Source organism: Cetorhinus maximus, chromosome 17, assembly GCF_964194155.1.
Source record: "Cetorhinus maximus chromosome 17, sCetMax3.hap1.1, whole genome shotgun sequence".
Lineage (NCBI taxonomy): Eukaryota > Metazoa > Chordata > Chondrichthyes > Lamniformes > Cetorhinidae > Cetorhinus > Cetorhinus maximus.
In genome coordinates, this window is record NC_135895.1 from 91,491,927 (window position 1) to 91,636,105 (window position 144,179).

At 44.9% G+C, this 144,179-nt stretch overlaps 1 pseudogene across 1 annotated transcript; it reads right to left on the reverse strand.

Moving 5' to 3' along the window:
- Positions 1-112,253: 112,253 nt before the first annotated feature.
- LOC144692776 (large ribosomal subunit protein eL33 pseudogene) lies at positions 112,254-112,691 on the reverse strand (annotated as a pseudogene). The gene has a single exon (XR_013579391.1). The product of XR_013579391.1 is annotated as a large ribosomal subunit protein eL33 pseudogene (transcript).
- Between the last annotated feature and the right edge of the window lie 31,488 nt (positions 112,692-144,179).

Genomic DNA, 144,179 nt, shown 5'->3' on the forward strand with positions numbered 1-144,179 from the left:
AGTACATATTATGCTTATACTTTGCATTTAATATGCTGAAAATGTAAATGTTACTAGAAATATAAAGGTTAATTGTACGTTTCAAATGAACAGCATATCAACACTGTAATGCTGGAACATATTTAGGATACAAAATGGCCTCCTTAATATTTTCAATCCAAAATGAAAATAAAAATTTTGAGAATGTTTGCACTGCGAAACTTCAACTTCCCAATAAATAAAGGCAGACAGGAGTGTCAAAATCCTCATAGCTGATTAGTGTTAACAGAGAAATAAATTATAGAATCGTGGAAATCCTATAAAGGTTTACAACAAGAAAGGAGGCCATTCAGCCCACTATTGGCTCACAAGAAGTCATCCAACCTCACACCACTTTTCAGCTCTTGGTCCATAGCTTTGTAGGTTACAGCACTTCAAGTGCAAATCCAAGTGCTTTTTCAACTTTATGAGGGTTTCTGCCTCTTTCAGATAATGAGTTCCAAATGGTGAAAAAATTTCCCCTCTAATCTGCTCCAAACCTCCTACCTCTTATCCTAAATCTATGCCCCTGGTTATGGACCCCTCAACCAAGGAGAATAGGCCCTTCCTCTTCACTCTACCTAGGCTCCTCATCATTTTATACACTTCAGTTAGGTCTCCCTTCAGCTTCCTCGATTCCAGAGAAAACAACCCAGTCCATCCAATCTTTCCTTATAACTAAAATTCTCCATTTCAGGCAACATCATCATAAACTTCCTCTGGACCCTCTCTAGTGCAATCACATATTTCCTATCGTGCGGTGACCTGAACTACACACAATGCTCCAGGCTGTGGCCTAAATGACCCTACAGTGCCAGCATAACCTCCATGCTCTTATATCCTATGCCTCAGCTAATAAAGACAAGTAATCCGTATGCCTCCTTGACCACCATATCTACCTTCAGGGATCTGTGGGCATGCACTCCAAGGTCCCTTCTGTTCCTCTGCGCTGCTCATTTATCCTACCATTTATTGTTTATTCCCTTGCCTTGTAAGACTTCCCTAAATGCATCACTTCACACTTCTCCAGATTGAACTCCATTTGTCACTGGTTCACTCGCCTGACTAGCCCATTGATATATTCCTGCAGTCTACAATTTTCTTTTTTATTATCAACCACACGGCCAGTTTTTGTATTGTCTGTAAACTTTTCAATCATTACCATACATTCAAGTCCAAATTATTGATGAATAACACAAAAAGCAAGGCACCTCGCATTGATCCTTGCAGGGATCCACTGGAAACAGCCTGCCAGCCATAACAATACCCAGCGACCATTGCCCCTTGCTTCCTGCCTCTGAACCAATTTTGTATCCAATTTACCACTTTGTCTTGGATCCCATGGGCTTTTATTTTACTAACCAATCTGCCATGTGGGACTTCAGCAAAACCTTACAAAAATCCACATACACTGCTACCAATGCACACATTCATTGACCTTCCTTGCTATCTCCTCAAAAAATCCAATGTTAATCAGACGCAATCTTTCCTTAAGAAATCCGTGCTGACCATCTTTGATTAATCCATGTCTTTCTAAATGAAGATTTATCCTGTGCCTCAATTTTTCCAATAATTCTTCCACGACCAAGGTTAGGCTGACTGCCCTGTGATTGCTCAGTGTATCTCCTTCTAAACAATGGTACATTAGCTGACCTCCAGGCCTCTGGCACAACATCTGTAGCCAGAGAGGATCGGAAAATGATGGTCAGAGTCCCTGTTATTTCTTCTTTTGCTTTCATGAACAGGTTATGATACACTTCATCTGCGCTAGGGATTTATCTACCTTCAAAGATGTTATCCTCTCTCACTACGTTACTTCCACACTCCCCTCCCTGATTGCAATGTCTGTATTGTCGTTCTCTTTTGTGAAAACAGATGAAAAGTATTCATTAAAATCCATACCAAAGTCTTCCATTTCCACACACAGGCTACCTTTGTGGTCCCTAATAGGCCCTACTATGTCTTTCGTTATTCTATTGCTCTTTCTCTATTTATAAAAATCCTTGGCTTTCCTTGATTTTACTTGCCAATATTTTTTCATACCCTCTCTTTGCTTTCCTAATTTTTTTTCTTAATTTCACTGCTACACTTTTTATACTCTTCTAGGTTTTCTGCAGCATTGACCCCTCAGTATCCATCATAAGCTTCCTTTACTTCTTTATCTTTGGTATTATGAGAGAAGATTTGAACAAAAAATTTAACGTGTTGTTGATGGTCATCTCCCTGAGCTTGCACAGAAGTTTAGAATGGAAATGGAGGGCAACTGAGGATGGGGGTGGCAAGGATTTAGCATTTAAATATTTGCCGAATTACAACATATTGTAGAAAGTGAAAGCACAAAGGGCATGTGGGATGTAAGCAAGTTGTCAATGGACAATGCAAGAATATGAAAGAAGAGAAGTTGATGCTGACTAGCATGCCTGCATGTACACAAAGCCAAAATTCCCTGTGTTTTGGTTTCTAGTGCATGTGTGATTTATTTACGTGCATGGCTCCCTAAATTCTTTTGAAGGCCACGCATACATGGTAACTTATAAAGGTCAAACTAAACGGGGCCTGTGTGATGACTTTCAGGTGATTGTACAACTTATGGTGGACGCTGCATGTTGCTGGAGCTGTGATAAGCAATGAGATATAAAAGCTATCACAGATTATTATGGTGTCGCTTTGAACTACTGATGACTCTGACTGGTAAATATGCCTTCTTTATGTACTTAATGGCAGAAACATAATGTCTAAAATCCTTCATCATGTCATCAACACCCAGTTCTAGTCCACTCTCTCATCCAATCCTTTAACTCTGGTTTCGCCCTGCCCAAAGCACTGGGGTCACCCTGGTCATAGTCACCAATATTAACCTCTATGATTGTAGCTATAGCATTTGTTCAGGTCAACCATTCCATCCTCTTCCATTGTCTTGTCTCTGTAGTCTACCACTGTAGCACTGCCATAGGTTCCATTTCTACCCTATCCCAATTGAGTTAGCTTTTCTTCTGTGATGGCCTCGTCTTCTGTCCCTATATATTTATCCTCAGCCTCCATATTCAACCCTTTCCTCGGGTACATGCTGGTTCTTGGTTACATCATTCATAGGCTTAGTGCCAACTTACATGTGACTGCTGATGTCACCCAATTCTACCCCTCTGTCATCACCTTTGACCATCACTAGAGGATTGGGCTATCATCAAGCCCTGAATTAACAACAACTGCTTTAAACTCAACATTGGCAAGATTGTTCTTGCCTCACCAAAAACATTCCGCACCTTAACCTGAAGCCACCCCACTATCGGTTTATGCTTAGACTGACCCCATAACTTTGCATAGCTATGGTATCCTGTTTAACCCTGAGTTGAGCTGCAAGTTCCACATCCCAGCCAAGAGCAATACAACTTGTCTTCTCTACTGTTGTTGAATTGGTTATCTAAACTTCTGTCAAGATTCGCATACATGTGCCTACATACATGTACACAGAAATATTTACATACATTTACATATGCAGATACATCTACATACATACAGATACACAGGCAATTTTACAAATATAACATAATAATATCAGCCAGTTGTATATAAAAAGTTCCTCATTAAGATCATTCTTTTGTGAAAGGTGCTCCACAATGCTTTCAAAGCAATGATACGTGTGACATTGATATTCTAATGCAGTAAATATGACACAATCTTTACATGCAAATATTTCAAATTAAACCCTGCATGCTGCTCTGAACTGCTGGCCTGTGGTAGAAGGATGATTCAGATTATGACGCCATAAAGTGAAAACATGTTGGCGAACTTGCTCTAAGCTCAAATGCCATTCCTGAAATGTATTTATAGCATGCTGCATCTAAGGGCAGAGCACAGTCATTTAAATATTCCTGTGGCTCAACAGTACTTTTAAAATTACTTGGCATCAAAGATCATCTTTACCCGTTAATAAGGGCCAGTGTTGTTAGACTGATCAAAATGATGAATATTTATTTAACAAACTTTAAAAACTTTTAATATAATTAAAAACTGCAGCCTGTTGATCATGATAATAAACCCCTTCTACAGGCTTGCAAAACAGACAGTGACAGAACTGGATTCCTCTGCTAAATACAAAAGATTTCCTTTACCTGGCAGTGAGCAACAGAAGTATCCAATACATGGTGCATATGTTCAATATAAACAGACGACCTCACTGGTATTCCAGTTCACATTTTTCAACAACAGGAGGAAGAAAAGAAAGGAGCGTTTTACCAAACGGGAAGCAGCAAAGTGACCTGATAACAGAACCGAGAGATGCAAAAAACAGGCAGGATGTAATTGTTAGAAGGAAATCATGGTTTAAGTGGTCAGACTTAAAATAAAAAACATGTAAATAATTTCACATCACACCTTCCAACACATGCCCGGGCTCATTTTACAGCACAGCGTGTTTTTGCCTGTTTTAATACTTCCCATTAGAAAATGGAATTCAAAAGTTAGCAGAACAGTATATCATCATCCTAGCAGGCACAGAATTTTATTTGTGATTATCCCAATTAATGAGCAACAGAAATGACAGATCTTTCATCTAAATTGATAACTCAAATATTAAATTCTTTATATCAACATACTTGCACCTTTCTGTGAAAAATTAAAATCGGTACATTCTCAATTTTATTAACTAGAATTGCAGGATCAAGTGTGATACATGCAAAGATGTATGATATATATTACATTAGGCTACGAGTTTCTTTTTATTAAATAAATCATACTTCTCACCGTTCTAATAATAGTTTTCCTTACAAAGGTCATTGACCCTTAATAGTTTCAGCTTTAGATCTGTTTAATTGATTTTGCTAATGTTCCAATTATAAAGGGTTATGGGAGCAGGATGGAAGAGCTTTGTGAAGAGCATAAATTCCAGCATAGGCCAGATGGACTGAATGGCCTGTTTCGGTTGACTGTAAAAAGGTGGAGTTACATTGTTGCTTCCACATCACTGTGGAGAATGCCTGTGGATCAGCAAAAAAGTGGCGGCAGAACTCTAGTGTTTGGCCCTGATAACTGTGGACACACTGAAACGGAACACAGTATATGCACTAGCATGTAGGAACAGAGCTTTCTCCTGGAAAATAGAGAGTGTAAGTTGTGGTGCACTATGTCATCCAGGTGTTGCTGCTTGCAGTTCGTGGTGCATGGCTCCTGGTGTCAAACCTTAACCTGATGCTTTGAAGCATCAGCAAGTGATTGCTTGATTTAACAGGGATGTACGAGTGTGGAATCCGATCTAGGTCAGATATTAAATCGCCTCTGAGGCTTTGAAGAATCGTCAAATGGCACAGCATGCGTATTAGTTCTATTGTTTAGATGACACAGATATTGGCTTTTCCTGTCTGTCTAAACACCCACCTTGCGTATGGACAGATCAAAGAGATAAGGACAGCAGCATTATTGTAGAACGTCATGTGATTTACAGAAATGTTTAGTGTCAGGCTGACGTGGCCGCTGTTCTTTATTTAAAACAAAACAGCAGTTGAATCCTATCGGTTTTGCATTAAAAAGCTGTTACAGGAAGTTAGAGGCTGTTTTTTTCACACCAGACTCTGACCACTGTTGAATGTGTCATGGTTTTCTCAATGATGCTATTATTTGTGGACAACAATTATTAATATGATGTAGAGGATAAGATACAAAAATAGTCTTTCCACTTCTGCCTGTAATGGAGGGAATCTGTTGGAGGTTATTTAAAGATTAGTAAGGGTTTGACTAATCTCTTTTCCAACATATTGGAGATAGGCGTTCAATACCCCCAACTTGTGGTGAAAGTTAAGCTTAGCAAAATAAGGGCTATCAATTCATAGAATCATGGAACACCGAAGGCCCATCTCCCCTGCACTGGATATTCTGGACATTGGAAACTTTATTCACTTTTCACAGGAGAAACCACTTCCAGGTTAGATACAGCACAGGGTGAAGTTCTTGCCTCTCACTTCTGTGTGTCAACAATATACCTCAGCTATTTTCTCAGAGGAATCTCAACAATGCATCACATCTACAATTTCTAAACTACCATAGGAGTGCGATAGAATACACTCCACTTGATTGGATGACTGCAGCTCTGACAGGACACTCAAGAAGCTCAAATAAACACGAAAAATGCTGGAAAAACCCGGCAGGTCTGACAGCATCCATGGAGAGAGAAACAGAGTTAATGCCTCGAGTCTATATAACCCTTCTTCAGAGCTAAAAAGCTCGGAAGTTCTTTTTAGCTCCAAAGAAGAGTCATATGCGCTCAAAATATTAACTCTGTTTCTCTCCATGGATGCTGTCAGACCTGCTGGGTTTTTCTAGCATTTTCTGTTTTTATTTCAGATTTCCAGCGTCTACGGTATTTTGCATGTATCCCAAGAAGCTCAACACCATCTAGGACAAAGCAGCTGCTTGATTAGCACTTAATCCATCACCATAAACATTCACTCCCTCCATTGCCGTCGCACAGTGGCAGCAGTGTGTACCATCTACAAGCTGCACCACAGCAACTCGCCAAAACTCCTCCACCCGCCCGACCTCGCCGCAATTTTACGCTTGGATGGTTGAGGCCTATGCTGGCCCGCCCACCCCTGCCCCAATTGAGACCCTACGTGCCCAGCCTTGATTTTCAGTCCGCAGGGAGGAGTTCAGAGGCAGGGAAGAAGCCCGAAAATTAACTGTGTTCAGACCTTCCCCCATCCCCCTTAAGGTCTGGCACCTGCAGGGTCCTCCCCCCAGGCCTCACCTCCCCTCCCTACCCTGAGAGCTCCAAAACTTACCTGGTCCTGGAATCCCGGGACGTAGGCCGTCCCGTTGTGGTGGCACCCACCGCGGGAGATCCGGTGGCCCAGCCAAAAGTCCATTGACTTTCGGCAGGAGCGGGACAATCCCGGCTGGAAAATCCCACCCTTATATTCTGGAGACTGCATGCAGTCCCAGTCCTGTCCACTGCAGCTTGCGGCGCTGCAAGGACTTGAGAGCGATCGGCAGCTCCCTGAGGCAGGACTTCTTCCTGAGTGAGCGACGGAATTCCCCCCTCCAGCCCATTAAAGTTCGTCGTAGCGTTAAATGGCTGCGGGGCAGACAGCATCGGCGGGGATGTGTTTTCCGCCAACTCTTTGCATGGCAGGAAGGGAAACCCTGCCATCTTAAAAATCTTGGCCATGGAAATAAAAAAGCTGACAACTGTCAAATTGCCACCATAACCTAACTGGTTCACTCATAGCCTTTAGGGAAAGAAACCTGCCATCCTTACCCAGTCTGGTGTACACATTACTCCAGCCCCACACCAATGTGGGTGCCTCTTAACTGTTTAGTGTTGTAGCAAACTGCTTCAGTTCAAGAAGAAAGACCACCACCTTCTTAAGGCAACTAAGGATGAGCAAAAAACTCTGGCCTTGCCAGTGAAGCTCACATCCCAGGAATGAATTTTAAGAAAGTTTAATAATAGCCTTTAATCAATCACCTGAGACAGCCTTATTAGATAGTGCAGAAACTTGAGCAACATCAGGAAGACAGGAGCAACAACTGGATACTAATGAGCTGCAGATGCTAAGTTGGATGCGTGGAATGACGAGAAGGACAATGTCAAGAACCAGCGCATCAGGGGGTCTGTGAAGATCGTGGGGGCATCGAAGAAAGCAGCCGAGAACGGATTGAAATGCTGTGGTCATCTGTTGCGGTGAGAGAGAGAGGAAATGAGGTAGAGGCAAGTGATAGAGACAGCACTGCCGGGAAGAAGGAGAAGAGAAAGGCCTATGACTAAATGGAATGATGTGGTGGTGAGAGGCTTAAATGCAATGGGGCTTGAAGAGGAATGGGTGACTAACAGGAGGAGATGGAAAAGGATGATCAACGAGTATTGTGACAAGTAAAATGAGAGAAGCCAAAAGAAGAAGGTTGCTGCAACCTTTAGTGCATTAGCCAAGTTTTCATTAGAAAAAAGTTTGGGAGGAAGAATGAGATTAGTTAATAACTAGTTGCCCTTATTGTCATGTGACTGGAAAAAGCCTCACTATAATTGGGGAAATAATTCCAAAGCAGAGGTGTTGAGCTATAGTTTCATCTATTTGAAAATTTCAAGACTGAGATGGATAGATTTTATCGCACAAAGATGGCAACTGGAGTTGAGGTACAGGTCACCCATGATCCAACTGAATGGTGCAACATGCTTCAGGGGCTGAATGGCCTTTCTTGTTACTATAGTCCTGTAATATTCTGAGCTGTTTCAGTACAGCTACAACACTGGCATCTACCTGACAATGTGAAAAGTTGTCCAGGTATGTCCTGTTCACAAAAGCAGGACAAATCCAATTAACCTGGCCAATCAATGCCCCGCCAGCCTCCTCTTGATCATCAGCAAAGTGATGGAAGGTGTCATTGACAGTAAGTACTATCCATCTGCAGAATTCCCAACCTCTGACCGGCTCTTGTAGCCACAGCAACACTTGACATAAACTGCTCATTGATGCTCAATTTAGGTACTGGAAGGTGAGGTAAGAGTGACTGCCTTTGACATCAAAGCAACATTTGACCAAGTTTTTTTTTATTCATTTACGAGATTTGGGTGTTGCTGGCTAGGCCAGCATTTATTGCCCATCCCTAATTGCCTTTGAGAAGGTTGCGGTGAGCTGCATACTTAAACTGCTGTAGATCCTGTGGTGTAGGTACACCTACAGTGATGTTAGAGAGATATTTCCAGGATTTTGACCCAGCGACAGCGAAGGAAAAGCGATATAGTTCCAAGCCAGGATGGTGAGTGGCTTGGAGGGGAACTTCCATGGTGTTGTTACCATGTATTGCTTCCCTTATCCTTCTAGATGGTAGTGGTCGTGGGTTTGGAAGGTGCTGCCTAAGGAGCCTTGGTGAGTTTCTGCAGTGCCAATTGTAGATGGTACACACTGCTGCCACGCTTCGTCAGTGGTGGTGGGAGTAAACATGTGTGGAAGGGGTGCCAATCAAGTGGGTTGCTTTGTCCTGAATGGGATCAAGCTTACTGAGTGTTGTTGGAACTGCACTCATCCAGGCAAATGAAGAGTATTCCATCACACTCCTCACCTGTGACTTGTAGATGGTGGACAGGTTTGGGGAGTTAGGATGTGAATTACTTTCCGCAGGATTCTCAGCCTCTGACCTACTGTTGTAGCCACAGTATTTATATAGCTGTTCCAGTTCAGTTTCTGGTCAATGGTAAAACCCAGGATGTTGATAGTGGGGGGATTCAGCAATGGTAATGCCAATGAATGACACAGGGTGATGGTTAGATTCTCTCTTGTTAGAGATGGTCATTGCCTGGCACTTGTGTGGCGCAAATGTTACTTGCCATTTGTCAGCCCAAGCATGCACATTGTGCAATTATCAGTGAACCTGCCCATTTCTGACCTTATGATGGAAGGAAGGTCATTGATGAAGCAGCTGAAGATGGTTGGGCCGAGGACACAACCCTGAGGAACTCCTGCAGTGATGTCCAGCAACTGAGATGATTGACCTCCAACAACCACAACCATCTTCCTTTGTGTTGGTATGACCCTAACCAGTGGATAGTTTCCCCCCTGATTCCCATTGACTCCAGTTTTGCTCAGGGTCCTTGATGCCACACTCGGTCAAATACTGCCTTGATGTCAAGGGCAGTCACTATCACCTCACCTCTGGAGTTCAGCTCTTTTGTCCATGTTTGAACCAAGGCTGTAATGAGGTCAGAAGCTGAGTGACCCTAGTGGAACCCAAACTGAGCGTCAGTGAGCAGGTTATTGCTAAATAAGTGCTGCTTGGTAGCACTGTTGATGACCCCTTCCATAACTTTACTGATGATGGAGAGCAGGCTGTTGGGTAGTAATTGGTCGGGTTGGATTTGTCCTGCTTTTTGTGTACAGGACATATTGCATTTTCTGCATTGCCGGGTAGATGCCTTCGCTGGAACAGCTTGGCTAGGTGTGTGGTATGTTCTGGAGCAGTAGTGTTCAGTACTATTGCTGGAATATTGTCAGGGCCAGCAGCCTTTGCAGTATCCAGCGCCTTCAGTCATTTCTTGATATCACGTGGAGTGAATCGAGTTGGCTGAAGATTAGCATCTGTGATGCTGGGGACCTCTGGAGGAGGCCGAGCTGGATCATCCACTCGGCACTTCTGGCTGAAGATTGTTAAGAGCATAAGAAATAGGAACAGGAGTAGACCATTCAGCCCCTCGAGCCTGCTCTGCCATTCAATAAGCTCATGGCTGATCCTCTTGTGTTTCGATTTCCACATTGCCATCTACCCCCGATAACCTTTGGTTCCTTTGTCTAACAAGAATCTATCTACCTCTGCCTTAAAAATATTCAATGACCCCGCCTCCACCTTCTGAAGGAGAGAGTTCCAAAGTCACACAACCCTCTGAGAGAAAAAATTTCTCCTCATCTCTGTCCTAAAAGGGCGACCCCTAATTTTAAAACACATGCTTCAGCCTTATCTTTTGCACTGATGTGCTGGGCTCCTCCATCACTGAGGAAGGGGATATTTGTGGAGCCTCCTCCTACAGTGAGTTGTTTAATTGTCCACCACCATTCATGACTGGTTGTGGCAGGACCGCAGAGCTTAGATCTGTACTGTTGGTTGTGGAATCATTTAGCTCTGTAAACCACACATTGCTTATGCTATCTGGCATGCAATTAGTCTGTGTTGTAGTTTCACCTCATTTTTAGGTACGCCTGGTGCTGTTCCTGGCATGCCCTCCTGCACTCTTCATTGAACCAGGGTTGATCCCTGTTTGATGGCAATGGTAGACTGGGAGATATGCCAGACCTTGTGTTTACAGATTATTGCTGAATACAATTCTGCTGCTGCTGATGGCCCACAGTGCCTCATGGTGCTCAGTTTTGAGTTGCTAGATCTGTTCGAAATCTATCCCATTTAGTATAGTGGTAGTGCCACACAACACGATGGAGGGTATCCTCAATGTGAAGGCGGGACTTCGTCTCCACAAGGACTGTATGGTGGTCACTCCTACTGATATTGTCATGGTCAGATGCATCTGCAGCATGCAGATCGGTGAGGATAAGGTCAAATATGTTTTTCCTTCTTGTTGGTTCTCTCACCACCTGCCGCAGACCCAGTCTTGCAGTTATGTCCTTTAGGACTCGACCAGCTCAGTCAGTAGTGGTGCTACCAGTCACTCTTGGTGATGGACATTGAAGTCCCCCACCCAGAGTACATTCTGCATCCTCGCCACCCTCAGTGCTTCCTCCAAGTGGTGTTCAACATGGAGGAGCACTGATTCATCAGCTGAGGGGGTGGGGGCAGTGGGCCCGTGGTATGTGGTAATTAGCAGGAGGTTTCCTTACCCATGTTTGACTTGATGTCATTAGACTTCTTGTGGGCTGGAGTTGATGTTGAGGACTCCCAGGGCAACTCCCTTCCTCCTGACTATGCCGCCACCTCTGCTGGGTCTGTCCTGCTGGTGGGACAGGACATACCCAGGGGTGGTGACGGTGATGTCTTGGACATGATCTGTAAGGTATGATTTCATGAGTATGCCTATGTCAGGCTGTTGCTTGACTAGCCTATGAGACAGCTCTCCCAATTTTGGCACAAGCCCCCATATGTTAGTAAGGAGGGCTTTGCAGGGTTGACAGGGCTGAGTTTGCCTAAGTCGATGCCGGGTGATCCGTCTGGTTTCATTCCTTTTTATTGACCTTTTAGTGGGTTGATTCATCTGAGTGGCTTGCTAGCCCTTTCAAAGAACAGTTAAGAGTCAACCACATTGCTGTGTGTCTGGAGTCACATTTAGGCCAGACCAGGTAAAGACGACAGATTCCCTTCACTAAAGGGCATTAGTGAACCAGATGGGTTTTTACGACAATCAACAATGGTTTCATGGTCATCATTAGACTTTTAATTCCAGATTTTTATTGACTTCAAATTCCACCATCTGCCATGGTGGGATTTGAACCTGGGTCCCCAGAGAATCACCCTGGGCCTCTGGGTTACCAGTCCAGTGACAATACCGCAACGCCACTGCTTCCCCCCAAGTGTGTATGTGGCATCAAGAAGCCCCAGCAAAACTGAAGTCATTGGGAATTATGGAGAAAACGTTTCATTGGTTGGAGTCACACCTTTGACAAATGAAGATGGTTGTGGTTGTTGAACATCCCTGCAGGAGTTCCTCAGGATAGGTCCTAAGCTCAAACATCTTCAGCTGCTTCATCAATGACATCATTAGGTCTGAAATGGGGATGTTCGCTGATGATTGCACAATGTTCAGCACCATTCGTGACTCCTCAGATACTGAAACAGTCCATGTCCAAATGCAGCAAGACCTGGACAATATCCAGGCTTGGGCTGACAAGTGGCAAGTAACATTCGCACCAAAACAAGTGCCAGGCAATGACCAACTCCAATAAGGGAGAATCTAACCATCTCCCTTTGACATTCAATGGCATTACCATCACTGAATCCCCCACTGTCAACATCCTGGGGGTAACCATTGACCAGAAACTGAACTGGACCAATCATATAGATACCGTGGCCACAACAGACGGTCAGAGACTAGGAATCCTGTGGAAAGTAACTCATCTCCTGACTCCCCAAAGCCTGTCCACCGCCTACAAGGCACAAGTCAGGAGTGTGATGGAATACTCTCGCTTGCCTGGATGAGTGCAGCCCCAACAGCACTCAAGAAGCCTGACACCATCCAGGATAAAGCAGCCTGCTAGATTGGTACCCCATCCACCATCTTAAACATTCACTTCCGGTACCACCAATGCACAGTGGCAGCAGTGTGTACCATCTACAAGAAGCACTGCAGCAACTCACCAAGGCTCCATAGACAGCACCTTCTAAACCTGTGACCTCTACCGCCTAGAAGGACAGCAAGGACAGCAGACACATGGGAACACCAACACCTACAAGTTCCCCTCCAAGCCACACACCATCCAGACTTGGAACTATATCCCATTCCTTCACCATCACAGGGTCAAAATCGTGGAAATCCCTCCCTAACAGCACTGTGCCTACACCACATGGGCTGCAGCGGTTCAAGAAAGCGGCTCATCACCACCTTCTCCAAGGGATGGGCAATAAATGGTGGACTTGGCAGCAATGCCCACATCCTGTGGAAAAATGAAAAAATATAGAATGTGTATATTTTGTGTAGAGAAGAAAACCAGAATATATTTACCTGTACCATGAATTGTGTGGAGCCTCTTTCTCATCACTTATATCTGATTCTTTTCTTTTTCCTCTTCCATCCTATTCCTTCATTCTGGTTAAATCAATTCAGCATGATCCCAGCAACATACCAATAGGGAAGTGCCTACCTTCAGTAGAAAGAGAAAATGCCTGCTGCAGGTCACAGAGGTGAGTTGTACCATACCATGTCTGGTGAGCACTTAGACAACTGAAATGGGTTGGGGGGGGCGAAGGGTACATTCGGACACTTAAAAATTTTATAGGGTGAGTGTTGATTCATTGCCTACAACCAATAAAACTCCTGTTAAGGATATATAATTTTAATCACCCTCCTCTTGTCTGTCATGAAAAATGGTGAACACAAGGCGAGTATTGGTAAAGGACAAATGACATAAAATGTGCCATAATAAAAACAGAAAATGCTGGAATAACTCAGCAGGCCTGTTAGCATCTGAGGAGAGAGAAACAGAGTTAACGTTTCGAGTCCGTATGACTCTTCTTCAGAGCTAAAGGGAAGTAGAAATATGATGGATTTTATACTGTTTAAGAGGGGGTAGAACAGGTTGAACGAGATAGAAGATCAGGGATAGGTGATAGCTAAGGAAAGATTGACAAAGATGTCATGGACACAAAACAAAGGAGGTGTTAATGGTAGTAGTGAAGACTAAAGAAGGTGCTGAGAGTGGCATAAAGGTCAGATAGCAGGAGGTGTTAATAGCAGAACAAGGGCCAGCACTCATAAAACAAAACATAAAAACAAGTGACAGATTACCCTGTGGGGGGAGGGAGGGGGTTTTGGGAAAAGGATAAAAAAATGAACAATCACTAAATAAATAAATGTAAAAAGACAAATAAATAAATTAAAATTGGATTGAAAAAGGAGTCAAGAAGGAGGAGGGAGTTCATTGGCTTAAGTTGTTGAACTCCATGTTAAGTCTGGAAGGCTGTAAAGTACCCAATCGGAAGATGAGGTGCTGTTCCTCCAGTTTGCATTGGGCTTCACTGGAACATTGCAGCAGGCCAAGGACGGATATGTGGGCATGAGAGCAGGGTGGTGTATTAAAATGGCAAGCGACAGGAAGGTCAGGGTCATGCTTGTGGACAGACCAAAGGTATTCTGCAAAGCGTTTACCCAGTCTGCATTTCGTCTCTCCAGTGTAGAGGAGATCGCATTGGCAGCAGTGAATGCAGTAGGCCAAACTGAAGGAGGTGCAAGTGAAGTGCTGCTTACCTGAAAGGAGCGCTTGGGGCCTTGGATGGTGAGGAGGGAGGAGGTAAAGGGACAGGTCTTGCACCTTCTGCGATTGCATGGGAAGGTGCCGTCAGAAGGGGATGAGGGCTTGGGGGGTGGCAGAGGACTGGACCAACACATAAAATGTGCTGTTTGACCTTCACCCTGTCACTAATAGCGTCAGCCATCAGTTGTCAGCCATCCCAGAAGATCCAGCTGGCCAGCCGGAGTGAGCAGAATACATCCCTGGTCAGAGGTCAAACGTTAAAATGGTGGGAAATCTACCTCATGCTGGCTAAGCAAGGAATGACCAGCTAAGTGATGTTACAGGGGGTGTCCATGGAACCCGACCTCAGGCAGGGATCAACAGATTTAGGATAAGAGGGAAAGGAAGAGAAGTCATCAAGGAAGTAAGTGTTAAAAATGCAGAATTGTTGACAGAAAAGTATTTCAGAAATGGACTCCTTGAAAGCTGAATGATTAGTTACACTACACAATGTATTAGTGCACCATCCAGTCATGGAAGATCCCTGACATATGCTGAGAAAGCTGACTTCAACTATGTTAGGAGTACAATTGTCATTAGTATCCCTGGGCTACAGAAAGTGGGAGCTTCTGATTACTGTCCAATGGCTTCAGGTGCAAAGTAGATGGATGCAGATATTAGGTGAGGATAGGGTCTGGTGTGGCTGTGGTCTATCCGTTATTTCAATGTCCTTCATTTAAAATAAAAACCATTTAATTTGGTTCTTTAGGAGAATTAATCATTGCACAACAGAAATTCTCAGTGTTTAAACTCATGGGAGAAAAGACCTAAATGTACAAAATCCAGAGTCTATTGCTCCTGGTGTTATGGTGTTCAAACCGCCTGTTTAAATGTGGTCTGTCACTGGGACTCGAGCATATGCCCTGTGCGTAGCAGTCTGGAGGATGTACCTTAGCCTTACAAAGAGGTCACTTTTTCGAATGCACTTACCTTCCATATAATACAAATTTAATACAAAAGCAGCATCAGCTTCCATTATTCTGCACCAACACCTCTTATTGCAGAATGTAATGTGGCTTTTTGGAAGAGGCGAATTTGTACTTTTATTCATTTGCTGCAACAATTTTTGTGCATGACACAAACCTTGATTGTGTGCTACATCGATGCAGATATAAATAGAACATGCTCATCTGGGCACAGGGCAACTGTTGAGCAGGTAGCTGTGAAGAGCATAAGCAGGAGGCAATACTGTTACTTCAAGGCACTCAGTCCACAAACATGACCCCGACTCTCCTGTCACTTGCCATTTCAACACACCATCTTGCTCTGATGCCCACATTCCTGTCCTCGACCTGCTGCAATGTTCCAGTGAAGCTCAACTCAAGCTGGAGGCACAGTACCTCATCTTCCCATGAGGCACTTTACAGCCTTCTGGACTTAACTTTTGAGTTCAACAACTTCAGACCGTGAACTCTGTCCTCCATTTTGATAATTTTTCCCAACCCCCTCCCCCCACAGGGCAGTCTGTAACTTGTCCTTATATTTTGCTTTCAGAGAATGCTGACCCTATTAACACATTCTGCTATCTGACCTTAATGCCACTATTAGCACTTGCTTCAGTCTTTAACACTACCATTAACATTCCCTATGTCTTGTATCCATATCTCTCCTGAGCCCCCACCTATCCCTGACCTTCTATTTTGCTCCACCTGCTCCATGCCCTCTCTTCAACAGTATAAAATCCATCAGATTTCCACCTCTCTTCAGCTCTGAAGAAGAGTCATATGGGCTCGAAATGTTAACTCTGGGTAGAATCTTTCCTAAGGCGGGTGGGCTGGGTGGGAGTGGGTGGAGGCGATCGGCTGTGCTCCACCATTTTACGGGGGCGGGCCAATTAAAGCCCGCCCAGCGTAATGCGCGGCTGGTAGCGCTCAGTGATACTTGTGCGGGTGGGGGGAGGAGGGAGAGTCGGGGCCTGCACTCTTACGCATGCGCGCTAAAGAACACAGAAATCTCCCTGAGGCACGTAGCTGCCTCCGGGAGATTAAGTTGATAATATAACTTTTCAGTAAATGAACTAAAAAAATTATTTAAACATGTCCCCTCATGTAACAGTGTCTGGGACATGTTTGTGCATTTTGCAAAATTTATTTAATTATTTTATTAAACCTTCAGGAAACCTCATCCCGCCCATGGATAAGGTTTCCTGAAAAACGCAAAGGCCGCTTGGGCTCTTCGCCTGCCGCCAACCTTAAAGTTGGATGGGCAGTGTTGTTAACAACTTCAATTACTTTTTTAATGGCCTGAATAGGCTGTTGACAGTTCGGCGGGTGCGCATTCACCTCCGGCCCATGCCCACCAAACAAAATATCGAAATGACGTTGGGACGCATGCCCAATGTCATCGCGCGTCATTTTATGCATCGGCATGTCAGGCTTGCCCCTGCAGGCCGACGGCAATATTATACCCTCTGTTCTTCTCTCTCCATAGATGCTGCCAGACCTGCAGACTTTTTACAGCATTTTCAGTTTTTATTTCTGTCACTACAAGGAATGGCACAGAATGCTGCCATCATAGAAAAGCAAGCTTCCCTTTGATTGAATGACAGGTGTATTTCTTGGAGAAGGAATATGAAGGGGCAGAATTTCCATATCCTGGTTCATTTTTCCAGGTACAAAGGGCAGTAGGAGGGGCAAAGCATCCTGGGTTTCCGTTCTTCACTGGGATTTTCATTGCTTCCTGGGTGGGTCAACCCGACTTGGGACTGTATCATTGATCTCATGCAAACAAGACAGGAGGGGCATTCCTAACTTTATTTCTGCACATTTGGAGTGCAACTGCTTCCATTTTATTTTCAGTCTGACACGGAAGTATAATATTTCTCATAATGTTATTGAGATTTGTGAGATGGTAGGATGTTACACCTAGCTGGAGAAGCTAGGCCAAGCAGTGTGTTTAGATTTCGCAAAGGTTACTGATAATATTAGCACCATGAAAAGATTTATATTATGAGAAAAGTAAAGTTCCAAAGACACATGGAACAATGTTCCATGTCATTAAAAGGGGGAAACATGTACATAGGAGATTGAGGCTGTGTCAGGGAAGGCATTGTAAGATCCATCAGAGATGTGAAAAGCCTTCACTATTTGTGCATTAAGTTTGCTGTCTACAGAAACCGAAGCTGGGAAAAGCCACTTTGAATTCTACTCTCCCGGGTATTGTGTTAACTTGCTGGCATCTGCTTAATTTTTAAAAATCTTTTTCTTACTGTTGCCTTAATGGGGGTGTAACTGGAAGTCAGGTTAATTAGGGGTTTTATGAGTTATTATAGTAATAATTTGTAGACCTACGTATGTGCTTAAAATGTTTTATTTTGTTAATAAATGTTTAATTTAGTTTTCTAAAAAAATCTCTAAGGTCAAGGTGGACTTATTACAACTGAATTCAGGGCACGCATCCCGAAATAAAATACAAATTGCAAAACCGTTGTGACCGCGTGATCAGGTTTACCTCATGGATTTGATCTGCCTGGCACACATCATCTGCCGTGTTATAGCAAATTGGGGGCTCTTTGCGGGATATTTGAAATTCTTTGATTGGTTTGGAGTTGGTGAATCTTAAGGTTATGCTTCCGAGAAGCGCTTTGAATTCAGGAGTTGGTGTGAGGGATTTTTAAAGCAGTGAGACAGCAAAAATAGCTGTATCCATGGCTAGACAATTTTTGGAATTAGAAGATATAACTCTGATTGGGTTACAAAAACTATGTAAGGATAAGTTAACAAAGTTGGCGGATGAGTTGCAGTTGAGGTTCTTTGCCTGTGGGGGCAAAGAAAGCAGGCATATTTGAAGTGATACTGAAGTTGGAAGTGATACATGACACTGGTGAGTCACAGCTGGAGGTAGTGAAACTTCAATTAGCGATGAAGAAACTTGAATTTGAACAAAGGAACTGAAAAACTTGAATTGGAGGCTAAAGAGAAAGAGAGATTATTTCAAAAAGAAATGGAAATGTGAAAACTTGATCTCCAGAGGGAGAAGTTAGCAATGGAGGCGGGGGAGAAGGAAAGAGACAGAGAGCACCAGCTTAAAAAGCTGGATTTTAAAAAAGAGACATCAGATGCTGAGGAAAGTTCTGATGAGGAAAAAAACTATTAACCTAAAGCTCAGTGGGGAGATGTTTAAATTTGTACAAGCTCTTTCGAAGTTTGAAGAAAACGATGTGGAGGGATTCTTTATTTCATTTGAGAAGATAGCTAAATATCACCCTTTTAAATCAGAGAAGGATAGAATGTGGGAAGGTGAAAGGAAAGTGGGTGGTCAGGGAAGGGAAGGAGTAGGTGCAAATTCCCAGCAAGTTTTTTTCTCAGACTAAAGAGGAAGGTGCTGATGGTAGAAATGACACTCGAAAATTGAGGTGTTTTCATTTTAATAAAGTTGGGCACACGAAGTCAGTGTGTTGGAAATTACAGGAAAATCTGTTGGAATTATTAGGATGCAAAAAAGTTCTGGAAGTGAAAAGCCAGTGATTTGTGTACATGTAAAACAGGAAGAATCAGTGATAAGTAAAGAAGTGGGAATGTGTTTATGATTTACCCAAGGGAGTTCTGAGGAGCAGGTTGCAGAAGTGTTTAAAGATTTTGTATGTGAAGGGGAAGTATTTCCAAGTGTACAGGGTGGAGTAGGTAAAGATGTTAAAATTTTAAGAGACACAGGGGTTAGTCAATCTTTAATGTTATAGGATAGTGATATTTGTTGTTCAGAGGGAGTATTGCAGGAACAGGTGGGGTTCATGGAGATGCTAAACCAATTCCATTGTGGAAGGTAAATTTAAAGAATAAGTGGAGAACAGGTGAGGTGATTGTTGGAGTAGTGGAAAAATTCCCATTGCATTGGTTCAATTTATTTTAGGTAATGATTTAGCTGGGTCACTGATGTGGATGATGTCTATGGTAGTTGAGCAGCCTGGAGAGGTGTTTTCAACAGATGTGTTGCAAAAAGTGTTCCAGGTTGTGTGGTAACAAAATCACAAGCTCACAGGTTGAAACAGGAAGAACAGGAAGTTGGAAGGCAGGAAGAAAGTATGGAAGTTCAATTAGCTGACACTGTCTTTGATAAGATTGTTCAGAAAGAAAGAATGGAAGATAATGCAGCTGAGGTATTTAGTTTAAGGCAGTTGATAATGTTTTAAGGAGAAAGTGGTAGCCCTATCACGTTTCAGCAGATGAAAACTGGAGGGAAGTACATCAGATTGTTCCACCATTTGGATATAGAAATGAGATCCTGAGAATAGCTCATGAAATTCCAATGGGGGAACATTTGGGAATTAGAAAGACACAGGCAAAAATACAAAAACATTTTTGTAGGCCTGGGTTGCATAGAGTTGTAGTCAAATTTTGTAGAATGTGTCACACATGTCAAGTGACAGGGAAATCACAAGCAATGTTAAGGCAGCACCTCTAATTCCAATTCACGCATTTGAAGAACCTTATACCAGGGTCATGATTGATTGTGTAGGCCCCCTCCCTAAGACTAAAAGTGGAAATCAGTATCTACTGACAATAGTGGGTGTGTCTACAAGGTTTCCTGAAATGATAGCTTTGAGAAATATTATAACAAAGAGAATCGTGGAAGAATTAACTAAATTTTTTTACAAGATATGGTTTACCAAAGGAAATACAATCAGATCAGTGTTCAAATCTCATGTTATGGCTGTTTAAGGAAGTAATGAACAGCTTGGGGATAAAACAGTTTAAGTCAACAGTTTACCATCCTGAATCACAAGCAGCTGTGGAAAGATGATATCAAACTTTAAAAACTATGATGAGGGCATATAGTCAGGACTATCCACAGGATTGGGATGGGGAATTCCATTTATGGTATTTGCTATTAGGGATGCTCACAATGCATTGACTGCATTTAGTTCTTTTGAATTAGTCTATGGCCATGAGGTAACAGGACCACTGAAATTGATTCATGAGAAATTAATGGGTCAAAATTCGGAAACTACTCTCCTGGATTATGCATCAAACTAAGATTGGACAGACCATGTGAGTTAGCTAGGGAACATGTAAAGATACTGCAGCACATGATGAAAGTGAAGACAGATAGGAAAGCTCGTAGTTCTGTTGCTGGGGAAAAGGTATTAGTTCTGTTACCAGTACTGGGTGACTCATTAAAGGCAAGGTTTAGTGGGCCTTGCAGGATTGAAAAGAAACTGAGTGAAGTAAGTTTTTTAATAAATACTCCGGATAGAAGAAAGAAGCAGAAGGTGTATCATGTAAATATGTTTAAAAAGCACTTTGACAGGGAAGAGGACCAAAAGGAGGCATTAGTGGTGGTAGATAAGGAAAGAGAGGTAGGATTCTTAAATTGATTTTCCTCTAATCAAATTGGATAATGAGTTACCTTACAGACAAGTGTCAAAGTGATTTTGTCACATAAAGCTTTATGTGGGATTAAGTTTGGGAGGACAAATTTAGCTACACCTGATGTGAGTGTAGAAGGTTCACCTTCAATAAGGAAACATCCTCATAGCTTAAATCCTGCAAAGCTATCACAAGTACAGAAAGAAATTGGATTCATGATTCAAAATGACATCATTGAGTCTAGTTGCATTAACTGGAGCTCGCCTATTGTGATGGTACCGAAACCGGTTGGAACACAAAGACTATGGGCAAAATTTTATGTCCCACAGCCAGGGGCGTGCCCTACCCGATCGAGCGTAAAATAGCACGCGATGATATTGGGTGAGCACCGCAACATCATTGTGCATGTGCACAGTATTTCACTCGGCGGGTGCTGGAGTCGCGCCCGCCATCAATTACCAGGCCACTTAAGGCCGTTAACAATCCAATTGATGGCGATTTTTCATTGGCCGTGCGATTTCGCGCTTGTTGCACGGGCAAAACAGGCAGGCAGCCAGCCGACATTTTCAAAACCCTCATCCAAGGGCAGGAAAAAAGGGTCAGCAGCATTGCCAGTGTGAGTAGTGAGGATTTTGGTAGATAGTTTGCTGCTGGTAATGCATCGGTTCTTGGCAGCTTTATCTCTGTTCGGGGCTTCATTCGTAGCATTTCCAGACTTCATTTCAGGGCTCATTGGTATCTGCAAGGCCCCCAGAGGATTCAGACTGCGTGAACCCTTCCAGGTATCAGACAGCCTTCCCTTACCCTGGTAACGGGGATTGTGGTCTCCGCTGGTGGCACCTCCTCTGAGGAGGAAGAGAGGGGCAGAAGGGAGAGGAGGCCGGGTGTCCCAATGCAGCTTCCAGAGGAGGGACCTGTGGGAGGAGAGGCGCAGGCACAAGGGGAGCCAGCAGGAATTCCAAGGCGGAAGGGGCCGCGGGAGACGCCACTACCCTGCTGCCAAGGTTTATAGGCAGCGATGCAGCTACCTCAATATGTCTGAGGTGCAATGCCGAAGGAGGCTCTGCCTCTTAAGGGAGACAGTGACCCCCATCTGTTAGGTGATTGAGCCTGAGATCAGCTCCAACTGTGTGGGTGGACACCCCATGCCAGTGACTCTGAAGGTCACAGCAGCCCTCAGCCTCTATACCTCTGGCTCTTTTCAGGGGTCAGTGGGGGGTCCTAGTGGAGTCTCCCAATCAGCTGTCCACAGTTACGTCAAGCTGGTGACAGAAGCTCTGTTCAAGCAGGCACTGACCTTTATTCTTTACTGTATGGATGAGGCCAGCCCCGGCATCATCGAAGCTGGCACTCAAACTCTATCACCCCTGAGCTCCACGAGGGGATGGCCACACTTTAACACTTCTGCACACTGACCCATGCCAACATGGTATTCACCCCTCCTGAGCTCAGTAAGTCATTGAAGCACTTCTGGCACTGCACCCATGTGCGTCACACCACGTCATGGCTGCTCACCATTGCTGCCCCCTCCGCCCATGCCCTCTTACTGAGGTGCAGTGTCCTCCTCCTCCCATCTCTGGGGACAAGGGTGTCCCTCCTGGTAGCCACCTCCTCCAGGAGGACGGCAAGGCATTCATCAGAAAACGGGTGCTGAGTGCCTACCCGACCTGCCCTCCTGCCTGCCGTGTCCAGCTGCACTTGACTTCAATGAGAATTCTGAACACATGTCCTTCCATGGCAGCCTCCCAGGGGCTGCCTGGACCATTTTTAAACAGGCCGCCGGGTCACCATTGGACCTGGCTGCCAACAGGCCCCTGCCCCCACCAGCCTTGTCCCGGCTAGTGCAAAGCTGCGTTTTACGCGTTTCCTGGCTGCTCCCGAGCCCATCCACCACGCACGCCCGATTACTTCAAAACCCTGCCCTATGTGTGGACTATTGAAAGGTGAATGCAGTGACAAAAGCGAATTCATGTGCTATACCACGGTTGAAACATTACATTGAGAAAGCGGGACAATCAACTAACAATCAAAGACTTACTTGCTGAGAGGATATTGGGAAGTACCCTTATCAGGGACAGCAAAGAAGATATCGGCTTTTGTGACGCCAGATGGACTATATCAAGTTAAGGTTGTGCCATTTGGTATGAAAAATGCACCAGCAACATTTCAAAGACTGACAAACAAAGTAATTGCAGGGTTGGACAGTGTTGTTTATATTGATGACTTGATAGTTTTCAGTCAAACATGGGAAGAGCATTTACAACATCAGGATCAATTATTTAGTTGACTACAAGGAGCTAATTTGGTGATGAACTTGGCTAAAAGTTAATTTGCAACTTACACATCTAGGCCATATCATTGGACATGGTAAGGTGGCTCCGAGAGATGTGAATGTCAAAGCTATCGAGGATTTTCCTGTGCCCACAACAAAACAAGAAGTTTTGAAATTTCTGGGCATGAGTGGGTTTTACTGGAAATTTGCACCAAATTTTAGCAGTGCAGTTGCTCCATTTTCTGAACCGTTAAAAAAGATCAAGAAGTTTCAATGGACACAGGATTGTCAGAGGCATTTGACAGTTTGAAAACTGTATTGACTACAGCAGCAGTTTTGCCAGTACCCAATTATGCCAAGCAATTTAAGTTGGCCATTGACACAAGCAATATAGGCATTGGTGCTGTACTGTTGCAAGAAGATGAAATTGGAAGTGAGAAACCGATAGGGTATTTTTCACAGAAGTCGAATGTACAACAGAGAAGATATTCAATGATTGAAAAGGAGACTAGGTCTCGTGTTAGCGTTGCAGCATTTCAAGATTTACTCTGCAAACAATTTGTCAGAAATGTGTTTATACAGACCACAATCCTTTGAACTTTCATGACAAATTTCGAGACCAAAGTACAAGGCTATGCAGATGGAGTTTATTCCTGCAACCATTTAATCTACAGATTATACATGTGGCTGGATGAGAAAATCTAATTGCAGATGCATTGTCAAGAGTTTAAAGCTCAAAGGGAAAATTGGACATTTAAAACCTGGACACTGGACTGGAATGATTTCTGTTGAACCAAAGATTTATATATATATATATATATTATAGTTACATTAATGCATGCATCTGGTAATGTAATAGTGTGAGTATACAGGTAAGTAAAGGAGGCAGTCTAAATGGGTTAAGAAAATGAAGCCGTCTTTTTAAATTATGACAGTTCATTTTCCCGTAAGGAGGGATTGCCACAAAAGTATAATAATTCTTATAATATTATTGTGATTTATTGTAAAAGTAGGTTAATAGTAGGTTGGATAGTTTCTGATTGTGTGTGTGTATGTGTGTGTGTGTGATTTAATTGAATTGGAGACAGCTTGTGTGGAGGCTTTGACTCATCAAAAGAAGCTCAGTTTGAAATGCTAAATACGTAAAAATGGCCGAAGTCTTAGAATGTGAGGTGAGGAGAATTTGCATTTTTAGATAAATCAAGGTAGTTTGAATTTCAAAGAGATGGTAGGATGCTAGACTAGCCGGAGAAGCTAGGCCAAGCAATGTTTATCTTTCCCAAAGGTTACTGATAATATTAGCACCATGAAAAGATTTATATTATGAGAAAAGTAAAGTTCCAAAGACATATGGGAACAATGGAATTTGCATTAAAAGAGAGAAGCATATATAAAGGAGAATTAGGCTATGTGTCAAGGAAGGCATTGTAAGATCTATCAGAAGTGTGAAAAACCTCAAGTATTTGTGCATTAAGTCTGCTGTCTACAGAAACCGAAGATTGGAAAAACCACTTTGAATTCTACTGTCCAGGGTATTATGTTAACTTGCTGGCATCTGTTTAAAATTTTAACATTTTTTTTTTACTGTTGCCTTAATGGGGGTGTAACTGGAAGCCAGGTTAATTAGGGGCTTTATATTTGTAATTTGTAGACCTGTGTATGTGCTTGAAATCTTTTCTTTTGTTAATAAATGTTCAATTTAGTTTTCTAAAAAATCTCTAAGGTCTTGGTGGACTTATTATTGCTGAATTCAGGGCACGCATCTCAAAATAAAATACACATTGCAAAACCATTGTGACTGCGTGATCAAGTTTCCCTCATGGATTTGATCTGCCTGGCGCACATCATCAGCCGTGTCATAACAAGTCATAAATTAGGACTTTGAGACTGTTTTAAATTGGAAGATCTTCAACACTTAAAAAATTATAATTATTAAAGCTGTATGGGTTAAAAGATGCATAAATATTAATTATATTAGTGCTTAATATTTATTATAAGGAAATATCGGTATTTCTCATTTTTCATATTACAACAATATTATTCCAGTGAAATCAGGGAAGGAGACAATTAAACCTGACCATGTTCTATAGGCATTGTGATACATAGACAAATTCTGTTGTGGAACAAAAATCAATAGGTTTTGCTAATGTGACAAACAGGGTAAATTTATTGCAAAATGCGAGGTTGAACTTCTTTTAACTTTCAAATTCACATTGTATTATGAAAAAAAAAATGAAACTAGAATAAGGAAGATGTTGTTGCCACTAATGAGAGGAAGCTGGAATCAGCCACATGTTGCTAAAAAGAGTGATACTTTACTGCTGTTGGAGGAAAAGAAATAAAGCATTCACTGAATTAAACATGGATTAAAAATTGAAACAGGGTCCCTCGCTAGTCCGTGTGGCTCAGCTATTGAGTGGAATGCCTCATTGACCCACCAGGGGAGATGAGCAGGAGAGGAGCTGAATGGTCCCATGGCTTTAGGGTTTGAAACTATTTAAGCAATCTCCTCAACCTGATTGTAATTTGCTCCTATACTTCTTTACCTTCACCAGCACTTATAAATTCTTTAAATGATGAGTTTTTATCACCCATTTCCCATTGGAGATCCTCACTGAGTAAATTTGTGTAAAACATAGGACTGCACATTCAGGTGTCCGCCTGCTCCAAATGACCGGGAAACCCGCAAGCCGAATGTTAATACCACTGTTGTGTTAAATAGCCAAAGAAAAACCTGCTCCACAAACATTTGGGCTTCAGAGTCACTGTCAGCCTCCCTTCCCCCTCCTCAGGTAGGTCCAAAAGTTAAAACTCAGCCCCAGGTTCAAATCTTACCATGACAGTTTAAGAATTTTAATTCAGTTTAAACAACAGGGAAGACAAAAGCTGGTATCTGTACATAGAAACATAGAAACTAGGAGCAGGAGTAGCCCATTGGGCCCTTTGAGCCTGCTCCGCCATTCAACATGATTATTACTCATCCTCTATCTCAATGCCATATTCTAGCATTCTCTCCATACCCCTTGATGCCCCTAATATCCAAAAATTTATTTCTTGAATATCCTCAGTGACCTGGCCTCCACAGCCTTCTGCGATAGAGAATTCCATCTTCTGAGTGAAGAAATTTTTCCTTATCTGAATCCTAAAAGGCCTGCCCCATATCCTAAGACGTTGGCCCCTGGTTCTAGGCTCCCCAACCAGGGGAAACATCCTCCCTGCATCCAGCCTGTCTAGCCCTGTTAGAGTTTTTTACGTTTCAATCAGATCCCCTCTCATTCTTCTAAACTCTAGTGAATACAGGCCCAGTCGAACCAATCTCTCCTCATACAACAGTCCTGCCATCCCCGGTATCAGCCTGGTGAACCTTCGCTGCACTCCCTCTATGGCAAGTATCCTTTCTTAGGTAGGGAGACCAAAACTGCACGCAATACTCCAGGTGTGGTCTCACCAAGGCCTTGCATTACTGCAGTAAGACATCCTTACTTCTGACCTCAAATTCTATTGCAATGAAGGCCAGTATATCATTTGCCTTCCTAATTGCTTGCTGCACCTGCCTATTTACTTTCATTGACTGGTGTACAAGGACACCCAGATCCCTTTGTACATCCACGTTTCCCAATATATCACCATTTAAATAATACTCTGCCTTTCTGTTCTTCACACCAAAGCATATAACTTCACATTTATCCACGTTATACTGCATCTGAAATGTGTTTGCCCACACACACAACTTGTCTAAATCACCCTGAAGCCTCCTTGCATCCTCCTCACAACTCACAATGCCGCCCAGTTATGTATTGTCAGCAAACTTGGAAATATTGCATTTGGTTCCTTCATCCGAGTTATTTATATATGTCATGAACAGCTGGGGCCCAAGCACTGATCACTGTGGTACACCACTAGTCACTGTGTGCCACCCAGAAAAAGACCCATTTACACCCACTCTCTGTTTCTGGTGTGTCAACCAATTCTTAATCCATGCCTGCATATTATCCCCAATCCCATGTGCTTTAATTTTGTCCACTAGCCTCTTACGTGGGACTTTATCAAAAGCCTTCTTGAAATCCAAATACACCACATCCACTGATTCTCCCTTATCTATTCCACTAGTTACATCCTCAAAAAACTCCAGTAGATTAGTTAAGTATGATTTCCCGTTCATAAACCCATGCTGACTTTGTTTAATTCCACTAATGCTTTCCAAGTGTCCGGTTACTACGCCTTTTATAATAGATTCTAGCATTTTCCCCACTACTGACGTTAGGCTAACTGGTCTGTAATGCTCTGTTTCTTCCCTCCCTCCTTTTTTAAATAGTGGGGTTACATTTGCCATTCTCCAATCTGTAGAAACTGCTCCATAGTCTATATAATTTTGGAAGATGGCCACCAAAGCATCCAATATTTCCAGGGCCACTTCCTTTAGTACTCTGGGATGTAGATTTTCAGGCCCTGGGGATTTTTCAGCCTTAACCCCATTCATTTCTTTAGCTCTATTTTATTTACTAATACTGATTTTCTTCAATTCCTCCCTCTCACTAGACCCTTGGTTCCCTAACATTTCTGGGAAATTATTTGTGTCCTCTTTTGTGAAGACAAAACCAACATATGTATTCAATTCTTCTGCCATTTCTTTGTTCCTCATTATAATTTCCCCTGTTTCTGACTGTAAAGGACCTATGTTTGTCTTCACTAATCTTTTTCTCTTCACATATTTATAGAAGCTTTTACAGTTAGTTTTAATGTTCCTTGCCAGTTTACTCTCATACTCCATTTTCCCCTTTTTGATCTATCTTTTTGCCCACTTATGCTGAATTCTAAACTGCTCCCAATCTTCAGGCTTACTGCTTTTTCTGGCAATTTTATATGCCTCCTCTTTGGATCTAATATTATCTCTAATTTCTTTTGTAAGCCATGGTTGAGCCACCTTTCCTGTTTTATTTATGCGCCAGACGGGAATGAATAATTGTTGTAATTTATGCGTTCCTTAAATATTAGCCAATGCCAATCCACTGTCAACCCTTTGAGTAAGGTTCCCCAATCCTCTTGCGCATCATACCCTCGTAGTTCCCTTTATTTAGATTCAGGACCCTAGTTTCGGATTCAACTTCTTCACTCTCCATCCTAATGAACAATTCTATCATTTTATGGTCACTCTTCCCCAAGGGGATTGTTAATTAATTCTTTCTTATTGCACAATACCCAGACTAGGATAGCCTGCCCCCTAGTTGGTTCCTCTGTGTATTGATCTAAAAACCATCACATACACAATCCAGGAAATCCTCCTCCACAATATCATTGCTAGTTTGGTTTGTCCAATCTATATGCAGATTAAAGTCACCCATGATTACAGTTGTACCCTTATTTCATGTGTCTCTAATTTCCTGCTTAATGCCATCCTTTACATCTCCATTACTGTTTGAGGACGTATAGACAACCCCCACCAATATTTTCTGCCCCTTGATGTTTCTTATCTCCACCTAAACAGATTCCACATCACAATTTTCTGAGCCAATATCCTTCCTCACTATTGCATTGATTTCTTCCTTTACTAACAGAGCTACCCCACCTCCTTTCCCTATTTGACTGTCTTTCCTAAATATTGAATACCCCTGGATGTTCAGTTCCCATCCTTGGTCACCCTGCAGCCATGTCTTCGTAATTGCAGCTATGTCATAACTGTTTATATCTATTTGCGCAGTTAATTCATGTTAATTCAAGTGAGCATGAAACTGTTGGAATTCTGTAAAAACCTAATGGGTTCACTAATCCCAAAATGTCCTTGAGGGAAGGAAACCTGCCATCCTCACACAATCTGGCCCATATGAGACTTCAGTCCCACATTCTCCTATCTACCTTCAAAGCAGCTTCATGAACCGTTCAGATATTCAATCAAGAAGGTGGCCTACTGTCAATATATGGCAGTAGTGATGGAAAATAAATCCCTGCCTTTTCAATGACGCTGTCATTTAGAATTATTTCAATGCAGAGTTGAAGAAACAGATGTTGCAGCATAAGAGCTACTGTTACATTAGAACAGTAGTGACAGGATTTTTGTTGTACAGACCTGCTGCAATTAAATTATTTTTCTATGCCTGTTCTAGTTCCACAATATAGAGTGACATTACCTCACCCTCTCTTTCAGTGAGTGCGTCATTAACATCTTTCACAATTAAAAACCGTGTATCCTGTAATGAGTAATGTTTATCTCTCATGGGAGTTTTTCATACCAATGTATCAGTTACTGAATATATCCACGAAGATAATAAAATTTTTATTCAAAATCCCAGATCATTAATGTTTGAACAAGTTAGGAATTAGAAATTGTAAATGCATTATTGATTAAGTAGGTTTCTCTCCCACTAGGAGGCCTAGAAATTGGGGTCAAATTGATACTTTATCTGTGTTGTTTCTCTGTCGTAAAAAATTGCCACAAAGCTGCTCATTTTCAACTGTTAATAATTTTATTGCACTGTAAAGGCTGAAACTCTGTTCCCTGTGCACCAACAATCTGTGGGTGCACCAAATAATCGGTGCCGCCAATTTGCATTGGCCTCGGGTTTTTCCGATGGGCCTGTGCTGGGGATGTAGGAGGCACAGGCCTCGACTGTGCATTCATTCAGGCTTGTATTTGCGGTGTGGCTACAGTTTTGTACTCTTAGAAGCAAAACACATTCCCGCAGTCACACAGCTATCAGTAGTAGCTTCAAAACCGCGGGAACATTTTGGTGAGGTAAGTTGGTGATTATTTTTGGGCTTCGTCGGTTTTCTTGGCATGGAACTGTTTTTCATTTTCTTGGACTGGATGTGTCGGTCACCTTTGGCTTGATTTCAAATTTACTGCTGTTCACAGGAAATAAGGCTGCCCTCCTTTCCCCCAGAGTACACTCCTATCTCTCTCCTCAGCACAATCCACATGTCACCAATTCAAAATTAGCCGGCGACAGGAAAGGCACTAATTGTTTTTGGGCTTCGTCGGTTTTCTTGGCATGGAACTGTTTTTCATTTTCTTGGACTGGATGTGTCGGTCACCTTTGGCTTGATTTCAAATTTACTGCTGTTCACAGGAAATAAGGCTGCCCTCCTTTCCCCCAGAGTACACTCCTATCTCTCTCCTCAGCACAATCCACATGTCACCAATTCAAAATTAGCCGGCGACAGGAAAGGCACTAATTGTTTTAAGGAGCTGATTTGCGCTCCTGCCTGAACCTTCCTCTGACCTCTGAACCCCCAGCACAGAATACAGCCTGGGTTGGCAATGCAAGAACATTTTGTTAATGAGGAGGTGGGGGAGGGGGAGGAGGGAGTGCACTAACAATGCAAAATGCTCTGGTGCAAATGCACTACAGTGCCTCCATTGCTGTCACAGTGTAACTTCAGCCCCATAGCACCAAGTGTAAAGGAATCTTGGCAGTAAATTTTATTAAAGCGATTTTAATCCATTGTCACACTTTCCAATAAATTTGATGGCATAAACCTGTATGATGCACTGCCAGTGGTCACAAACCAGCTGCACATTGAGGGAGTGGGCTGCCTTTCAAACAGTGAATATTGCAGGGTTCTCATGGGAAGCATACAAGGCTATGCACATGCAGTCTGCCTTGGATTGTTATGAGATACACAAATCTACCACTTCCTTCCCAGATTCCTTAGAGTATGCCTAAAGATTCCACAGTGAATCTGCACAGTATTCAGCCTGCTCACTGTCTACTGCCAGGAATGTTAAACTAATGTTCGCTGGGGACGGTGTCCCAAAGTGCCAATTTGGGCAAACCTTCATTGAGGTATCTATTTGGCCATCCACCAAACAAGGGTTCGGTCGGGTGCTTTACCACCCCCAGCACAGAAGATCTCCTGTGTCCCCGTCTTGGATTTCCTCCATTTCAGCAATGCCCAACTCTTCACCCTTTCCCTCTCCCCCAGGTCTTGGTCAAGGGTCTATTTGAAATAGAATTTTCAAAGCTTGATAAAAGCTAAAATCGAAATTTATCACAGATGAACGCACTTAGCTTTATGTGGCAATTTGGGCCTGCTGGTCAGGCTTCCAGTCACCCTGTGGAATTTTCCAAGCCCGCTGGCGGTGGGCGTGATGGGTGGTGGGTGCGGAAAATATGGTGGGAACTGTTTCACAACGGAGTGAAGGCAGGTCGTGATCTTCCGCTCAGCCCACCAACAGCGGGCCACATTTCCCGCCATCAGTCGGCGGGGAGCTAATTGTAATACATTAGCGCATAATTAAAAGGCCATCCCGCCAGGCTCTTGGAACCCCGCGTATCGCCCATCCACATCGGCGGGAAAGCAGGTCGACGTGTTTCACAGCAGCACACAGGCGACACGCACTTGGCGGCCTTCACTTTGGGGGAATTGAGATGAGTGATCAGCAGCGTCCTCCACAGCTCACCTGCTGTTTACAGACCTCCGGGGCGCGGGGGAGGGGCGGGGGCTGCAGGGGCAACTGATACCTGGCCTCAGAGGCGACTGCTGAGGCGGTGAGTGGTGGGGGGGGGGGAGGGCGGGGGGTGTCCCAGGGCAAGTGCCGGCCAGCCTCGGAGGCGACAGTTGTCGGTGGGGGTGGTGTTGGTCAAATGCTGCCCTGGCTCTGCATCCTGCACCCAGGCAATCGAGGTGGGGGGCAGATTAAGCGAAGGAAGTGGCCACGCATTAGACACACCTGTATAAACTGACCAGGCCCCTGCAACTGAGACAGATCAGGCACAGCCACAGTGATATGATTGGGGTCAGACTCCTAGCCTGCCCGCCCAGGCAAGCAACATGGAGGCACCAAAGGGCCACCCAAGCGCTCCATACCTTATAGCCCCCACCACCCCACCCCACCTCTCCCCCCCTCACCCCCCCCCCAGCAAAGACTTTGAATCTGCAACCACTTTCTTGGACTGCGGAGCAATTGGACTGCACACGTTGTACAATCTCCTCGCCAATGCTGGCCATGTAGCAGTCACTGCTGGAGGAGCTCACAGCCCATTGCAATCTCAGCATCCTGGTTTGGACCAGTGTCCCCCATGTCGCAGTTTGACAGGGCAGCCATGCAGCGCACTCATCTCTGGCCATCTGAGGGGTGACCAGCACTCTCTGGGAAGCATTAAGAGGCAGTCACACAGGGCCAGGAAAGGTGCTAAGTACAGCCATGATAACCACGTCTCTCTCTCTTTCATGCTGCAGGAGGACCACGTCAGGATCATGGATCCTGGTGACCTAGCTGTTTGCCTGATGGCCTACAGAGACTGTAGAAGACTCAGGAGAGAGCGACTGAGGCTCCTGGCTGCGCAAAGGCAGGAGCAGCAACCTCATGAAGAAGGGGCAGCAGGGGCTCCCGCACACACTACCCAGGAGCGACAGTGAGCCGTGGCTGGTCAGCGCCTAGCGACACCCAGGGTCTATAAACACCACCTGCCATTCCTGCAGATGACTGAGAACCAGTGTCACCGATGACTGCACATGTCTAGGGACCTGGTCGCTCACATCTGCCACTTACTGCAGGACTTCACGCCACGGGGACATGGAGGGCATCCACTGCCAGTGGCTGTGAAAGTGACTGCGGCGCTCAATTTCTATGCCAGTGGCTCCTTTCAGGGCTCCACAGGTGACCTCTGTGGGATTTCACAATCTGCCACACACAAATACATCCATGGGGTCACGGATGCCATCTTCTCCATGGCACACAACTTTGTGCATTTCACTAGGGACCGGGACAGCCAGGATGCAAGGGCCTTTGGATTCACTCTGATCTCAGGATTCCCACAGGTACAGGGTGCGATTGACTGTGCTCATGTGGTACTCAGATCTCCGTCGCTGCACTCAATGGACTTCATCAACCACAAGGTCTTCCACTCACTGAATGTGCATCTGGTGTGTGACCACCAGAAACGCATCCTGCAGCTGTGCACGTGGTTTCCAGGGAGTGTGCATGACGCCTACATCCTGAGTTACTTGCAGATCCCTGCAGTCTTCCAGGATCCTGAGAGGGTGCAGGGTTGGCTCCTTAGGGACAAGAGCCACCCGCAGAGGATGTGGCTGATGACACCCATGTGGCGGCCTCAAACTGCAGCAGAGTGACACTATAATGAGGATCGTGCCGCAGCTCACAACTTATGGAACAGACCATCAGGGTACTGAAGATGTAGTTCCGATGCCTGGACCGATCTGGTGAAGCCCTGCAATACAGTCCACAGAGGGTGTCACACATCGTCGTCTGCTGCGCCCTTTACAACCTGGCACTGCAACAGGGAGAGGAACTGGCTGAGGAGGAGATGGAGGAGCTGCACGTCTCCTCCGATGAGGAGGACGCAGACAGGGATGAGGGTGAGGGGGTCCTCGGTGGTGATGATGATGGGGATGAGTCTCTCGCACTGGCTAGATGAGGCAGGCGCACTCGGGAGGCCCTCATACTTGTCAGATTTGTGGAGGATGATGATAACATGCAGTGAGGTGTCCCCATAGATCCTCACATTGTACTAGTGAACATTTGACTCCAGTCTGGCTTATGGCAGCGCCAGTACCCTCTGTGAGAATGCTCCTGTCATGGAGATGCATTGGAAGCCCTCATAGTCACTCGATCGCAGGAGGATGATGACAACATGCAGTGAGGACACTCCATAGATCCTCACATAGCGTCTGAGAATGTCTGACTCCTGTCTGGCCGAGGGTAGCTTGGTTGCGCTCGATGAGCAGGGCCATCTCAAAGAAGCAGCCATGAAACTTTAGATGCATCTGATGCTGTGTCCACCTTCAGCACCTCAGTCCTTCAGCAGCTGGTGCACAGCATCACTGGTCACAGATGCTGGTGTGATGGGGGCCAGCCCCACCTTAAAGGTGCTGAGAGCTCACAGAGAGAATGATGGAACTCTGTGACACCTGCCCACTACATTCTGGCAGCAATGACCAGCACCGCCGAGGTGCAGGTATCAGTAATGTTTCCAGGGGGTGTGAGGCTGGACCATCACTGTGGTCTGAAGGCTGCACAGAGCACAGGGAAGAGGCCCTGGACTGAGACACCTGCCTTTTATTTTGTGCAGAAAGGTTTCACATCTGAGTGACAGGAACACTGCTCACTAGAACAAGGAGCCACAGTCAGGGAGACATTCTTAAGAGTTCATTGACAATAGTGAACAGTATGTACAAATGATCAACACCCATGGCTAAGCTGTGCAACTATTTTTACCTAATTTTCCTAACCCTGCCACTATGTCTCGCTGCTCCCCAGACATCCACAGCAGAGGTGGAGGCAGCCTGCTGCCTGCGATGCCCTGTCTGTGATGACTTTGGCAGGCGTCCTCTGGAGGCCCGAGACTTGGAGGGCCCCGGCCTGCTTTCGGGGTCCTGCTGTGTGGCAGTGGCACCCTCCTCAGCCTGTGGAGCTGGAGCTGCTGAGGTCACAGGAAGAGGGATTCGGATGGCCTGCTCACTTCCAGAGTCACCTGGGTGGATGGCCCCGGAGTGTGCACCTGCTGATCCTCCTCCTTATGGCTGCCCAAGGGCCCCTGGCTGACTCCAGGAGCGGAAGGGGTAGCTGAAGTGAGATCAAGCTGCTCAGCACCTCTCTCGCGTACACACTGTTGGTGGCCAAGCATGGCATCAGCGATGGAGTTAAGCCCGCACAGCAGTGCAGGAGTTCTGGACCAAGGTCTCTATGGCGGCCGCCATCCAACCTTGACCTCGATGCTTTGCAATGCTGGCGCTATCACATCATCCTGAAAACGGACGGACTCCTCCATCGTGCCTTGCAATCTGAGGAGTGCAGCGGACATCCCTTCCTGTTGTTTCCAAGCTTGCCTTTGCAGCTCCAGCAACTGTAACATGATCAAGTCCAGAGGCTCATCATCTGACTCGGACTCAGCAAATTTCTGGCCCCCAGTAGTCCTCCCAGTGCTGGGGACCTGGGAAGTCCCTGCCTTCGCCTGCTGTCAATCAGAGAGTGCAATGTGCTCACCAGATTGTGATCCCAAGCCTATTCTAAAGCTGGGTCCCACTGAGATGTGTGTCTCTGTGCTGGTGGAGGGTGTGGGTGAACACTATGATGGGACTTCAGGGAGGGTGCCTACAGATTCCTCTTCAGAGGTTTCTTCGGAGCTTGATTGGAGGCCCTGGGTCATGGACTCTGTCGGCTGTTTGGCAGATGTGCCTGCGAAAGCAAGGAGAGATAATGAGTGCATAGAAGTGGCCTGTGAAAGAGGACACATCACTCACAGCATGGTTGTCTGATGGATGTTGCACTGCTGGATCCTCACTTGGTAGACCAGCGCTGATCTCACCATCAGCACAGGACTGGTTCCAGTCATCACCGGCCAGCTGGATGGCTCTGTTTTCGAATTCTGTCAGAGCTTTGATCTGCGGCATCCCTCCACCTGTCTGCGACCTTTCCCTCCTGTTTTGTGCCAGTTTGTCCTGCATGGATAGAGATGGGGAGAGTGTATCAGGACTCCTGCCGGGCCAGATGATAAGTATGCCTGGCCTGTGTGGGTGGTGAGTGGTTCCATGGACAGGATGAGGACAATGATGGTGTGTGTGAGAGAATGAATGATGATGTCCCTTGCACTGGCAGTGAGTGAGGTCCCTGTGGACGTGCGATGAGTTTGTGAGTGTGTGAGTTGGGAGTGATGAAAAGAGCGACTTACCCTGGCGGAATGGAGATCATTCATCCTTTTGCGGCACTGGGTGGCTGTCCCCCTCTGCAGGTCCTTTGCACTGACCACCACTGCCACCGCCCCCCAAGCCAGGTTGGTGACATTGCTGCCCATCCTACAGCCAGGGCGGGGGTAGACGACGTCCTGGTGGGCCTCCATGGCATATAGCAGTTGCTCGAGGGACCTGTCGTTGAAGTGGGGGGCTGCAGTCTTTTTCCCTTTGCTGGCCATGTCTCCTGGGCAGCGGTGGTGAGCTGGTGGTGATGAGCGCTTTGCTGGCGGCTGCCTTTTAAAGATGGCGGCCGGTGTAATGCAACAGCGGGGTGATGGCGAACGGGTGGATGGGAGCCCGCCTGCCATGGAAACGGTGTGTTTCCCGGGAGTGCATATATAATGAGGTGGACTCGGGACGATACGGCGTGAAAACCCGCCATTTTCATTTTACTCCATTTTACTTCTCGCTACCGCACTTAGTGCAATTCTGGGAAAATTCCACCCACCAGGTCGGCACAAGAGCAAAGATGCATTTTCAGCTGTTATTCTTACAACATAGAGGGGAAATGGTGGGGAGGGAGTTCACTACTTCAGTGGTGAATGTTGCTCCAGCAATGAGCTGCCAAAACCTGGCTTGGGCTGGGTAGGCGAATTTCTGGCCCATTGTGCGGACGCATTTAATGCTCTGGGGAAAATTAATTATTTCAGTGAATTAGGATGGTCATGTTCTTTATTTGCGCCAATCTGAGAAACATGACACTTGAGGGATGATTTTTAACCCTGCCTGCATGATGGAATCCAGGTGGGGAGTGCAGTTAAAAAGGCCTCAGTAACAGGCCTTCACTGATTCCGCTGCCTTTTCGAAGAGGCTAGTGGGACACCCATCAGAAGGTAGTAGGGTCCTGAAAAAGAGATGCACAAGGACTTCTAGCAGATAATTGGAGTAGTCACTGAGCTAATACTAGGTCAACCTTGGATTTTTTAAAAACTTTTTTCTCATCTACAGTTCTGTTGACTTAACGCATGAATTACATAAGTACTCCTTCTGGCAATTGCTGACTCATTAGATCAGTACTGTAGGTGGCTTTGCACAGGGGAAATGACCATAAACAAGATCTTCCAGTAATTTGACCAAGAATAAAAATCCCCAGATTGATCAAAAATCAATGTAAACATGGTCTGCAAATGCATGCTCTTACAACTGCAGCGAAGACTCTGGCAGGATCAAACACTTCCTTTGTTGCATACTTGCTGTCTTTTCTGGAATTAATTTCTTGGAAGTCATGATTAATCTTGTCTCAAAGTGCTATGATACCTAAAGTTAGATACCCATGTCGCCATCATGTTCATTGTCTGGCCTACTTAAGCTACAGCAAAACATTTTCCCCATCTTTATCTTTGCTTTCGAAATTTCTCCCTGGATGAAGGAGCAGTATAATAAAGGCAATAGTCTGCCTGATAAATAAGGAGCAGTCTGCAACTGAGGCTATCTCAAGTTCTATACCTCACTTCATGCTTAGCACATTTACTGCATTTGCAGACAGCTTTGTTTCCCCAGCAACTGAGTTAACCATGGAGAAAGCCCATTTCCATTGAGTATGGAGATACAGTCCAGGTTCTTCTTGCTCCATGTACCGCAGTCCAGGTCAAGCTACCAAAGACTCACAGAAGAGCAACTACAACAACTTGCCTTTATTCAGCAACACTGATTTCCAGATCTTAGGGCCAAATCAGCTGAAGGCCTGGCTGCCAATGGTGGGCCAAAGGAAGAGGAGCAGTACTGCAAACTGTAGCAAAGCAGGGAAGCAGTGACAGATCTGTACCATCCACTGAAACACTCCAAAACTTACTTATATAGCTCTACTAGTGGAAGCCAGGCTTTATTCCAAACATGTCCAGCTCAGCAATAACCTGCAACAAAGGCAGGACAGGGGGGACACATTTTTAATTGCACAACTGCCTCCCCCAGCAGCACAATCAATCATTAATTTATCCAGCTTGCCGTTCATGGACCTGTGCCCAACGCCATTGCTATGACCAGGTGAGGAGGAATGTAATGGCTCCCCTCTATTCAGCCTCCTCGGTTGGTCACAACTAAGGTTTTTTCCGAATTTCTTTTCCGCGTGGATGCCCTTTCTGAATCCAAATGTATTTTTTACCATCTAAGCCGTGAACAATAAGCAGCCGACCACAAGGTTTTCTTGAGTCAAAGATAGAGCAAGTTTATTAGCTACTAAACCCAAGGGAAAAAATAATAAAAGATGTGACATCACACACACAAGTATCAGAAGTAAAGAAAGTTAGAGTCCAAATAAAAAGTTAGAAGAATATACAATAAGCCCTTTGCTTGGTCCTTGAGGTGCAGATTGTTGAACGCTGTGGCCATTTTAAGTTAGCTGGTTCCTTTCAAGATCCCAGATTTGAATTGAGGTCAATGTAACTGCATTTGTAGTGACAATTTCCTTTTTTAAAAAATCCATTATCCATCTTCCAGAAATCGATGAGTTTATCCTGAGGCTCTTTCCAATGGACATTCACTGTCTCTTTTGCTAGATTTTTACACTGTAGAGATATGGCTTTACTTAAGAGAGAGGGAGAGAGGTTCCTTACTGCTCCATTAGCAGCTTCTCAGATTCCTCTGCTTCTGCTTGGCAAACCCAGTTCTTAAAGCCCTGCTGTAGATGAATATTCCAAAGGAATTCCATTACCAATCACTGCTGTAGTCATTGTTGTAGAACAAGTAATCACATTTGATGTTTAATCTCAGAAAGTTTTGACACATTTCAAGATAGTAGAAACCAACAGGGGATGAAGTTCTTTCAGCCTCTACAGGGGACCTTGAGTGTCAGATGGTTGTATATCCTGGCTGGCTAGCATTTCCCATTGTCTCAACAGGATCACAGCCGATTAAAATCCAGCACTTTGCATTTTTAATATCTTCCTTAGTGTTGGGTTTCGATGTCTGTAAATTACCAGAAATATCTCTCTCTCTCTCTTCATTCTTCCTGGGCGGGGTGAGGGGTGCGGTCTTGATTGCTTTTCTCACCTTCACCACGGAAGGTGGCCTTGCATTTTGAAGCAGTTTGTGCTGTCTCGTTTCAAATGACCAAATTTCAGCTGAAGGTGTTTTAAAAATAGTTTTACAGAAATAAAGGGCTGTGATTTTATGACACCATGCAGTACACGAGCAGGACAGGAGTTCACTCCCATGGTATCTGGGAGCCTCTAAACCACCAGCCCAGAGCAATGCAAGCCAATGCTACTTTTCCAAGGACATCTGAGTTAATGAAGATGCAAACTCCTGTTGCGTTACACGAATTAGATGTAACTAAATTTCGATTCTAAGCTATAATTGGTTATTTGTCAACGTCACAAGGGTTTTCAATCATTGTTGCCATCTGACATCACTTAAGATGAGAGCAAATCCATTTCATCTGGTTCAAGACAAAATGACTGCTGCATTTGATATCCAGGTTCAATTTTTTTATTTATTAAAGTGATTTCAGATTAACAGTTTATTGGCGAAAGTTGCCAAGACAGTTAATGTTGATTTGGTCTACATATGGGGCCTAATCAGTCGGCAATATTCTTTATATTCCTATGCGCCTTAAGATAAGTTGATCTAGATAAGAATCTTTTAGGTATTGAAAGGTATGACCGGACTGCCAATCCAATACCTGAGGAACAATAAGAATGCAGGTGTATCTGTATACGCTGCCTTGATTATGTTATGGTGACTGAAAATTCAAAGGCCTACACCAATAGCCCAGCGAGTGCGAATTCAGATACCACCAAGGCCACCTAAGAACTTGAATTCAGTTTTAATAAAAAGCTGTCGCATCGCATAACCCAACTAACTTTCGAGAAGGAAACCTGCCATCCTTACCCAGTTTGGCCCAAATGTGACGAAAGTCCCACACCATTGACGTGAAGTGACCCTGTGAAGTGGCCTAGTAAGCCTTTCAGGTTTTTTTCTTTTGGTTATGTCAAACCACCACAACTGCTTAGGAAGAAAGTCTTTCACGGTAAATAGAGATAAGAAATAAATGTTGATCTTGCCAGTGATGGTCACTTGCCGAGATTGAATATATGAAAAATAAGGAAGGTATATGCATTGTATGGAATTTTATTTCAATACATTGTAGTGTCATCATTCCGACAATGGATAAGAACTTGCATTTTTGTTTGTTCGTTCCCATCCTGTCTGCAGAACAGCAAGTGACACAATTGGTGCAAAGCACATGGTGCATGGTTGAGTTGTAGTATGTGGGCAACATTCAAAATGGGCAAGGCCAGAGGCTAATTTAATAACTAAGTCAACGGAAGTGGGTGAGCAGATGGATTATAAATAAAAACATCTCAGACCACAATTTTGAGCTGCACACCCATCCTATAGCACTTCATGAATCAAATGAGTGTGAATCAAGTCATTAGTGTGAAGTCTCTAAATGAGACTTCTAGCCACATTGGTCTCTTTTCTCTGCAGGGACAAACACTTACTTCCCTCTTGTGGTTCAAAGAGGGGAAGGGGGCTGAGCATCAAATCACATGTAAAATGGACCTAATGATGGCTCGTCTCTGGCTGAATGACATCAGTGAGCTTTCCTATTGTTTACCTTTTTGAGTTCCTCATCACAAATGTACAATAGATACCGAAAGGCATTTTTAACGCCTTAACTTAATTTAAAGAGTTGTTGACTTGAATCAGTGACTTGGATTTGAGTCAAATTTTTTCTGACTTGTAAGTTGACTTGGACAAAATTAACTTGGCGGCCCTCCTCATTTTAAAACAAATGGTATTTTTAAAATCTCAGCCCGCTAGAGTCGATCGATGTTTCATCGGGAGCCATGATATATATTCTCTACCTGCCTGCTTTGGTCTCTTCCTGCCTGTTCCCGCCTATTTCCACTGCTAATTGGGGAACTGCTCCACTGCCAGATTTCCACAGCAGCGACTGGCCGAGCAGCTTGTCAATCTGGGACTGGTAAATCACCCGATTCCTCATTCCCTCTTTTCTCCCTCACCTCCACTGAGGAGAGGGCTGTTTGTTGGCATCAGTGGAAACACCCAGAGGGGGAGCACACAATGCTAACTCGTGAGTTAAACAAAAGATTTCACCCTTACTCCCGACGGCATACACTGCCCTCCGTGAAGCCCAAACACAAGAGATTTGCATGACCATTCCCGACCTTACCCTTTCATGGCTGCTCCCTGACTCTCCCATGGCCGCGCCCCGAACCTTCCATGACCCCTTGACCCTCCCATGGCACCGCCCCCCCCCCCCACCCCCCACCCCACCACCCCCGGACCTCCAACAGCGGAATTTTATATTCATTTTGAGTTAGAAACACGTGCGTCCAAGGCTAGTATTTTAAACTAAAATAAGATCAATTGTGAGGGCTTGAGGGCAGAGCGAGCTAAAGTGAACTGGCAAATGAGAGTAAGGGATAGGTCAATAGAAGTTCAGTGGCAGACACTTAAAGGGATATTTCAGAATACACAGAATATTCTAATGAGAAAGGAAAAGTCCAAGGGGAGGGCCCACCGTCCATGGTTAACTATAAAAGCTAAAGACAGTATCAAACTTAAAGAAAAACCATATAATTCCACAAAGACGGGTGGCAGGTCAGAAGATTGGCAAGAATATAAAGAACAGCAAAGAATGACAAAAAGATTAATAAGGAGGAAAAAATTAGAACATGAGAGAAAGCTAGCTAGTAATATAAAAATGGATAGTAAGAGTTTCTATAAACATTTAAATAAGAAGAGTTAACAAAGTGAGTGTTGGCCCTCTAGAGAGAGCGTCTGGGGAATTGATAATGCAAAGTAGGGAGATGGCGGATGAGTAAACAGGCATTTTGCTTCGGTCTTCACCATAGGAGGACACAAGTAACATCCTGGAAATAGCTGTAAATCAGGAAATGGAAGGAGGCAAGGAACTCAGGAAAATTGCAATCACCAGGGAAGTGGTATTGAGCAAATTGTTGGGGCTATGGGCTGACAAATACTCAGGTCCAGATGGACTTCACCCTAAGGCCTTGAAAGAAGTGGCTAGTGAGATCGTTGATGCACTGGTTTTAATTTTCCAAAATTCCTTAGATTCGGGGAAGGTTACAATAGATTGGAAAATAGCAGGGCCCCAGCTATGCCTGTCTCTTTATGGGGTATGTGGAACATTCCTTGTTCCAGTCCTACTCCAGCCCCCTCCCACAACTCTTTCTCCGGTACATCGATGATTACTTCGGTGCTGCTTCATGCTCTTGTCGGGACCTGGACAAATTTATTAATTTTGCTTCCAATCTCCACCCCGCCATCATTTTCACATGGTCCATCTCTGACACATCCCTTCCCTTCCTTGACCTTTCTGTCTCAATTTCTGGTGATAGACTGTCCACCAATATCCATTACAAGCCTACCGACTCCCACAGCTACCTTGACTACAGCTCCTCACACATCGCTTCCTGTAAGGACTCCATCCCATTCTCTCAGTTCCTTCGCCTCCGTCGCATCTGTTCTGATGTTCAAAAATAGTTCCTCTGACATGTCCTCCTTCTTCCTTAACCGAGGTTTTCCACCCACAGTCGTTGACAGGGCCCTCAACCGTGTCCGGCCCATCTCCCGCGCATCCGCCCTCACGTCTTCTCCTCCCTCCCAGAAACATGATAGTGTCCCCCTTGTCCTCACTTATCACCTCACCAGCCTCCGCATTCAAAGAATTATCCTCCGCCATTTCCGCCAACTCCAGCATGATGTCACCACTAAACACATCTTCCCTTCACCCACCCTGGCGGCATTCCGTAGGGATCGTTCCCTCCGGGACACCCTGGTCCACTCCTCCATCACCCCCTACTCCTCAACCCCCCTTATGGCACCTCCCCATGCCCACGCAAAAGATGCAACACCAGCCCCTTCACTTCCTCTCTCCACACCGTCCAAGGGCCCAAACACTCCTTTCAAGTGAAGCTGCATTTCACTTGCATTTCCCCTAACTTAGTCTACTGCATTCGTTGCTCCCAATGCGGTCTCCTCTACATTGGAGAGACCAAACGTAAACTGGGCGACCGCTTTGCAGAACACCTGCGGTCTGTCCGCAAGAAAGACCCAAACCTCCCTGTCGCTTGCCATTTCAACATTCCACCCTGCTCTCATGCCCACATGTCTGTCCTTGGCTTGCTGCATTGTTCCAGTGAAGCCCAACGCAAACTGAAGGAACAGCACCTCATCTTCCGACTAGGCACTTTACAGCCTTCCGGACTGAATATTGAATTCAACAACTTTAGATCTTGAACTCCCTCCTTCATCCCCACCCCCTTTCCGTTTCTTCCCCCTCCCTTTTGTTTTTTCCAATAATTTATATAGATTTTTCTTTTCCCACCTATTTCCATTATTTTTAAATCTATACCTTTAATGCCCTGTTTAGTCTTTCCACCCCACCCCCACTAGAGCTGTACCTTGAGTGTCCTGCCATCCATTCTTAATTAGCACATTCGTTTAGATGATATCGCCACCTTCAACACCTCTTTGTTCCTTTGTCTGTGACATCTTTTGATTATCTGCTCCTATCACTGCTTGCTTGTCCCTACAACCACACCCCCCCCCAACTTCTCTCCCCCCCACCTTAAACCAGCTTATATTTCACCCCTCTCCTAATATTACTCAGTTCTGTTGAAGGGTCATGAGGACTCGAAACGTCAACACTTTTCTTCTCCGCCGATGCTGCCAGACCTGCTGAGCTTTTCCAGGTAATTCTGTTTTTGTTTAGCAAATATAACTCCTTTATTCAAAAAGGGAGGGAGACAGAAGCAGGAAACTATAGGTCAGTTAGCCTAACATCTGTCATAGGGAAAATGTTAGACACTATTATTAAAGATGTTATAGCAGGGCACTTAGAAAAATTCAAGGTAATCAGGCAGAGTCAACATGGTTTTGTAAAAGGGAAATCATGTTTAACCAATTTATTGGAGTTCTTTAAAGGAGTCACCTGTGCTGTGGATAATGGGGAACCAGTGGATGTACAGTACTTAGATTTCCAGAAGGCATTAGATAAAGTGCCGCATCAAAAGTTATCGCAGAAAATAAAAGCTCATGGCATAGGGGGTAACATATTGGCATGGGTAGAAGATTGGCTAGCTAACAATAAGCAGGGAGTTCCCAAAAATAGATCTTTGTCTGGTTGGCAGGATGTGATGAGTGGTGTGCCACAGGGATCAGTGCTGGGCCCTCAACCTTTTACAATTTATATAAATGACCTGGATGAAGGGACCGAAGGAACTGTTGCTAAATTTGCTGACGACACAAAAGTAGGTAGAAAAGTAAATTGTCAAGAGGATGTAAGGAGGTGACAAAGTGACATATATGGACTAAGTGGGTGGGCAAGGAAAAGGAGTATAATGTGGGCAGATGTGAAATCATTCATTTTGGCAGGAAGAGTAAAAAAAGAAGCTTATCATCTAAATGCTGAGAGATTGCAGAGCCCTGAGATTCAGAGGGATCTGGGTGTCCTAGCAGAAGAATCACAAAAGGTTAGTATGCAGGTACAGCAGATAATTAGGGAAGCTAATGGAATGTTATCATTTATTGTGAGGGAAATTGATTACTAAAGTAGGGAGGTTATGCTTCAGTTGTACAGGGCATTGGTGAGGCCATATCTGGAGTATTGTGTACAGTACTGGTTTCCTTATTTAAAGAAAGACGTAAATGCTTTAGAAACAGTTTAGTGAAGGTTTATTAGACTAATACAAGGAATGGGGAGGTTGTCTTATGAGGAAAGGTTAGGCTTGTATCCACTGGAATTTAGAAGAGTGGGAGGCGACTTAATTGAAACCTTTAAGATCCTGAAGGGTCTTGTCAAGGTGGATGTGGAGTTTCCTCTTGTGGGAGAATCTAGAACTAGGGCTCACTGTTTAAAAATAAAGGATTGCTCATTTAAGACAGAGATGAGGACAATTTTTTTCTCTCAGAAGGTAGTGAGTCTTTGGAACTCTCTTCCTCAAAAGGCGGTGGAAGCAGAGTCTTTGAATATTTTTAGGCAGAGCTAGATAGATTCTTGATTAACAAAAGGTTGAAAGGTTATCAGGGGTAGGCAGGAATATGGGTTGAGGTTACAATCAGATCATCCATGATCTTATTGAATGGTAGAGAAGGCTTGAGAGGCCAAGTGGCCTTTTCCTGCTTCCAATTCATATGCTTGTACATTCATATGTTCTTGGCTGCCTCCAACCTGAGCTTTCCATGGACAGGTGTGAGGGATGGGGGAGAGGGCCAGGGACGGGGGAATAGGCAGGGAGAAAGGGACTATTGAGAGAGACAGGGCCAGGGATGGCAGGAGATGAAATGGGGTGGGGGGGTGGGAAGGTGTGGCGTAGGTCATCAGCACACACAAGTGAGACCTCGACAGTGTTACATGCATTACATTTACCAACTGCATTGAATGCTGAAATAGTGAGGTCACTGGTTATTGCTTCATGTTTAATACGCTTATTGCTCTTGCAAGCTATACAACAATCATATCGTGATGAAAAGTTGTATCATTTGGTTATAAACGTTATGAAAGTTTGTTCACAAACTGTTGCCTGTAAAATATTTGGGATGAAGTTGGTCGATGGCCCAGCAGTGACATCAAATTACATTCGCCACTCAAAAATCCATCCTGAAAAGTAAGTTTTAACATTATTTTTTTCAGGAATGAATTGCAGTTTTTATACGTGCTACACTTGAAGAAACACCACCCATTTTCTGGCTTTATAGCTCTGAATGACTTCAGATATTATATAAGTTGTATTATTGTCAATGAAATATTTAATCATGAATGACTGTAAGAAGTTCTTGGAACATTTAGGCTAGTATTAAATTTACAATTGATTATCCTGTACTAACGTCAGAGAATTTGTGTCCAGAAATTAGGCAAAGTTCATCCAAACACAGCAATAGGCCTACAGCCCAGGGTTATTATCAACAGTTGATACAAAAGGCTTCTTCAACTTCCATATTTGCATTTTAATCCCTATCAAATTTGTAGAGTATGATGAAGTAAAGCAAAAAGACTAAGAGGACATGTTGCTGAATTCCACTTAAAAAAAATGACTTGTGTTACGAAAGTATAATCATTTTCATAAATGCTTTCTGGTTTCTTGTAAGGAAGTTTATGGTTGTGAGTGTAGATGGTTCTTTAATGTGTGATTTAATTATACCTGGAGTCAGGTAGACTGTAAGCTTGAAATTATCAAAAGAAGTGAGGTGTAGAAATGTACTTGAAATGCTAACGAGTAAACATGGATGCTGACTTAGCATGTAAGATGTGAAGGGATTGTTTGGCTTTCAAAGGGATATTAGTCAGTTTACAACGATCCAGATAAGCAAAGCTAAGCAGTGTGTTTATTCTTTCTGAAGGCTACTGACAATATTGGCAACATAAAAGTTTTTATGTTATGAGAAAAGTACAGTTCCAAAGACATATGGAACAATGGAAATTACATATTAGAGAGCGAAAAACATATATAAAGGATAATGAAAGGCTATGTTGGATGAGGGCCATGTAAGATCTAACAGAAGTGTGTGAAACAGCATTGAAGAAGACTCCTACCATTTGTGCATCAGTCTGTTGTGTCCAGCAACTAAAGTTGGAGAAAGCCATTTGGAATTCCACTGTCAAGTGGGTACTGTGTTAACTTGCTGTTTTTTTTAAAATCTAAAATCTATTTTAGACTGTTGCCTTGAAGTCAAATCAAGTCAGCCGTTACAAACCTGAAACAGCAGTCACACACCTGAAACAGCAGTCACACACCTGAAACAGCAGTCACACAACTGAAACAGCAGTCACACACCTGAAACAGCAGTCACACAACTGAAACAGCAGTCACACAACTGAAACAGCAGTCACACACCTGAAACAGCAGTCACACAACTGAAACAGCAGTCATACAGCTGAAGCAGCAGCCACACACTTGTAACAGCAGTTACAGACCTAGAACAGCAGTCTCCCGCCTGAAAGATCAGCCACAGGCCTGAAACAACAGTTACGTATCTGAAACACCAGTCACACACCTGAAATAGAAGCCATACACCTGAAACAGCAGTCACACAACTGAAACAGCAGTCACACAACTGAAACAGCAGTCATACAGCTGAAATAGCAGCTACACACTTACAACAGCAGTCACACACCTAGAACAGCAGTCTCCTGCCTGAAAGATCAGCCACAGACCTGAAACACCAGTCACACACCTGAAACAGAAGCCATACACCTGAAACAGCGATTTAGGGGTTGTGTAACCAGGAGTTAGGTTCATTAGGAATTTTAGGAGTTGTTATAGTATTAAGTAATTGTGGTCTCATATATGTGCTTGAAATCTTTTGTTTTGTTCATAAATATTTTTATTTTAATTTTTAAAATCTCTAAAGTTCTTAGTGGAGTCGTTACTTCTGAATTCAGTGCACACATCTCAAAATATATAATAATTGCGAAACCATTGTAATAGCATGACCTTGTGGATTTGGTCTGCCTGGCACACATCATCTGCCACATCATTACAAAATTTAGGGGCTCGTCCAGGATATTTGAAATTCCTTGATTGGTTTGGAGTTGGTGAATCTTACGGTTATGAGCACAAGAAGCACATTGAACTCAGCAGTTGGTGTGAGGGATTTTAAAGTGGTGAGACCACAAAAATGGCTTTATCCATGGCCATAACTTATATGGAAGTAGATGATATAGCTCAGATTGGTTTACAAAAGGTATGTAAGGGTAAGTTAACAGAGTTGGTGGATAAGTTGCAGTTGAGGTTACCTGTAGGGGCAAAGAAAGCAGACATAGTTGAAGTGATAGCACAGCATTTGAAGTTGGAAGGGATACCTGAAAGTAGTGAGTCGCAGCTGGAAGTAGTGAGACTTCAGTTATAAATGGAGAAGCTTGAACTTGAACAAGCAATGGAAACGAAAAACTGGAATTGGAGGCAGAGGAAAAGGAAAGAGAAGGAGCATGTCAAAGGGAACAAGCAGAAAGGCAGGAGAGAGAAAGAAAACAGGAAAGGGAATTGGAACTGGGAAAATTATCAAGACAGGAAAGAGAAAAGGAGAGAGAGAGGGGGAATATTAGCTTAGAAAGCTGGAAGCTAAAAAAGAGATCTCAGGTGCTGAAGAAGGTTCTGATGTGGGAATAACCATTTTGAGCCTAAAGCCCAGTGAGGAGATGTTTAAATTTGTGCAAGTTCTTCCAAAGTCTGAAGAAAGGAATGTAGAGGCATTCTTTATCTCATTCGAGAAGATGGCTAAGTAGAGCTGAAATGACCACCAGAAATCTGGATATTGCTTTTACAGTGTAGGTTAGTGTGTAGAGTTCATGAGGTGTATGCTTCACTGTCAGAAGTAGTATCAGTGGATTATGACACACTTAAAAAAACTATTTTGAGTGCATATGAGTTAGTTCCTGCGGCATACAGGCAGAAATTTAGGAATATAAGGAAACAGCCTGAGCAAACTTATATTGAGTTTGAGAGTAAAACAAAGTAATTTTGACCGGTGGATATGGATATTAAAGATGGAAACAACATATGCAGCTCTTAGTCAAGTAATTCTTTAGGAAGAATTTAAAGATTAAATTCATTTGGTAGTGAGAACTCATGTGGAGGAACAGCGTGTTCAAACAATAAGACAAGCAGCAGAGATAGCTGATGATTATGAGTTAGTTCATAGATCTAAATATTTTCTTCGTCACCCTTTTAAATCAGAGAAGGATAGAAAGTGGGAAGGTGAAAGGAAGGTATGTAGTCAGGGAAGAGAAGGAGTAGTTGGGAATTCTCAGGATGTTTTTTCACAGACTAAAGAGGAAGGTGCTCAGGGTAGAAGTGACACTCAAAAATTGAGGTGTTTTCATTGTAATAAGGTTGGACATACAAAGTCAGTGTGTTGGGGGTTACAGGGAAAGTAATTGGAATGCAGAAAAGTTCTGGAAGTAAGAGTTCTTAGGTCTATGCACAGGAAAAACCAATGGTTTGTGTACAGATAAAGCAGGAAGAATCAGTGATAGATAAAGTAGTGGGGATGTGTTCACAATTTGCCCAAGGGAGTTGCAGAAATGTTTAAAGATTTTGTATGTGAAGGGCAAGTCTTTCCATGTGTACAGGGTGGAGTAGGTAAGGGTATTAAAATTTTAAGAGACACATGGGCTAGTCAATCCTTAATGTTATGGGATAGTGATATTTGTTGTCTAAAGGGAGTATTGCAGGAAAAAGTGATAATAAGTGGGGTTCATGGAGATGCTAAACCTATTCCATTTTGGAAGGTAAATTTAAAGAGTAAGTGGAAAACAATTGAGGTGATTGTTGGAGTAATGGAAAAATTGCACATTGCGGGGGTTCAATTCATTTTAGGTAATGATATAGCTGGGTCACAGATGTGGGTGATGCCTATGGTAGTCGAGCAGCCTGTGGAGGTGCATTCAACAGAGGTGTTGCAGAAAGAGCATCTTAGATTGTTTTCAGGTTGTGTAGTAATGAGATCACAAACTCACAGGTTGAAACAGGGAAAGGAGAAAGTTAAAAGACAGGGGAAAGATATTGAAGTTCAAATAGCTAATATTATCGTTGATAAGCTTGTTCAGGGTAAGAGAATGCAGGAGAATAAAGCTAAAGTGTTTAGCTCAAGAAGTTGGTAGAGTTACAACAAAAGGATCCACAAATAAAGCAGCTATACCAGACAGCTTACTCAGAAACAGAGATAGAATGCATTCCAGAATGTTATTACCTTAAATGTAATGTGTTAATGGGAAGTGGCGGCTGGATCATGTTTCAGCAGATGAAAAATGGATGGAAGTGCATCAGGTAGTTATACCATCTGGATACAGAAATGAGATACTGAGAATAGCTCATGAAATTCCAATAGGGGGACATTTAGGAATTAGGAAGACTCAGGCAAAATACAAAAACCATTTCTATTGGCCTGGATTGCATAAAGATGCAGTCAAATTCTGTAGAACATGTCATACATGCCAGGTGACAGGGAAACCACAAGCAGTGATTAAACCGGCGCCTTTAATTCCAATTCAAGCATTTGAGGAACTTCTTACTAGGGTCTTGAATCATTGTATAGTGCTCCTCCCTAAGATTAAGAGTGGAAATCAAAACTTGCTGACAATAATGGGTGTGTCTACAAGGTTCCCGGAAGGGATACCTTTGCAAAATATTACAACAAAGAGAATTGTTGAAGAGTTGACTAAATTTTGGACAAGATATGGCTTGCCAAAAGAAATACAATCAGATCAAGGTTCAAATTTCATGTTGCAGATGCTTAAGGAAGCAATGAACAGCTTGGGGATAAAACAGTTTAAGTCAACAGCTTATCATCCTGAATCACAAGGTGCTTTGGAAAGATAGCATCAAACTTTAAAAACATGATAAGGGCTTATAGTCAAGACTGATATGATTGGGATAGGGAATTCCATTCCTGTTATTTGCTATTAGTGATGCTCCTAATGTTTTGACAGGATTTAGTCCTTTTGAATAAATCTATGGTCTTGAGGTACGGGGACCACTGAAATTGATTCGGGAGAAATTGGCGGGTCAAAATTTGGAAATGATTCTCCTGGATTATGTGACAAACTTCAGAGTAAGATTGAACAGAGCATGTGAGTTGGCTAGGGAACATTTAAAGATATCACAGCAGGTGATGAAAGCGAAGACAGGTAAGAGATCCAAAGCTCATAGTTTTGTCACGGGGAAGAAGTGGAAGTTTTGTTATCAGTAATGGATGAATCCTTAAAGGCAAGGATTAGTGGGCCTTACAGGATTGAAAAGAAACTGAGTGAAATAAGTTATTTAATAAATATTCTAGACAGAAGAACAAAGCAGAGGGCGTGTCATGTAAATATGCTTAAAAAGTACTTTGATAGAGAAGATGGCCGAAAGGAGGTATTAGTGGTAGTGGATAAGGAGAAAGAGGTAGAAATGAAGGAACCTGAAATTGATTTTCCTCTAATCAAATTGGACAAATTTGAGTGTAATATTGAGTTACCTTCCAGGCAAATGTCCAAGTGATTTGGAGAAGCTATTGCAGTCACACAAAGCTATCTGTGGGAATAAGCTGGGGAGGACAAATTTAGCTGCACATGATGTAAATGTAGAGGATTCAGTTTCAATAAGGCAACATCCTTACGATTAAGTCCAACAAAATTATCACAAGAAAGAAATTGAATTCATGCTTCAAAATGACATAATTAAGTCTAGTTGCAGCACCTGGAGATTGCCTATTGTAATGGTACCAAAACCGGATGGAACACAAAGACTGTATGTAGATTATCGAATGCAGTGACAAAAACAGATTCATGATCCATTCCATGGTTGGAAGATTGCATTGAGAATGTGGGACAATCAAAGTTTATCACAAAAATTGATTTGCTGAGAGGATACTAGCAAGTACCATTCTTGGAGAGAGCAAAGGAGATATCGGCTTTTGTGATGGCAGATGGACTATATCAGTTTAAAGTTATGCCATTTGATATAAAAAATGCACCAGCAACATTTCAAAGATTAACAAACAAAATAATTGCAGGGCTGAGCAATTGTGCTGTTTATATTGACAACATGACAGTTTTCAGTCAAACATGGGAGGAGCATTTACAACATCTGGAAGAACTGTTTAATTGAAGAATGCAAGAATGGTGGTGAACTTGGCTAAGAGTGAGTTTGCAAAAGCACAAGTTACATATCTAGGCCAAACCATTGGACATGGTAAGGTGCATCCAAGAGATGTGAAAGTCAAGCCACCATGAATTTCCCTGTTCCTATAACAAAATGAGAAGTTTTGAGATTTCTGGGCATGAGTGGGTTTTACCGGAAGTTTGTACCAAATTTTAGCAGCGTGGTTGCTCCATTGATTGAACTATTTAAAGAGAACAAGAAGTTTCAATGGACACAGGAGTGTCAGAAGGCATTTAGTAGTTTAAAAACTGTATTGACTATGACACCAGTTTTGGCAGTACCTAATTATGCCAAGCAGTTTAAGTTGGCTGCTGACGCAGGTGATGTAGGCATTGGTGCTGTACTGTTGCAAGAAGATGAAACTGGAATTGAGAAACCGATAGAGCATTTTTCATGAAAGCTGAATGTATAAAAAAGAAGATATTCAACAATCGAAAAGGAAACTCTGGGTCTGGTGTTATCATTTCAGCATTTTGATGTTATGTTGCAAGTAATTCATCAGAAACAATTGTCTATACAGACCACAATCCTTTAAAATTTCTGGACAAATTTCGAGACCGAATTGCAAGACTGTTCAGATGGAGTTTATTAATGAAACCATTTAATTTACAGATTATACATGTGGCTGGACAAGAAAATCTAATTGCAGATGCATTGTTGAGGGTGTAAAGCTCAAAGAAAATTGGAAATTTAAAACTGGAGCACTGGACTGAAATGACCCCTGTTGACACAAAGGATTTGTATATATATTTTTATGTTAATACATGCACCTGGTAATATAATAGTTTGGGTATATAGATAAGTATAGTAATTAGTGTAAGGTGGGTTGGGAAAATGAAGCTTTTAAAATTATGACAGTTCATTTTGCTATAAGGATGGAGGTGTTATGAAAGTGTAATAATTTTCATAATACTTTTCTGGTTTGTTGTAAAGTAGTTTTATGGGTGTGGGCGTAGATGATTCTGTCTGTGTGATTTAATTACATTTGGAGTCCAGTAGACTGCAAACTTGAAATTATCAAAAGAAGCTAGGTGTAGAAATGTACTTGAAATGCTAATGAGTAAACATGGATGCTGTCTTAACATGTAAGGTGTGAAGGGATTGTTTGGATTTCAAAGGGTGTTAGTCTGTTTACAACCAGCCAGATAAGCAAGGCTAAGCAGTGTATTTATTTTCCCAAAAGCTACTGACAATATTGGCAACATGACAGTTTGTATATTATGGAAAAGTTCCAAAGACATGTGGAACAATGGAATTTAAATTTTAAAGAGAGAAAAACACATATAAAGGAGAATGAAAGGCTATGTTGGTTGAGGGCCATGTACGATCTAACAGGAGTGTGTGAAACAGCCTTGAAGAAGCCTCCAGCCATTTGCACATAAGCAAATTGTATCCAGTAACTAAAGTTGGAGAGAGGATTTGAAATTCCACTGTCAAGTGGGCACTGTGTTAACTTGCTGTTTTTTTAAATATAAAAATCTATTTTGAACTGTTGCCTTAAAGGAGTATGTAACTGGTAGTCAGGTTCATTAGGAATTTTAGGAGTTGGTTATAGTGTTAAGTAATTGTAGCCTTATGTATGTGCTGGAAACCTTTTATTTTGTTAATAAATATTTTTATTTTAATTTTTAAAATCTCTAAAAGTCATAGTGGACTCATTCCCTCTGAATTCAGTGCATACAATTTCTTATAATAAATACAAATTGCAAAAACATTTTGACAGCGTGACAAAGTTTCCCTTATGGATTTGGTCTGGCTGGCACATGCCATCTGCCACATCATAACAGTTGTGACTTGAGCTTGACTTGGGGGGAGAAATATGACTTGTGACTTGACTGGACTCAGGAAAAAGTGACTAGGTTACAACTCTATTAATTTAACATCTTGCTATGTTCAGTGTAAAGAGTAACTCTACCACCTTCCAAAGCATACAAACATACAGAATTTGAGAAGTAGGCCATTCAGCACTTCCAGCCTGCTCCGCCATTCAATAATATCATGGCTGATCTATTTGTGTTTTGAATTCCACATTCCGGTCCACCACCAATAATCTTTGATTTCCTTGCCTAACAAGAATCTATCTACCCCCACTTTACAAATATTCAATGGCCCCACCTCCACCGTCTTCTGAGGCAGAGTTCCAAAGTTGCACAGCCCTCTGAGAGAAAAAAATCTTCCTCATCTTTGTCCTAAAAGGGCAATCCCTAATTTTAAAACAGTGCCCCTTAATTATGGACTCACCCACAAGAGGAAACATCTTTTCCATGTCCACCTTGTTGATACCGTTCAGGATATTACATCCTTCAATCACAACATAATCTAAACTCCAGCGGAATCAAGCTCTGTCTGTCTCACCTTTCCTCATAAGACAACCCGCTCATTCCAGGTAGTAAACCTCCTCTGATCTGCCTCCAATGCATTTACATTCTTCCTTAAATAAGGAGACCAAAACTGCACACAGTATTTGTGATGTGGTCTCACCAATGCCCTGTACAAGTGAGGCATAAGTGACAGGTAGTTTCCTAGAAACCTTTTGTTTTCAGAAATGGTCATTAGAAATACAAATGAATGAGAATATACAGTATAACAGGATTGTACAAAATGCATAAAACCCAATTTTATGAGGTCAATTTAATGGACTTCTGTCTACCCCAAAGATGCTGAAGTTAATCCATAGAGATGTACAAAGTGAACACATAAAGCTGACTTTCCCTTTGTACTACCACCCAAAATTGAGTGGGATACTTCTGGAGAATGAAAGAAAATTTTAACGGTGAATCCCATTGCCACTTTATGGCCTCAACCTTAACTGCCTTCACCCTGCTTCTGTGGGACCACCTCTGGCTTCTCCCTCTCTACCTGGTGAATGGAACCAGCAGTGGATGTGTGCCTAGGGGAATGAAGCCTGGGATTTTTCAGGCATTCGTCCCACTTACCAGTGCTTGGGTCACCAATGTGCAAAGCGATAGAGGCCTCTGAGAAGACGCAACACCGGGCCTGTAGTTAGGATATGGAGGAGAGGGCCTGTTAGAAGGCCTGCCTCCTCTCCCTCAGCTGCAGCTCAGCACTTGCCTTGTGAAAGACTGTGGAGGGTTGAGTGTGCTGGTGGAGAGGTGGAGTTGGATGTCGTCAGTGGGCATGTGGAGCCTGATGTCATGCCTGCAGATGGTGTTGCCAAGGAGCAAGGGCAGATGAGGGGGAGAGAGAGGGGTGGGGGGGGCGGGGGGGTGTGTTTCAAAGAACAGATCCTTGTGTGACTCAAGGGACTTAGATGGAAAGAGAAGTCACTGCGGGAGGTGCTTCCATACGATCAGATAGTTACGAGGAGAAATGGAAATGCTATGTTAGAAAGTCTTAGGATTTTGAGAGAACTACCAGGTGTGGATTATAAAATATCTGATACTCCACCATTGCCTATATTTGTCAATATAACCTGGTCAGGCCCCTCTCTGGGCGGATATATGTGGGTGTATTTTCAAATTTTGTGCAAATATATACACGCTGTCATGAATGCTCAACTTTGCAAGACAATTATGTTTTAAAACGTTCCTTTGACGCAAAGTAAAACAGAAATTTCTGGAAATTCTGAAAGGAAAGAATTCCCCACAAAGACCTCAATACCTGGATGACTTCATGTTGTCCTGGGTAGGGAGAGAAGTTCAAAATGAAGCCCATTAAGATGTCGGGGTGACAGGTCTTAGTGCCTTTCCATGGTATCTCACAGAAAGAGGACAGCTGTTGCGGAGAGGTGGGCAGGAGAAGAATTAGAAGGTTCCCAGGAGCAGGTCTTCGCTGAGAATAATACTTGTTAGGCAAAATCACATGATCTGTAGTAACCAGTAGGAAAGTAGCGCAGGCTACCTCAGGAGTCAGTATAGAGATAGAGTTGGAGTTGAAAGCATGCATGTAGTTACTGCTGAGTATATTGTAAATAAACATAATGTTTCCACCCAAGAAGTGTCTGCTTCTATCGTTAATAGTATAATTCGGCCACCCTACCACAAACTGCCAGCAAGGATAAAACAGTGTTGAACAGGAGAAATCAAGTTAAAAGCAAATCAGCACTGTACCTTGCCCAGAGATTGTAAGGAGCAAGCTCACAAAATGACACAATGTGGGAGAATTGATCCTTTTGAACCTGCCACAGGTGATTGGTCTCAATACATAGGACACCTCACATTCTTTTTTCAAGCAAACAAGATTACGGGGGAAGAGAAGAGGTGAGGGATCCTCTTGAGTACTTGTGAGAGCAAAACCTACAGCTTGATTCAAAGTTTGATGGCACCCTGTGCCCCAGATTCAAATAATTTCGATGAATTGGCAGACCTTGTGAAGGGTTATTTTCAACCAAAGCCCTCAGTCACAATGCGGAGACTCAGGTTTAATTCACGAAATAGAGATATAGGTGAGACATTTGTGTGCTACGTGGCAAATTTGAAGCAGCTAACAGAACATTGTGGGTTTGGTACAACTCTGAACGATATGCTCAGAGATCTTTTAGTGTGTGGTGTGAAAGACGACACAATTCAGAAAAGATCATTGTCCGAAGTGAATCTGTGTTTCAAGAAGGCGCTAGAGATAGTGCTGGCCATGGAAAGCACAGTAAGAAATTCAAAAGCAATGCAGGGTGTACAAAATGGCACCGTCCTCCACATTCGGTGGGAAACCTCAGCCGAAAGTGGTGTGAGAACGCGAGACTCTGCTGAGAAGCAGGAAGCAACCCCCGCTAGCCTAAAAATAAAGAAAAATAACTTAGCAGTGAAATCAAAGAACAATTTTGATAGAGGTGGAAACAATCATTCTTTTAGTGATTGGCAGTTTAAAAAGATCGAGGGCTACTATTGTCACAGAAATGGTCATATGATGAGACAGTGCAAGGAAAGATTCAAGCAGACTTGTAAACAAAAGAAGAAGCCCAATGAAATCTACAATGTAGAAGAACCTGAAACAACAAATTCAAACATTTACTCATTGTTTAACCTGAAGGTTGGAAAGGCAGAACCAATATTTGTCACAATGAAAGTAAATGGCAAACCTGTTAGAATGGAAGTGGACACAGGAGCTTCCACTACAGTAATTGGGGAACATACCTTCAGATATTTGAATAATGGTGAATATCAATTAAATTTAGAAGAAACAGATGCCAAGCTAAAAACATATACGGGTGAAGACATTCAAGTAAAAGGCATAAGCAGATAACTGTCCTTTATGGAAACCAATCAACAAAGCTACCAGTGTTGGTATTGAGAGCCTGAGGACCAAACCTTCTAGGGCAAAATTGGCTAAGGGAAATCAACCTCGATTGGCCACTGAGATTCCAAAAGGAAGCTGGAAGTTTTCCAGTTTTGAAAAAGGAGTGTGTAAGGACTCAACAACCTGAAGAAACACAGGCTGTCTTAAGCCAAAACCTGAAAGAACAGCAGAAGGAACTTGAAGAGAACCTGCTAGTTGACAGAGTTTGAGATGAGATGAGCAACCTTCGACAGGAAAAAGAAAACCTGCTGAAAGACCTTCACACACTACAAGATTCCCTCAGGTCCAGGTTTGTACCTCTGGAAAAGTATGAAGAGAAACAGAAAGAATTTAGCACTTCTCTGAACAAACTGAAGAATGAGTTGGCGGGGAAGACACAACAATGTTCAATTTCCCAAGAAGCAGCAAACAAATACAAAAAAGAGATGGAAGAGCTGAAGAACCAGCTAAATGAAACCAAAGGGGCTTTGGAAGCAAAAGTTGCAGAATTTCCCAAGAAACAGACAGATAGTTAAATTTTGAGAGACTCGGCCACTGAGCTCAGACAAGTTCAGCTTGCATCTGAGCAAAGCCTAGCCAACAGTGAAGTCAAAAAGAAGGCCGAGATTAAAGTCTGCGCTGGAAAGAAGGCGGCACGTAGAAAGAAGATACAGAAGTACGATTAGGGCCTTAATTCTGGCAGCATACGAATACACTTTCGTACATAGGCCTGGCAATCAAATTGCAAACGCAGATGCATTGAGTCATTTGCCTTTACAAGAAAATGATGAGCATGTCCCAGTTCCACATGAATTTGTTTTACTTTACTAAATTTCTTAGATTCCTTGCTGGTATGTGCTCGACGAATCAGAGGCTGGACAAGTCGGGAACCAGTCCTATCTCAAGTACGCGAACAAGTGCTACATGGTTGGTCACAGGAGCCCGTATCTGACAAAATGAAACCGTACTTCAACAGAAGACATGAAATGACCAGCCAGGATAGCATCTTATTGTGGGCAGCATGAGTGATAGTTCCTCCAAAGGGAAGGGAGCCACTTTTAATTGAGCTACACAGTGCCCATACAGGAATTTCTCAAATGAAGACCATAGCATGCAGCTATCTATGGTAGCCTGGGTTAGAGAGTTTAGTAAAGCATTGTGTGCAATGTCAGCAACTGTAAAGTTTGCCAGTGACAGCTCCGTTACACCCATGGGTGTGGCCAGGTAGACCCTGGGTGTGGTTACACATTGACTACATTGGACCTTTCCTGGGAATAATGTTTCTGCTCATTGTTGATGTCCATTCAAAATCGTTGGACATGTATGAGGTGAAATCACCAACATCAGCTGCTACAATTGAGAAGCTGCATCAGAGTTTTGCCATTCACGGACTACCAAAAGTAGTAGTTTCCAATAACGACACGGCACTTATGAGTGCTGAGTTTCAACGATTTATCAGCCTCAACTGTATCACTTATGTAAAAACTGCACTGTACCACCCTCCCTCAAACACTGGCCAAAAGGGCGGTTCAAGCATTCAAGGCAGGCAGGACAAAGTTAACTGGCAATTCCTTAACAACCAAACTAGCACACTTTCTTTTTCATTACAGGACTACCCCTCACACAACAACAGGTGTCACACCTGTGGAGTTATTGTTGAAGCGCTGTCTCAGGACGAGACTGAGTTTAATAATGCCGAATTTAGAGGGGAAGGTAGAAGGAGCCACGGAAGCCAGAAAACTAGACACAACTGGCATAGTTGTGAGAGGAAATTTACCGTGGGAGAGCCGGTATAAGTGAAAAACTTTGGGGAAGGTCCAAATAGGTTACCGGGTGGAATAAATGCGGTGACTGGACCTCTATCTTACCACATGGAGATGGAAGGCCGGATCATCCGTAAACATGAGGGTCATTTAAGGAAGAGAGAGACAAATCACCAAGATTTGGTTCCACCTGTGATCATGACCTGGTCTGTGTTTCCTGTTGAGGATACCCAACACAGGACAAACTGTCTAATGTTCCTGTAAGAGTTGAGGATACAGAACTGCAAGTGTCCACCGAAGCACCTGATGTTCAGGCAACTCCGGAAAAGGAGGTTCCTGACAAAGAATCTGAAGTTGTGGAGCTGCAATGTTCCACACGTACCAGGAAACCACCTAAAAGACTGAACTTGTAAATTCCTTACCCAGTGTAAATATTATGTTGTCTTGAAAAATATGTATTTGTAAATATAATATGTATAGCTGAGTTAAACAGGGAGGAAAGTCGTAATTATGGTTTTATTTAGCGTGTAACGTACCTTTAAGAATAATATGTGTTATTAGGAAAGATCACATGATCTTTAGCAACCAATAGGAGAGCAGCGCGGGCTACCTCAGGAGTCGGTGTAGAGATAGAGTTGGAGTTGAAAGCACACGTATAGTTGCTGCTGAGTATATTGAAAATAAACGTAATGTTTCTACCCAAGAAGTGTCTGCAGATCAACTCTAACCTTAATAGCACAACTTGGCCACCCTACAACAATCCTCATGGTCAAGCAGGACCCTTTTTGTCCTGGAGGGATTCACTGGAGATAGTCATGTTGGGACAGAATCAAAACCCTTAAGAGTTAAAATAGGACCCCCGAGTACTGAATGGAAGTACATACTGGTTAAATGGATCCAGAAGGACAAAGAAGGTGGTTTGGAGTTGGTCCACAGAGTAGCCCTAGATATAGCCAATGATTGTTTATGGGGAGGAGTGCTAGGGGACGGTGGAGTGTTGATGATACCGCCCAGGAGCGGGAAGTCTATGGCCATACCTATGAGATCTTGTGACTCTGGAGCCCTACTGAGGGTGGGGGAAGGGGTACCCCTTGGGTACCAGCCCTTGATAGAACAGCATAGGGGGGTGTTTGTGAATCAAGTATAGTTGGATGGGGAACCAATGATAAAACCACAGAAATAGTACACATTCCCTAAGGGAGCCAAAGGGAATTTAGAGAAGGCAATGCAGTCCCTTGTGGACCAGAAAGTCCTGCGGCCTCTCACGTCAATTCCATTTGACCGGTCAGAAAGCCAGATGGGTTGTGGAGAATGACGGTGGACTATCAGGTGTTAAATAAGAATGTCACTGCCAGTGCCTCCAGTGTGGCAGCAGTGGACAATCTAATAGCAGCCATACCTGAAGAAGCACAAGTGTTTGCGGTCCTAAATATTTCCAACGGATTTTAGTCAATACCGTGTGTGTGGAAGACCAATACAAGTTCACATTCGCATTTTAAGGGGCAATGGTACACCTCAGCCCCTCTGTCTTTCACCAGTTTATGGCTAGCTGTTCAAAGGAGTTTAGCCAACTTCGGCAGATGGTGCAGTGTGTGGACAATTTATTGTTGGTATAGAAACAGAGGAGGAGTATCGAGAATTGTTGGGGGGGTTGCTAGAACTCCTGGGGAAGGCAAGGTTAAAGGTGAACCCAAAGGATGCCCAGGTGGGCCACGAGGAAGTCCAGGTTTTGGATCGGACCATTAGGCCAAGTGAAAGGGATATACAGGAGAGCAGGTGGAGGACAGTGCAAGAGCTAAGGCCCCCCCAGATCTGTAACAGCATGCTGGTCCTTCCTAGGACTGACAGGTTATTGTAGGGAATTTATAGAGAACTATGCTGCTACTGCAGCTCCTCTGCTGCTGAGTAAAGAGTTTGTATGGGACAAGGTGTGTGAAGGCACCTTTGTACATTTGAAAAGGGACCTACATTTGGCCCTGGCACTCGGAGCTATAAACCACGAAAAGGAGTTTACTCTGAAGGCGATGGCCATTGAGGCAAGCCTCAGTGCTGTACTGTGCAGGAAGCCAATGTTCAGTAGTCTACGCCTCACGAGTCCTGTCAAATGTAAAGAATGGATATTACCTTTAGGGCAGTGAAACATTTTGCAGTTTTCACGGGCACTCGGCTGATGACCCTGACCACACATCACATCCCTATCCGCCTGATGCTGGAGGGATGGATAAAGGAGGGGACGATGTCTAGTTCCTCGGTGGAAGCTTGGATGCTGCTGTGAGAAGGAGCTGAATTGAAGGTAAAGGCTCTGTCAGAACCTTGACTGGTGGCCAACTTACAGGGGAACCATACACATGTACTGTAGAGAGAGTATGGGAGACAGAGGGGGAGATTTAAAGCAGAATTTCAACCAAAGGGGTGGGCTATATACGTGGATTGGTCTAGTTTTGTGAACAGGAAACTGGATCTATAACCCACAAATGGAGGCCATTAAACTGCCCCATGACATTCAGTTTACAGCAGGCAGAATTGGCAGCAGTAACATATATGGTGACAAGCCCACAGGTTCCCTCACTCCGTGCACCATCTGTTCAGATTCTATGTTTACTTGTAACTACTGTATGGAAATCTTAGCAATATGGGCTCAAAGGAGGTTCACTTCAGCTGATGGGAAACACCTAATTACGGCACCAATATTGAAAGTCACTGTTCTAACTACAGGGGAGAGATCCGGTGACTTTTACATAAGATCAAGGCCCATTCCAAAGTGGAGCCCAGATGGGAGAGAAACAGAAAGGCAGATGAGCTGGCAAGGAAAGGGGGAGAGGAAGGAACCCCTTGAGGCCCCATCCAGTCAGCATTAATATTAGCTATGGCCCCTAAGTAACAGACAGGGGACATACCCCTCCCACCTGATCTATAGGAGGCCCAACAGAAACATGTGAGACTCAAAAGCCATCCTGAAAGCTAAACAGGAAGATAACCCGATTGAGGGTCCCTTTGAGTCTGCAGACATGACCATAAAGGAGGGAATGTTATTCAAAGGAGACGAGTGGATGGTACCAGAAGGGTATAGGGAAGAGGTCATCCAGCTGGTACATGGGAGCCCGAGGGCAGGGCACCATGGGACAGACACCACCTGGGAAAGAATCGCGCACCTGGGATGGTGACCCCACATGAAATGGGGTGTTGAGGGCTACTGTAAAAATTGTCTTGTTTGAGCAGCCAAAAACCCTGACCCCCCCAAAAGGAAGAAAGCATCCATTGGTTACGCTCGACAAGCCAAGGGGATCCAGGTGGATTTTATAGGACCCCTCCTGACCACCAAGAAAGGTGTTGGTGTCTGGTGTTGGTGGATAATAATTTCGTCAAGTGGGTAGAGGCATTCTCCTGTGGGTTTGCCACAGCGCTATGGATGGCAAAGATTCTGGTGAGGGAAGTATTCTCCCAGTGGGGGCTCACAAGGGTGGTAGAGTCATACCACGGTAGCCATTTCACATGTCGCGTGATGCAGGCCGCCCTAAAACTGCTATGGGTAGATGGAAAGTGGAGAATGGCCCACAACCCCCAATCATTGTGGATTGCGAAAAGGACAAACCTGCCAATTAAGATGAACCTCTGAAAGGAATTAGGCCAAAAGAGTGAGTCAAGGTTCTTCCCTTGGTCTAATGCACATTAGAAGTACTAAATCCAAAGGGACAGGCTATTCACCTCAGGAGCTAGTAACAAGACAGCTGACATTCACATCCACTCACCTCCAGGTCCTAACACTCTCCAAGTGTCAGGAGAGGGAGGTGACTAAGGACCAGTTTCCAAAAGAGGTCTGTCAGACATTGAAGGAGCTATATATGTAGGCTGCCACGAATACAGGTAGACAACATCAAAGGAACCGACTCTACTGACTCCTGATAAACCTCAGGAGTGGAACAGGTAATGATCTGAGACTGAGTTTTTGAACCTTTGTATAACAGGCCTTTTGGCAGAGTTGACAAAGCTTGTCCAATCATGTAGGCAGTTCAGCTAGAGCGTGAAGCAGTTTCACATTAATCAGATGAAAACACCACAAGTAAAGGCCCCACGACAGCCTGGGATGAGCTGGGTTGATCGGATGATGCCAATGATATGGAACTGTGAAGAAAACCCACAGCACCCACAACAAGAGGGTGAATAATGCTAATGCTATGGTTCACATTGATCAATGGACCCCTCAGGCATACCAAGAAGAATCATTAGGTGAAAGAAGAGTAATCGTGATCCGGTATCTGAATACTATTAACTGTATCAAAAATAAAAATACCTGGAAAAACTCAGCAGGTCTGGCAGCATCTGCGGAGAGGAGCACAGTTAACGTTTCGAGTCCGAATGACCCTTCAACAGAACTAAATAAAAATAGAATAGAGGTGAAATATAAGCTGGTTTAAGGGGGGGGGACAAGTAGAGCTGGATAGAGGGCCAGTGATAGGTGGAGATAACCAAAAGATGTCACAGACAAAAGAACAAAGAGGTGTTGAAGGTGGTGATTATCTAAGGAATGTGCTAATTAAGGGTAGAAAGCAGGACAAGCAAGGTACAGATAGTCCTAGTAGGGGTGGGGTGAAGGAATCAAAAAAGGCTAAAAGGTAGAGATAAAACAATGGATGGAAATACATTTAAAAATAATGGAAATAGGTGGGAAAAGAAAAATCTATATAAATTATTGGAAAAAAAAGGGGGGGATCGGAAAGGGGGTGGGGATGGAGGAGAGAGTTCATAATCTAAAATTGTTGAACTCAATATTTTCTCTTCTCTTCTCTATTAACTGTATGTTTAACTACTAGCTGCCTGTGGCCACGCCAGCTCACAGAACAATATTTGACTGGACTGAGGAGAGACTTGTGGTCGACTCTGTTGTCATTCCATTACAAAAACAATCTTGTACTTATATTATGCCTTATATTATTATATATCATCACTGTGAAACTTCAAAGCAGTTTACACTATTACATATCATATGTACTATCAAAAACATTCACCAACACTAATATTTGTCAGCTTAATGAGTACAAACATATGGGGTGGAATTTTCTGTGCCTGCTGGCGTTGGGCGTGTTTGGCAGCCTGAGCGGACAATATGGCGAGAAGGCCAAAAATCGGTTTCATGACGTTGTAAAACCAGTTTGGGATCACCGCTCAGCCTGTCCATGATGGGCCGTGTTTCCTGCCATTGGACGTCGGGAACCTCATTGTAATACATCTGCATATCATTATAAAGCCAGCCCGCCAGAATCATCTCCCCCCCACCCCCCCAACGCTGAATCATCGGCCCACGTTGGCGTGATTGCACGCTGAAGTGTTTCACAGGTGCACATAAGCGACATGCACCCAGCAAGCTGCACTTCACTCCGGACTTCGAGGTTTGTTTGTCGACTTTGCTATGGGCAGCACTCGCAGTCATTAGCGCCAGGCTTCACAGACAGCACCACATCACTTTTAGGGGTGCTCACAGGCAGGTCTCTACCTACCAGACCAGCCGTAAGGTGGCGGTGGCTTTGTACGGCTGCAGGGGTAGGGGAAGGAGGAGAGGTGGCCTCAGGCACGGGAAGAGGCTGCTGGGTGAGGGCTGTGCTGGGGAAGGGAGGTATCGCAGGGTGTATGTGGGGGCACATGGTGATCTGTGCAAGTGGCCTCAAGAGGGTGAGGGCTGAGGAGGCAGTCTCCAGTGGAGATGAGGCCAGATGAAGATGTGAGGGTGTGTGTGAGAGTGTGAGTGGTGATGTCCCTTGAGTTGGCAGTGAGTGAGACGCCAGTGAATGTGTGATGGGCTTGAGTGCATGAGTTTAGAGTGATGAGATGGTTGCCTTACCCTGGTGGCATGGATGAGGTCATTCATCCTCTATCTGCACTGGATGGTCAACCTCTTCTGTGCAGCATTGGAACTGACCACCACTATCATCGCCTACCAAGCCAGAGTGGTAATGTTGCTGCCCCTCCTGCGGCCAGAGCAGAGTGTAGAGGACATCATGGCGGGCCTCCATGGTGTCCAAAAGGCACTTGAGGGACACGTCATTAAACCTGGGGGCTTCAGTCTTCTTGCCTTTCTTGGCCATGTCTTCTTTGTAGCAGTTCTGGGCTGGAAGCACTGAGAGCTGTGCGTGCAGCTCTGCTTTAAATGTGGTGCCCGGCGTGATGAAACAACAAGGTGATGGCGTGGTGGGCAATTCAGAGTCCACCCACTATCGAAATGGCACGCTTCCTGGGAATGCGTAATTAATGCGGTGGGATTGGGATAATATGGCTTGAGAAGCCACCATTGCTGCCGGCGGGTAAAACATCGATTTTCCCACCCACTAACACACTTAGTGCAAATCTGGGATGATTCCGTCCAAGGAAAAGTAAAATACCTCCCAAGAATGCGAGCCAAGTGGTTTGTGACTTCAATGTGGAGTATAATTGGACATTTTGTAAAAGCAACATTTCATCCGATCCCATTGGCAATCATTGGATGAGGTTTCACCTCAAGGGCCTAGATTCGGTAAAAGGGCTCTACATCAATTGACTTTGGATTGTCTCAATCCAATTCCTAATCAGTGTTGGCCCAGCTTTAAACAGGTTAGATCACTTCAATGACAAAAAGAAAGGAATTACCGAGAATCAAAATTAATTTAAACGTTTCTCAGACCACAAAGAAATGAATGGATTATAGATTCAATTATAAAAAGCCAGTTTGTAGATAGTGCTGTAGAACTTTACGGTATATCATTCGAGGTCAGTTTGATTGACAGGAGCTCATAGGACTCCCTCCCCCCCATCCCCACCCTGTTTCTTCCCCATCCCTTTTGTTTTTTTCAATAATTTATATAGATTTTTCTTTTCCCACCTATTTCCATTATTTTTAAATCTACAACTAATACCTTGTCAGTCTTTCCACCCCACCCCCACTAGAGCTGTACCTTGAGTATCCTGCCATCCATTCTTAATTAGCACATTTTCTTAGATAATATCACCACCTTCAACACCTCTTTGATCCTTTTGTCTGTGACATCTTTTGATTATCTGCTCCTATCACTGCTTACTTGTCCCTACAACCACCCCACCCTCAACTTCTCTCTACCCACCCCCCCCCCAACACCCCACCTTAAACCAGCTTATATTTTACCCCTCTCCTAACTATACTCAGATCTGTTGAAGGGTCATGAGGACTCGAAACGTCGACTCTTTTCTTCTCCGCCGATGCTGCCAGACCTGCTGAGTTTTTCCAGGTAATTCTGTTTTTGCTCATAGGACTTATTGGTATGGGAAGTGGGAAAATTTTGATGGAGTAAGGGGTGCTCGTGTGTGTTGGGCTGAGGCACCCTTGCTGCAGCTAAGCAGAGGGAGTTCTGCTGTGCAAATGGTTTTTCAACAGACCCTGGCTGTGACAGAAGCATTCCATTCTCCAGCACCTCTTTACCAGGTAAAAAAATAAATTGAAAAATACAAAATTATCTCTGGCACAAAATTTGTGCTACAGTCATTAAATGACATAAAACATTGGGATGATAAGGCCCTAGTGTAGTAATTGTAGCTTTAAGGAATGTAGTGACTGTAACTTTAAGACTTATTATGTTGTATAGTATCATGTGACAGTGTGAACGAATCAGCTCTAAACACAGGAAACCTTAGAGTGGGAGTTATTCTTCTAGATGTGGAGCTTGATGGAAGCATGTAACTGCTGCTGCAGCCTGTAAATAAAGGTTGATGTTTCTAATGAGAAACCTGTCTGGAAAATCAAGTCCATAACAAACTGGCGATGAGGGTGGGATCGGGTTTGGCGTTGTCCCTGACCCAGTGACTGAGAGTATCTTGTTTAAACAGAAGAAAAGGAAAACATATTCATCAGGTACGCTGCAGAGTTCAAATAGAAGAAACAGAAGCGCTGTCATTTTAAGTTAAAAAATTGGGCCTCGATCCAAATGGCTGAGAAATCTACCAGCTACAATTACCGCACCAAGGAAGTGTTTTATGGACTGTTGCAGGTTCGTAATGATGCATTTTATTTACTATGGCTCTTTGATTCCATTCTGCCATCATCGCTGTGGTGGCTGGTTTTCCTCAACTTGTCCTTAATATATTGGGTCAGATACGTGTCCATATCAGAATAGGTTCCCACTAGACTAGGATCCTGGCATCTTCTCTGAGAGGCTGAAAAAAAGAGAGTCATATGCGTTATGCTGTTTTTGGTATTTGGAGTTTCAAGCCATGATCTGGCCTGGACACACCTTAGGCCCCATTTGCACCTCTCCATTGCCCCAGATGCCAAGTTTCCAGCACGCAGATCACTGAGCACTCAAGGGACAGGAGCAGTGGGAATTCAACGGGTCACGCCATCTAACCAATCCGGCTTCTCTTTTAAGTCAGGCCATTTATGGAACCGGGGAGATGGAACTTCTCCGGTGCAAACTTGTGACTAGCCAGAATCTTTCCTTTTGTAGAGTCAGTGGCATGAGGATTGGATCTGGAGGGTTTCTGACTGCAGTGTTTGGATGGTGGCCACAAGCCTTGAAAGCTGGCATCTGTTACCTATGCCTCAGGCCTGTGCACACTGCTGGATTTCCCACACCCCATCTACAGGTGTATGGCCCTGGTAACGGCTGGACATAGGCCTCGAATATAACAATAAATTAAAACAAAACACTGCAGATGCTGGAAATCTGAAATAAAAACAGAAAATGCTAGAAAAGCTCAGTGGGTCTAGCTGCATCTGTGGAGAAAGAAACAGAGTTGACATTTTGAGTTCAATATGACTTCTTCAGAGCTTCAGAACCTCGAGTATGTCTGGCTGATTTAAATTACCTGAAGTCATGAATACAGGCTTCTCCCATGTGTTCAAAATGTCCAACTAATACAGAACTGCAATGCCACTACAGTACAACAGTGAAGTCAAAACAATCGGATGCAAGTTGGGGGAAGTCATGATCTAGTTAGACCACACCGCAAGCACTGTGCCCACTCACCAAAACACAAGATATGAGGCGGTATAACAAAGAGCCATGAGACTTAGGGACTCAGTTATGAGGAAAAATGAGAGAAACCTGGGTCCTTCAGTCTTGAAAGGTGACACCCTAGAGGTGATCCTAAGAAGGGATGGAAGATTATAAACAATACGCAAAAGGTAAAACTAGAAAATTAGCTTAAATGAAGCCATATTGGAATAGAATAAAGGGTCATGGGTTTAAAACAATAAAAACAGTCACAGGATAAAGGGGTGATAATTCAGGGCTGAGATGAGGAGGAATTTCTTCACTCAAAGGGTTGTGAATCTGGAATTCTCTACTCCAGAGGGTTATGGATGCTCCACTGGGGAGTATATTTAAGACCGAGGTAGACCGATTTTAGTCTCTCAGGGCTCAGGGAATCAAGGGATTGGGAGAGCAGGCGGGAAAATGGAATTGAAGCCAAAGACCAGCCATGGTCATATTGAATGAGGGAACAGGTTTGACAGACTGTATGGTCTAGTCTTGCTCCTATTCCCTATGTTTTCATTAGAAGGTTGATATCAGGAAGTTCTTCTTCATACCAAGAGTGACCAGGGGCTGGATTTTCATGGAGTGAGGTTGAGTCCAAAGACCTTTGAAACTGGCAAAGAGTACACAAATCAGGAAGACCTTCCCCCATTTCCGACAGATGACATTTTTGCTGGCAGGAGAAAGAGCAGGGCGTGAATCACACAGGTAGGGAACTCAGCAGGGCCATTTCAAATTAGTGCTAAGCAGTGTGGGTGTCATGAATTTGGGGAGTAGATGTTCATGCTTGTGAACGGTGGATAAGGTCTAAGATTAGTTCATTAAGACTTGCTGTGATGTGCAACACCTTTTTGTTTTGGTTTCTGAAGTTCATTTTGTTATATCATTAAATTTTGATACATAAGCATGGCTCAGGTTGATTCCTTACTTCTGCAGGTGGATGGGAGCCCATGATATTATGAATGAGTTGTGTCACATTGAGCTTTATTGACAAGGGCCTTAGTTAATGTTCCTATCCAGGCAGATTTAGCACCCAGGTATCGAGTATGGAGCCTGCAGCCCTGGCGTGTGTTGGAGGTCCATCTGTGGTGTGCTAGCAGAAGGTTCTTTGGATTAAAGCCTCCCGGGTGCCCCTGCCTCCCTGGAGTATGCCCGGGTCAGTGTCTACCCTCTCAGCATTCTCCTGTGCGTGCTCATCCTCGGACTCACGACTGGACTCATCGTGTGCAGCTGGAGCAACTGCATCTGAATCTTCTTCCTCCACTGTGTCCCCCCTTTCCAGCTCCAGAATGTGGAGAGTGCAGCGTACAACCACTATCAGCGACACACAATCTGGGGTGTACTGGAATGCATCAGAAGTGCATCTTGAGAAGACCGATGGTTCTCTCCACCACAGCCCTTATGGAGGCGTGGCTCCTATTGTACCGCTGCTCAGCCTCTGTTTTTGGATGGTGGAGAGGTGTCATGAGTCACCTTCTGAGGGGATAGCCCTTGTCACCCAGCAGCCATCCATCCAGCCGGGCTGGAGCACTGAAGAGCCCCGGCAGCTGGGAGTGTCTGAGTATATAAGCGTTGTGGAGCTGCCTGGGTACCTTGCACAGACTTGCAGAATCTGCATCTTGTGGTCACACACTATCTGCACGTTCAAGAGTGGAATGTCTTCCTGTTGACGAAGGCACCAGGCTCACCCGCTGGTGCCTTGATGGCCACATGTGTATAGTCTATTGCACCCTGGACGTGGAAAAAGCCAGCAATGGCCGTGAAGCCTCTGGCTCGCTGTGTCTGGCTGGCCTCGTCCGAGCGGTAGTGAATGAAAGTCAATGCACACCTGAACAGAGTGTCTGTCACCTGCTTGACACAAGTGTGGACAGCTGACTAGGAGACTCCGCAAAGATCACCCACCGACCCCTGGAATGAGCCAGAGGCATAGACATTGAGGGCAGCCGTGACCTGCAACGCCACTGGCATGGGGTGTCCAACCATACAGTTGGCGCAGATCTCAGGACCTATCATCTGACAGATGCAGGTGCCTGTCTCCCTTGAGAGACAGACCCTTCTTCAGCACTGCACCTCAGACATATTGAGGTAGCTGCTTCGCCGCCTGAAAACCGTGACAGCAGGATAGTGGCGTCTTCTGCGGCCCCTTCCACCTTGGACTTTCTGTTGGCCCTGCGCCCCTTATGCCTGCGCTTGTCCTCCCAAAGGTGGCTCCCCTGGAGGCTGAATGTGGACTCCTGGCCTCTTCCCCCTTCTAGCCCTCTCTTCCTCCTCAGAGGAGGTGCCTCCAGTGGAGAGCACAACTCCCATTCCCAGGCTAAGGGAAGGCTTCCTGAAAGCTGCAGGCCCCAAAAATGATCTTTACTGTAGAGTCCTGACCTGAAGGCTGTTACTCCTGTCCAAGCAGCTGTGAAGAGTTTCGAAGTGTGAAGAGTTTGCTCACACAGGCAAGTATCAGTAACTTTCACAATGAACTATCTAACAGATCACATTGGTGACCCCACTCACCCCTGTTATCCTGCCCGTGGATGAGGTTTATACAAATGTCTCCTACCCGCCTGCCTGTTGCGCCCGTGCAATGTCCTGAAGATCGCACGGGCCCCGGAAAATTGCAGACATTTGCTGCCTCAAGGGCCTTAACTGGGTGATTAATTAATGGCGGGCACACATCGGAGAACATCACATGCCTGCCCACCTAAATATCACGATGGCACGCGGTGACATTGGGACGCTCGCCCGACGTCACTGCGCGTCATTGGTGTCTTTCTGAATGGACGACTGGAGTTGGGCCGAATGGATTTCTTTATTCAGAATTATCTTGCAACCTTGGAACCAGAAAATGTCCATGTAAACTCGCCTCAGGTTAATTACATTCTCCCACCAGCAGAGGTGCTGTAATGCCTCAGCTTTATGTCTGCCAGTTTCTCAGTCTATAGAGTGGTGAACCGCCAATGCCAAATCCAGCTATAACTTTTTGTTATTTAACTATAAATACGTGTTGTCTATCTTGTACCAATAACCCCTTTCAGCCAACTCCCATATGAGCACGTATACCCAACTAAGACCCACCCACCCGATTACAATTAACACCCAACTAATATACAGCTAACATCCTGTCTGAGAGTCCAACATTAAAACTGTAAACTGTGTGTGTCAAAAAAGGAACCTCTTTGTATTGTTGCTTATGCAGGTAACCTCTGAGTATTACTTTCGTGTTGAAAGAATTTTAACTTGTAGAAATTTGCAGCACATTCAGCCCATGTTGTCTGTGCCAGCTGAAACCGAGCTATCCAGTCTAATCCCACTTTCTAGCACTTGGTCCCTGGCCCTGTAAGGTGACGGCACATCAAGTGTGCATCCGAGCTCTTTTTAAGTTTGAGTGTTTCAGCCTCTACCTACCTTCCAGGCAACCTTCACCCTCTGGGGTGAAGAAATTTCTCCTCGACTCCCCTCTACCAGAATCACAGAAATTTATGGCATAGGAAGGAGGCCAGAGTCAGCTTTGCTGACAACACGGCACTCCTTCAGGATTTCACTGAGAGTCAATCCGGATTCATGCGCTCAAGTCTCTAGAATGGGACTTGAACACCCAACCTTGAACCCATGCCGAGATATAAGGATGCTACCACTTGCCAGGGGTGGCAGTACTGAAGAGATTCAAGCCCATGGCCGGGGATTTTCCAGGCCAGCCGTGGCAGGACCCACCATGGGGGATGCAGCGGGCCAGCCAAAAGTCTATGGACTTTCAGTGGGACCGGAAGATTCCGGCGGCAGGCAGGGCCAGAAAATCCCGGCCACGTTCCTCCAGCGCTTACTACAAGCTGAACATTGCACTTTAGACCTTTCGGCCATCCAGAGCTCCTGGGGCAGAATTTTCAGGGTGACATGCGGGGGGGGGCGAGCCCCTTATGTCAGTGCGCGCCATCGCGATATGTTGCTGGGCGGGCACGTGATGAAGTGCGGCGCGCGCCTGCCATTAATTAACGGGCTAGTTAAAGCCCTTAACTCGGCAATTGATGCTGATTTTCAGGCACCCGTGCGATTTTCAGGTCGGCGCACGGGCTTAACGGGCAGTTGGGTAAGCGACTTTTTAATAAAACTCATCCAGGGGCGGGATAAGAGGGCTCAGTGGGGTTGTCAATCTGGCCTGTGAAAGATTTATTGCAGAAAGTTTTTTAAACTGGCTTATGTGATCTGCAGCAGTTCAGAATGAATTCCAGCTGCTTTCTGTGTACTTTGAACCTTCAGCTCTGCACTCCTCAATCAGGTATCTTTATCGGGCCTGCAGCTTTGCGGAGGCCTCCCTTTAGCCTAAGAATGGGTTCTGACATGTCTACTGGAGGCAGCTCCTCTGAGGAGGAAGGGAGGGCTAGAACGAGGAGGAGGCCAGGAGTGCACAAGCAACCTCCAGGGGAGCCACCTTTGGGAGGCCAGGCGCAGGCACAAGGGGCACAGGGCCAAGAGGTAGTCCAAGGTGGAAGGGGCCGCAGAAGACGCCACTATCCTGCTGCCAGGGTTTACAGGTGGCAAAGCAGCAACCTCAATATGTCTGAGGTGCAGTGCCGAAGGAGGCTCCGTCTCTCAAGGGAGAGAGTGCGCTACCTCGGTCAGATGATTGGCCCTGAGATCTCTCTTAACTGTGTGGGTGGACACCCTATGCCAGCGGCTCTGAAGGTCACAAAACAAAAACAGAATTACCTGGAAAAACTCGGCAGGCCTGGCAGCATCGGCAGAGAAGAAAAGAGTTGACGTTTCGAGTCCTCATGACCCTTCAACACAACTGAGTAAAATTAGGAGAGGGGTGAAATATTGACAGGGCCCTCAACCGTGTCCGGCCCATCTCCCGCGCATCCGCCCTCACGCCTTCTCCTCCCTCCCAGAAACATGATAGGGTCCCCCTTGTCCTCACTTATCACCCCACCAGCCTCCGCATTCAAAGGATCATCTTCCGCCATTTCCGCCAACTCCAGCATGATGCCACCACCAAACACATCTTCCCTTCACCCCCCCTGGTGGCATTCCGTAGGGATCGTTCCCTCCGGGACACCCTGGTCCACTCCTCCATCACCCCCTACTCCTCAACCCCCACTTATGGCACCTCCCCATGCCCACGCAGAAGATGCAACTCCTTCCCCTTCACTTCCTCTCTCCTCACCGTCCAAGGGCCCAAACACTCCTTTCAAGTGAAGCAGCATTTCACTTGCATTTCCCCTAACTTAGTCTACTGCATTCGTTGCTCCCAATGCAGTCTCCTCTACATTGGAGAGACCAAACGTAAACTGGGCAACTGCTTTGCAGAACACCTGCGGTCTGTCCGCAAGAAAGACCCAAACCTCCCTGTCGCTTGCCATTTTAACACTCCACCCTGCTCTCTTGCCCACGTCTGTCCTTGGCTTGCTGCATTGTTCCAGTGAAGCCCACCGCAAACTGGAGGAACAGCACCTCATCTTCCGACTAGGCACTTTACAGCCTTTCGGACTGAATGTTAAATTCAACAACTTTAGATCTTGAACTCCCTCCTCCATCCCCACCCCCTTTCCGTTTCTTCCCCCTCCCTTTTGTTTTTTCCAATAATTTATATAGATTTTTCTTTTCCCACCTATTTCCATTATTTTTAAATCTATACCTGTAATGCCCTGTCAGTCTTTCCACCCCACCCCCACTAGAGCTGTACCTTGAGTGTCCTGCCATCCATTCTTAATTAGCACATTCTCTTAGATAATATCACCACCTTTAACACGTCTTTGTTCCTTTGTCTATGACATCTTTTGATTATCTGCTCCTATCACTGCTTGCTTGTCCCTACAACCACCCCCCCAACTTCTCTCCCCCACCCCCCTACCCCCCCACTCTCCCCCACCCCCCCACCTTAAACCAGCTTATATTTCACCACTCTCCTAATTTTACTCAGTTCTGTTGAAGGGTCATGAGGACTCGAAACGTCAACTCTTTTCTTCTCCGCCAATGCTGCCAGACCTGCTGAGTTTTTCCAGGTAATTCTGTTTTTGTTTTGGATTTCCAGCATCCGCAGTAGTTTTTTGTTTTCAGCTCTGAAGGTCACAGCTGCCCTTAACTTCTATGCCTCTGGCTCCTTCCAGGGCTCGGTGGGTGATGTTTCCGGTGTCTCCCAATCAGCTGTTCACACTTGTGTCAATCAGGTCACAGACGCTCTGTTCAGGCGTGCATTGTCCTTCATCCACTTCCGCTGCAACCAGGCAAGTCAGGCACAGCGAGCCAGAGGCTTCGCGGCCATTGCTGGCTTCCCCCACGTCCAGGGTGCAATAGACTGTACACATGTGGCCATCAAGGTGCCAGCAGGTGAACCCGGTGCCTTCGTCAACAGGAGGGGCTTCCACTCCATGAACGTACAAATAGTGTGTGATCACAGGATGCTGATTCTACAAGTCTGTGTAAGGTACCCAGGCAGCTCCCATGATGCCTACACCCTCAGACACTCCCAGGTGCCGAGGCTCTTCAGTGCTCCAGCCCGGCTGGATGGATGGCTGCTGGGTGACAAGGGCTATCCCCTCAGAAGGTGGCTCATGATGCCTCTCCGCTATCCAAGAACAGAAGCTGAGCAGCGGTACAATAGGAGCCACGCCTCCACAAGGGCTGTGGTGGAGAGAGCCATTGGTCTTCTCAAGATGCGCTTCTGATGCCTGGATCGCTCAGGGGGTGCACTCCAGTACCCCCCCCAGATCGTGTCTCAGTGATAGTTGTAGCACGCTGCGCTCTGCACAATCTTGCGCTGGAAAGGGGAGACGCAGTGGGCGATGAAGACATTGACGCAATGGATGCGGCTGCACACGATGAGTCCAGCACTGATTCGGAGGATGAGGAAGCACAGGGCAGTGATGAGGGGCTGAACGCTGACCCGGCACGACAACAAGGAGGCAGGGACACCCGGGAGACTTTAATCCAATGAACCTTCAGCTAGCTCCACACAAATGGATCAGGAGGACCAGCCTTGCCTGGCAGTTCCATACTCGGCACTGAAGTGCTACATCTGTCACTTCATCAGCTGCAACTAAGGGCTTTGGACATAAGCCTCAATGTCCACTCAAACACTCATGACATGTCTGTAAAACATACAAATGCAGCACAAAGGAGCCACCCTCAGCCATGGTAACACATCTGGATTTAATTTCATCCATGATATGGTGCAACAAAATGAAAGCAAAATGTTTTTACAACAGCAAAAAATAATAATTCCCTAATCCAGGGCCAACACAAAAGCACCAGTGATAAACCCACGGTGTGCCTAACGTGCCTTATGCTTACGTTTACGGGTGCCTCGTCTTGGTGTCACCCCATCGCTCAGAGTGGCATCTGAGACAGCCTGCTGACTCTGCTGTCCTGTTGGCCTCGATGGCCTTGGCGGACCTCTGGCCCGTGGAGCCTATGCTGGCCCCGCCTGGGAGGGAGCTGCCAGTTCCACAGCTGGCATCTACCCAGTCATTGCAGGCTCAACGGATGCAATGGTCACTGGCAGTGGGGCAGAGGAGCTGCTGCCCTCATCTGGAGCGCCCTGAGAGGAGCTCGCAGAGACGACAGGCAGCTGCTGCGCCGATGTGAGGTTGCTTCAGACCTCCCTGCTCACTGTAGATGGATGGCCACCGAGCCGGGAAACTTAGTGCCCAGACCATCTCCCACATTGGCAATGACCAGCTGCGGCCACTGGCATTGTGAGGGCTTGCAGGTCCGAGCGTATCCCCAGGAGAAGCTGCTTGTTCTCCTGGAAGCCCCTCTCCACGAGAGTCACCACTCTCTCCATGGAGGAAGCTTGACGCTTGGACATGAGGCTCACGGCATCACTCATGCTCCACATGGACTCCTCCACCACAGACACCAAGCGAAGCTCACCTGCACACCCGGCTGCATTTCCTGCAGCTGCTGCATCGCAGATGACTGCAGAGACACATCATCACGCCCCGACTCAGCATGTGTCTGGTCCCCTGCAGTCCTCTGGCTGCTGGCGCCATCGGCACTCTCTGTCCCTGCCATATCCTCCAGTGATTGTGAAGTGCCCTCTCTACTGTGCCCCGGGACACTAGCCGATGTTGCAATTCCCCCGATGTGCTAGTATCTGCGTTGGTGCCTGCCTGGCAGAAATGGTGTGACACAGGTGACAGTTCACGGCCCTCGGGTGTGAGAAGGGGTATCTGTAATGGAGCCTGGTCGCCAGCCTCTGATGATGCTGAAAATAACAACAAGGACAGTGGATCAGTTAGCATCCACACAGTGACACACTTCATCCCTTTCCCCCAGGCTTATTATGCACTCAACCTTCCAGAACCGAAGGAGACGAGTATTGGTGGGGTAGCAAATAGTCAGGAGGAGGCCCAAACATTACAGGGGGATACAGACGGGCTTGTCAGATGGCCTAAGGGATGCCAAATGGAATATTATGTGTATAAGTGTGAGGTGATGCACTTAGGCAGGACAAACAAGGTACGGGAATACACGAGGAATGGTAGGACCGTGAAAAGTAAGGACGATCAGAGGAACCTTGCTGGGTATGTCGACAGGCCCATTAAGGTAGCCGGGCAGGTACATAAGGCGTTTAAGAAGGTAAATGCCATACTTGCCTTTATTAGCGGAGGAACTGAATGTAGGAACAGGGAAGTCATGTTGCAAGTGCAGAAAACGCTGCCGAGGCTACAGCTATAGTTCTGCCTGCAGTTGTGATCAGCTCTTCACGGGAGGGATGTGATTGGAGTGGAGAGAGTGCAGAGGTCGCTGACCAGGATGCATGCTGGGCTGGAGAGTTGCAGTTATGAGGATACATAGCATTGACTGGGGATATTTGCCGTGGAGCACAGGAGATTGAGGGGTGACATTATTGAGCTTCATAACATTATGAGGGGCACAGATAGGATGGACAGAAAGGAACTTTTCTCCTTGGCGGAGGGATGAGTAACCTGGTGGCATTTATTTAAGATAAGGGGTATGAGGTTGACAGGTGAGGTGATGAGGAACTTTTGCACACAGTAATGTGAGATGCACTGGCTGAAAGGGTAGTGGATGCAGAAACTCTCCTAACATGTAATAAGTATTTGGATGTGCAGTTGCGATGCCATGGCACACAAGGCCATGGGGATAGTGGACAGAAATGGGATAAGGCAACTTTGAAAGGTGCTGGACACACGTATCTTCAAAGGGCCGAGGGACTTTTGTCTATGACCCACACGTCTGACTCTGTCAGTCTGTGAATGAGCAATGTTGCTACAATAACAATCCCAACAAACATCAGTGCTTTGGATGGTGGGAAGACAGAGCGGATGTCACTGTGGACCTCAAATACCTGGCCGCTCCGCCCCAGCCTCACCAACACCTGTGGACCTGGGCGCATGGCGCCCATCAAGCTCCAGGGCCTCCTGCTCAAAATCACCAACTGGGCCTGGCCGCCTCCAGTGCGCAAACGCTCAGAGCCATTGTGCGCATTTTTCTCCTGGAAAACAGAGAAGACCATTCATTGGGGCTAATTGCACATGTACTCTGCATGCGCACGCCGCACCCCAACCACAGTGGCCCATCTCAGGCCTCCAGTGCCTCCTGTCCACGCTACTGCTGATCAGTCATAAAAATATAGTACGACTACTCCCAACCCCCACCCACCTCCCCCCAGTGGCCACCTTGGACACATTCTGCGTCCTCAAAGGCTAAGGCTACCTGCTGGGTTAAATGCCCAACACCTACATGATACTCACCCTTCCAGAGCGCAACAAATCGTTGAGGCGCTTATGGCACTGGATCCAGGTGCACCGCACCACACCATGGGAGCTCACCACCTCTGCCACCTGCTCCCAGGCTCACTTTGTCATGTGGGGGGGCCTCCTCCTCTCATCCTGGGTAACCAGCACCTCCCTCTGTGCTGCCACCTCCTCGAGAAGGGCAGCAAGGCAATCATCAGGAAAACAAGGGGCACATTGCCCCCCCCTCACCCCCCGCTGGCCTACCCTGCAGCCTGCCCTGCTCCTGGGCCACACCCTGCAACCTGTCCTGCTCCTGGGGCAGACCCTGCAGCCTGCCCTCCGCCTCTGGCCTTCCCTCAGCACTGACCAGCTGAGCAGCCCTCCTGCAGTAGGCCTGCAGCTGGCCATAGTGAGCAGCCTACAAGAGGCTGCCAGGTCTTCTTTTAAACAGACTGCCGGGTCTCCATTGGACCCGGCGGTCTGTACACGCCCGCCGCAACCTCCACACTCCCGCCCTCCGCAGGAGTCAGAAATGTGTTGGGTAGGCTTTAATTGGCCGCCCACGCAAAATGGCAGCAATTGGGACCACGCCCGCCCACGTCAGCACCTGCTCCGCCCAACTGCCTAACAGAAAATTTTGGCCCTGGAAGTACCAAAACCTCTGGATATAATCACTGTCAATACGTTTAAAGGTTTTATCAAATTAGAGATGGCATTAAGATGTTACAACTGTTGAGACAATTATTATTCAAAGTTACAAGTCAACGATCTGGAATGGTGCTGTGCTAAGAATAACTTAAATATCGAGTGGAAGGAAAATTAAAATCTACAGCATTATAGTTAAAAAGAAAAGGTCAAGAGTCTGTATATCGAAATGGAAATGGATGCTGAGTAATATGGTATAGATGTCAGATTTATTTTAGACTAGTCTCCATGTGGTTTGACACATATCTTTTTGTAGGCTGGTCAGAATGAAATGATCCCCTCTTTCATTGAAAAACCCACATTGTTATATTAAGAGCAACCATAACAGTTACTGCTGACCATGTGCCTCTCAAAGGAATCTAGGTTCATTTGCCAAATTCTCTCATTTATATAAAAATAGCTTATAATTGAGAAACTTGTAGATGTACAGGCAGGGTCCATCACGAGAACACAAGCCAATCTGTAACGAGTGGAAGGTTGGAATGGATGAAATGAAGAAGCAGCAGTTAATCAATTGAAAATTTGGGTTTCAAAACATTGCACGTTGCTCAAGGAAGAAACCAATAAGAACTTTCATTTAAAAAGCACCTTTAACATAATAATAAAACATCCCGAGGCGCTTCACAGGAGTGATATCAAACAAAATTTTATACCACACCACCAAGGGAGATAATAGGACAAAAGCTTTGGCAAATAGGGTGGTTTTAGGATGTATCTTAAAAGTGGAAAGTGTTTGGGTTTGAAATGCAGTCAGTTCTACATGTCCCATCTGGTTTTCCGTAGTCAGGTGACCTCTGCCATGAGGCAGTCTCTGTAGGCAGCCATCTTGAGATCAGTTCAATAAAGACTGACAATGAGAAAACATTGAGAAACTTTGCTGCCTTTAAACAAGAAACAGGAATCAAGGTGGAGAGACAGAGAGAGACGCCGGCTGGATGTTCCAGAGCCTAGGGCCTAGGCAGCTGAAGGCACAGCCACCAATAGTAGAGCAATTAGAAGCAGGTATGCTCTGAGGCCAGGATTGGAGTAGCTCAGATATGTCAGAGGGTTATGGGGCTGAAGAAGATTACAAAATCAGGGAGGGGGTGAGGCCATGGAGGGGTTTGAAAATAAGGGTGAGAATTTTAAAATTGAGGCACTGCCCTATCATGATCCAGTGTCAGTCAGTGAGCCAAGGGGTTATTGGTGAACAGAGCTTAAGGGTGAGTGAGGACACGGCCCAGGATAATTTTGGATGAGCTCCAGTTAATGGAGAGCGGAAGATTGGAGGCCAACCAGCAGTGTGTTGTAATAATCAAATCTAGAAGTAATAAAGGCTTGTATGAGATTTTCAGAAACAGATGAGCTGAAGCAGAGAAAGAGCTGAGGCAGAGAAAGAAACAGGCAATGTTACGGAGGTGGAAATAGGCAGCCTTTGTGATGGCTATGTGGTCAGAAGCATATCTGCTCATCTTGGGCTCAAATGTGACATTTGGGTTGAAAGGAGTCTGGTTTTGCCTCAGACAGTTGCCAGGGAAAGGGATGGACACCCTGGCTAGGGAACAGAGTTCGCAGTGGAGACAGAAGACAATGCCTTCAGTCTTTCCAATACCTAAGTAGAGGTAATTTTTTTCTCATCCAGTCCTGGAGGTTGGACAATGATCAGAATTCCGCAGTTTTTGGTTCCAGGGAAAGAATGGGGTGGATGTTAACCCTTACTCACCTGGTTGAAAGCAAGTTGAAGGGCAGTTAAAATCAAAGAGGTGACATTTGTCTCCTTTCATTGTAACTTGCTGTTCCAAGCAGGGGGAAAGCACACCCCCATCCGTAAGCATTTTGTGATTTGAGAGGATATTAGCTGCCAAGTTCCTTTTTTAAGTGTGCAGATTGGATCCAATATGTCATTTGGCCCCCGTCGCCAGTATAACTGCGGCCTCAGTGTAGGAAGCTGCTGCAGATTTTTTTTACCCGGTGAACTCAAGTTACAGGTGAAAACAGTAGAGGCTATTCAAGATGAGTTTTTACTTATTTCAAAGAAGAGCACAGGAGCCGTTATTTATCCCTCAATCAACATCACAAAAACGGATTATCTGGTCTATATCTCATTGCTGTCTGCAAATTGCAACTGTGACTACACTTTAAAGGTCTTGTGTTGGCTGTGGCTGACTTTGAGATGTCAATTGGTCATGAAAAGCGCTATATAAATGCAAGTCTTTCTTTTCTAACTTTATTTCCCTTTGTGGGACTAGAAGGAACAGAAGTAATCCACCAGGTGCTCCCCACAAGTAAAGTTTATCCCCTTTCCTAATGTGAGATCCTCCCTAGAACACTGATCTTCAGAAATGCACAAGTGCCCATGAGAAGCTGAGCACACCCAAATTTCTTCAGACTGGCAGCTTCTTCCTGCTTACTCCCTATTGGGACTCAGGGACATTTTTGAGGGCCTGGAGGTTAAATTTGCCTTGACCTCCTGATTGCATAGCTAGGCAGGCAGGAACCTAACTGAAACCAATGGTCTCTTGTCAGAAAACAACAAGCATTTCAAATTCTCCAATGATTTGATTATAAAATTTCAATAAGCCTCAGACCTGTTGTGTTGCCACAATGATATAAGTGCCATTTGTTCATAAGGGATTGTGTAAACACATTGTGGGTTCATTTATTTACACTAGGCACAAGGGAACATTTATACATAGGTAGAAATGTTGAAAACATCAGCAGCAGAGCTCTGTGTGTGTGTGTGTGCGCACTCCGCAGAAAGGCAAAAGTGAAACTAAGACTGGATCACATGACACACTTCCCTTCTAGTGCTATCATGCTGCGATCGCTTAAAGGCATATTACAACTTCCCACCTTTATTTTCAAAGATAATTTCTCCCCTTCCAAAAAAGAACAACTACTTACAATATGTGTTAAGGTTTAGTTACCATTACATAAGAGTACAAAACTAAGGAATCCACGGGTGTATTTCTTCCATCTTGGACTAAATCCTGTGGCGGGGGGGGTGGGGACAAGGAGTAATTCCCGCAGCAGAGGCTGATGGGAAATTCCACAGTATCTTCCGTCCCCGGGTGTCATTAATTATGCAGCCGAGGGTTTCTTGTCTTCCATGGCAGGACAGGCTCGATAGCGCCGCGCCCCTCCCTGCCACCATTCCCGGGCGCCCTTTTTAAAAGGCGCCTGAGCATCCACAATACACTAACACTGGGATGTCTGGGAGGGAAGCTGAGGGTTCAGCGCCTAAGTTTGGTGACATCTCCCTGTGTGTCCTCCAGGACCATTTGGAGGTCCAGAGGAATATACCTTTCCCGGCTGATGGGAGGACCAATGCTGCAAGGGCGCAGTGCCAGAAGATGATGAATGACGTTATTCGCTCCGCCAGGGTACATCCTCTTAGATGGTTGCATAAACTACAAAAGTGACCAACATGTCATTGTACAAAGTCCTCAGTGGCAAAAGCACAGTTGTGCCTCACAGCCCCACTGCAGTGCATTCTCTCTGTGCTGGAGTGACCACTGTGCCTCTTTCACCCTTCAACAGACATGGAATACTGCTTGGAAGTGGCAGGAGTAGGAGGGAGGGAAAAGGCTTAGGTGGAGAGGGAATCAGTAACCTCCACAAATCAGATGCCTGTCTGAGCCTTCTCCTTGCATGTGGATGGGCTCAGCACTCTGGAGGGAGCTAGCCCACTACCCTTCTGCACAATTCGCACCAGTGATGACCTGCCAAACAAAAGGGCTATCTTACGAGGGGAAGTATGAGAAGTGAACCAAATTGCAATGTTCTAATGCATGCAACATGCAACTCTTCTCAAACACTTGTCCTGTTGGCAGAAGACAGAAGGGGGCCATCCATATCTGAGGTTTCTCACTGAATCCAGGGAGAGGGCATCTGAGCTGTCAGGTGTGGAGTGGGATCACGCCATTGGTGATGGGGACCTCAGACTTGGGCATCCACCTTGTGGTAATTCATCCATTCTATGGAAACCTGAAGGTCAAATGTGCCTCCATGTTAGAAGCAGCTGTCACTTGCATTCTCCTCTCTCACAGGTGCCTCCAGGAAGAGGCAAGAACCGAGCAGGATGACCCCCTCTCAGGCCTCAGCACCGGCCCCAGCCCAGAGAGGAGCCAGGAGAGAGCAGAAGACCAGAGCTGCATACCCATAGAGGTGCACAGCAGACACCTGCACTCTCCACCAGCTCAAGGACACACACCTCAGTGGGTATACTGTTAGATTAGGAAGGGTGCCATAATCTGGAGGTCATCACACGGACACATATCTGCAGCAGGGGGAGGCAGGTTCAGGTGAGCTCCCCACCACTCGGAGGGCTGCTGTGGAGGAGGCACCTGCAAGGTGCAATTCAGATGACGAGCCTCTGGAATCGGCCTTCCAATTCATGGTGGAGAGTCAGCGAGAGGCTGTGACATCAGGCAGAGCTGTTGGAAGCCCTCAAAAGAGTGGCACATGAGTCAGAACAGTCCATCCGTCTGCTGGCTGATGAAGTGCTGCCCACATGTGTGTGCATTGAGATCTCCATGGAGATGCCATGGAGACCAGGTCCAGCAGAACGCCCAGTATCTGCTGTAGATGCGCACAGACCTGCACTCTATCACAGCAGCCATGCGTGAGCTCCTACAGTGACAACACAAAAGGGTGAAGGGGCACCTCGACCTCCTTCCAGGTGCTCCTTCCCCTCAAGGAGTCAGGCATCCACTCAGGAATCTCAGAGATAAAAACAAAAAGCTAAAAGCTACTGCGGATGCTGGAAATCCAAAACAAAAACAGAATTACCTGGAAAAACTCAGCAGGTCTGGCAGCATCGGTGGAGAAGAAATCAGTTAACGTTTCGAGTCTTCACGACCCTTCGGCAGAACTGTCCACACCCTCTGAACCCGCTTTGCCTGTGACCCCTTCAACCTCGTCCTCCGTAACCCCAGAGGGAGCAGCTGGCCCTCAGGAGAACAGCCATAGGAAGCTTGGCCCTCTAGGCCTTGGCTCTCCAGATGACAAAGTCATCAAAGACAACAGGGAAATAGAGTCAGCAGGCTGCCTCCACCCCTGCTGTGGATGTCAAGAGCAGTACCTAAAAGAAGTGGTAGGCCTAGAAAGATCAAGAAATTTCGACTACAACTGCTTGCACAGGCGAACACAATAATTGTCACAAATTAAATGTCTGCAAATATATATTTCACCGCATTATGTCTACTGTTTTCCTTCAGCGTCCTTCTAAACGCTTTGAGGGATATTCCCCACCCCAAGCAGTGCTCCTGTACGCAGCCGACCCCACGAGTGAGCCTGCAGGGAGAAGGGACAATGGCAGTGCCTTTCAGAGCCATGTGCAAGCACTGTCCCGTGCACGCAGTCTTCAGCCATCAAATGCATCTCACTGGTCCCTAGCATATTCAATAGTGCCTGCTGTGGTTCCCTTTCTGCTCTCCAGCTGAGATGACCTGTATCTCCGCCAACCCACTGACCCAACTCCCATGTAGCATCTGTGCCTGTCCAGCACAAGGCTCCGCTCACTTTTGACTTGACCAGCATGGTAATTGTCACTTTCTTCATGCGCTCCCCCACCATTTCCCCTCCCCCAGTCCTTTCCTCCATCACCACTGACCACCCCTGGCATCACCTTCGACATCCCCACTATCACTCTCCAGCCCGAACCCTTTTCCTTCCGGAATGTCCAGGTGAATGTGCATGTTCCCTTCCTTCCAGAGCATCACACCTCCATTCAGATTGGCTTCCCTGACCCCTTCCTGCCCACCCCTCGTATCCGTGTCTATCACCATGTCCTAACTAACTACCTTCATTGCCCCTTCACCCGACACCATCAAACCCTCACCCTCCCACTCTACCGGCTCCCTCTGCCCCTCTAACCTTAACCATATGCTTCTGATCACGCCCGCCCTGTGTTCACTCCCCAGGAGTGAACAATTGACTCCACTGACCCCTCTCTAGACATTCGCACCCCCACCCCCCGCCCAAGACCTGACCATCCCCCCCTCACTCTTCAGACCTAGACATTCCCCCCTCCCCACCCCACCTCTTCGCCCATCAGTACCTCCGGCTGCCTTCCATCCCACAACCCGAGGATCCCACCCCCCATGATGAAGTCCCTGGAATATGATCCAAAGCCTCAGCAATGTCCCTGGAAGTCCAAAGCCTACTGTGAAGTAGAAGCTGCCGTGTGGAGACCTCCTGCCTTCCGAAAGTTGCTTCATGGAGGAGCCATGTGGATAAGGCTCCACCCATCACGTGTTCCTCCAGGGTCCAGTAGCTGTAGGCCTTCATCATCTTCCTCTCATTGGATATCCGCGATCTGAGCAAGGTCCTAAAAGTAATTCCTGACTTTTGCACACCACGCTGGTCCAGATGTGTTGTGAGCCTGTGTTTTCCCACCGGTGTAATGGAGAATCAGGCATGGCGGGAAGATTCCAGGCAGGCCTTCATTTGTATCCATTAACATGATGCAAATTGCTTTCGCACAGGCTTCCAGTGGGATTCCCAATCTGCCGTGGCAGGCAGCATCGGAAGATCCCACTGTCATTTCACGCCAGTGTGAAACCAATTTTTGGACCTCCCGCCAAATTCTCCCTCCCGCCTACCATTGAACCTGCCAGTGGGGGCATGGGAGACTTCCACCCTATGAGCCTCTTAAGCATCGAGGTAATCTGCTGGTATGCCAGATTTTGTATTGGTAACCTTGTCTGGGGGTTTCTTTAACTGTGATCTGTGGGATTGTCATTCTTGGATGCTGTTCCTGGTTTCATTCGGGATCTTGTCCTCAATACAATAGGACTGTATGGTGGTTGAGGAGCTGGAATGGATCTGATTTGTCCTCGGTTACACCTTACTATTGCCTCTTTGTGTGTAATGACTTCATAGGACCTTGGTTCTGAACAAATCCTTGTCATCTCAGCTGTTTACCACATGCCTTCTGTGGGATCTTGGATGTGAGCGTGTTGTCCCAACTGTAAACTTGGCAATTCTGTACCTGCATTTTTATTGCGCACGTTGGTCATCTTCTCTTGCAGTTTTAAAAGTTGCTCTCTAGTTTCTGAGAGAGTAGAATGCATAAGAGTAGGTAAATTGTTATGCACTGGTCTGCTACACATGAGCTCTGCCAGTGATGGAATAGTTGTACTTAAAGGTGTCGCTGTCAGATGTAACATTGCAATCTTGCTTGGTCTGTCTACATTTGAGAATTAGGGATTTCACCATGTGTGTCATTCATTCAGCTAGGCTGTTAGATCTAGGGTAATTAGGAGAAGAGGTGGTGTGATCGATATTCCACTTCTCTCACATATCCTGAAATGGCTTATCAATAAATTGCAGATCTGTAATGATCTTTGTAGGCACGCCAAATAAACTGAAAATAGCACTTAGAGTGTGCGTGACAGTTGTGCTTGATATATTGTGCAATTGTCCAATAGTAGGGTACTTAGTAGCCGACGATGACGGTAAAGTCAGTGCCATAGACATGATAGAGGTCGGATGTGAGTTTGGACCAAGGATGGGTAGGAACTTCATGTGGAATCAGTGGCGTCTGTGCTGATTTGGCATATGCTCTTGACACTCCTCGCGCCTCTTGACGACAACTGCAATGTCAATTTTCATACCCGGTCAATAGACTGTCTCTCTTGTGAATCTGCTTGTCCAATCTATGCCGATGTGTGAGTGATGAAGTTGTTGAAGAACATCAGGTCGCAAAGATTCCGGTATGATGATGTGCCTGCCATTAAATATGACTCCTCGGGAAATGCCTACCCTGTCTTGATAAAGCCAAAATGGTCTCAGGTGTTCGTGGGCATGCTGAATTGAACCAGGCCATCCTTCAATCCTGGAATCTTTCCCCGTTTCTTCTTGCTGCTGGCATTTGCATTGCTCAAGATGTACTAAATCAATTTGAAGAACAGCTTCAAGTTCGATGTTAATGAAGTCAACTAGCAGAACCAAGGATACGCCTTCTGTTTTTGCTGGGTTAAGCAATCTGTTAACTGTATTTGTTGTGACCATCAATTTGCCTGGCTTGTACTTAAGCTCACAGTCATAACCTTGAATCTTTATCAAGAAACGTTGCAATCTTGGTGGTATGCTGGTCAATGGCTTTAACCAAATCATCTCCAGTGGCTAGTCGTTGGTCTCTACCACAAATCTTTTGCCAAATAAATGGGTATGGAAATGCATGATTCCAAACACAAAAGCTAATGTTTCCCGCTCGATGTTGGAGTAGTTAGATTGCGTTACAGATAGATTTTTGTGACTGTTTTGTTTGTTTGTTTTGTTTGGTTAACTCTCCCTCGCTCGCTATCAATCCAGCCCACACCCTGGTCACTCACCTTTCCCAACTGAGCTAACCCAGTGCTGGTCCTCTGGGCATGCTGTCTCACTCACTGAACAGACCGTCTATGCATTGCAAGCTCACCACAGGGGATCCGTCTGCTTACCAGCTCTTTATTTGAGCACTATCCTGGCACTGTGCCTTCAAAGGTTTTCTGCGTAGTCACCACGCTGCGATTTCAACACCCTCAGATGCTGCGACTCCATTGCGGCCTGACCAGAATGTCAAGGGTCGCCTTATGCCATGTAGCACAATCTAAGGCTGTACACCATGTCATACCTGTACTTAATCTTACTGCCACACTGTTTGACCACCACTGAGCACCATGTCATGTTGTTATAATGATATAGGCACCAATCGCTCATAAGAGATTGGGTAAACACAATGTGGGTTCATTAATTTAGACTAGTCACATGGGAACATTCATACAAAGGTAGAAAGCTTGAAGACATAAGCAGCAGAGCTGTGTGTGCTCTGCTGATAGGCAAAAGTGAAACAAAGTCTGGACCACATGACACACTTTCCTTCTCATGCTGTCATGCTGCCATCCCTTAAAGACATATTACAGCACATAAGAGTATTACAGATGAGGGAAATGATATTTGGCTCATCTTAATTCACCATCTAGAAACACCCCAAAGTTTCCCCATTATGTGCAAATGTCACACCTCTTTTCAAGAAAAGAGGGGGAGAGAAATCACTGAACTATAGGCTGGTCAGCCTAATGTCAGTTTTTGGGAAAATGCTGAAATCTACTATTAAGGAAATTAGCAATGCACTTAGAAAAACATAGTATGACTAGAACAAGTCATCATGGTTTTACTAAAAGGAAATCCTGTTTCACAAATTTATTGGAGGTTTTTGAGGATGTAACTAGTTGGACAGATGAAAGGGAACCAGTAGGTATAGTATACCTGGATTTCCAAAAGGCATTCTATAAGGTGCCACAGGTAAGATAAGGGTTCATAGAGTTGGGGGTGACACTTTAGCATGGATAGAGGATGCGTTGACAAATAGAATGCAGAGTGGCCATAAATTTTTCAGGTTGGCAGACTGTGATTAGTGGAGTGCCACAAGGATCAGTGCTGAGGCCTCAGCTATTTGCAATTTATATCAATGGCTTTGATGCAGAGACAGAGAGTAATGTATTAAAGTTTACTGATGATACCGAGCTAGCTGAGAAGGCTGTTTGTGGGGAGGACACAGAGAGGCTGCAAAGACATATAGACAGGTTAAGTGAGTGGGCAACAAGATGACAGATGAAGTATAATGTAGGGAAGAGTGAACTTATTCACTTTGCTCATAAGAATAGAAAAGAAGGATGTTTTTTAAAAGGTCTGAAACTTTTCAGTGCCGATGTTCAAAGAGACTTGGGCGTGCTAGTGCAAGGAATGGGGAAACATACAGATGCAGCAAGCAGTTAGGAAGGCAAATGGCATGTTGGCCTTTATTTGAAAGGGATTGGTTAACAAGAATAAACAAGTCTTGCTGCAATTATACAGGGTTTTGGTGAGACCAAACCTGGAATGCAGTGTGCAGTTTTGGTCTCCACATTTAAGAAAGGATATACTTGTATTGGAGGTGGTACAGTGAAGGTTCAATAGATTAATAGTCGTTTCATAGTACAGAACTTGACTTTGCTGAAAAAAGAGACACGTCTAAGTTTTTTGTCTTGCACTCATCAGGACACTCGCAAGAATACCAATATAAGGGAGAAAAGAACCATTTATTTTGTATGTGAAGAGAGTACTGATTGGTTGGCAAGTTGCGTTGCCATGGAGAATGCACCACTGATGGTGACTGACAGTTAACTGCCAAGTATTGTTTTAAATTTAAACCAGGCAACTTGACCCTGATTGGTCAAGGCATTGCCCTGAGGAATGAGTCAGCGAATGGCTGTGACTTATTTTGTTTAGCTGAAACAGGCTCAATTTATGTGCATGTTCTTTCTGTCTGCAAAGATATATGTAACTTCCAGTACACACACATGCGCCACATTGTGAGACCGATTGACAATCTTAAATTGGTTGTCAGTGTAATTCTTAGCATATTGAGGATTATTTAGCAAATGTTGGCCGATTGCAGAATCACATCTAATGTTGGACACTGCATTTTGAGTTTTGCAAGCATGGGCTGGCTGGATACGGTGCGTACCCTGTCCATTGTGAACAGCAGCCGGGATATGCTGTTTGATACAATCTGATGAGATTGAACAGATTGGTTAAAGGTTACTAATTTATGCCATGCCCTCCACTGCGCTTGGTCTGAGGTGCGCAAATTTCTTTCATTTTTTGATTTGATCCATTTATGCCACCTATTGCTTTTATAGATGATCGCACCATAAACAGTACCCGTTTGAAACATGCCCACACCATAAACTCACTTAAGCGGATGCAGTTTGGCAACACAATTAACGGTGCCACTAAACATGTAACAAATCTCTCTGAGCATGTCCTCTCAGAAAGTGAGGAGTTTGTTCTTGTGCATGGTTTCAGTTTTGGTGTGCCTTCACCCCAAATCAAACAGGAAGAGGTATTAGCTGAGTTTGAACTCCCCTACTCCCAATTATCCCACCACAATCCAGCATCCACTGAAGATACTGAATCCCTGAAAGCACGCCTAGCTGATCTAGCACATGCATATCGTGGGATTCCGAATGACCTGTCCAAATTTTACATGCAATGTGAATGTCTTACAGTGTTGCAAGGCCTTAAGACCAACCTGGACATACACATCAGTAAACCTGACAAAGGGACAGGAATAGTCATCCTTAACAAGTGTGACTTTATCAACAAAATGCACACCATTATTAATGACAGGTCCAAATTCGTATTCATTGGACCTGCCACTCATCATAACCGGACAGCCTTGCTTGAAAATAAGCTAAAAAAAATGCTTGCTGGACTTGTGTAAGAGCGATTAGCTACCATGTGATATATATGACAGGGTTCTTCCTCACAGTTCACTACGTCTGCGTATATGTGGGCTGCCCAATCCACGCAAAAGTGATGTCCCTCTACGCCCCATCTTATCTATGACCAGCCCTGCACAACATGAATTGGCCAAATGGTTGGGTGAATTGTTACAACCAGTTTTGACCAAGTTTTCCACATACACAGTGAAGGATTCCTTCGCATTTGCGAAGGCCATACAGAACTTGCATATCAATAGCAATGCTGTGTCCATGTGCTCATTTGACATTGCCAGCCTTTTCACCAATGTTCCACTTAAGGAAGCCACGGATATTTGCGCTGCAGCGCTATATCATGACAATCTAGACCTGCTACTTTTGAGTGAATCAATATTCATTGAACTTATGAACATCGGCAACTCGCGCAGTTGAGTTCAGTTTTAATGATACCATGCATGCCAAAATAGATGGTGTTGACATGGGATCCTCTCTAGGCCCAGTTCTTGCAAACATCTTTGTTAGGTTCCATGAGAAACATGTCTTTGATGGAATGACACCCAACCTCCTACCCCTTATATATTTCCGATATGTGAATGTTATGTTTGCTATATTTAAATCCGCAGCTGTATGTAACAATTTCCTTACATGCCTTACTGGGCTGCAGCCTGCACTCAAATTCACCTTTGAAATGGAGCAGTCAAATGAACTCCCCTTCCTTGATGTACTAGTTGAGAAATCCGCCAGGCGATTCTCTACCACGGTCTACCGCAAGCCTACCTTCATCGGTCAATGTACGCATTGGGGATTCTTATAGTTCTACACACTATAAGGTTGGTCTTATCGGCAACCTTGTAAATAGGGCCGGAGTCATTTGCTCGCCATGCAAGCTTGATGCTGAAGTAAGACCCATCAATGACATCCTGCACGATAATGGCTACCCTGATCAGGTAATTTCACGCTGTATATCACACAAACTCATGAACAGGTCTAAGGCTGTCACTTTTGGCCCTGAAAAGTGCCCAATCTACCTCAGATTACCCTGGAAGGGTGAGGGTAAGGCATCTGAAAACTTTGAGCAACAGGTGAAGCTAGCTGTTTCACACTGCTACTATGCAGTAGCAACATGAGTGGTATTCGCCACTAACAGGATACTGCCATCAAGCCAAAAAGACGTTCTGCCTATCACACAAATAAAAATGTGGTATATGAATTTCAGTGCCAATGTGATGCTAGGTATGTAGGCCGTACGTCCCAAAGACTAGCGGATTGTATCAAACAGCATGTCCTAGCTACTGTTCACCACGGGCAAGGTACAGACCATACCCAACCAGCCCGTGCTTGCAAAACTCAAAACACAGTGTCCAACATTAGATGTAATTCCACGATTGGCCAGCATTTGCTAAATAATCCTCAATCTATTAACAATCACACTGACAACCAATTTGAGATTGTCAGTCGAGCTCACAGTGTGGCGCATTTGCGTATACTAGAAGCTACATATATTAATACACAGGGCCCTGTTCTTTACAGACTGAAAGAACCTGTACACACATTGCACCTATTTCAGTTAAACAAAATAAGTGATAGCCATTCGCTGACTCATACCTCAGGGTAATGCCTTGACCAATCAGGCTCAAGCTGCCTGGTTTAAATTTCAAACAATGCTTGGCAGTTAACCATCAATACCATCAGTGGTGCATTCTCCATGGCAATGCCCCTTGCCAACCAATCAGTACTCAAATTGTTGTTTACCCCCTTATAGTCGTGTTATTGTGAGTGTCCTGATGAGTGCAAGATGAAAAGCTTAGTCTCCTTTTTCAGCAATGTTCAGTATATTGGTCCCTGGGATTAAGGGGTCGTCCTATGATAAGAGGCTGAGTAAATTGGACTTATATTCTATGGAATTTAGAAGAATGAGAGGCAAACTCATTGAAGCATATAAAATTCTGAAAGGGGTTGATAGGCTGGATGCTGAGAGATTGTTTCTGCTGGTCGGGGAATCTAAAACAGTCTCAGAATAAGGGTCTAATCATTTGGGACTGAGGTGAGAAGAAATTGCTTCACTCAAAGGGTTGTGAATTTTTGGAATTCTCTACCCTAGAATGATGTGGATGCTCCAATGTTGAGTACATTTAAGGCTGGGTTTGACAAATTTTTGGTCTTTCAAGTAATTAAGGGATAAGGCTGGGAAAGTGGATTGAAGCCCAAGATCCGACACGATCGTATTGAATGACAGAGCAGGCTCACCGGGCTGTATGGTATACTCCTGCTCTGATTTCCTGTGTTCCTGTGTGGCATCCAATTGTTTCTAAAATAATTCCAGGCCTTTCAACTTCATTATTCTCCCAGGAAGTCCATTCCAGATGTTGATCACTCTTTTTTTTTGGGAAGAAGAGCTTCCTGATATCTGTCCTACATTTTACAACTTTAAACCTGTGTCCCCGTATCCTAATCTCACAATTGAATGTAAAATGTTTAAATTACTTTTTCCATTCTGTTTACTAAAATACTGCTGTAAGATTACCTCACAAATACCTTGTTGCAGAGGTATCATGCTCAAATTTCTTGATCCTTTCTCACACCTTGGGTCTTCACTACAAAGGATCAGTCTTTCTGCTGACTTGAATGTCTCCTTTTATTCACAGTAAGCATAATGCGCACAATAGTTCAGCTGTGTTCAGACTAAAGAAACGTGTAATTTGATCATGCTCACCTCTGAGTTATGTTCTATTAGTTTGCCTACAAAATTTGAATATTCTATTAGTATCATTGATAGTTGTTTCGCAATGGATAGATATGTCAAGCACTGAGTCTACTCGGTTCCTTTCAAATTCTTCCTTCAGAAAGAAGTACGTGCATTTATATAGCGCTTTTCATAGCCTCAGGATATGCCAAAGCATTTTACACTCAATGATGTACATTTGAAAAGTTGTCACTGTTGTAATGTAGGAAACACATCGGCCAATTTGTGCACAGCAAGCTCCCACAGAAAATGACCTATCTGATCTTTTAGTGATGTGCTTGTCATTCTACAACTCAGTAGCTCACCAATCCAGTATACAACTGCTATTTAGAGAACAATTCCAAAGACAGACCAATAGAGCAGCTGCTTGTGATAACAAACTCAGTGTGCTGAATTTGGTGAAATTTCCTACAGGTGTAAAGTACTGCGCACAAGAAGGAGAAATGGGCATTATATGTACTCCATGAATGGAATTGAAATGTCTTTGGTTTCAGCTGTGGCTCACCGGTAGTACCCGTCTCTCTGAGCCAGAAGATTGTGCGTTCAAGTCCCATTCCAGAGAACTGAGTACAAAATCTAGTCTGGTGCTCCAGTACAGTACTGAGGGAGTGCTGCTCTATTAGAGGTACCATCTTTCCAATGACATAATAGGTCCCGCAGAACTATCTGAAGCCAAACAGGGAGTTCCCCCTGATATCCTGGCTAATATTTATCTTACAACCAACATCAGTTAAATAGTTTATCTGGTCCCTATCACATTGCTGTTCATGGGACCTTGCTGAGTGTAAATTGGGTTTGCATCTCCTACATTACAACTTCAAAAGTACTTCATTGGCTGTGAAGCACTTTGGGAAATCCTGAAATTGTTAAAGGGCACAATATAAATGCTAGGCTCTCTTAATTGAAATGAGTAATGTACACTCATTTTGCATTGATGGTACAATGATTAAAGTCGTAATCTGACTGCATCAATCTGTCAGAAGGCAGGGGAATTAGTCAGTCCTGCTGTTTGCAATCCCCTACATAGGAACAGTGAGAAGGGCCCAATAATACATCCGCACCTATCCAAATCCTGATCTAGTTTCCCAAGCAACATGAGCTGCATAATACTCCAATACTTTGCATTCAGTCCACAATGGTAAAATTCATTGTAGTTCAGACTGGCCCAACAAACTTAGCTTTGCACTTTATATATGATAACACAGGCTACAGTGACCTAAAAGAAATATAACGGCTCACTATCAAGTGATTTATTATCAAGTCAGCCTGAAAGAGAAGTTAGAAAATATGAAATTAGGCAAACTGATTTCTCAATTGGAAATTTAAAAACTATACACTCTTAAAACTTGATTAGATTTACATTTTAAATAACGGCCAATATAAGGGTAATAATTGGAGATAATCCCGTGACAAAATGGGCGAGGACCATGAATCATTAGCAAAAAGGCATCAAGATCCGAAAAACAAAATGAAAATTTAAAGGTGGGAACCTGGAGCTGGAATCTGGCCAGAAATTGGGATACAAATCTGCAACAGTTGCCTTGTACCATAGGAGAATTATCTTCATCTCAAAAAGGCTGCGGCAAACCTTGCTTAATATTTAGGGGGAGAGTCATTTGGCATTTGTTTTATGATGGCGCTGTGCCCTTTAAGTGATTAATCTTCATTCTGTTCAAAACATTCTGGTATTCATCCAGAACTCAAAAAGTGAAATAGTGGACCAATTTGATTTATGAAGACAATGCCACTTTTAAGTGTTGTATCAAGGGCTTATTCTGTATCGATCAAACAATGGTATTTAGTTAGTTTCTGTGGATTGTAACACACAACCTATGTTCATGCGAACATACTACATTTTGCTCAAAGCAAGAACCACAGAAATTACCCCCACCCACAATTGAATTGACCGGTAAATGATAGTGGGCCATATCTGTGGTCTTTGGTGATACTCCTGGGTTACCCACATTGAGAACCAGATAACACATTGCATGAATCAGCAGTCTGTAAATTCACAAATAGAGAAAGTACTTCTGTCACCATGTGAGTCAAATGGCCAGTAATAATAGGGAAATCCCACTGTAACAATACACAACTGCACAGAGATCAGCAACTTATACTTCAAAGTTTGAAGTGGGGTATACAATTCAAAGAAACAAGGATTTACATGCCAATACCAACCATATCATAAATGCAGCAAGGACATGACACAAAATAACATAATGGGGTGCCAAATGCAAAGTGCTGCAGACGCTGAAAATCTGAAATTAAAGCAGAAAATGCTGGAAAACATCTGGCAAAATCTATGGCAAGAAAAACAAGAGTTAATGGGCTGAGTTTTCTCAGCCTCAGCCTCATGATGGCAGGCTTGGAAGTGGGGGAGCCAGGAAAGCTGGAAAAATAGGTGGGAGCAGCATGGGGATGGCTCCTCGATGCACTTCTGCTTCCGGAGAACTTTCCCAGGGGTGGGATGGGAATCGGATCAGCTGCCTACTTCAGGGAGGAGCAGCAGTCAATTTCGCTGGTTAAGGCTCCAACTAGGATGTTTCAGCAGCTCCACTGGCCTTTTGGTACTGACAGAGTAGCCCCATGCCATGGGCAGAGACCATCAGCTGAATGGAGGTGGCCTTCCTGCAGCAGAAGGCCACCAGTGCCGGAGAATCCCTGTCCCACTGACAGGGCTGTGAGCAGGAAAGACTACAATCGTGGTTGATCACAATCCAGAGGAAGGGTTTCCCCAACCATCTTAACAGAATTTCCAGTCCAGATTTTGTTTAAGTCTGCACCGCTGTGCAACCCAGCAAAGAGGCCTCCGTGTTGAAATGCCCTCGCAGTCTCCTACCTGCCTATACAGCGCCCATTTCTCCCAGGATGGTGAACGCAGAGGCACCATTTAGGGAAGCTGCCTCCCAGAAGATTGTTGAAGTGATCCTGCTGCTGCCAAATGCGGGTGCAGGAACCCCATTTGGTCCCCATGATGGGGTCCCATACCCTGTGGCAGAATCCAGCCCAATGGTCCAGGTCAATGTCCTTTCATTAGAACTGGAAGAAGTTACAGATTTAACATTTTACAAACAAGAATGGACCAAGGGAAAAGCAGAGGGAGGAAAGAACAAAGGGGGATATTTGTGATAGGGTGAAAGGTAGAAATGATTACAAGCTAAAACAAGAAACAACCAGAAGATGGATCCAAAGGAAGTGTAAATGTTTACAGCAAAACCATTACCAGCATGTGAAGGAAAAATTAGGAGCGGCAGTTATGATCTGAAGGTGTGGAACTCAATGTTGAGGTTGAGAGGTTGTAAAGTGCCTAATCGAAAGATGAGTTGCTATTCCTGGAACTTTCGCTTTAGATATGCGCTTATTCAATGCCACTTGATAGTGTACAATGCAAATGTAGGGATACCGAGCACACATTAAATCACCATGGAGGCCTTCTTTCCATAATTCATTTACTATTGGCAAAAAAAGGCAAACTAAAATCTGCATTCAAGCTATGTTTGTGAGAACGTGCAGCATTGGTTCAAATACTCTTGATAGACTAAACCTATCTCATGATTCAGATGTCACCAATAAATTCTCTGTGTTGCAGTTTATGACATTATCTACACCCTCCCCAGAGGTTTTCTCGGTTATGCCCTAGCTATATGTCAACTTATCGGTTATACTTTAAATGATGGACTAAAACTGACAGCAAGCTTCCATGCAAAATATTGACGTTTGCACGAATTGAGTTTGACTTTTGCTTGGGCGTAAGATTGCGCGAGTTGACGTCGGGTGAGCATCTGGACATCATTGCGCACTCGTGCGATATTTCGCTTGGCGGGTGCACGCAAAAGTCAGAAGAGTGCCCGCCAACAATTAAGCGGGCAATTAAGCTCATTGACGGCCCAGTTGTAAGCAATTTCTCGTGGCCCATCCAACCTTGCAGTTGGCGGACAGGCCAACCAGCCAGGCAGGCTTTACATTTTTGATGAAACTTCATCCGAGGACGGGGTGAAATCTCCGTTAAGATTTAACATAAAAAGGAATATCTGGGGACAGCATTTTAATGAGGTCTGCTTTCAAGTGCTTGATTGTGCTGCATGGACATCTTTTGCAGAGTTTTTGTGCTTTCTTTTATTATTTGCAGGTCTGCAGCTCCCTGAGGCATCTGTCTGCCTTCAGAGAGCTCAGTGGAAGCGCTCACCAGCACCCACCATCCGCCCTCTCCCCACCCCCACCGCCGGTGCTGAGTCTCTCTCAAATCACAGTGGCGGCCGATCGCAGTTGGGGGAGAGTTTCCCGTCCGCTCCCTGGTCCGCCAATCAGGCGCACCTGACGAGTGCAAAATTCAGGCCTTGGTATCTTAACTGAAAACCAATGACTGGGATCACATTGAAGTAAAATCTTTGTTTGAAAAAAAGAACAGAGGGGCAATGGTAAATATAAATTCTGATTTCAGGGTTATCCTGGGCGTTTCAGGCTTTTTTCACCATGTCCATTCACACCTCGTTTTCAACGATATCCATTTCGTAGATGTTCCTATTGCATAAATAATATCACAGCTAGATTTCCAGTTTTTGTCCTGTTTTATTGCCAAGCAGATGTCTTGTTTGTGTCTGGCATTTACAAAGTGCTGTTCTCTGGCAGCACCTCCCAAACCTAACGGCCTCTATCACCGAGGAGAACAGAGCAGCAGATACCTGGGATCTGATTTGGGCATTTATTCCCATTCCTTCATTGTCACTGATGAAAATCTTGAAGCTCCCTACTTAACGATATTGTGGGAACACTTACGCTTCACGGACGGTAGCAATTCAAAAAAAGAAAGGTCAACCAACAGTTCTAAAGGGCAACTAGAGATGGGCAATAAATTCTGGCCTTGTTACAGCTGCCCATATCCCAAGAATGATTGGAAGTAGGGCCTACTCCTGTTCCTGTGGGTACTAAGGGAATCGAGGGATATGGGGACAATGCAGCTTGAGGTAGAAGATCAACCATGATCTTATTGAACAGTGAACCAGGCTCAAAGATTAAATGGTCAACTCCTGTTCCTATTTCGTATGTGCTTCTGTAAAAAAGGAGCCTCTGTGTAATATTTGCTTTGTTTTGTTGTGACCCAGAGTGCTGCTCCCAGTAAAATGTCCAGCCCACAACTGCTACATGGAAGACATGGCCCTGAAAGGCAAGAAAACTGCAGCCCCCCCAGGTTTAGTGATGCGTCCCTTGAGCACCTTTTGAACGCCTTGGAGGCCCGCCATGGTGTCCTCTACCCCAGCTCTGGCCACAGAAGGGTCAGCAACATCACCAATCCAGCATGGCAAGAAGCAGCAGTGGTAGTCAGCGCCAATGCCCTGCAAAAGAGGACAGCCACCCAGTGATGATCCATGGGAACCTTTAAAGATATATATTATTGCCGTTTACCACCCTCTTCTGGGTCTGTTGTTCCTTTGTGTCCAGTGCTCTTGGCAACGCAGGCTTTCTGTCGTTAAAATACAGTCAGGGTCTGAATGACATCATCAAAGCCCGACTTTTGAATTCAATAAGATCCGCGCCTGTTTGGTGTGAGAGCCTCTCTGGCTGGCCAGAATGTGCCTGTTAAAATGGTACAGGGTGCATGGACAGCAAGGATTAGGTGAGTAGGTCACTGCATGGATTTTAACTCCCCAGCCTGGAATGCCCCATTCTCTTCGGGCACCTAGAGAGAACAGGAGGTGGTGAAGCGATGGTTAAAATTGCAGCTTTTATGTCCAGATACTTATGGAGAACAACTTGCTACCTGTCAATCTGAGAAATATCTACTTACCCACACTTTTTGTTCTTGCCTTTTCAACCATCTTTTATCCAGGCCAACACTCTCCCTTTTATGCCATAGGCCATAATTTTCTTAAAACAATTTCTTAAGTGTTATTTTATCAAATGCTTTTTGGAAGTCAGTATCAATTGTCTTCCCTACATCTCCCATCTATATTTTTGGTTATTCTTTGTCAGATTCATCAAACATGATCAACCCTTGCAAATCTATCTCTGATCAGTCCATGCATGTTTTGTGTTTTTGTTATTTTATCCCTAAGCGCAACCTCTACTCATTATCCTACTACTATTGCAAGGCTAACAAACACAATGCACAAAGCTCAATCAAATGGGTTGACCAGGTGAAAGTACCATACTTTCAGTGCAATTCTCTTGAAGAATTTCAAGTATTGACACTGTACATCCAAAGACAATCGATTGCACCAAAAGCCTCCAAACAATCATAATACGAATCTGATAATCTCATAAAGTGCCTGCTCCCTGGAAAAAATTAAAATCTTTCAATTTACTTAAGTTCTACTGTGTTAATTAGAACATGTTGATGTCTAAATCACATGTCTGACAGGCGATTTTTTTTTTCTCTCAGAGGGTTGTGAGTCTTTGGAACTGTCTTCCTGAAAAGGTGATAGAAGCAGAGTCTTTGAATATGTTTGAGGCAGAGGTGGATAGATTCTTGGTAAGCAAGGGGGTGATATCTTTTCGGGGGTAGGCGGGATGCAGATTTGAGGTCACTATCAGATCAGCCATGATCTTATTAAGTGGCGGAGCAGGCTCGAGGGGCCGAATTTCTTACTCCTGCTCCTTGTTCGTATGTTCATATGTCAGCCAAAAGTGGAAATGCCTTTAAAAATGAACCTAGGAGGGAATTACTCTGTGTAGAGACATTGCAGCTGCATTCAATGTTTAATGCTTTTGATACACATAGCAACCAGAACTATTTTCACCCCAGTGTTACTGAAGTCATGCAACTAGAATATCAGAATAAGAAAGCCTTTTCCATCTGCTAGAACAAACCAGTTCTAAATGGAAAATAACTGGTGTACTGGAAAACTGGATAAAAAATTACTGAAGATCATTTACCGTAACATTACTGTATCTGACTGTCCATTACCTAGCAGCGACCTTCCATTACCTAGTAACCCTGGACACGCAATTCATATGCCAATTAATGTCCTGCACATCGCATACTGGGCAATGTAGGGTTCAGCTGTCAACTGTAGCGGCATTGAACATTTTACAGCAGATAGCAACAAGAAAGAAGTCGCCACTTTTCTATCTAACACATTTTCCCAGAATTTAGGACATCATTAATTGCACTCAAGCAGCTTACCTGTAATGAAAATCCGTTCTCAAAAAGCAATGGCAACAGGAAATGGGGCTCGTAGATAATCTGCAACTGTGGGAACAGAATCAAGCATGTCAATGCCCATTAACGTGACAACACCCATGGTACTTGCAACCTATAGCACTCAATGGCACCAGCTAAGCAAGGGGTGGTTATTTAGGGATTAGGGGTGTACCAGGGATGTGGCTTGTGTTACCCAAGGACATACCCTGAGAAGAAGAACAAGTGGTCCATGCTTTGACAAGCTCTAAGCAATTGTGTCTTACAGTCCCAGAAGGTACAGGGAAAAATTATGAGGCATCTGCCTTATTACAGCTTGTTGCTGTGCCAATAAATATGCTTAGCCAAGGGAGAAGCAATGGCAGATTGAAAGAATACAGTTGGTTCACTAGGGTCACTATCAGATGTTGGTACAGGGAACAACGATGTCAGTCTCTGAGCAGCACATTGCAAACTTCTCTGCAGAAAAAGAATCATCACTTAGACACTAATTAAATGTTTGCCCATTCCCAATGTATAGCACAGCAGAAAGAATAGGGCACTGTGACATCGTGAGCCTTGAGGGCCCAGTTTCAGACTGCATCACCTTGGCATGGGCAATGGACTGGGGCTGGCTGGCTGACAGCCAACAGCAAGGGTGGAGTGACAGTGCTGGGAATAGGAATTCCACCATCTGGGGAGAGGGTAGCAGGATTGTGCTCCATGGAACCACCATCACCCATGGGGGGAGGGTGGGGGGGGAGGGCATCTCAGCAATCCTAGTGATCTACCGGAGCAGAGATTGGCAGCCTGCTGCCCCTCTGAGCATTGGGACTCACAGTCATGATGACAGGAGTCTGCATGGCAGCAAACATGGTTTCCATGGTGTCTGTCTGAATTTCCACTGCAGTACTGAGGCAGCAAGTGGTTTCTGGCTGTGCTGCAGTGGAAGCATCAGCCACCAGACACTCCATCAAGGTTGGATCTGCCAGTTTGTTCATAGAGTTGGCCATTACTTCCAAGCCAGAAAGAATGGACTCCAAGCTCTGAGCAACAGCCTCTGCCACAGTGGAGCCGGAGTCATCCATGCTCCTTGACAGGAGGTTGTCTAGCAGACCCGATAAACCACCAAGATCTGGTCATCAGCATTCATATTTGCATATTTACAGGCAACGGGGCAGGTAAAATAGAATGGCTGGCTAGCCCACTGCCTTCCCACCCACCCTCGAGCTGTCCCCCATAATACCGTAGGTGAGTAAAGCCTCAACAAGCCTGCCCACCATTAGGCCTATTGAGGCCCTTAACCGGCCAATTAATGACCAGCTAAAGGTCTGTTTCTGTGGAATCCCGTGCCCACCCCCTGAGATGAGTTTAATGGCAGGCGGGGCGTTTAACCAGGTGGGGGAGTGGCGGGTGGGGACTCCGCCATCTTCCCGCGTCCACCCAAATTATGTTTGGGGTAGGAAGACCTGTGGGTGGCTTTCGTGCCCCACTGCTACTGCAGCAAGTCCCCAGAGTCTAAGTCCTGGAGTCAGGTTGAAGGTAAGTGCCATGGGAGAGGTGGTGTTTCGGCAATGGCAGGAGGGGAGGCCCAGCTGGGGGAGAGTAGCATGGAGGTCTTGACGGAGTGGCTGGGGCTGAGGGAACCTGAGGTAGGGAAGATTGGAGGAGTTTGCAAACACAACTAGAGGCAGAAGGAGCGAACTGAGGGAGGAGAGATGTGATCTAGCCACTGTGGAGGAGATGATGCTGGCCATTATTGGACAAGCCATTGCTGAGGCCATAGCCAGCACAAAACTGAATGTACTGATGGACGGTGAATAGGGTTTTCCAATCCCACAGCTAGCAGGACTGGAAAATCCCACCCAATATGTTCATTATTAATCCTCCTTCTCACATCACACTTGTCTCTTTTCTCACAACCTCTTCTATCTACAAGCTGCAAGTGGTGTAAACATGTTTCATTGTCTCCTCTCACCACAAACTTACCCTTGCGCCTTTTACTTTTCACATACCCAAGCAATGGAGGAAAAACAAGAGAGTGATGATACAGAAACACTTCTTCTGACTTTACACCCCTAGCCACTAGCTCAGATACAGAGACACCGCATATCTTAGAGGATAGCATGGAAATCAGTTTGGCCTGTGGTGAGACACCGGGCATAAGTGTGCTCCAGCCAGGGCAGGGTGTAAGGGTAGCACCAGCTTGCCGGAGGGCAAGGTTGCAAACAAGTTCTGTTGCAGAGAACTCAGATGAGGACTTCAGAGGGCCTAGCTACAGAAAAAGGCTGATGGGTGTAGACAACAAAATGCTTAGCACTTTGGAAAACCTGTCAGAAAGCCTGCATTCAATGTCAAGGAGCATGGAGGACTCTGGCACCAACTTGGCACCGGACTTTACGCAGAGCTTGGAGCCCACCCTTTCCAGCATGGAAGTGGTGGCCAATTCTGTTCACACGCTTGTGGATGCAACCATGGTGCAGCATTGATGCTCGATGTCTCAGCTTTCTTTATGGCACAAACAACAGCCACCTAATGTCTGAGTGCTGCAGTGGAGGCTCAGACTGCTGTCATTATGGTTGTGGGTATGAATATTCAAAGGGGTTTTTTAGCAGTCCAGAAATCTGTCCTCCAACAGATTGCTAGGATTGCTGAGGCACTGCCCTGTGGAAACAGCAATGGCTCTGTGGAACATGAGCTTGCTGTCCTTTCCCAGCATGACAGCATTTGTGCTCCTATCCATGCCGCTCTGCCAGTGTTCTTGCTGTTTCCTGTCAGCCAATACAGCCCTTGCTGAGATGGCACAGTCTGAACCAGACTGCACAATCATCTGCAGTCTCCTCCAATGAAAGCTATCATCCTGGCCACGAGCCATGCTGCAGCCACTGGAGTAACGCTGTGTCAGAGCACCAGGAAAGGTCAAGGCACATAAAAGACATGAGTCACAAAAGCTGGAGTACTGTGTGCAGTTTTAGTCTCCTTATCTAAGGAAGGCTTTACTTGCTGTAGAGAGCTTGAAACGAAGGTTCACTAGACAGGTTTCTGGGCTGAAGAGTTGTCCTATGAGAAAAGATTGAGCAGACTAGACATAAGTTCCCATGGAGTTTAGAAGAATGAGAGGTGATCTAATTAAAACATATAAAATTCTTAAGGGGCTTGACAGGGTGGATGCTGTGAAAATGTTTTTCCTAGCTGTGGGAATGCTGGTAAATAGGTAAATTGGGTTTGAGGTTAGTGGCATCACACTTAAATTTTTCATGGATAGGTCAGGCAGAAAGGGGCTGTCTAGGTTAAAACTTCCCTTCCTCTTCCACCTCCTCCTCCTGCTCCTGCTCCTAAGCTTCTCTCCTCCTAGTGGTAGCATATGTGCTCTTCCCTCATGATGACAAGGTTCTATAGCGCGTAGCAAACCATCACAAAACTAGAGACCTGCTAAGCTAAGTAGCGCAGGGCTCCTCCAGAGCAGTTCAGGCAGTAGATTTTTAAGACACCAATGGTCTACTCTATCCCATTTTGCGCAGCAGTATGACTCCCATATGCTTGCTGCACATGTGTCCATGAGTTGTGAACCAGAATCATCAACCATATGGTCAGTGGATAGCCTTATTTGCCGACCAGTGGTCACTCTTTTGTCTTCCCTGGTGGCTGAAATACAACTGGCACAGCGGACTGCCACAGAGTGAGTGCACCATGACTGCTGCCAGGACACCAGGCACATTGACCTGCACAATGTGCTGCCTGTGTTCATGCATCAGCACCTTTAGGGAGTGGAATCCCTTTCGGTTCCGACAGAGTTGACATGAGTTGCATGCAAAGCCAGGCGCATGCAGTCACAGCACCCTGCACCATGCAATAATCCCTGCAAACTCTCTGGCTCACTCCTCCCACTTCTCCCTGACAAAAAGCAGTGAAATGAAGTTAGCTCTCTTTGAACAGAGAGCCTTAATGACTTTCGTTCTACAGCAGTGCACTGCAAACTGCAAGGTGTTGCCGATATCAAAACAGCGTCACCTCAGCATTGCATGGTTCTATAATGCACCCATGTATACCAAATCAGAATATAAACAGTAACAGAAATGCGGCTAAATGGGAAGGGAAAATATGTCAGTGTTATTGGAGCCAATGTATTCTGAACAAATGATGTCGATGAACTGAGCAGGGAACAGTTGTTTAAGAGGGAGAACAAAATTCCCCAAAACAATTACATCAATTCATTCAGGCACATATAATACAAAAATATACTTCTTATGCCCTATTAGGCAGTCTTCTAAATAGATAAGATATTTTATTTGAAAGTACTAGAAACAAGGTGCTATTTTGAGTTCATCAAGGAGTGAGACATCTGGGGGATAAGCACTTTTGGGGCCAGTTTCAGGAGGACTAGTTCTTAGATAGGTAGAGCATAGCCAGCTGAAGGCTATATAACCTCCTTTACTCTGTCTCACCAATACTTATTTGGCCCAATCTCAGAAAGTTAACCTGAACTGCACCAGCACAGCTGACCTTATTTCAGCCACGCTTATCAACCCAATGCCTGTTGGTGCTGAATTCTGTCAGATTAGTTATACGCATCAAAGTTCACCCACAAGTTGGCAGGGTCCAGGCTTCTTTAACATAGGACCCTTATATCCAGCAAAGAGAAGTAATTTTCATGACACATCACCAATACTTTGGTAGCGGAAACATGGAAGATACAATATTTGAATAAGTAAAACAACTTTTATTACTGCTATATAATGTTGTATCACTGTTTTATGTTTCAGGTAAATACTTATTTCACCGGTGTTTTCCGGTTTACACACTTCTGGTTACACGTTCTAAAGTCATTCTATATCCAGAATTGACTTGGATTGGAAAGGTTACCATATAGTAATTCTGCTTATAGTGTCAGGAACACTTTAATCACAGTAAATGGTTCATCTCCAAGAACTAAGGACATTCCGGAAGAATTTGTGTTTTAGAAGACACTGTCCCTTAAAGGTTAATACAGGACTCTGTGATTCCTGGAAAAAGCAACCTTTTACAAAAAAGGGTAATTAAGCTGTAGTAAACAAAAACTACAAACCTCTTGACCAGGTGGATTGTGTACAAAGGGGGTCACATGAGTTTTATGGCTCTGGAATAAAACCATGCCCAGAAGACTGTGTTTTAAAATTGGCTTTGGTTTTGCTTTGAGAAGGACCAACTCCTTGAGAAAGAAGACAGCAGTCTTTTTGCAGTCCACAGGTGGAAGTGAATATAAACTGCTCCTAAGTTGTTGTGTGCTAGAAAAAAGTACCTGCACGGGTTCCTCAAGCCTGCCTGAAAAGCAGTGCAACAGTCATTGATTGTTTCGCAGGTTAGTGTTGAGAGACCAACCGCTTAACCCAGATATCATTTCAAGGACTCCACCATCTTTCCTTTGCCTTTGAACCATTGACTTTTAACCTTTGGTAGAATTCCTCCATTTCTATTTTTATTTCATTGTGTGTGTGTGTGTGTGTGTGTGTGTGTAACTTAGGTTATCTTGAAAGAGTAATTAGTATGATTGCATATTCCATGCCATATGTGGATAAACGTTGCCATTCTATTCAACAAGACTGGTTTTATAATAAACTAGTAAGTTTGTTGTTTATTGAAAGAAACTTTGTTAAAGTCCCTTTTTATTCTGGGTAACAGTAGTGAGGGTAAATAATTGGCCATTTTGGTGAGTAAATTTAACATTTACACTAATGTTACGACCTCTGGGGCAGGATCTTCCAATCGGTGAGCAGGGGCGGGGCCCGCTTGCCGACACATAAAATGAGGCGGGATGACGTCGGGTGGAACTCCTGGTGTCACCACACATCATTCCCATTTTCAGGTCGGCGGGGGTGCAGCTGAGACAGCTGCACGCCCGCCAACCTGTCAACAGGTGTGTATTTAAGACCGAGATAGATAGGTCCTTGATTGGTAAGGGGATCAAAGGTTACAGGGAGAAGGCGGGAGAATGGGGTTCAGAAACTTCTCAGCCATGATTGAATGGTGGAGCAGACTCGATGGGCTGAATGGCCTCATTTCTGCTTCTATGTCTTATGGTCTTATGGTCTAACAGCCTATTGAGACCATTGAGAAACTAATTAAAATCATTAATGGACCTGCCCGTCCAACCTTTAGGCCGGGGGCCATGGCGGGCTTCAGAAAAAGCATGAAACCTCATCCATGGGCGGGATGAGGTTTCATGAGGGTATTTAAATTTTTAGTAAAGGTTTCAGTTAAAGTTATGGACATGTCCCAACTCATATGACAGTGTCACATGAAGGGACATGTCAGGCAAATTTTTCTATCATTTCATTGCAAATTTTAATTCGGAGCTGATCTCCCTGAGGCAGCACTTAACCTCGGGGAGATCAGTGCGCTCTTTCGTGCGCATGCGCAAAAGAGCGCACTCCTGGCAGAGGGAATCCCCCCCCCCCCCACCTGCACAGGGAGCGCATAACACTTCCTGGCAAACATCACACTGGGCGGGCCTTAATTGGCCGCCCACATAAAATGACGGCGCGCCCCTAATTGGGGGCGCCGATTGGAGGCGCGACCGCTTGTGCCCGCTCCCGCACTTCCCCCCCCCAATAGGGGGGGAAAACTTTTCCCCTGGAATAGTGGGGCTAGGTCAACTGTGCGCTCCTCCCATCCCCATCGTAACAATAGCAAGAGGTCAGCAAGGCTCAATAGCAACATGAAGAAATCATTCGCTGGAAAAACCCAAATTGCTTCAATAGGTTATTGCAGTAATTGTATTACGTGTCTCAAGTTAAAAAAGCCATAGCAAATATTTTATATCAAATAATAGATCTTCTTGGAATTTTTATTCTACACATGCCCTTTGATTAACCTGATAATGACTGCAATTAGATCCTGATAACATCATTAGCATGGTATAAAAATGCAATTTAACTCAATGCGTAGTTTTATGAACTAGCCACCTTGTTACCCAAATAGATGGAAGAAAAATGCTTTTTTTAAAATGGCCAAAACTGCAAAAATCCTACTTTCATCACATGCCCTGGACTTTTATTAATAGTCACTCCTCGCTGAGAGATGGCCTATTATTTTCAAACACATTGTGTTCTCAGCAAATGCTCTTATCAGATCTTTACAATCTTTCACATCATTGTCAATTGTGGCTTTGTCAGGGTTTGAGTGCTTGTATTGGAGATTTCAATACATTTAACTAGGCTTTCCTATTATGAATAATAGAAATTTCTATATCCAGTGTCTTTACTCTTCTTATGTATTCAGGGTGTTAATGGGCATTTTTTCTTCTATTCCATTTAGGTGGAACTCTTTACCAAAGTGAAAACTATTTCCAAGCTTTGTCCACAACTGGTATTTTTAACACAAACGAACAAAGTGGTTTGAAGCTTTAGAGAAGTTGATACTCCAAACCATTTTTACTTGATAAGGATGGACCAGTAAAAGAAAAAGAATAGAAAGACTTGCTTTAATATAGCACCTTTCATGATCTCAGGGTGATCCAAAGTATTTCATAACTAATAAAATGCTTGAGAAGTGCATTGCAGTACTGTTGTAATGTAGGAAATGCAGCAGGCAATTTGCATAAAGCAACTTCCCACAAATAACAATGTGAAAAGGACCATCACACTTGAGCAGCATTTTAGATTGTAATTGTAAAACACGGATTTTGCTTTGATATATTGAAGAGTGGCAACATGGTGCAGTTTAGAATGGGGCTGAAAATGGGTTTAACACATGGGTTGGGGGTGGGGGGTACAAAGGGGAGAGGATAGTGGGGGAGTGCTGGAAGACTCCAGCCTTTATGTCTATCTGAACAGACAGGCACCTTAAGTGTCTCATTCAAAAGAAGGCAGCTTCAAAAGTGCAGCACTCCCTTGTCATGGCAGCAGACCATAGCCCAAATTACTTATGGAAATGCTGAACTTTTAAGTAAGACATGTGTTTTTTTAAAACAAAGGACATACAAGCAAAAGCTGGCTGTGACTGTAAAGTAACCACTTGCTGGAAAATTCCTATGTGGATTACACTTGACCAACTAATCCAGAGAGAATGGGATGTTGCACCTAAAAAGGTATCAAGGCCTACTTCAGACAGAGACACTTCAAAAGAAAAGATGCAAAGCAAAAACTGAACAGTAATCTCCTGTGGTTGTGGAGAAAATTAAGGCTGTATACCATCTTAGGAGAAACCATCTCCTGTGAGTTATATCCCAGACTGTGGACGTGATGTGAGTTGAAAAGAAAGCAAATCTGGGCAAAAGACATGTTTGTTTTTTTCCCTTCCAGGTATACACAAGAAAAGGGGTTAAAAATCCAACTGCAACCCTAGTTCTGTGTGCTAGTTTTGGTGTTCCAGGTGTGCGAAGGTGTGCTGTGAAAGTCACAGCTGAAGAACATCAACTAGCACCCCTGCACTTGCAGGTAAAAAAGGTCCTCTCTCTTTGATTGCTAGAGGCAAGTCACAAGTCAGCAAAGCCACAGTCGAAAAGGAAACAGGACAACTCCTTTCAGCTAACCTGCAGAACCAAGAATCTCCAAACCAACAGCTCGAATGCCAAAGTCAGCTCTATCGGAATCACCCAACTTCACAACTGCAATGTTTCACTATCTACTCCTCACAGACAAGCCAACAGACTAATTTGTATACCTTGATTTAACCTTTATTTCTCAACTCACTTCTCATTTCTAGTCTGTGTGCATGTGTTGTGTTTTTATTTATTTTTTCTCATGTTTTAGTAACTAATAAACTCACTCTTTCTTTGACTCAAGAAAGCAGGGTTAAATTGGCTCCTTTTAAAACATAAATACATTTGGACCGGGTAAAGGTATCCATGAGGGAAGGGATCCTTTTTAAATTAACCTTGTTGCGACCAACCAAGTGGGTTGAATAAGGAAGGGGAGCCAGTTCAGTCCTCCTCATCCAGGATCATAACAAATTGGGGGAACCTTGCTGGGGACCGGTCATAACACCCCGGAGTGTCAGCCTAGATTTAGTGCTTTAGTTTCTAGATTCAGGCTTGAACCCATAATCTTGGGACTCTGAGGTAAGATAGCCACCACCAACATCCAATTTGATGTGGGTGTGCAGAGGAGGAGGGTGAGGGGAAAGGGAGCAGAGTTCATTACCAGGCTTGACACATTCTGTAAACCTAGCAGTATTTTTTTGATTTTCAAATTTTTGTTTTGTTATTCTTTCACAGGATGTGGGCATCGCTGGCTGGGCCAGCCATTTATCGCCCAACCCTAATTGCCCTTGAGAAGGTGATGGTGAGCCACTTCCTTCAACTGCTGCAGCCCATATGGTGTAGGTACACCCTCAATTCAACACAGTTCCGTTCTCTTTTAGGCACGAGCAATTTAAGCAGTATCACTATAAATAGTGCACTGCACCTTTCTGGTGTCCCACACAGATCTTTGCGTTCAAATGCTGAGATGTGGTTTTCAGGGTTTCATCAAGTATTTTCCCTCACAACTCTATGTCCCTTTCGTACTCCTCTGAGCCTCTGACAAGGGAGATGCTGCAAATAACCAAAGTACGGTTTTCTACACTGTAGATTATTGTGAGATGAATTGCGAAGGACTTTTTTTTTAGGTTTTTGGACATAAGGTGCTTTGCTTTTCTGAATCAGCATGACAATGAAATTGAACAGGTAGGACTTGAGGGAGCTGAAACGCATTCCACAGGAGTTGGTGGACACAGCTCTGTGCCAAGTGACTGTCTTGTGGATTTTCCAGGCCCTAAGTTTAAAAGTGAAAACAAAAATCAGTTTTAACATCCCTCGCGGATGCGTGGACTGTGAGCTATGACTGTGACTATGGGGGATTATGAGCTTGATCATTCACACAGTTGAATGTGATACAGCGCGAATGCAGCTAACAGAGGCCAGATACTTCTCTCTGGGGGAAGGCAAGGCATGAATCATTACTAGGATATTGCTTCAAACCTTGCAAGGAACACTGTGCACCTGCTATTGACTATACTCTTTGGTCTGATCTCTGGAGGCCCCCATTTCCATAGGTTTAATGAACTTTTATCAGGTTTTCAATCAAAAGCATTAGATGATATTATCTGTGGGAATCGTAGGATAGAAACATTGGAACAGGAATAGGTTATTCTGCCCATTGGGATTGTTCTGTCATTTATCAGATCATGGCTGATTTGTACCTGAACTCTATTTACCTGCCTTTGATCCATCTCCCTCAATATCCATATCTATCAAAGGCCATCAAATCTCAGTCTCTAAATCCCCAGTTCTCCCAGCATACATAGGACTGAATTTCGCCATCGGCGAGCAGGGGGCGGGGCCCACTTGCCAACGCGTAAAATGACACGGGATGACGTCGGGGGTCATCCCGCCCCATTTAAATCTTCAGGAAGGCGGGGGCACAGCAAAATCAGCTGTGGGCCCACCGACCTGTCAATGGCCAATTGAGACCATTGACAGGATCATGAAAACAATTAAAGGACTTGCCCGTCCAACCTTAAGGCTGGCGGGCAGGCCAGGAGCCCCGGCGGGGAATTAGAAAAAACATGATACCTCATCCACCGGCGGGATGAGGTTTCATGTATGGATTTAAAAAGTTCAATAAAGTTTTAGTGAAATTTATGAATATGTCCCATCTCGTGTGACATTGTCACATGAGGGTGACATGTTAAGTATTTTTTTTTTCTATTTTTACTGTTTTTACAACGGTCAGCGATCTCCCTGAGGCAGCGCTTAGTCTCAGGGAGATGTGTGCTCTTTCGTGCGCATACATGAAAGAACGCACTCTCGCTTTTGGGGAATCCCCCCCGCCTGCACAGGAAGCACATAGCGCTTCCCGCCGGGCGTCACGCTGGGCGGGCCCACTTAAAATGGCGGCAGGGCCCGCTTCTCCGGCGGGGATCGGTTCCCCGCCTGCCAGAGATTGGGTCGGGCCCAGAAAATCCTGCCCATAGTCTTTGGTGGAGAGAATTACAGATTCTTACTACCCTTTGTGTGAAAAATGGTTTCTCGATTTCCCTCCTAAGTGGCACAGTTCTAACATTAAATTTATGTTCTCTTGTTCTTGATTCTTCCACCAAAGGAATAACTTCTCTTTATCCACCCTATCAAACCCTTTAACATCTTAATCACCCCTCAATAAAAACATAATAAATGGGAGCAGGAGTAGACCATATGACCCAGAAAGCCTGCTCCGCTGTTCAATATGAATACGCCTGATCTTGGGTTCAACTCCACTTTCCTGCACACTCCCCATATCGCTCGATTTCCTGAGAGACCAAACGCCTGTCTATCTCAGCCTTAAACATAGATTCCCCAGTCAGAGGAAACAGCCTCTCCACATCTCCCCTGTCAAGCCCCTTCAGAATCTTCTATATTTCAATGAAATCGCCTCTCCTTCCTCTCAACTCCAGAGAGTCTAGGCCCCCCTTTGCTGAACCTCTCATCATAGGACAACCCTTTCATCCCGAGAACCAATCTCGTGAACCTTCACTGTCCTCCTCCAAGGCAAGAATGTCCGATACTCAAAGAAGTGCAAGCTGGGTTTATGCAACCTGCCACCATAAATTCACCTCCCTAGTATCATTCTAGTGAATGTGCGCTGCACCCGCTCCCAAGCCAATATGTCCTCCCTGAGATGCAGTGCCCAGAACTGTTCCCAGTACGTCTGATGGGGTCTAATCAAGGTTCTGTAAGACTGAAGAATGCCTTCCTCCCTTTGTAACCCAGTCACTTTGGGATAACGAAAAGTTAGAAGCACCAACTTGAATCAGTTAATCTTCAACTACCCAGGATACCAAGACAAGTATGAGAATTAAAAAGTTAGTTCAAGCTTTCAATGGAAACAATTATTTTTTAGTGCCAGTTGAAAGGGAATAATGAGTTCAGCTTAACAAAACTATTATTTTCAACACAAGAGCAAAGTACATATGGGCATGTGAATTGGGAGCAGGAGTGAGTCATTCAATCCCTTGAGGCTGTCCTGTTATTTGATAAGGTTATGGCTGATCTCATTGTGGCCTCAACTCTATTTTCCTGTCTGCCCCCTATAATCTTTGACTCCCTTGCTCATCAAGAATCCACCTAATTCAACGTTAAAAATATTCAATGACCCTGATTCTGCTGCTCTCTGTGGAAGAGAATTCCACAGACTAACAACCCTCTGTGGTAAAGTGCTGCAAATGCTAAAAATTTGATCAAAATAAAAACAGCAAATGCTGGAAATGCTGGTGGTATCTGTGGAAAGGAACAAAGTTAACATTTCAGGTGATCCTTCATCAGAACTTACAGTTATTAGGCCCAAATCTTCTTGTCTCCAGATCATCGGACACCAGATGTACACCCGAAGATGTACATGGAGACCCTGTGGAAGTCCTGATGTACTGACCTACGTGGGAATTGCTCGGGAAGTTTCAACTTTCAAGGGGCAATTGCCTACTCCTTGGGATCCTCCACAAATGTCTCCAATTCTGAGCTAGAATCTGGGACTTTGGACGATTCTGTGATATATACCTGGATAGTTACCCAGGAAATGTTAATCACATTAAAACCTAGTCTATCATATGGGGAACAATTGACCCCCCCCCCCACAACTGCCAACGAACACTTAAGCTTATCCCATGACTACCGCCCTGCTCCAATCCAACTACCCCGCTGAACCACAACCTGACCCTGACTAACCCGGCCCCCAGCTCCAACTACCACCTCACCCACCTACCACTTCACCTGCCCATCACATCACTATTCCCATCTGCCACTTCACCCACCTACCATCTTACCCATTTTCCACCTCACCTACTCTACTTGCCTCACCTCTTCACACTTACTTACATATCCACCTCACTCAAATACCACCTCATCTACCTGCCACCTCACCAGCCTACCATCACACCCACCTACCCCATATAAACTTACCTACCTCACCCACCTACCACCTCACCAACCCATCTACCCTACCCACCTCACCCACCTACCCACTTATCTCATTCACCTACCCACTTACCACCTCAACCACTCTACCTACCCTACCCACCTCACCCACATACCCACTTACCTCACCCACCTAGCCACTTACCACCTCACCCACCTAGCCACTTACCACCTCACCCACCTGTGACGACTGTCACTTTAAGATCAGTTCAACTGAGTAGGGGGTCATGTGATTTGTGTCAACCAATGTGTGGCTAGCGTGGAGGAATAAATTCTAGGGAGGGGTTTCCGAGGCTGTATGAGAGGCTGGCTGGATACAAGCAGCCATGGAAGCTCTTGTGTAAATAAAGTTTGTGTTTTGTTTGACTAAGAAGCCTCGCAGACTATGTTTCTGCTCCTCTTCCCTCACCCACCTACCCACCGCTTACCCATTCACTAACATTCAAACTGGACATTTAAACTTACCACACAAAAGCTGCTGCCATAAAAAGGGGGTGTGCCCTGTCTTTCTCCCAGCTCTACTTTGAAGAAGCTTTATTTATTTATTTATTTTTTTTAGGTCATTTTACTATTTAATGTCAATTTATGTACAGCAGCGCTTTAAATTCTTGATGGGTACAGCATCACACGAATCCTGTGCCCAATAGCCTTAGCAGGCAGGTTACTGCTGAACTTGGCACGCACCATACCACTGTTTCCATGAGCACGGGTCACTTTACCCCAAATGACACGGGTCTTGTTTGGTTTGCCACCAGGAGTGACAGTGTTGTTCTTTGCTTTGTAGACGTAGGCACATCTCTTGCCCAGATAAAATTCTGTTTCATCACAGCAATAAACACCCTCAATCTTCAGGAGAGCACTTTGGTTTCGAAGGCCTCGTTTATAGCCTGTAAACACAGCTTTGCACCATAATCTTCCAGGCATTGCGAGAGCGCTCGGGGCAGCTGGATCGCCCGCCCTGATACTAAGATGGAGGATGATGGACAGCGCAGTGCTCTGCATTCCTGGAAAAGCTGGGCTCAGCAGGTCCCAGCAGAAATGCGGAGCAGCATTGAGTCAGGAGGGCTTTCGGGAAGAGTGGTGTAGGCCTGAGGCCTACAACCTCTAATCTTTTCAATTGTATATTTTTACATTTTATTTCCGCTTTGCCCTTAATTATAAAAGAATCTGTGTTGAGCCTGTATTGAATATTTAAAAGTTAGTCTTAAATCAAGGTTTACAAAGTAAGTGTGATTGTGCTTTAAGTCAAATAATTAATCACTAGTAATCATTAGTGATATTATAAACAGTGGACTTATTTCCCCCAACTTTGTTTTTCATGGTGGCCATGTTCACAACTGGTATTTCATCTTTAAAACATTGTTTTCCTTTTCGGGTTAGATTTGCTAAGATAAAAGTTGTTATTGTATAACAGGAAGCAGCATCTTACTGCACTAGATGACTCTTGAACTACAAGCTAAGATAAAGGATAACATTGCAATTGGGGTGGACAGTTGTGGTGTGGAATTAGGAGATGGGTTTTGATTAATGGACAATATATAACCTGGTTGATGGCAGATAGGATAAACCATCAAAAGATGCATAAACAACTGAAATCTTGTGAAGTCTGCAAAGCTTACTGTACCTGTAAGGAGAATTTGATAAGGACTCATGTTTGTGAGAAAGGCTTGAAAGGCTGGAATGGAGCTAGAAATTGGACTTAAAGGGGCACAGCATCCAATGTTCAGGACTGCAGCCGGAGTGGATTAGCCAACCACACAAGACTATGGGAGGTAGGGGGCCATTGGCGGAGTAACTGACCAAAGAACCCACCCCCATGCAAGGTTAATCGGAAGCTTGGGGAAATATTTTGGGGCGCACCACCATTTTGCCTGGGCGGGGCAATTGCAGCCCACCCAGCGTGACGTCCGCCAGGAAGCGCTATGCGCCCCCTGTGTGGGCAGGGGGGAATCCCTCAGCCGGGAGTGCGCTCTTTCGTGCATGCGTGTGAAAGAGCGCACAGATCTCTGCCTCAGGGAGATCAGCTCCGATTTAAAACTTTTAATAAACATGTTTAAAAATTTTCCCTGCTATGTCCCCTCATGTGACACCATCACATGAGTTGGGACATGTCCATAAGTTTTATTGAAACCTTTCTTAAAAATTTAAATACCCTCATGAAACCTCATGCTGCCTGTGGATGAGGCTTCATGCTCCTTCTGAAGCCCACCAGGGCTCCTGGCCTGCCTGCCAACCCTAAGGTTGGATGGGCAGGTTCATTAATGAACTTAATTAGTTTTTCAATGGCCTCAATAGGCCGTTGACAGGTCGGCGGGCACGTAGCTGACTCGGCTGCGCCCCCACCAGCCTGAAAATGGAAATGACGCGGGGTGACGTCAGGAGTTCCACCCAACGTCATCCCACCTCATTTTGCGTGTCGACGAGTGGGCCCCGCCCCCTGTTCACCGAATGGAAGATCCTGCTCTTGGTGAGGCGTGAACCAAGGGGAATTTTACCATTTTGGGCAACTGTCCTGGACAGGTCAATTTGGGGTTGTTTTACCATTTTGGGGAACTGTTATGAACTGACCAACTTGTAATATAAATATGTACTTCTATGTATTTGTAATTTAGTATGTATGTAAAGTATGTAAGTGTATGTCTTTCTTCCTTTCTATTTATATATGTATATTATACAAAATTTTTTTATCTTCCTTTCTTTTTAATAAAGTTATCTCTCTTTCCTTTTCTTTTCATCGTTAATAATTGGGTAATAGTTGTCAAATAAAGATTGTTGTTTTCACACTTTGCTTGGTATTGAGTCACTCATTCCTGTCCATCAGGAGTACAGCTCCAAACCGAAGTGAAACTCTGCGGAGTCTCATGCCCCTACAGCAGCAATCCCATGATGACTGCACTCCTCGGAAGATCTGGGCCTTAGAGATATAACTAAGCAATAAGAATGAGCAAAGCAGGGAGGGGGTGAAAGAACAAAAGGGATGGTCTGCGATGGGATGGAAGGCAGAAGAGATTTAATAACAAAAGCGATGATGGGGTGAGGCAAAAAAAGAGTTGATAATAAGACATTGAACTCACATTCAGTTCCACTGAAACAGTGTAGGAGGCTGAGCGCTGTTATGATCTCGGTATCGCCCAGTAACCTTTTTTTAAAAGAGAAGAATTCCAAAAACCCAATTATTTACTGAAAGATTCTACAGTTTAAAACAAAATAATTTTTACTATACAAGGGTCAAACACAGCAAACAATAAATATTATCACCTATGCTCTAAAACCTAGAATAAACAAAAGTTAAACATGAATTAACAGGCAAATAGCTGTCAATTATAAACTATGAACTGAACTGGACCAGAATGGCAACCGTCTACAAGGCATAAGTCAGGAGTGTGAGTGATACTCTCCACCTACCTGCATGAGTGCAGCTCCAACAACATTCAAGAAGTCTGACACCAATCCAGTACAATGCAGCTCACTTGACCATAAATATTCACTCCCTCCACCACCGACGCACAGCAGTAGCAGTGTGTATGATCTACAAGATGTACTGCAGCAACTCACCAAGGCTCCTTCGACAGCACCTTCCAAATCCACAACCTCTATCACTTAGAAGCACAAGGGCAGCAGGTGAATGGGAATATCACCACCTACAAGTTTTCCTTGAAGCCACACACCACCTTGACTTGGAACTAAATCGCTGTTCCTTCACTGTCACTGGGTCAAAATCCTGGAGCTCCCTTCGTAACTGGCACTGTGGGTGTACCTACCCCTACACGGATTGCAGCGGTTTAAGAAGGTGACTCATCGCCACCTTCTCAAGAGCAACAAGGGATTGGCAATAAATGCTGGCCCAGCCAGCGATGCCCACATCCTGCGAATGAATAAATGAATGGTCACATAAGTGCATTCCCATCCCTGCCACGATTTTACCCACAGCAGGGGGAGGCGCACACCAAGCAGGCACCCTGGCAGCAGGCAAGGAGATGGGATAACTCCTTTGGGGTGTCCCCTGCGCCCATCGGAGGCCTCCACCCCAAGGTCATAGCCCTCCTTTTACACCTTTTCCCCTGATCCCCACATCCCTGACGCCCCTTGCTGGGGCCTGCAAGCCAAGCCCCAGGAATACTCCAAAATTACGTTCAGTGCGGCTTCCATAACCACCTCTTTGATGGGACTGGCCATAGTCCTAGCATTGACTGTTTGAACCTGGCACTAATTGGGCAAAAGCTCTTTAAGACAGGACTTCCTTCCCAGAAGGGGGAGCAAGTCTTACCCTTGGCCAAACAATGCCTAGCCGAGCGTAAAACGATTGTGGGGCAGCCGGCTTTTTTGTGGGCAGGTTCCCAATTGAATTTTTAGGTGTGTTGGGGAGGGGGTGGGCGGAGAACATGGCGCCCTTTAAATTCCAGCCCGAGGTGTTCAGGAAAGAATGGAAAGGAGGAAGGATGGCAGGATTAAGGAGAACATTGCAGTGCTGGAGTGGGAGATGTCTCAGACGGGTTAGGGAGAGAATCTATTTAGCTAGAGCTAAAGAACAAAAAAAGCTGCAATTATGTTGGTTGGCATAGTGTATTTGGGTCACCAACTAGTGGGAAAGATGTAGAGGAACAAATTAGCAAGGAAGTTACAGGGAAGTGCAAGAATTATAGAGTTGTTATCATGAAGGACTTTAATTGTCTGAATATAGACTGGGATAGTAGTAGTGTGAAGGGCAGAGAGGTGCAAGTTTCCAGAGTGTGGTCAGGCGAATTTTCTACAGTCATATATTTCCAGCCCAAAGAGAAAGGCTGCATTGTTGGACCTGGTTCTTGGGAATGAGGTGAGACAAGTGGGCCTGGTGTCAGTAGGGAAACATTCAAGAAAGAGTGGTCATTGCATCATAAGGTTTAGGTTAGCTGTGGAAAAGGACAAGGAGCAATTCAGAATATTAATAATTAACTGGGGAAAGCCAACTTCAATGAGGTAAGAATGGATTTGGCCCAGATAAATTTGAAACAAAGGTTGGCAGTCTAAAGTGTACCTTTAAAGGAGAGATCGTTCAAGGGCAGTCAAGATATGTTTCCACAAAGGGGAAAGATAGGGAAAACAAATCCAGAGCTCCCTGGATGATCAAAGGGGCAGGGTGGAATTGTCTGCTCCCGTTGACGGCGGGCATCATGGCAGGTGTGAGCGGGCATCATGGCAGGTGTGAGCGGGCAATATGGCAGGCGTGAGCGGGCATCATGGCAGGTGTGACGGGCAATATGGCAGGTGTGAGCGGGCATCATGGCAGGTGTGAGCGGGCATCATGGCAGGTGTGAGCGGGCAATATGGCAGGTGTGAGCGGGCATCATGGCAGGTGCGAGCGGGCATCATGGCAGGTGTGAGCAGGCATCATGGCAGGTGTGAGCGGGCATCATGGTAGGTGTGAGCGGGCAATATGGCAGGAAGGCCAAAAATTGGTTTCACGCTGTCGTGAAAAACATTTGCAATCGTCTGCTCCACCTGTCAATGGCAGGTTGTGTTTCCCACCCCCACATGTCGGGAACTTCATTGTAGTACACCTGTATATCATTATAAACCCAGCTCACCAGAATCACCCCCCCCCCACCACGTCAAATTTACTGCCCACGTTGGCAGGTACACACGCTGGTGCAGAACACGTCCTAACAAGTGTGACATGCAGAAGTCGGGACTTACCCACCAGGGCCTTGCTCACATCGCGGACACCCGAGGAGTAGAAGATGCTGGAGCCCGACAGCAAATGAACCATGGAGGAACATTCATCGCAAGCTGGGTGGATTCTCGTGGACATGGCAATGCGGCGAAGTCACCGTTGAGGGTCTGCTTCGGGGCTTCAGTGTCTCGGCCATGGTCTGCTACGGGGGGAGAAGGAGTCCGGGGGGATGAAGGAGTCTGTGGGGAGGAAGATGTCTGGGGGAAGGAAGGAGACCAGTGGGGAGGAAGGAGTCTGGAGAGGGGGAAGGAGTAAGGGTGGCAGAAGAAGTAAAGGTGGAGGAAGGAGTAAGGGTGGAGGATGGAGTCTGGAGGGGGAGAAGAGTAAGGTGGAGGGGGGAATATCCCGCTGAACGTGCAAAGATGGGGTCTGTGTAGTTGATGACTGTCTCCTGGGGAGCGAAATGAGGGTGGTCGTGTTAGATGGGGATGATGAGAATGAGAGAGGGCAGAGTGAGCCGGAAGGCAGGGAGGGTGAGGGCACGACAGTATCGGTAGGAGGGACGGCGCGGGTGGTTGGTGGGGAATCGGAGGCAGACACGGACCCTGAGAGTGGGAAGGAAGGTGTCGGGGAGATTAATGGGGATGGGGGTGGGATTTTCAGGAAGGAAGGGAACATGTACATTGACCAGAACATCCCCAAAAGAAAAGAGTTGTGGTTGGTAGGTGACAGTGGGGTGGGGGTGGAAGGCAATGCCTGGAGGTCGATAGTGATGGAGGAAAGGACATGGGTGACTGGGGGAGAGGAAACGATGGAAGAGCTAACGAAGAATGTTAAACGCACCATGCTTGCAAATCCAAAAGTGAAAGGGGACTCGTATTGGACGGGCACAGGTGCTGCATGGCAGTGAGATCAGTGGGTGGGTGGAGATGCAGCTCAGCTCAGATGGACACCTGACAGAGAACCCCAGCAGGCAGCAGTGAAAATGCTCGGGACAGTGAGGTGAATTGATGGGGTAAGAACAGGCATGTGTGGGAGAGTGCTTGCATGGGGCTCCAAAAGGCTCTGCCACACCACACTTCTCCCTCCTGAATCACTAGTGAGCTGACTGCATGCAGCTGAACTACTAGTAGGGGAGTGGATGCGGGGGTGGGTGGAGTCTTGTGAAGCTTGTCAATGAAGCTGAAAGACACCATTACACATTATCCAGTGAAAGTGAATATATTTTCGGATTATAAATTCACCCATGTAACCAATTGTGATCAGAATTTCTTAACCTTTCTGGGCCTAACACAGGTGCTGGCCTGACATTCGTAGGAGGGCTGGACACAGCCTGTGTAATGGTTGGCCCTGTTGCCTCTGATGACTTTGGCATGTGTCCTCTGGAGATCCGAAGCCTTGGGGCCCCGGCCTGTTTTGGCTGTCCTCCTGTGGTCCAGCTGCTCCCTCTGCGAGGGCGAGGACGAGGGGGCCACAGACAAAGAGGACTCAGAGGGAGAGGACAGCCTCTGAGATTCCTGATTGGATGACCCAGGGTTGTCCAGCTGCCGCTCCTTCTCCCTTCAGGTGCCTGAGGGCCCCAGCCTGACTCTTTGAGGGTAAGAAGCACCTGGTGGGATGTCGAGGTGCTCAGTTGCCCTCTCATGTTGCCACTGCAGGAAGTCACCACTGGCTGCCACAATGGAGTGCAAGTCTACGCGCATCTCCGTGTTCTGCTGGACCAGGGTCTCCGCGGCGTCTGCCATCCTCCCCATGGAGACCTCCATACATGCACATGTGGGCACCACTTCATCAGAGAGCAGGCAGACACACTCCACCAACTCACGTGACACTCTGTTGAGGGCTTCCAATAGCTCTGCGTGATGTACCTCCACCTTCTGCTGACTCTCCACGAATCCAGAGGCTCGACATCTGACTCGAACCTCACAGATGCTTCTTCCTCAAGAGTCCTCCGGCTACCAGGGGGCTCAGCTGAACTTGCCTCCTCCTGCTGCGGACATGTGTCTGTGTGGTTACCACCAGATTGTGAACCCGAGCCTGCTTTAGATCTAGGCCCCACCGAGGTGTGTGTCTCTGCCCTGGTGGAGGGTGTGGGTAAGCGCTGTGATGGTTCTTCCAGGCTGCTTATTTCTAGCTCTTCAATGGAGGAGATGAGGACCTGGATGGAGCTGAGGGACTGGCTGGCTGAGGGTGTCAGTCGCTTGGCAGAGCTCCCTGTGAACCAAAGTAGAGATAATTAGTGCATGGCAGCAGAGTCAAAAGCAGCAGAGAGAGAGAGCACTCACAGTTGTGTTGAGAGAGGGATGATGTGGTGCAGGATCCTCACATGGGTGTTCACTGCCGATCTCACCATCGCCGTAGGCACAGTCCATGTCCTCACCAGTCAGCGCAATGGCATGCTCCTCAAAGAGAGTGAGGGGCCTAATGTGGTCCAGTCCACCCCCGGTCTGGGGCCTCTTCCTGCTGTTGTGAGCCAGCTTCTCCTGCATGGAAACAGATGGAGAGAGTGTGAGCAGGACACATGGCACTGTGTGGAATGTTTGTGTGGTGAGCGGAGCCATGGATGGGATGAGGATGTGAGCTCGAGAGGGTATGAGCCTGATGGAGATGTGAGGGTGTGTGTGAGAGTTAGTGGTGTTGTCTCATGAGGTGTGAGCTCCATTTGTGCGTGTCTGCGTTGCGAGTGTTGCAAAGAGTAACCCACCCTGGAGGAACGGATGAGACCATTCAGCCTCTTTTGGCACTGGGTGGCTGTCCTCTTTTGCAGGGCGTTGGCGCTGACCACCACTGCCACCACCTCCCATGCTGGGTTGGTGACCTTGCTTGCTGGCCTTCTTGCAGTGGGGGTAGAGGACATCATGGCGGGCCTCCATAGCACCCAAAAGGCACTCAAGGGACACGTCACTGAATCAGGGGCGCTGCAGTCTTCTTGCCTTTCGGGGCCATGTCTTTTGTGCAGCAGTCCCGGGCTGGAAGCACTGAGAGGTGTGCGCACGGCTACACTTTAAATATGGCGCCTGGCGTGAGGAAGCAGCGAGGTGACGGCGTGGAGAGCGAATGAGTCCTACCCACCATCGAAACAGTGTGTTTCCCGGGACTGCGTGATTAATGAGGCGGGATTGGGGCGTTACGATGTGAAAAGCCTCCATTGCAGCCAGCAGATAAACCATTCTTTTTCCTGCCCATAGAGATAAAGATGTGATAGAAAAAGTGTGCTAATCAAAGATAATACAATTGAGAACCAAGACGAATATAGAAGGTGCAGAGGGGAATTGAAAAAGTAAATAAAAGAAGCAAAGAGAGAACATGAGAAGAGACTGGTGGCTAACTTAAAAGGGAAACCAAGTGTCTTCTATAAGCATATAAATTGTAAAAGAGTGGGACCAATTAGGGAGCAAAAGGAGGATTTAACCATGGAGGCAGGGTGTAAGGCTGAGGTAAAATCAATACTTTGCATTTGGCTTTAGCAAGAAAGAAGATGCGGCCCAATTGATGGTGAAAGAGAAGGTCATTCAGACACTTGAAGTGTTTAAATTTGATAAGGAGGAGGTATTGGATAGGCTCCCTGCACTTATAGTTGATAAGGCACCAGGACCAGATGAGATGCATCCAAGGATACTGAAGGAAGTGACAGTGGAAATTACAGAGGCACTGCCCATAATTTTCCAATCTTCCTTAGACTCAGGTGGTGCCAGGGGACTTGGGAATTGCAAATGTTACACCCTTAATCTAAAAAGGCTGTAAAACATAAACCCAGCAACTACAGGCCAGTCAGTTTAACTTCAGTCATGGAGTAGAATCATTTAGAGTCATTTACAGCACAGAGGGAGGCCATTTGGCCCATCGAGTCTATGCATAAGAAACGATAATTTGGGACAAAATTAATAGTCACTTGGGCAAATACAGCTTAAGGAAAAACCAGCATGGATTTGTTGACAGCAAATCATGTTTAACTAACTTGCTTGTCCTTTTTGGTGAGGTAACAGAGAGGGTTGATGAGGGTGTTGTGGTCACTTTGACAAACGGACCACAGGAGTCTCAGGTACAGGTCATGATCATTTATTCGAGCAATTGTAAGGGGAGAACCATCTCAATGCAGCTTGAGATAGCACTCTGCTAAATTACAAGTGTTCACTCCATATTTATACATTATTGGTCACGTACAAGAACAGTTTCCAGATTCGTTTCTAAAGGTGGGTCAGCCATCTCCCTTACATGGCACAATGGAGACCCCCCCCAGGTAGCTTCGCCTCTGCTGGATATAGAACCATGCAAGAGAAAAAGATTGCCAGATTACACTAGCTCTTCCATGAAGGACAGGGTTACACCATTCCAACTGCATTCTAACAAATTTCATAATGTCAAATGCAACCAAACCCTTACTCCCAGATGAAGTGCCATCTCCAGGATCCTATGACATTTTGCCAGCTTCACTGTGAGCCACCATATGCTTCACTTAGCAAAAAGCCTTTTGTGGGCACATCTGCATCCTGTGTAGCATTCTTGCCTCCATTACCAGGGACAGAAAGCCTAATTGTTGTCTGGGAACATAAACTACGACCAACTACTATTAAGGGAGGAAGAGCTGCAAAAGTTGTGAAGTCAGACCCCAAACGCCACAACCTATGACAAATGCGGGAGGGCCAATTCAGAATTATATATCGCACATACTGCGGGCTGCACATGCTCCACAAATTCCACCCTTCAAAACAAGAGAAACTGCTGCAGTTAACAGTCCAGGAGAACAACAGGAACAAGACCAATCTCACAGTTCAGGGACCTAACTCAAGTTGTAGCATTTTCTCTCCGTGAACTTCCTTATTGTTATAGGCAATGATATTTGTATAGTATGCTGTTCTCTGAGTTTATGAAGTATACAGGCAGAACTCTGCCCAACAGAGAGAACAGCTCCCCATCACCCTCAGCAACGGGAGAGCCACCCCGACTCTAGATGCAAAGGATGGTTAATGGCAAGTGAAGCTGGATGAAAGCAGCAGCTTTCTAAAGACATTCTGGATGCCAGTCGGGAGACACAGATGGCTGCGCATATCATTTGGCATTTCCATGGAGAATATCAACGCAGACAGCACGAGATAGTCTGTTATCCTCCCAGAGTTCAATCCATAGTGACTGATCTACTAGTCTATGGATGTGGAGACACAATGGAAGAAGCCATATCTGACCATGATCAGAATTTAATACGACTGCTGGGGAGAGCTCGCCAAATGAACCTGAAGCTGAACAAGAAAAAATTGCGACAAAAGTTGCCTGAAGTCAAGCAATAGGTCATGTACTGCCAGCAAAAGGTCTTCGCCCAGGTCCTGATAAAGTGAGAGTTGTAGCAGCGATACAGTGACCAATGTATGTGAAAGCAGTGCAACAATTTGTTGGACTTGCGAACTATTTAGCAAAATTATTTGCCCAATTTGTTGTCAGAGTGTGAACCATTATGCAAGCTCGCTGCCAAAGAGGTGCAGTGGTACTGGGGCACAGAACACAAAGTGACATTCAGTAAAGTCAAACAACTGGTGATGATAGCGCCAGTGCTGAAGTACTATGATGTCAATGATGAAGCCACCTTGAGTGTGATGCTGGTGGCACATGTCTTGGAGCAACCCTACTGTAGCAAGGACAACCAGTCGCATTTGCATCCAGGGCATTAACACAAACTGAACAATGTTATGCTCAGATCAAAAAAGAGTGCCTGGCTATTATTTTTGATTGTGAGGATTTTCATCAATACCTGCTTGGGAGAGACAATGTAACAGTGGAGCCCGATCACAAGCCACTTCAAAGCATTTTTCTCAAATTGCTACTATCTGCTCCAAAGTGTTGAAAAGAATGTTACTTCATTTACAATGATATCTGGACATGATATACAAGCAAGGGAAACAGATGTATATTGCAGACATACAGACAAGTAGAAAGCAGCACTCCCCATTAAGAAAGTTGAGGATGCTACAACAGAATGTGAAATCTTCCAGATTCAATCTAAAGCAGCAGCTCGACATGATCTGGAAGTCATCAACCCAGCAGAAGCATTGAATCTGACAGACAAGCACCTTGCTCAAATCAAGTGAACTACCCAACAAGAGGCAACTCTCCAAGTGCTGCAAGAAGTAGTGATGAAAGGATGGCTTGAGAGCATCAAGGACACAACTGTGGTCACACAAGGGCATATTGGACATACCAAGATGAGTTGACAGCCCAAGGTGGCATCCTGTACAAAGGAAATAGAGTCATCATCCCTAAGGAGATGAGAGGAGAGATGCTGAAGCGCATCAATGCAAGCCATCAAGGAATTGAATTAAGTTTAAGAAAGGCAGGAGAAGTGCTGTACTGGCTAATCATGAGCAATGAATTTAAAGGTCACATCGGTGATGCAACAAGTATCAATCTAAACAAGCCAGAGAGCCATCCATGACTCATGACATCCCAGACAGACCATGGATGAAGTTGGGAGTAGACTTCTTCACTATAGCAGAAACTGATTATCTTGTTACTTTAGACTACTGCCTTTTTTCTATTCATTCATGGGATGTGGGCATCGCTGGCTAGGCCCATCCCATTTTAAGAGTCAACAACATTGCTGTGGGTCTGGAGGCACATATAGGCCAGATCAGATAAGGACGGCAAATTTCCTTCCCTAAAGGCCATTAGTGAACCAGATCGATTTTTACAACAATCGGCAATGGTTTCATGGTCATCATCAGACTCTTAATTCCAGATTTTTTATTGGATTCAAATTTCACCATCTGCCATGGTGGGATTCAAACCCCAATCCCCAGAGCATTACACTGGAACCCTGGAATACTAGTCCAATGACAATACCACTATGCTACCACCTCCCCCTTTTTCCCTATTCTCCCTCCTGTTCCCTATCCCCTATTCTGACTACCGAAAGTTAGGCCAGCTAACTTCAATGATGACAGGAGAAATAGTAGAATGCCTGAAAGCACACTTCAGTCATCATGGCATTCCAGGCATTGTGATGAGTGACAATGGCCCTCAGTTCACGAGTGAAGAATTTAAACGCTTCACAAAGCATTGGGAAATTCAACACTATACATCATCTCTACGCTTTCCCTAGTTAAATGGAATGGCTGAGGCAACAGTGAAAATTGCCAAAGGAATCATCAAGAGATTGAGCAAACCTAATACAAATGTATACAAGACAATCCTCGAGTGGAGAAACACAACGACTGAAGGCATGGAAAGTAGTCCAATCCAAAGACTAATGTCACATCCCACCCAAACTATTCTTCCAATAGCAAAAATGATACTGAAATCAGAAGTGGTAACAGGCGTGAGTGAAAAAAATCAAGGCGTAATTGCAAAGAACCAAATTTCAATGGCAAGACTGCCAAACCATTGCCAGAGTTGAGCATTGAAGAGCCAGTCAGGGTACAAACCTTCAACACTCTCAACAAGAGTCAGCCCACATGGCAACTTGGGACATGCTTAGAGAAATTGTCACCTTGATCGTACATGGCAGAAGTGGATGACAAAATATACTGGTGTAACTGCAAGCATATACTCACAGCTGGAGGAGCTGCTTCTTCACCGTAGTCAGCTGGTCAGGAAGAAGGGATCTTACCAGCTGTACTGAGTACACAACTACCATCAATCCCAGAGGTCCACATGTCCCCAGCAACTGCAATGGAACATCAACAGTTACCACGGCAACATGTGCCATAGGAATGACACTCTCCGGACAAGGAATATCACCCTGACAGACAGCCAATGATAACACACACACATGCCATTAAGAAACCTGCACGGTTTAAATATTATGCATATCATGCAGGTTCATAGAATGGCTAGTAGAACAAACTATTGTTACTGCATGAGAACAGTGGGTGTATAATGGGTAACTTGGGTAACTCACAGTTACACATGATCGAGCATGCAAAGATGTTTTTGTTCATTAGGATAAGGGGATGTTTGGATCTTTAGTTCGTTAGGGAAAAAATTGAGGTTTGCATCTTTTGTTCGTTATGAAAAGGGAAATGTTTGGTTTTTGAAATGCAACATTACTACATGTCATATCTGACTTGCTGTAGTCATGTGATCTGTGCCATGAGGGACTCTCTCTGAAAGTAGACATTTTATAATTAGCTCAATAAAAGATTTACACTGAGAAAGCACTGCAGTTTCCGAACTTGAAACATGTCTCATTTTGTCAACAAAATAGTTGTTAATATTTTAAATGACACATACCCAAAACAAATCTTTGAGAATTTAATCTCCAGTTTTCAACATGAGAAGATAAAAAATAGGAGCAGCAGTAGACCATATGGCCCATCGAGACTGCGATCATGGCTGATCTATGGCTTCAACTTCACTTTCCTTTCTACTCCCCATATCCCTCGATTCCCTAAGAGACCAAAAATCCGTCTATCGCAGCCTTTAATGTATTCAACAATGGAGCATCCACAGCTCTCTGCGGTAGAAAATTCCAAAGATTCACAACCTTTTGAGTGAAGAAATTTCTCCTCATCTCAGTCCTAAATGATTGGCCCTGGTGTACCCTAGCCAGGGCACTCAGTTGATTCATCTCCAGTAATGTTCGTTTATTTATCAATAAGCTAGTGATAGTCCTGAGATAAGGTAGCTTTGCTTTAATAACTACTCATCACCTGTTCTAACTCAGGGTCTATAGTGAGAATCCGTGCCTTGCTGACTCTATCCCTGATCCTTCCAAACACAAATATGTAAAGGTAAAATGCATCAGTATGTCTTTCTTATGCTCCCATTTGAATACCTGGTCTAATTTCAACCCAACCCAAAATCATTCTTTAAGAGGTTAATTTCTACTTTCAATTGAATTCAATTATATTCATGTAAGGCCAGAAAATTCACTCCTGGAGCAGATTACCAATCTGAAACGTTAACTGTTTCTTTCTCCACAGATGCTGCCCACCCTGCTGAGTATTTCCAGCATTTTTTTGTTTTTATTTCAGATTTCCAGCATCTGCAGTATTTTGCTTCCACTTTTTGATCGTACTATGTCAGGTGCACCAAATAAATGTAGTTTTGAATTTGAATGGGTGAAACTAACTTGAAATCAAGAAGTTCACCTGTGGAATATTGATGTAACCTTTCAAATTCTTCCAGCCACCCAATTTGACAATAGTTTAAGCAGTAAAAGCAAAACAAATGAGTCTGCACATATGCATAAACTTTTCTGCTATTTCAACATTCAGCTACTTTGATCAGTTCCACATTATTAGTCTTAGCAGGCTCATTACTCATCACAAAAACCTTGGCATCATTTTTATTGTAGGTTTAGTTATATTCCGGTCATGGGTTGCATTAAGAAATGATATCATGACCCTAAGACAATAAAAAAACTGCTTAAACTTCACCCACTTAAAAGGAAAACAAAAGAGTTTCAAAATCCTTTTGGCCTGCTCTGCCTTTCAATGAGATCATGGCTGATCTGCAAGCTAACTTCATTGACCTATTTCACCCTAAATCCCTTAATACTTTTGGCCAATGGAAATCCAGGTAAAAGGTATCACCACAGTAACAGTTCATTATAGCCACCAATCGGCACAGCTACCAATGATGGTATTAAAAGGTGAAGGACCAAGCCTTCTAGGTTGAACTTGATTGAGAGAAATTGATCTTGATTGGCCTGTGAGATTTTGAAAGAAAGCAGCAAGAGTTCCTGAGTTGGAAAGGGAACAAGGCAAGGTACTTCAGAAAGAGCCTGGAGAGTCCAAGGGCCACAACAGTATGTGAGCATTCAGCAACCTGAAGAAATTAAGACCATTTTAAACAACGACATGGAAGAACAGCAGAAGACACCCAAAGAGACTCTGCTGAATTACAGAATTCAACATGAAGCGAATGAGCTTCGCAAAGAAAAGGAAAACCTGTTGAAAGACCTTCACACACTACATGACCTGTGTAAATATGGTAATGTCATGAGATAAGTATCCTTGTAAATAAAAAATGTACAGAAAAGTTAAATGGGGAGGAATGTAGTAATTATAGTTTTGAGAGTCGTAGGACTGTAGCTTTAATAATAATCCGGAGTTGTAAGATCACATGATCTGTGTAAACCAATGAGTTAGCAGTTCGTGAACCTCAAGTGGAGAGTTCTTCTTTAGTTATATTGTTGCACATGTGTAGTTGCTGCTGCTGCTGTCGCCTTGTAAATGAAGTTAAACGTATCCAGTAAGAAAAGTTGCCTGAAAAATCAACTCTGTAACACATCTGAAGACACAGTTGCCAATAGTGGGATGAAGTAACTCAGAGCTGGATAAGAGGGCAGAGTTTGAGTGCAGACCCCATTCTAAGTCAAAACTGGCTCACTATCTTGTCTGTTCCTATCCTGGACAGCAAAGAAGTGACAGAGCAATTAACTGGGTTAACTGTTTCCAATTATTTTATTTTATTTGAAGTAGCTTAGTAGGATAAAATTGATTCAATGTCTTTGAAAGAAAACTCTGGGCCTAAATTCTGATTAGGATTAGAACCTAAACATTAACCTGTCTTTTCCTCGAACAGATGCTGATCAGCCTGCTGTGCATTTCGAACATTCCTGCACTTTGTAACCTTTGAAGACGCATCTAATAATAACTATTGGCATGGAATGCTAATGTGTGCACATCATATTCCTCAGAAATTAAAAATCACATATATCTAAAAAATACAGATAAACACGTGGCTTACAGGAATGCGAGGGCTGATCTCTGAACAGCCTGATGCCATCTGCCTGGGGTTTGCAATCTATTTTCATCTTGCTGATTCATGTCACTCCTCATATTTCCATGTAGATGTTGTCTGCTCTGTTGTAATTAGTGATGCCTCTTTCCTTGGTTTCTGTAAGGTAACAAAAGAACTTCTGCCATGGCATACAATGAAACGAAGGTTACAGAACGGAGCCAGGTATTGTAGCCCATCAACACTGCAACCTGTATTATATGTTACTGTTTATGTTCACAATGGTAAGATTTAAATTAAATTTTTAAAAACCTGATTGAATGCAACTCGGCATCACTCCTTATTTTCTTTCCAAACCCTGGAACAAAGCCGTCCAATGCTAGGGAGCATTATCCTCACCTCAAAACATGGTAACTGGTCTCAAAGAGAGTGATCTTTCACTTAAGTCAAAAGTTGATCTTGTCCCAGAAAGCACTTATGAGGAAAATAAAAAGATTTTAACAGTGCAGGAGGAAAGGGTTAAGGCAGTTGACCAAAAACAGGGACAAACAGGTGAGTTTAAGGAAAATCTTTAAAGGAAAGGAGGGAGCAGGAGAGCCGGAGAGTTTAGAAAGGCAAGGGAACCCCGGTTGAAGGCATGGATGCCAAAGATGAGGTGAAAGGAGTGGTGATGCACAAGCGGCCTAGGAAGGCACACAAGCCCTATGAGTCTGCCCTATGGTGGTGAATGTGACGGTTTTGAATCATGCTGGCACCTTATGTTGAGTGTGCAAAATGAGTATTTTTAGATATGAAAGCAACTTGGGTCATGTGAAAGTTTGCTTATCTCAGTCTGCTGCCGTGTATAAGTGTCTTTCATTAACATGCAAACTGGGATGTGGTTTGAGACAATTTGAGCCTTCTTTTTCTGAGAGCAACATTTTGTTGCACACGAGCGTTGAACATTTATTGAAAATTTACTTCCGATCCTCCTTGCCTCGCACATACCGGATTTGTGTCTGAGCGTCAAATCTGCTGCGGCTGTGCAAGCGTCTTTTGCGGGCATTTTCTTCATCACTGCAAAAGATCTCAATGTCCTTGCAGGCTCCACTTGCTACAATTGGCTATTTATAAAATGTCTTCTTGTGAAATGACACTTCTCTATCTGACTCAACTCCATTTTGAGCTGGATTCAATCTGGATTACGAAAAGAGAAAACATTAGTTTACTGGAGACCACCTCCAACCCTGCAACACCCCCACTGCTAAGTACGGTGCTCAGTGCCAGTGATGTCTGAGATCTGCGGGGAAGGTCCCGGGTTTGCCAGTTAGCTGAATATAGGGGGCTGACCCTGGGCTCAGGGAGAGGCAAAATCAGCTAAGGTTCCGGGTCCAAATCACTGTTCGGTAACCACCCCCTCAACACCATTTCATATGAAGAGTTACCTAGAATTCTCTTCCCCACAAGTTGATAGATGCTGGGACAATTAAAGTTTTCAGCTGGGATACCAATCTAATCGAATGACAGAGCAGTTTAGAGAGGCTGAATGACCTATTGCTCTTCCTAATGTGCCTAAGTGTGTGCATTTAAAGAGCAGGCAAGCACATAATTGGATTGACTATGATGATTCAATGAGCTATTATGCAGCAATGTCCATTTAAAAAAAACCAATGTAGAAGCACTTTCGGTACAGTGCATGGGACTACCCAGTGTGAGTTCACGACTTCAAGAGGATTCAAAGTGAGGGAGAAAAAGCATCAGGAAACTGCGGTGCTAAAGCAGCAGAAATGAAGAATATGTTTTATAGACTAACTGCTGGTGGAGTGGCTGCAGAATTCAGCTCGAGCTGACCAACTGGAATTAGGTATTGTGCACCTCAGTTGTACAGCGTTCGTGGTGTCAGTAGTGCACCACTACTAAACATTTAGTATAAGGCTGGCAGAAATCAAAAGTTGGTGCCAGCAGGGAAACGACCTAGAATAAGTGTAACCAGGCTAAATCCTGTGTTGCTTATTTGCAGCTATAAAATATACTAACAACGTCTACCAAAGTGAGGCTTTCTGCTTCCTTGAGCACACATTAGGGTGTTAAAGGAGTGCATCCCAAGCTGTCTGCAATTCTGCCACTGTTCCCTTTTCCTTTCTGCGTGAACATAACAGCTCAAAGAATGCTGGCGACCCTGAGGAGTTAATAAAGGGAGGTCAGGGCAAAATAATTATCACTTTAACTGGAAATCACAGAATCACAGAGTCACACAGTGCAGAAGAGGCCCTTCAGCCCATCGAGTCTGCACCGACACGTGAGAAACACCTGACCAACCTACCTAATCCCATTTACCAGCACTTGGCCCATAGCCTTGAATGTTATGACGTGCCAAGTGCTCATCCAGGTACTTTTTAAAGGATGCGAGGCAACCCGCCTCCACCACCCTCCCAGGCAGCGCATTCCAGACCATCACCACCCTCTGGGTAAAAAAAGTTTTTCCTCACATCCCCCCCTAAACCTCCTGCCCCTCACCTTGAACTTATGCCCCCGTGTGACTGACCTTCAACTAAGGGGAACAGCTGCTCCCTATCCACCATGTCCATGCCCCTCATAATCTTGTACACCTCGATCAGGTCGCCCCTCAGTCTTCTCTGCTCCAACGAAAACAACCCAAGTCTATCCAACCTCTCTTCATAACTTAAATGTTTTATCCCAGGCAACATCCTGGTGAATCTCCTCTGCACCCCCTCCAGTGCAATCACATCCTTCCTATAATGTGGCGACCAGAACTGCACACTGTACTCCAGCTGTGGCCTCACCAAGGTTCTATACAACTCCAACATGATCTCCCTACTTTTGTAATCTATGCCTCGATTGATAAAGGCAAATGTCCCATATGCCTTTTTCACCACCCCACTGACATGCCCCTCCGCCTTCAGAGATCTATGGACACACACGCCAAGGTCCCTTTGCTCCTCAGAACTTCGTAGTGTCATGCCGTTCTTTGAATACTTCCTTGTCAAATTAGCCCTTCCAAAGTGTATTACCTCATAGTTTTCAGGGTTAAATTCCATCTGCCACTTATCTGCCCATTTGACCATCCCATCTATATCTTCCTGTAGCTCAAGACACTCAACCTCACTGTTAACCACCCGGCCAATCTTTGTGTCGTCTGCAAAGTTACTAATCCTGCCACCCACATAATCATCTATGTCATTTATATAAATGATGAATAATAGGAGACCCAGCACAGATCCCTGTGGTACGCCACTGGACCCCGGCTTCCAGTCACTAAAGCATCCTTCTGTCATTACCCTGTCTCCTACAACAAAGCCAATTTTGAATCCACGTCATCAAGTTACCCTGTATCCCATGTGCATTTGCCTTCTTTATAAGTCTTCCATGTGAGATCTTGTCAAAGGCTTTGCTGAAATCCATACAAACTACATCAACTGTACTAACCTGATCTACACACCTGGTCACCTCCTCAAAAAGTACAATCAAATTTGTTAGGCATGACCTCCCTCTGACAAAGCCATGCTGACTATCCCTGATCAAACCTTGCCTCTCCAAGTGGATATTTTCTCCAATAGTTTCCCCACCACTGACGTGAGACTCACTGGCCTGTAGTTCCCTGGCTTATCTCTACAACCCTTCTTAAATAATGGAACCACATTAGCTGTTCCCCGGTCCTCTGGCACCTGCCCCGTGGCTACAGAGGAATTAAAAATTTTGGTCAGAGCCCCTGCGATCTCCTCCTGTGCCTCCCTCAGCAGTCTGGGACACAAATCATCCAGACCTGGAGATTTGTCCACTTTTAAGCCTGCTAACTCCTCCAATACCTTGTCACTCCCTATATCAATTTGCTCAAGAACCTTGCAGTCTCTCTCCCCGAATTCCACACCTTCATCCTCATTCTCTTGGGTGAAGACGGATGTGAAGTATTCGTTCAACACTCTACCGATGTCCTCTGGCTCCACCCATAGATTGCCCCCTTACTCCCTAATGGGCCCTACTCTTTCCCTGGCTATCCTCTTCCCATTGATATACTTATAGAATATCTTGGGATTTTCCCTACTTTTACCAGCCAGAGCTTTCTCATATCCCCTCTTTGCTCTCCGAATTGCTTTCTTAAGCTCTACCCTGTACTTTCTGTACTCCACTAATGCCTCCGCTGACTTGCTTCCCTTGCACCTGCTAAAAGCCTTTCTTTTCCTTCTCATCATATCCTGAATATCTCTGGTCATCCATGGTTCTCTGGGCTTGTTACTCCTTCCTATCACCCTAGAGGGAACATGTTGAGCCTGCACCCTCCCCATTTCCTTTTTGAACACCCCCCACTGCTCCTCTGTAGATTTCCCCACAAGTAACTGTTCCCAGTCTACCTTGGCCAGATCCTGCCTTATTTTACTAAAATCCACTCTCCCCCAATCCAAAACATTTTTTTGCAACTTGTCTACTTCTTTGTCCATAACAAGCTTAAACTGTACCATGTTGTGGTCGCTATCACTAAAATGCTCCCCCACCACCACCTCAGCCACCTGTCCGGCTTCATTCCCCAGAATTAGGTCCAGCAATGCACCGTCCCTTGTTGGACCCTCTACATATTGACCTAAAAAGTTGTCCTGTACACATTTCAAGAAATCCACTCCATCCAAGCCCTTAACACTATGTCTATCCCAATTAATGTTGGGAAAGTTGAAATCACCTAAAATAATTACCCTATTGTTATTGTTTTTACACACCTCTGCAAATTGTGCAGATATTTGCTGCTCAATTTCCCGCTGACTACCTGGGAGTCTATAATAAATACCTAACAACGTGGCTGCCTCTTTTTTATTCCTAAACTGTAACCTCGAAGATTCATTCGATGCCCCCTCCAAGATATCATCTCTCCTTACTGCAGTAACTGACTCCTTAACTAATAATGCAATGCCTCCTCCTCTTTTACCCCCTCCCCTGTCTCGCCTGAAGATTCTATATCCCAGAATGTTGAGCTGCCAATCCTACCCCTCCCTCAACCACGTCTCAGTGATGGCTACTATATCACAATTCCAAGTGTCAATCCTGACCCTTAACTCATCCGTTTTATTTGTAATACTCCTGGCATTAAAATAGAGGCCATCAGCCTTGCCTTACTCCCTTGAAACTTAATGCAGCTGTACTCCCTCTGACTTGATTGTTTTACTGTATTATGATGTGTCCCTATTCTGCTAACATTCTGTGTCCCCTCCCCCTGCCGAATTAGTTTAAACTCCTCCCAACAGCACTAGCAAACCCACCCGCAAGGATGCTAGTCCCACTCTGGTTCAGGTGTAGACTGTCCCGCTTGTACAGGTCCCACCTTCCCCAGAAACGGTCCCAGTGACCCAGAAATCTAAAACCCTCCCTCCTGCATGTATTCACCTGCGCTATTCTCCTATTTCTGAGCTCACTAGCACGTGGCACTGGGGGTAATCCAGAGATTACAACCTGAGAGGCGTTGCTTTTTAGTCTATTGTCTAACTCCCTGAATTCTTGAAACAAGACCTCATCCCTCTTTCTACCTAAGTCATTGATACCAACATGTAACATGGCCTCTGCTTTATCACCCTCCCCCTTCAGGATGCCCTGCAGCCGTTCAGTGACATCCCGGACCCTGGCACCAGGGAGGCAACACACCATCTTGGAGTCACATTGACGGCCACAGTAGCACCTACCTGTTCCCCTGACTATAGAATCCCCTATTATTATTGCTCTTCCTCTCTTCCTCCCCTCCTGTACAGACAGGCTGCTTGTGGTGCCAGAAGCTTGGCTCTGTCTGCACTCCCTGGAGGAACCAGCGCCCTCATCAGCCTCCAAAATAGAATACTGATTTGCGAGCGGGACCCCAGGGGACTCCTGAACTACCTGCCTGTTTCTCTTGGACTGCCTGGTGGTCACCCATTCCCTCCCTTCCTCAAGTCCCTCCAGCTGCGGTGTGACCACCTCTCTCAACGTGCTGTCCACGATGCTCTCAGACTCACGGGTACTCCACAGTGTCTCCAGCTGCCGTTCCAGCTCTGAAACCTGAGCTTCCAGGAGCTGCAGCTGGACATATTTCCTGCACACATGCTGGTCCCAGGCACTGGAAATGTTCCCGGCTTCCCACATGGAGCACGAGAAGCACACCATGGCTTTGAGCTCTCCTGCCATGACTTATCCCTTTAAATTATACCTTTTAAATCAATTACTCTAGGGACCTTCTTCCCTGATCCTCGTTACTACAGAATATACAAACTATAAACCGCAAAATGACCTTAAACTATAAACAATAAAAGAAGTAAATATTTACCCAACCTTGCCCACTACTTAACAGTCATTCCTTTCCCTTGTAGCCTCTACTGTTGTAGCAGGGCAAGACCACTCTCTCTGATGATTTCAGAAGCTGGATAGCAAAGAAAAAATGCAAAGAGCACCTCTTCCCCTCTGCCCCGAATTCCCACTATGCACCAAATTGCCAATACTCACACTCACTCTGGTTGTGTCTCACTCAGGATGAGGTCTCTCGCCTGCTCGTGTGCAAGCACGAAATAAAACAGGAAACTCACAAAGGGCCTTTAAAAGGCCTAATGCACTCCTCATTAACACGTACAGGCCTTTTAAAAGCTCCCCCTTCTCCAGTCCCCAGGCACCTCAGGCTTATATTCTTCCTGCCAGGGGAGAAATCAGCGTACCCAATATTGTGGAGGCCCAGAGCCAGAAGGCCACCTCGGGCATCACAATCTCCTGTCCCAGCCCACCACCCTGTTACTAATGAGGCTCAGTCTAAAAATCGGAACAGACCTCCAGCTGGGAGCACGGGACAACCAGCCATCCGCAGGCCACTCAGGGCGAAAGCCAGCCCATTGGTCATCCTCAGCCATGCAACCAGTGAGTTTAGGAACTTGGAGTCACCCAGGGAGGCATGAGGGGCATCAATGTTTGGGGCATGATTTGGGAGAGGTTAGCCAGCTTGGAAGGAGCTTATTCGAGGTCTGAAATGACTATTGACACGAGTTCACAGCTAGTGATTGCTTCAGGAGGATCTAGCCCAGCTTGAACTATGTTCTGAACTGACCTAGGTAGAAGGTTCCTTCACAATGGGGTGTAAAATATCTCAGATGTACATCACACCCACACCGTTACATTACCCTCGGATGCTTTGGCTGCTTAATCTCATTACTTTTATCCGCCAGGGCTCCGTCACATTTGAAATGCAGGGAACAATTAGGCTCTCCAACCGTGATCACTGTGTTTTCAGATTTGAGGAATGATCTACAAGGAATGGTACTGAGGTAAAAGTGGGAGATTCCTCATATCGAGCGTATATGTTGACTTCTATAGGTTTTCCCATTATTAAACTTTCTATTAGGAATGTAGCAGCCTCTAGACAGATGGTTTTTGTTGATTTGTATGGTCTCCAACCAGCTCCTAGGGTAAGTGGTCAGTGTTTGGCCCACTCAGTCTCTGCTCATGTGGGGTTCCATGTTGTCTTGGAAACTTGAGGCCAACAGGGTTTTTTCCAGTAACTCCAAGAGTTCTGAGCTGGGAGGGTTAGGGTGTGCATGGAGCTTTCTGTATTCCAATGTGGGACAGTGATGGTAGAAAGATGGGTGCTCCTGCGGGTGGATGTGGATTTGGGCTGCTGATTCAATGCTGACGTCATTTTGTGCCTTCCTTATCCTGTACGCTACCACCTGGGGACACCATTGGCTGGACCTCCTTGGGGAAGGTTTCACTGTTGTCAGCATTGGTGAATGAACACTGTCTTTAAGGTGTTGGGAGAGATTATATGGCCTGGAGTTACATAATGTGCTCACTTGAGAGTTGAGGATTTGGCTCTCTCTGGGCTCAGGGTGGGTTTGTATTCTATGAATGTACACAGGGGAGCTGTGTCTTTAGAAATAGAGGTTGAAAGTGTGTGGGGCATGGTGAAGGTTGGTGGGAATCGGGGGCTTCTTGCCTGCAGGGTGGCTGTGGGAGTACTGAGACCCTGTGGCTGTATGTGTCCTGTATGACAGAAGCTGCCAGCAAGATCACTGGGTTCCTCATTGGGCTGGAAATATACTGATGAAAAAATATCCTCGTACATATTCCTCCCCCTCTTTTCCCTTCATATTGTTATTTTCCCAATCTACGCTAAGGTCATTGAAGACCCAATTATCACTATAACTAACGTTCTTCCATTTTTCTGCAATTTGCCTGCAACTTTTGCTCTGGTCTCACCTTGGTGGCCTATAGTATACACACCCAGGAGGGCATTGTTTCTTACATCTTTGAACCCTCAGGTATAACTTTCTGTTGATTTAGTGCCCATAAAAGGCCAGGAAATAAGTCTGGGTACTAGATTTTAGTGTAACCCAACCATTTTCAGGTTAACTTCATGTTATATTCATTGTAATAAGGTAACAAGGTCAAAACTGCATTTTGTGTTAACACTGAGGTAAGAAGCCATTTTGATGTTATTAACCTTTTACAACAAACTAACCCAAAATAGTATTTCAAAGCAGCCACTGACTAGTTACAGGTGATTGACCAAGTGGTGTACCTCAATTAAGTTACGAATGAAGGACGAGTAATTAATAATCAATAATTAATTAGAAGTCATTTTATGTTATTTCTGTATTTCTCAATTAGCTTTCCTTATGAGAAAATTAAAGTGCTGTAACAGCTGCGAGAGAAATAGGATAAGCCTTGGACTCCCAGCTTATCAGGAACACACACACTGTCTTAATAAATGGGACTCCTGTAAAAACATCAAGGTAAGAGACACAACTTAAAGGAAGGCATTGTCTTAAGTTTAAGCCAACGTGTGTAATTAGCTAGAAGCAATGGAGTTAACTCTTATCACATTATTGACAAATTACAGACCAATTAGCCATTCCTAACAACTTGGCTAAGGCCACAACATCCTTTGAGTATGAAAAAGGGGTTGCAGGAACTATGTGAGTGTACATCAAGTGTGGAAAAATCGGTTTAGATCTTCAGGGATAGCTGAGTATCCTCTCAGCATGAAGGTCGTTTGCGGACTGGCACAATCCAAAGTCCAGGACTACGTGCTGAGGGACGCACTAAAGCTTGGGGCAGCTGCCGCAAAGGCGCAATGGGGAAGGGTCGCTGTCTAAGACCTTTCTACCACAGCGCACCGAGAGACTGGGAACTGTTTAGAGCCCCTCGGGCTGTACAGATCAAAATGAAAGGCTGTAAATGATTGTAATATTGTTTGTACTGATGCACCTGGTGATACATTTTGTAAAAGTTTAACCTGGATTGTACCCTTGTAATGTTGTTTTTGAAATGGTTTTGAATGTGATTGAAGATTTTTTATGAATAAAGTATATTTTTACAAAAAAAAAAAATGAAGGTCGTTTCCAATAAACATCAGGGCAAATGAATAGTTAGTACTGGGACTAATTCAGTGATGGATTCACTGCCAGTAGAAATTCCAGGAAGCTGCAATGCTTCTCAGAGGCAGTGACTGTTTCTTTGTCGGCGTGAGGAGTTCAAGGACTTCTCTTGGATTGATCACCCATTTGAAAGCAAAGGGTTGGTAGTTGATAAGTAAACTTTACCTATATTCTGCCTCTGTTAGTTGATAAGTTTCTAAAACTAGCTTATAATCAATAAACTTCAATGCTATTTACTGATGTGTGATCTGAGCCTTTGCTTGATACTTATATCTCTATCGAATTCAAACAGTTTAAAAGAGTAATTTGGGTTCTAGTATTAGGCCGTGCACAGCCAAATTTGAAGTCTAAAATATAAAAATACCCCCTTTTTAAACTTGTAGCAGGGCTGTGGCCAGTGTCCTTGCTGGCTTAGTAGGAGTTCCTTTGGGTCTAGTGGCAAGAGATATAAACATACAAACATTCAAAATTCCATTGAATTTTAGAGCACAGAAAGAGTCCAGTCAGGTCAACTGTTCTGTGGTTATGTTCCACACAAGCCTCCTCCCATTCCTTTTCATCTAACCCTATCAGCATATCCCTCTATTCCTTTATGTGTTTATCTAGCTTCACCTTAAATCACCTATTCACCGCAACTATCCCCAGCCTACTCAGTCTGTCCTGATCAATATTTTCTCTAACCTGTCCTTAAAGCTTTTCACCCATGGCATCATCTTAGTTCACATGGCTAATTCCAATTCCTATCGTACTGATTATTGACTAGCTTACATTTACACCCCTTAATTCTGGGATCTTTTTATTCCTAGTTTTAGACTTTTTTTATGGATGGGCAAGAAAAAAATAGCTGGCCCATCAAAACTTTCTCACACACCCAGATGAATGAACCATCGTGTTTAAACATTTCCTCCCTTGTTTGAGAGATAAATACCAGCCAGGATAAAGGGGAGACCTCCCCTGCTTTTCTTCAAATGGTGCCATGGAATCTTTTACATCCGCCTGAGAGGGTTGATGGTGCCTCTGTTTAACGCCTCCTCTGAATGACAGCATCTCCGACAGTGCAGCATATTGCACTGGACTGTCAGCCTAACATTTGTGTTCCAGTCTTTCACGCGTGGGATTTGAATCCACAATCTTCTGACTCTGAGTCACAGCTGACATTAAGAGGTGGGGGCCTCTGATGAGCCGCACTGGCATTATTTGATAATACCATTTGCTGCTTTAGAAGTAGATGTTGGCTGATGAGCCTCTGTCTTCGTCATTTTAGAAATCAGTGGTCAGGGATTTCTTCCAATGACTCAATGATGTAGTCATGCAGAGCACAACTTTGGCTGCAGTGTCCAGTCTAAACTAACGAACGTTGGCAAGGACTGCACTCCACACTCATGCTTGCAACCCAAATTTGCTGAAAGTGTGCCAGCGTGGGTACAGAATGAGGCTGCATTTGGTTAACTGTGGTGCTTTTCACAATTGGATAGCTTGCTAAGAATCAGTCGGTATTGCTAAATCAATAGAGAGTCAGTGCTATCAGGGGAAAGGAGGACACAAGTCACAGATAAAACCAAAAAAGGAGGGCAATTTATGGTACACTTTTGTTACCAGATTAATATAAAGGGTAAATCTTCAGTATCTCAGCACCAGTTAACCAACTATCACTAAAACAAGGACACCTTTAAGTGTGGAAATGTTTTAATGGGGTTCAGTGCAATAAATTATGACACTAAGGCTGGAATTTCCCACCCTCCCACCCCGAGGCGGGTTCCCTCATAGTGGGGCCAGCGAGCCATTGAAATCTCCATTCACATCATTGGGACCAGAAAATCCCACTGGTGTAAGGGGCTGTAAAATTCCGGCTAGGAGTCTAATCAGACAAGACTGATTTTCAATAGTATGAATCAGAGAATTACATAGAATTTTACAGCACTGGGGCAGGTTAATCGGGCTAACTGGTCTATGCTCCACATAAGCTTCCTGCCGCCTCTCTTCATCTAACACCATCACAACATATCCTTCTGTTCCTCTCATTTTCATGCTTACCTAACTCCCCCTTACGTAAGTCCATGGTATTCACTTCAATTATTCTAGTTACACATTCTAATCACTTGGGTAAAGAAGTTTCTCCATTGTATTTATTAGTATCTTATATTTATGCTCCCCCAGTTTTTGTCTCCCCGACAAATGGAAACACCTCATCATCCAACTCATCAAAACCCTTTCACAAAGTTAAAGACCTCAATCAGGTGATCCTCTCAGTCTTTTCTTTCTAGAGAAAAGAGCCGTGGTCTGTTCAATCTTTTCTGATACCCTACAAACTTTTCAATTCTAGTAGATCCTTATGCGCCTTCCCAATGTCCCACCACAGTCTAACCAAGGTTCTATACAAGTTTGATGTAACTTTTCTACCCCCGAGTGCTATCTTTCAGGTAATGTACCCCAGTGTGTAGTTGGGTCTTTTAGGGCCTTATAAACCTGTGTCACTTCTTTCAGTGATTTAGGGGTTTCTCTTTATTCTGCAATATAACATTTGCTCAGATTACTTCCAGAATTTATGCATATAGGTAAAGGAGATTTCCTTTCTGACAGGCATTCTGCAAAGCAACTTACTGGATTATTAAACGGAGGTGAGCAAAATGACGCACATTGATGATGCAATGGCATCTCTAAATTAACAACTACATCAGCCGCTAAAACCACAGCATGATTAAAAAGGCAAATGCCAGAAATCTAAAATGAAAGCACAACTTGCTGGAAATATACCTAAGGTCCACCAGCATTAAAAAGAGAAAATGCAGACTAACATTTTAAGTGCAACCCCTTCATCAGGTCGGGAAGCTGAGAGATAAGCAAACTCATTTGTGGGTGGTGGGAGAAATGGTAAACGAATACTTGAAGAGGAGCAATTAGCTCCGTTATGGGGAAAGAGCAGGGGAGTGGGACTAATTGCAGGGCTCTTTCAAAGAGCCTGCACAGACTCGAAGGGCCAAGTGGCCTCCTTCTGAGCTGTAACACTCTGATTTTGTGAAATGATGAGTCAGATATGCTGACTGGAGTAAGCAAAATAAGCAGTCAATTGGTGCATTAACCTATGAACACATTGCTTAAAAAGTTACCAACAGATGAGAAAGTGTTGGATGACAGATAAAAACCATCATAGTCAAGTAATGAGAAGGCATTAGAAAGACAGAAAGATAGCAAAACTAGAACAGTCAGGCAGGGGAAATATATAAGAAAACACCATCTCCCTGGCAATACCGTCCATTATGAGAGTCAGACGAGAGTGGCTTCTAACATTTCATTATTCCAAGCTGGTGTTTAATATCAAGGCCTGCATTTTCCTGACAGTGCAGTGAAATGTGATGTCTGCCCTCCCATGTGATGCCGCTGGCATCTGACCATTTTCCTACGTCTTTGGTGTCGGGATAGGGACAGGCACAAGCCTCATCTGGCACGCAGGCAGTGGATTTCACAAGGCTCCTGCTCCTGCCTGGTCCTCCAGCTGGGAGGGTGGGACAGTGGTGGCAGGCTGCAGCTCTTCAAATGGTCAGAAGGCCATTCAGAAAGGGAAAGAGAGATTGCACTGGAACGTTGAAAAAAGCCGTGGAAGAGGAGGAACACCATGTGAGAGTGTCTCATTGAACAAGGCCCCAATAGTCTCAGAAGCTGGGGTGCAGATAGTACTGACAGAGTAGCAGTCACACCTCTGAGTCAGAAGATTGTGGGTCCAAGTCCCATTACAGAGACTAGAGTACAAATCCTGGAGTGATAAGTTAGTGCAATACTGAGGCACTGCAGCACTGTCACAGGTGCCATCTGTTAGATGTGATGTTAAACTGAGGTCATGTCTGCCCTCTCAGGTGGCTACGAAAAAATTTTACTCAAAGAAAATATGCAAATATATAAATATTCAAAGTAACCAATTACTGTAAGGGGATAAAAATAGAATTAACCGAATAGAAAATACCAACATTAAAGAAATACAAATACAAGCAAAATTCTGCTCTACGTAAATAATGAAATAATAAATCTGAGCACTGCAATAATAAACCAAAGCCACATATCTATATTTATATAATATATAATATATATTATACATATAATATTTATATAATGGGATAGCTGATTCTATTACCTTCAATTCGAGTGCCTGGCGGAAACTTCAGAGTGCTACCTGTCCTCAATAATAACATGTGCACAAAGTGCCTCCTGTTGCTTGAACTCAAGTTCAGCGTTTCTGAGCTTGAGGAGTGGCTGCAGTCACTCCAGGGTGCACAGGGGGCTGAACATTTCCTGAAGAGCATGGGAGTCCAGGGGGAGAGTAAGTGGGTGGCTATCAAGCAGGGTGGGAAGGAGCAAACAAAGCAACAATTCTCCAGGAGTGTGGCCCTCTCAAACCAGTTTTCAATGCTGGTGAAAATGACAATGCCATGGGGGAGTACCTTCCAGAGCACACGTGAGGCAAATGACTGCAGAGGGAGGGCACAGCGAAGTGTAGCAATGAAGTTTTTATAGAGGATTCAATAGTCAGGGGGACAGACAGACACTTCTGCAGCCATAATTCTGGGTCCCATGTGGTGTGCTGTCTCCTTGGTGCCAGGGTAAAGGGCATCATTAAATGGGTGCAAAACATTTTGTGGAAGGGAAAAACCAGATGTTGCAGTCATTGTTTGAACCAATGCAGTAGGTAGGATAAGTGTTGAATAAGTGTTGAGGTCCTACAGACTGGGCAGAATTTAATGCCCCCCAGAGGCGGGTTCAGAAGAGGGGGGGCCATATGATCAGGCAGGAAGGTGAAGGGGGGAAATCTGCTGCCTTCCCACCTCCCTCCAAATAGTCCAGGGTGGGAACACTTGAAGATGGCCTTCCCCCGCTGGAGGATAATTGAGGCCCTTCAGTGGTCACTTAAGGCCTCATCCCATCACTACTGGTCGATTGGCCTGGGGTCTGATGGGGAAGGGGTGTCCCTCCATGTCAGACATTCGGTGCCAGATGGAGAGGCTCACTGACAGGAATGGAGGCAACTGGAGCAAGACCCACCCCCCCCCTCCCCCAACTCTGCCCTTTAAATCGACCCACGGTGGCCACAGTTGTTGGTGGCCCTGCCTGTACTGGACAGCTGTCAGCCTCTGATTGGCTGGTAGCTCTTGGAGGTGGGACATCCAGCTTCCAGTAAGATTTCCGAGGTGGGGCAAGTGGCGGGGAATTCCCCTCACAGGAGCCAGAAGCCATGGTGTTGACAGGCAGATGCCTGACTGGGGTTAAATACCATCAGCCCACCCCCACCACTCACCAGGCATCTTCAGCTGCTTCATCTATAACCTTCCCCCCATGTCAGAAGTGGGGATATTCACTGTTGATTGCACAATGTCACTATTCCTCAGGTACTGAAGCAAACTGTGCCTGCATACAGCAAGGCCTGGACAACATTCAGGGTTGAGCTGATAAGCAGCAAGTAACATTCATGCTGTGCAAGTAGCAGGCAATGACCATCTCCAACAAAAGAGAATCCAACCATCTCTACTTCAATGACATTACCATCACTAAATCTCTTACCATCAACCTCAACCATACCATTAGCCAAAAACCCAACTGGGAATTCTGAACTGTGTAACTCACTTCCTGACTCCCCAAAGCCTGCCACCATCTACAAGACAAAAGTCAAGGGTGTGATGAAATGCTCTCCATTTGTCTGATTGAGTGCAGCTCCAACAATGTGAAAAAAACTTGACACCATCCAGGACAAAGCAGCCCACTTGATCAGCTCCCTATCCACCAACTTAAATATTCACCACCTCCACAGTGGCAGCAGTGTGTATCACCTACAAGATACACTGCAGCAAGTCACCAAGGCTCCTTGACAGCACCTTCCAAACCTGTGACCTCTACCACCTAAAAGGACAAGGGCAACAAACATATGGGAACACCCCTAACTGCAAGTTCCCCTCCAAGCTATACACCATCCTAACTTGGAAATATATCACCATTCTTTCGCAGTCACTGGGTCAATATCCTGGAACTTCCTTCCTAACAACATAGTGAGTGTACCATGATCACGTGAACTGCAGCGTTTCAAGAAGGCGGTTCACCATCCTGTTCTCAAGGGCAGTTGAGGGTGGGCAATAAATGCTGACCTTGCCAAGGATGCTCATATCCCATGAACAAATAAAAACAACTTCTAATGTGGGAGTGTTGGTGGATTTAAATTCAGAAATAATCTTATTTTGCAGTGTATCGGACAACAAATAAAGCCTGAGAAGCACATTCCAGCAGCAAGCAAATTCTACCTGTTGATTGGGATGCTTTATATTCATGGGGTGAAGTGCTATTGGCAGCATTTTCATACAAGTGACCCATAGTTTGGAGACCCATTGACACTGGAGACCGAGTTTGTCCTGAGTCTTTTAGGTTTGGTACTTTTGTAGTTCTCATGATGGGAGAGTGACATCTATACCTTGGCTACCTGTATGCACATTGTATAATCTACTACTGTATTCCAGCAATAGAATCATGAGTCCATGTCCAAATCAGCTGACAGGGTAAGGGAGACAGCTTTACATTGTTAACCTGGTGAACCAACGCGATCAGAAAAATTTGACATCATTTGCATTCAACGGTGTTCAAAAGGCATCATTTGTAATCATTTGTGATCATATGCACTCAAAATTGATCATTTAGCCATCATTTGACATCCCAAGTAACAATCAACTGACATCATTCATCATCAATTGACAACAAATGAAATCACACAGCATTCAAGCTACATCATTTGT